Source organism: Oryzias latipes, chromosome 13 (genome assembly GCF_053564925.1).
Source record: "Oryzias latipes strain Hd-rR chromosome 13, Olatipes_Hd-rR_3.1".
Taxonomy (NCBI): Eukaryota; Metazoa; Chordata; class Actinopteri; order Beloniformes; family Adrianichthyidae; genus Oryzias; species Oryzias latipes.
Window position 1 is genome coordinate 9,119,484 of NC_136249.1, and position 123,317 is coordinate 9,242,800.

General features: G+C 41.9%; 4 protein-coding genes and 1 long non-coding RNA gene across 13 annotated transcripts; 3 read left to right on the forward strand and 2 right to left on the reverse strand.

The window, feature by feature from the left end:
• Positions 1-6,227: 6,227 nt before the first annotated feature.
• On the reverse strand, positions 6,228-7,933 carry LOC144981480 (uncharacterized). 2 transcript variants are annotated; one of them, XM_078929549.1, is made up of 4 exons: positions 7,775-7,933; positions 7,517-7,582; positions 7,366-7,434; positions 6,228-7,285 (listed from the first exon to the last, which is right to left on the reverse strand). In XM_078929549.1, the coding sequence occupies exons 1-4, from the start codon at positions 7,827-7,829 to the stop codon at positions 6,246-6,248; spliced, it is 1,230 nt and encodes a 409-aa protein (XP_078785675.1). In that variant the 5' UTR covers positions 7,830-7,933; the 3' UTR covers positions 6,228-6,245. The 2 variants fall into 2 exon arrangements, with proteins under 2 accessions (XP_078785675.1, XP_078785676.1); XM_078929550.1 differs by having other exon boundaries at positions 7,677-7,846.
• Positions 7,934-23,095: 15,162 nt separating this feature from the next.
• On the reverse strand, positions 23,096-24,052 carry LOC144981482 (uncharacterized). Its single transcript, XM_078929551.1, has 4 exons — positions 23,894-24,052; positions 23,734-23,799; positions 23,586-23,654; positions 23,096-23,505 (listed from the first exon to the last, which is right to left on the reverse strand). The coding sequence occupies exons 1-4, from the start codon at positions 23,946-23,948 to the stop codon at positions 23,114-23,116; spliced, it is 582 nt and encodes a 193-aa protein (XP_078785677.1). The 5' UTR covers positions 23,949-24,052; the 3' UTR covers positions 23,096-23,113.
• Positions 24,053-30,014: 5,962 nt separating this feature from the next.
• LOC144981569 (uncharacterized) lies at positions 30,015-85,789 on the forward strand. Of its 3 annotated transcripts, XR_013647166.1 has the most exons (5): positions 30,015-30,111; positions 39,072-39,370; positions 41,696-41,761; positions 41,958-42,085; positions 85,287-85,789. It is a non-coding gene; the product is annotated as an uncharacterized LOC144981569 (long non-coding RNA). The 3 variants fall into 3 exon arrangements; XR_013647164.1 differs by lacking the exon at positions 85,287-85,789 and having other exon boundaries at positions 41,958-42,165; XR_013647165.1 differs by lacking the exon at positions 85,287-85,789 and having other exon boundaries at positions 30,019-30,111; positions 38,817-39,370; positions 41,958-42,165.
• A 1,416-nt stretch (positions 85,790-87,205) lies between these two features.
• LOC101171762 (CMP-N-acetylneuraminate-beta-galactosamide-alpha-2,3-sialyltransferase 4) lies at positions 87,206-105,491 on the forward strand. 4 transcript variants are annotated; one of them, XM_078929732.1, is made up of 10 exons: positions 87,206-87,305; positions 97,774-97,858; positions 97,945-98,037; positions 98,336-98,433; positions 98,595-98,658; positions 99,169-99,264; positions 100,204-100,393; positions 100,739-100,876; positions 102,400-102,552; positions 105,214-105,491. In XM_078929732.1, the coding sequence occupies exons 1-10, from the start codon at positions 87,281-87,283 to the stop codon at positions 105,361-105,363; spliced, it is 1,092 nt and encodes a 363-aa protein (XP_078785858.1). In that variant the 5' UTR covers positions 87,206-87,280; the 3' UTR covers positions 105,364-105,491. The 4 variants fall into 4 exon arrangements, with proteins under 4 accessions (XP_078785858.1, XP_020564118.3, XP_078785859.1 ...); XM_020708459.3 differs by having other exon boundaries at positions 97,957-98,037; XM_078929733.1 differs by lacking the exon at positions 105,214-105,491 and adding an exon at positions 102,625-103,439.
• A 2,408-nt stretch (positions 105,492-107,899) lies between these two features.
• On the forward strand, positions 107,900-120,269 carry LOC101171510 (CMP-N-acetylneuraminate-beta-galactosamide-alpha-2,3-sialyltransferase 4-like). 3 transcript variants are annotated; one of them, XR_013647167.1, is made up of 10 exons: positions 107,900-108,086; positions 108,771-108,855; positions 108,941-109,030; positions 114,200-114,303; positions 114,507-114,570; positions 114,675-114,770; positions 115,461-115,650; positions 117,235-117,372; positions 119,168-119,298; positions 119,379-119,518. XR_013647167.1 is itself a non-coding variant. In XM_004075905.4 (10 exons), exons 1-10 carry the CDS (start codon positions 108,065-108,067, stop codon positions 119,466-119,468), a joined length of 1,032 nt encoding a protein of 343 aa, XP_004075953.2. In that variant the 5' UTR covers positions 107,900-108,064; the 3' UTR covers positions 119,469-120,269. The 3 variants fall into 3 exon arrangements, 2 of the variants coding, with proteins under 2 accessions (XP_004075953.2, XP_078785861.1); XM_004075905.4 differs by having other exon boundaries at positions 119,146-119,298; positions 119,379-120,269; XM_078929735.1 differs by lacking the exon at positions 117,235-117,372 and having other exon boundaries at positions 119,146-119,298; positions 119,379-120,269.
• The last annotated feature ends 3,048 nt before the right edge of the window (positions 120,270-123,317 follow it).

Genomic DNA, 123,317 nt, shown 5'->3' on the forward strand with positions numbered 1-123,317 from the left:
AATCACCTGTAATGACTAGACCATCAAAGTCTGTGCACACAACTGAGAGCATTTCAGTGAAATCATCAATAAAACTTTGGCTGTGCTGAGGAGGTTTGTACATAACTATGCAGAGTAAGGGAGGAGTTTGTTTTAACTCAATCTTAAAGGACACATACTCAAATGATGAAAACACACCAAATGATAGTCTGCGGGTTGCAATATTATCTCTAAACAGTGCAGAAACGCCTCCACCCTTTTTATTTTCTCGTATTTCCGATTCATGTTTGTAGTTGGGGGGAGTTGATTCGACTAGAACTATGTTTCCTGTGTTTTTGTCAAGCCATGTTTCAGTTAAAAACATAAAATCAAGATTAAAAGAAGAGATAAGATTATTGATTAAAAATGATTTGTTGCATAAAGATCTGACATTGAGTGCAGCAAGTTTGAGATTAGTTTCCTTGGGACTGGTCAAAACCTTCTTGCAAGGGATGTGAACTAGATTTCTTTGATTGGACAGTCTAACTGCCCTTCTTTGCATTCTACGTGGTGCAACTACCCGAATGATCCTAGGAGCCGGTAGCTGGGTGGTGTTCCACCTCCAACTGGTCCTGGTAGATGGGCCAGACTAAGGGCGATTCAGACAAAAATCTTTTCATTACTAGATTCACTTACTCCCTCCAATCAGAGTTACCAGAGCCCCACCCTGCAGCCAGGTTAGTTAGTTATTTTCTGGTGGCTTTTAATTGCTCTGGGGCAGTGGACAGCAAGCATGCTGTCCTGAAGGCCCCCTGAGGCAAAGGAACTTTCCCCCGTGTCTATGTGGCAGATGAGGCCATCCCATTGCAGAAAAACGCGATGCAGTGATACCCTGGACGCCTCCTTTCCCGATAGAGGTGGACCTTTAACTACCACCTAGCACCAGCCCAGCTGCTTGTGAAGAATGCCTTCTGGATGGTCTCTGGAGAGTGGAGTCTGTATTGACATCTGACTGAAGATCCAGAACAGAGTGTGAAGTTCTAGTGTTCTGCACAGCTTCATCAGGTCCTCAGGAACCATAGGAACCTGCAGTGATGAGGCTGTGGTAACTGAAGACGAGCAGCTGCACGGGATAAAATAGGTTGCTACCAGCAGAGAGGCTCTCCAGCTGAGAAACTCCTTCATGATCCACTTTCCAGCAGAGGGAGCAGACCCATGGCAGCTCCAGAACGGTGTTTTCTGACCCACAACGGCTCTTTTCAGAGCCACCCACAAACCTTTAAGAGCTTGATTCTCTCTTTTTTAGTTTTTACTCAAAACTTTTAAAGTACTACATCAGTTGAAAAGGTAAGAGATTAAAACAGGTTAAAAATTCCATTTGGACTGGAGCAGAACTGCCCTCTTCCTCATAAAATCATACTGCTATAGGTGCAGGACGCTGCTCAGTGGCATAAAAGCAGTCGCCATGGATATATATTACTGGGTTGGCGTGATATACGACGTGACACACATGCGCCATTACTATCTGCATTGAGTCTTGCATTGAGTCTTGCCCGTCTTGCTGAGTAAAGTAATGACAAGGTCCAAACAGGCACGCAAAGAATCACAAAAGGGGCGCAATGTTTTACAATCAACTGCAAAAATGATGGGAGCAATATTTTATGATGGGGAGGAGTCAGCTTGTGCAGGTTAGTAATCCCATTTTAATAGAAAGAAATCAGGCTGGGAAGTGTGAAGTGGGTGCTAAAGTGGGTGCTAGCATGCAAGTTTGGGTCATCAATGTATATTATTATCAAGAAAGTGACTATTTGCACGTAAATACAAGTGGCAAGTGCTGAACCTTTTTCTTGGCCAAACGGACCCAGACGAATGGTTAAGGTTAGGATTAAGTTTAGAGATGGTGTTAAACACACCAAACGGTTCCTGAGCGCTGCTGTGTCTGCAGCTCACCGCTCTCCCAGGGGATGGGTCAAATGTGGAGAACAAATATCCCACATCTAGGTGTGTTACATCTAATGGGACTTTAATTTTGAATACGTGCAACCAACAACGTGTGGTCTGGAGGGAATTTCGATGGATGCACGCAAAAGCAGGAAACAAGGGCACCAGAGTTAAAAAAAATGTATTACAAAATTCTAAACCCAATTAAAAATGATTTGTTAAAATACATGCACGCCAAATACATAAATTATAACAGAAGTTCAGTTCTGAGGACCTGAATGGCTAAGAGAGGTGGAGGCTCCCTTAGAACAAAAAATATAAAATCACCCCAATCACGTGACGCAGATCACACACACATGTGAACCCTTCAACCCAAGGACACGTCACTCCAGACCAGGAAGGCCTCCATCTTAGGCACAGGACTGACACCTGGGTCCTCAGTGCTGGGGGAGGGGGGCAAATAGGGAAGGATTAGTGGCGTTATAAAAAAAATATTTATATAAAGAATTTTTCAAAAAACACACAAAAATCCTATGAGAGCGGGTCCCAGCAGTTTCCCGAACTCTGGTCAGCAACCCAAAACCAAATCCAAACACAAAGAAACACACACACACACTGCATAAACACTCATCAAACACAGATCAGCTAAAGAACCAAGGGTAACCAGTGGTGCCGATCTCCCTTCTTCTTTTTCGTTTTAGTAGACGGCGGGGATGAATCCAGGCATGAACAGTCCTTTGGCTATAGCGGCCGGCGAGCACCCCGGCGGAACCCTCTGTCGTAGTCCAACTGCTTGAGCCAGTCAAATGTTCAGAAACTCAATATATGGAAAGTAGCAGCTGTTCAGTGAACGGGAGAGTCAGATTCTGGTGATCCAAAAACATTTGCCAAAATAAAAGAAAGGCTTCAGTTAAAGGCAGGTGCAGGGCTTGACCATCGTTGGCTTACCAGCCAGAATCTGTTCATCACCTGGGAGGGATAAGATCATGCCGTGCTCAACTGCAGAGGCTATAATCCACCTCCGTTTTAATGGCAGCGGTCATCCGGAGTTGAAAACAGTATGGAATCATGAGGCCAGCGAACAAACCCCTGTAAACAGGCTACCACCGCTATGTTACCTTAAGCTACCCGGAAGTGTGCAACCAGGAAGTGGGCGGTCCCAGTTGGCCAAATGACACCCATGGCAACCAGTGGACGCCTTGGCCTTTTTATAGTGACCCATGAGGCCACGGCCTGCAATTATCCTCGCCGCTACATCTGAGCCAATTCATCCTGCCACAGACGCAATTGAAAGACTTGTGGACAATGCAGCCATGTGCAACTTTGCCACACGTATTACATGAGGCAAACATGAATTTCCATCAGATATAAATATGTGCCAATAGCATCAGCTTTCTTCAATGTTTTGATGTTTTAATTTATTGTTTATTCCCTTAAATTTTGAAAAACTTGCTGTTTTCAAGACATTTTGGGGTTGAAGTGCAGGAATAAAATTCATTACCTTTTCAAAAGGCTTTGTAGCTGAAGATTAGACAAGTTTACAGCCATGCTCCTAAATCCTAATAACTAAGCAATACCACTTTGTTGGTAATTTACATGTACGTATAAACATATAAAACAGCAGTTTGTGGACTAGTTGCTCACTCTGTGCGGCCGGCCGGCTGCTCCACTTGAGCCAAGCATGTATATGAGCAGAGCAGCTGGACTCGTAGCTTCGTGTTTGCAGGCAGGGGAGGGTGCTTTGTTATGGTGTTCTGTTCTGCAGGAGGCTTTGGTCCGCAGTCCGTCCGGCTGCTGGACTCAGGAGAACCGTGTTTCTGAGCAGAGGAGCGGCTTTGGGACGGTGTTTGAGCTGGCGGAGGCTCCTTTTGAGTGCAGAATGCTGCTCAACATAGTCCTGAGAAAGCATGTAAACAATCGTGTGAATTTGTGTTTCCAGTCGTGTCCAGACAAAATAAAGGCTGATGTTACTCCCACATATTTACTTGCAGCCAAGATGCACATAGCAGTATTGTCCGCATAAATTTTAACTACATCCATAGATAAATGTTGTTAGTACGTATTAGCCTCACCCTAACCCTACTTCCGGGTCAGTTCAGCCAAGAATAAAGCACTGGCCACACAGATTAAAAAAGTTATGAGCCAACAGGCAGTTAATTGTAATCATAGCAAAATAAGAATCACATTTAGAAGATCGTCTCGTGCTGTTTCCTGCTGGTTTTGCTGTTGGAAGACATCTGCAGCCTCCCTCAACAGCTCTAGCACAGATGTCGCCATGCTGAACTTAAACTGAAGGATAGACAACAAAACAAATAAAACAGGAGGAGGAGATGAGATTCGCAAGTAATGGACCCCATCATGTTTTTTAACTCTCTGTATTGCTAGTACATTTTCTGTCCACTTGGTAGAGCTGTGGAGCAAGCAAACGCCCACTCCAACTATATTTTTCTACTGTAGAATCCTTCCCAGTGGTCTTTTAATTATGATTGTTTAGTTTTTAGCCAAAATGGAAAATTCTGTTTTTTTTTAAAACATATTTTCTGCAGAGCAGCAGGAGCTCATTAGAAATTTGATTCTGGTTTGTGGTGCAGAAGCGGTGCTAATTTCCCAGCATTCCTTTGTTTACACTATTTATTCATTCGGAACACAGGTGACACAGTAAAAAACAAAGATGAAACTGTACATCAATTGTTCAAATGAAACGACAGGGCGGATACATACACAAAAATAAACATATATTAAACCATAAAGCTGAGCAAAATGACCTGTTTTAATTGCTTTTTTGTTTTTTACTGGGAAAAAATGACTTTTCCGGTCATTTTTCAAAATACAAGATAGTTCAGACTCATGAGTACGGTATTGAATATTTCTTCAGCGGACCAGCCTTGTGGTTGGGGACCGTACATCTTCAAAAAGATTAAGTTTGACATGGAAGTTTAATTTTTATTTAAATAATTTGATGGGATGATGACTTAATACACCTGCAAAATTAAATTCAGGTTTTGCCTTTGGTCTGATCAAAAAGCAAAAGACACTGGTAATGGTGCACATGCTTAGCATGTTGGGGTTTGATTCCCTGTGGTTTCCAGCTAAATATTTGTATTTTTACATAAATGAACATTTTTCATTAAACGATTTTAATGGTCAGCAATTTTTAAACAGAGAATATATTAATTCAAAAACAATATTTTATCACTGTATTTTGAAATGAATTGAATTGGTTTATTTCAAGCAATTAAGTAGAAATAATACACAAAAGCAATATAATCATCAGTTATACATTCATACAGTAACTAATCAAACTTAGGATAATTAGACAATAAATGTTGCTTGAAAGGGAGTGGAAGGCCCGGTCCGGTGGACCGATCGGTTTGACGTAAATCCTGCAGCTTTTAACCCAAGTGTTCTCAAACTGCTTACGCTTCCTGAGAAGCGGTGAATGTTTTGAGATTTCAGCATTCCTTCTGGTCAGATGGTCGTTCAGATAAGCAGCCGAACCTTTCAAGTGTTTCCTTTGGGTCATCAAAGCTAGCTTGTGTTTGTGATTCACAAACCTAATGAAGATTGCTGGTTTATCTGTCTCCTTCCTGGGGAGCAGGTGGCCTGTCTCGATGGTATCGAGATCCAGGGAAATCCCTTTAGATATGAGAAATGTTTCCATTTGGAGTACCAGAGATTCTGCACCGATCTCCGTATTAGCACTGCTAGCTACACTGGCGCTAGCATTAGCAGTGTTAGCGCCCGCTGTTAGCCTCGCTCGGGGCTTGATTGGTACTCCAATGATAATGACAATCATCCTTACTTGCTGTTCCACATCAAGTCTTTTCTGCAGAATGGACCCGATTTTCTCGCTGCTCGTTTTGAGCCCACAATCTTCGGAACTCTTCCATCATTTCCCAAAGTGGCGTTAGCTTAGCGGACACTTTGTCCATAAAACTTTTCAGAGTTTCTTGAATAATGTCAAGAGACTTTGAGGTCTTCGTATTCCTGGGTTTTCTTCGGGGGCATTGTGAGCTCTCTTTTTTGGATAAAATCCACTTTTTAAGTAATTTGAAGATAGTTGTATTCGCAGAGAGGCACGCCACGCATCCTGCTGTGTAACCCGGAACCACCGTATTTACAAGGTTGATTGGATTTCCCAAAATGTCCAGGGATTCAACTTAAGTCTTCATATAATCTACTCAATTTAACCCTCCTATTATCCTTGGGATCAATTTGACCCTTAAAATTTAAATTCAATTTAAAACCTGTCTGTGTGACCTGCCATAATGAGGAAGCCAATGTTGTCTTTTGAGGTCCTGCCCAAATGTGAGAAAAACAAAAATTCATTAAGATGTAAGAAACATTTATTGAAGAAGGCTGAAGGACACAGTCTGGTTGCTGGCGGCGTCTTCTGGCAGTACGACGCTGGCGGCGTCGGACACAGTCTGGTTGCTGGCGGCGTCGGACACAGTCTGGTTGCTGGCGGCGTCTTCTGGCAGTACGACGCTGGCGGCGTCGGACACAGTCTGGTTGCTGGCGGCGTCGGACACAGTCTGGTTGCTGGCGGCGTCGGACACAGTCTGGTTGCTGGCGGCGTCGGACACAGTCTGGTTGCTGGCGGCGTCGGACACAGTCTGGTTGCTGGCGGCGTCGGACACAGTCTGGTTGCTGGCGGCGTCGGACACAGTCTGGTTGCTGGCGGCGTCGGACACAGTCTGGTTGCTGGCGGCGTCGGACACAGTCTGGTTGCTGGCGGCGTCGGACACAGTCTGGTTGCTGGCGGCGTCGGACACAGTCTGGTTGCTGGCGGCGTCGGACACAGTCTGGTTGCTGGCGGCGTCGGACACAGTCTGGTTGCTGGCGGCGTCGGACACAGTCTGGTTGCTGGCGGCGTCGGACACAGTCTGGTTGCTGGCGGCGTCGGACACAGTCTGGTTGCTGGCGGCGTCGGACACAGTCTGGTTGCTGGCGGCGTCGGACACAGTCTGGTTGCTGGCGGCGTCGGACACAGTCTGGTTGCTGGCGGCGTCGGACACAGTCTGGTTGCTGGCGGCGTCGGACACAGTCTGGTTGCTGGCGGCGTCGGACACAGTCTGGTTGCTGGCGGCGTCGGACACAGTCTGGTTGCTGGCGGCGTCGGACACAGTCTGGTTGCTGGCGGCGTCGGACACAGTCTGGTTGCTGGCGGCGTCGGACACAGTCTGGTTGCTGGCGGCGTCGGACACAGTCTGGTTGCTGGCGGCGTCGGACACAGTCTGGTTGCTGGCGGCGTCGGACACAGTCTGGTTGCTGGCGGCGTCGGACACAGTCTGGTTGCTGGCGGCGTCGGACACAGTCTGGTTGCCGCCAGTCTGGTCTTGATTGAGCGTTATATGGGCTTCCACCTCATTGGTTTCCAGTTGTACTAACAAAACAAATTTTTACTTTTAAGACCTTGAAAGTTTATTTTAACATTTGCATTTGTTGATTTTTACAAATTCTCACCTTTAACCATATTTTCCAACCTGGAATCCAGTGACTGTAGGATTTCAAAGCTGTTCTCTAAAGCCAAATCTTTTGGGGGAGGAAAAGAAGGTAGTAAACATCCACTCAAGAATTTTTTTCTGTATATACTTTTGCTAGCATTAAGTCTCACCAGCTCCTCTTCCAATCTTTTTATGGTTTGTATCCTGGCTTTCTCTAGCAACTGGCAAGCTTAAACCTGAGGAGAAACACAGTTTTAATGTTTGTTTTGATGGTTTATGAAAAACAAAATTCAATCTGCAGTGAATTCTCCTTCCAATAAACCTACATACCTTTGCTAAGGAGATAGAGTGATAGAGTGAGGTGGAAAAGGATGATTCGCTGTGGCGACCCCTGATGGGAAAAGCCGAAAGAGAAAGAAGAAGAAGACCTTTGCTAAGGAGAACAGCCAAAACACAAAGGGCCACAACCGACTGAGCTCCCATCTTTTCAGACACCGAATGAGAAGCCAACAAACAAGAGGAGCTTAAAAAAGTTCCTCCTGCAGGAAACACAGCTGCTGTTCATAACAGCTGATTGTCTTTCTCCTCAGATCAGCTGGATTCACATTTTGATTGACACACCTGTGATGAAACCTCAGTATTTATGGATTACCTTGTTAGTTCTCAATTTTATTAGGTTAAGATAAAAGCTTGAAAATGTCACACTAAGTCAACAAAAATAAACAAGTGTTCCTGTAATCTTTGTGTAAAAAGTTCACGTTGTTAAGGAATCAAACTGTTAACTCTGAAGAAAATGAAATCATTTGACAGTAATATGGAATCTTAAGTATAATGGAGGACATCGAAGCTCCACAGAATTTGTGTTTGCAGAAATTTTGTTTTAATTTTTATAGACATTTGATATAAATATTTTAATATATTTTTATATAAATGTCAGGACTCAGTTTCAGGACCGTTACCATGATGCATCTTTAGAGCAAGAGCAGAACTGTTCTGATCCGTGAGCAGACAGTCAAAGACAAACCTTCCTTCATTGCAAACTCCTTTGTCCTCAAAGACTAAAGATCAAACTTTTATTCTCCTAGAACTATTACATCTTTGTTGAATGTTAGACAACTTCCTTTTATTATGAAGTTCACACTGAAGATTACAACATCATGTGAGCGCTCTCTAGTGGAGATTTAAAGTCATTACACATTGTGTCAGATTTTGCAGATTTTATGACATAAAAAGTCGCGCTAAAACAGATCTGTACAACTTTGCAAAGTCTGTTTACACACAATTGACGGTAAATTTGAAAATGTGGTTAAAATATCAAGAAAATTCAAACAAATTGAAGAAAAGTTTTAATATAAATGGCGCTAAAAGAGAATTACTTTGCAGTTGCTGATATCTGTCAGTTTAAGAGTTTCTTCTGTTCAAGTGCTGTCTGTCAGTTGAAGGCTGCTCTCCATGGTGCTGAGAGCTTCAGCGCTTTTTAGGCGGCTTCTTCCCAAAAATCGGAGTGTCTGGAGACTCTTGTCACGTATGTGGTAACTATGCTCCGAACGTCTACCTGTGAAACTTTGTTCCTATAGAACTCAAAACATGAGAAGAAGCGACTGTCAAACTGCTCTGATTTTCTCAAAAGAATTGCTCAAACGCAATGTATCATGGTCTATATTCACCAATCTAGTATCTATGCACTCTGGTTCTTTGCGGAGACTTCTCGGAAAGTTCTACACTGAAAAAAGTGATTCTGGCCTCTAGCACAATGTTTTTCAACCATGTTTGAGCCACGGCACACGTTAACCTTGACAAAAATCCGGCGGCGCACCAGCATCGATAAATGAAAAAAAAAATAAAAAATAGTCTGTATTGACTACAGGCCCTCTGCAAACTCACATGCATTTTTGTGATGATTGTGGCAGACAAAGCTGGATGTTGCAGCTGTTTTTTTCTAAAAGATGTAATAAAAGTTAAGTTAAAAGATTTAAAAACTGTTTGATGCGTGTTTGTTGTGGTTTCAAGACGTTTAAAAAGAAAGACTCATTGTGCGCTGAGACGCTGTCACTTTAACCCAATGCATTATGGGAGATGTCGTGTGAAAACTGCCACAAAAGGGCAAACCGATTCGCTTCTCTGAGCTTCATGGTTTAGTTCACACGTTCCACGGTCTGACACCGGATTCTGTGGAAGGCTACACTGCTAAAGACGAGCTTCAAACTTTATTCAAATCAAATCAAATCAAATCAAACTTTATTTATAAAATAGCGCTTCTCATGCACTTTGTGCAGCTCGAAGCGCTTTAACACTAAAAACAGTAAACACACAACATTACAATAAAAACCCCAACCCACCCTTCACCCTTCCCACTCCCCTCCATTAAACCACATGACCCATGGCTCCCACGTACAATGAAATATGACTATGTAACTGTAAAAGAATAAATAAATAAATAAATAAATAAATAAATAAATAAATAAATAAATAAACAAACAAACAAACAAGTATGGCTTGGCTCTGCTGTGAGGAAACAGTATCTGGGAATCCTTTCATACCAGGAGCCAGCCTGGCCACCGGAACATCGCCACAGTGCCCACCCAGACCGGGACAACACCGGGGTCCCCCTCACAGCCAAAAGCTGTAAAATTAGACCCCAGCCGCCCCAGCAAGGGCAACAACTGCAGCAACAACCGCTGACCAAGCCGGCATCCCTGGAGGAAAAGAACCCCTCAAGAAACACTGGGGCTAAAATCATAAGATGCTAAAATTAAAAACATAAAATTGAAAATAAGATGCGTAAAATTAAAATAAATACATAAAATAGCCTATACTAAAACTAATAGAATAAATTAGCAGTTAAAATCAACTAAAAGCTAAATTAAAAAGGTGGGTCTTGAGCCTCTTCTTAAAAACCTCTACAGTCTCTGCGGCCCTGAGGCTCTCCGGAAGGCCGTTCCACAGGCGAGGACCATAATGGCAGAACGAAGCCTCACCATAAGTTTTGGTCCTCACCTTGGGAACAACTAAGAGGCCAGCACCGGAGGACCTCAGGGTCCGCGAGGGCTCATATTTTAAAAGAATATCATTTAAATAAGAAGGCCCAAGACCATAAAAACATTTATAAACCATTAAAAGAATCTTAAAATCAATCCTGAAACGCACAGGGAGCCAATGCAGCGATTTTAAAACCGGTGTAATGTGTTCCCGCCCTCTGGTTCTCGTCAGAACTCGTGCCGCTGAGTTCTGTAGAAGTTGTAAGTTTGAAAGAGACTTTTTGGGTAAACCAGAGAGCAGGGCATTACAATAATCTAAACGACTGAAAATAAAAGCATGCATTAGTACCTCTGTGCTGGCAAGAGAGAGGAACGGGCGGACTCTGGCAATGTTTTTGAGATGATAAAATCCTGTCTTAACGACATTTTTAATGTGTGGGATAAAATTTAGCTCAGAGTCAAAAAGTACGCCCAGGTTTCTCACACATTGAGAAGGTTTAAAATTATGAAGATGTGGTAAAATCATCTCTCTCTTGTCTTCAGAACCGATGATTAAAACTTCAGTTTTGTCCTGGTTGAGCTGTAAGAAATTTTCTGCCATCCACAACTTTATATCTAAAATGCAGTTTAAAAGAGTGTTGACAGGTTCAAGGTCATCAGGAGACACGGCGATGTAAAGCTGTGTATCATCAGCATAGCTGTGAAAGTCAACGCCGTGTCTCCTGATGACCTCCCCAAGAGGCAACATATACAAATTAAAAAGTATTGGCCCTAAAATCGACCCTTGGGGAACCCCACAACTTATTTCGTGGATTCTTGAAGAGCACGTATCCATACTTACATAAAAGTGTCGATCTGTCAGGTAAGAGTAAAACCACTTAAGAACATTTCCAGAGAGGCCCACTAGACTCCTAAGTCTGTCTAATAAAATCTGGTGATCTACTGTATCAAAAGCGGCACTAAGATCCAGCAGCACCAGAACAGAAAGTTTCTGTGAGTCGTAGTTTAATCTTAGATCATTAACGATCTTTAAAAGAGCCGTCTCTGTGCTGTGGCTTTTCCTAAAACCAGACTGATATTTTTCTAAAATTTTTTGGGCATTTAAAAACTCATGCAGTTGAGTAGCGACACTTTTTTCTATTATTTTACTTAAAAATGGTAAGTTGGATACGGGTCTATAGTTATCCAGATTTTTTGGATCTAATTGACTCTTCTTCAGAAGGGGCCTCACCACCGCCATCTTACAGGCAGAGGGGAAGACCCCCGTCTGAAGAGAGCAGTTTACTATATTTAAAAGCTCTGACTCAAAGAATCCATAAAATGTTTTAAAAAGTGAAGTGGGAATGGGATCTAAAAGGCAGGTTGTAGTGTTTACTTGGGATACAACTCGACCAAGCATCTCTGCATCAACCAGGACAAAACTCCCCAGTGTTTCTTCTGGTAAAAACAATGCTGGTGGTCTGTTAAGATCCGTGTACTGCATAGATGACATGTTTGATCTTATAGCATTGATTTTACCCATGAAGTGGTCTGCAAAGTCCTCACATGCAGCATTAGATGATGGCATGGAGGACTTGTTGAAGTCTTTGTTTATTAAAATATCAATTGTTTTAAAAAGAAATTTGGGGTTGTTTTTATTTTCTGAAATGATTTTTGAAAAATAGGAGGTTCTGGCCCGTTTGACTGAGTTATTGTAGATTTTGAGTTGTTCTTTAAAAATGTCTTTATGAATGATTAAATTTGTCTTCCGGTATTTCCTCTCTGCTCTCCTGCAGTTCTGCTTCAGACCCTTAATGTCGTCAGTCTTCCATGGCATTTTAGGAGTGGCTCTTAATGTTTTTGTTTTGAGTGGAGCCACTGCATCTATGGAAGACTGAAGTCTGTTATTAAAATGATCAACAATAAAATCACAGGGTGCAGGTAAAATCTGAGCAGGAGTTTGCTTAAAAACATCAATAAAACTTGCAGCCACTTCAGGAGTTAAATACCGCTTCCTCACAGTTCTCACTGACGCTTCCTGCTGGATTTCACTGGTGACAGTAAAAAACACACAATAATGGTCTGATATGGCCAAGTCAACAACAGAGGACACCCCAGTGGACAGACCATAGGTAATGACAAGGTCCAGGGTGTGTCCTCTGTTGTGAGTCGGCTGTGTGACATGCTGCTGAAAATCCATGCTGTTTAGAAGATTTAGAAACTCACAGGCATAGATATCATCATGATTGTCAACATGCAAATTAAAATCACCAGTAATTAAAATCCTATTGTACCTAATATGAAGAGATGATAAAAGTTCCGAAAATTCTTCGATAAAACAGGAAGGAGGGGTTGGTGGTCTGTATACTGTGACAGTTAAAACAGGAGGGTCTCCAAAGACAAAAGCATGATGCTCGAATGAACAATATTTACCAAGTAAAATATTTTCAGATAAAATTCTTTTGTGAGCAATCGATGCTGTACCTCCACCTTTCTTTCCTTCCCTGATTGAAAATAAAAAGTTAAAATTAGGTGGAGAAGCCTGAGTGAGAATAGCTGGTGCATCAGAGCCAAGCCAGGTTTCAGTTAAAAACAAACAGGTTAAATCATGGTCTAAAATCAGATCATTAATGATAAAAGACTTATTTAAAAGTGATCTGACATTTAAAAGAGCCATCTTCATGGTTGTGGGTACAATCTGATGTGTGCTTGTCGTAGGTTTTGCGACTGATGTGTGAATTGGTCGGAGACAACAAACACGCGAGGCACGTGGATATGAATGCAAATGATTTGACTGTCTATTGGTGATGCGGACTGGTATGTGATGCTGAATGGCAGAGAATGATGAGTCAGGGGTGTGGATGTCCTGGTTCAACCGTCAGCTGGATATGGTTTTGAAAGAACGGAGGGTGAGATCAATGCTCATGCTGAGAAGACGGGAACCACTATTGTTGGGGTGTAAACCATCTGATTTAAAGAGGTATGGTCTATTGTAAAAGGTTGTGAAGTTATCAACGTATGGAATGCTTATGGAATGACAGTATGTTTTTAACCAAATGTGAAGCTGACGGACGCGTGAGAACATGATGTCTCCATAACGGGGTGCAGGCAGTGGTCCAGATACGATACAGTTTATGTTTAACTGTTGGATGGTATGAATCAACAGTTACGCCCCAATTATGTTACGCCCCCTTGTGTGTCTAGGGGTGCTAGGGGGGGCATAACATAAAAAAGTAAAGTTTTGGCTACTGAATTTAAGTGTAACAAAAAGCACCAAACGAATGTCTCCATAAAATAACCAAATTTATTTACATATAAACAAACAATCCAACAATAACTAAAAGTGAAACTAAAAGGCTTCAGGGTGAACCCAGGCCAAAACAACAAACAAAACCCCAACTAACTGCAACATGTAATCTTACCTGCAAAGAAAGAAAAGGGAAATCAAAGACAGAACACTAACCTCCCTAACCTAACAAAACCAGGAGAAAACATGTACTAAACAAAATGGCGGTTCACCCCTACAGCTTCACTTAAACAAAATCATAAACCAAAGGACTAAACAGAGTGGGCACAGACAAAACTACAAACTACAAAGAACTACAAAGTGCAACACAAACTAAAACAAGTGGAGAAGACATAAACAAAATGGAGAACAAAACAAAATGGAGAAGAGGGCCAAGCTGCAGTGGAGGCTTTTGCTGCAAGGCACCCTTCTCCATTTTGTGTAAGAAGATTGGGCTAGGATTCCTCAGGAGATGTGTCAGAGACTTGATGAAGACTACAACAAACGACTGCAGGCTGGTATCCTGGAAAAATCCTCCACAAGTGACTGCTAGCATCAGGGGGGCTGATACTATTAACCCTAATAAGTTTATGTTTTTGTCAAATTATTTGGTTTCAACATAAAAAGTTAAATAATGTAAGCATCCAAATTAAAGCTGTTCAAAATTCTTCGATCTATTTAACAGCACTTGAAAACATGACATTTTTCATAGGAGGGCCAATGATGTCGTCTTCAAGTGTGCCTGAGTGTAACTGTGGCAGCTGTTATGATATTGAAACAAGACCACTCACTATTCACAAATAAAACATCTGCTTAAAAATCTGGTGTGAAGTTAAATTAGAACTTGTTTCATTAGAGATTTCCTTAAAGTTAGATCATGTAAAGACTGGATGACTAAAGATATTCAAAATATATTGCCGTAGTATGTTAAATTTCTCTTATATCAAGTGTAATAAGATATTTTCTGTTTTTGCCATGTAATATCAAGGAATCTAACTTGTTCAAAAAAATTAGTTTTGGAGAAAAAATCTAATGTTTTTCATTCTAAATGAAACTTATTGTCTTTATTTTCAAACTTTGAGTTACCTTGACAATCTAAAGTACGAGTAAGTGTTTAATTGAAACATTTGATGGTGTAACTGTCACCAGTATTGACATGTGACAAAGATTTGTGTAAATTACCAAGTCACCCAGTAACAAGTCACCCAGCAGTTTTTATTGCTGATTCCCTGCACTCTGACATAAATAAAGCAGCTGAGCACGAAGGCAAACGCTGCACATTTCTGGACTGAGAAAACCATATGCCAGGTATGGAGTCTCCACATCATATTAAACTTGACAATGACAAATCAAAACCCCTGAAAGAGCCTTCAGTGAATTTGACATAGTCCCATCTTGGTGGATGTTAGTAGCTCCTCTTGAACTTTTCTTTTGTTTTATTTGGTAGTGACAGCCTGGAGCAGCTCCTGCATGAGCTTGAAGTAATGTGCTTTACCCTGACAGTGACGATAACGGGTCTGGGCTGAGGATGAGAACAAAAAAAAAACGAAAAAATCTCTAAGCTCTCCAAAGAGCTTACTCCAGAAAGTCAGGAGAGCAATTCCATGTCAATATGAGATTGGTCTTTGATATATTGAAATACACCCAACTCTAAAAAATGCATTTTATAAGTGAGGAAAAAAAAACGTTGCTCTCTTTAGTCAGTTAATCCTATTAAAATAACATAAATGGATTAATCATCTGCATAGTTGTGATAAGATATGTTATTACTGCGTATTAACTGCCCTAGTGGCAGCATGTAGAGGTTGAACAGAAGGGGTCCCAGGATCGATCCCTGGGGCACACCACAATTCAAGCCCATGTAGTCTGAGACACAACTCCCAATTTCAACAAAATATTTCCTGTCTTCTAGATAAGACTTGAGCCAACTTAGGGCAGATCCAGAGATGCCAACCCAGTCTTGGAGTCTGTGCAAAAGGATCCCATGATCAACAGTATCAAAGGCAGCGCTCAGGTCTAGCAGGATTAAGACAGAGACTTTTCCATCATCAGTGTTCAGGCGGATGTCATTGGTTACCTTGATAAGAGCAGTTTCTGTGCTATGATGGGGTCTAAAACCTGACTGGAAAACATCAAACGAATTGTTTAATAAGAGAAAGTCAGTGAGCTGTTGGTAGACAACTTTTTCAAGGACTTTTCCTAAAAATGGCAGATTAGAGATAGGTCTGTAATTATTCAGTACAGTGGGATCAAGACCGCTCTTTTTCAGGAGGGGTTTAATGACTGCAGTTTTTAAGGCCTCTGGAAATATTCCAGATTGAAGAGACATGTTAACTATTTGAGTAATTGATGGCAACACACTGTTCAGGACAGACTTTAGAAATCTAGTGGGTAACACATCAAGGCAGCATGTAGATGAGCTCAGACGGGTGATGGTCTCTTGGACAGTTTGGTCAGTGACAGGTATAAAGTGAGTCAGCTTAGAGTGAGTAGGTGGCCGTTCGATAGTTATATGTGTTGTGGAGTTGATGGCTTTTTTAATGCCCTGAACCTTGTCATTGAAAAATACAGCAAACTCATTACATTTAGGTGTACAAACCAATTCTATTGGTAGCTGGGTTGGAGGGTTAGTTAATCTGTTAACTGTTGTGAACAGGATACGAGAGTTGCTGCTGCAACTTCCAATTATTTCAGAGAAGTACCTTTCCCTTGTTCTGCATAAGATCTGGTTATAAGCGTACAACTCCGCCTTATATATTCCATAATGAACCTGGAGTTTTGACTTGCGCCACTTTCGCTCGGCTCTGCGGCACTGTTGTTTCTGTGCCCTGACTAGATCATCATTCCTCCAGGGAGCTTTCTGTCTATGTTTTCTCAATTGAACTTTCATAGGGGCAATGGCATCCAGAACATTCAAGATGCTAGAAGTAACAGAATTCAGCATTTCATCAACATTGGCACCAGAGACGTTTTCAGGGTTTATCATTTCTACAAACTGTGCCCTAGTGCTCTCATTTATTTGTCTCCTTTGGACAACTGCAGGGCCAGGCGGTGGTTTGGGAGCAACAGACAGGTCAAAGAATACACAGAAATGATCAGAGAGGGCGACATCAACCACACTGACATTGTAAATAGTAACCCCCCTTGTGATGAGCAGGTCCAGAGTGTGCCCTCTGCTGTGGGTGGGGCAACTCACATGCTGAATTAGACCAAAGGTTTCAAGGACAGCATTGAGCTCTTTTGCATTTCTGTCATTGACATTATCAACATGAACATTGAAATCACCTGTAATGACTAGACCATCAAAGTCTGTGCACACAACTGAGAGCATTTCAGTGAAATCATCAATAAAACTTTGGCTGTGCTGAGGAGGTTTGTACATAACTATGCAGAGTAAGGGAGGAGTTTGTTTTAACTCAATCTTAAAGGACACATACTCAAATGATGAAAACACACCAAATGATAGTCTGCGGGTTGCAATATTATCTCTAAACAGTGCAGAAACGCCTCCACCCTTTTTATTTTCTCGTATTTCCGATTCATGTTTGTAGTTGGGGGGAGTTGATTCGACTAGAACTATGTTTCCTGTGTTTTTGTCAAGCCATGTTTCAGTTAAAAACATAAAATCAAGATTAAAAGAAGAGATAAGATTATTGATTAAAAATGATTTGTTGCATAAAGATCTGACATTGAGTGCAGCAAGTTTGAGATTAGTTTCCTTGGGACTGGTCAAAACCTTCTTGCAAGGGATGTGAACTAGATTTCTTTGATTGGACAGTCTAACTGCCCTTCTTTGCATTCTACGTGGTGCAACTACCCGAATGATCCTAGGAGCCGGTAGCTGGGTGGTGTTCCACCTCCAACTGGTCCTGGTAGATGGGCCAGACTAAGGGCGATTCAGACAAAAATCTTTTCATTACTAGATTCACTTACTCCCTCCAATCAGAGTTACCAGAGCCCCACCCTGCAGCCAGGTTAGTTAGTTATTTTCTGGTGGCTTTTAATTGCTCTGGGGCAGTGGACAGCAAGCATGCTGTCCTGAAGGCCCCCTGAGGCAAAGGAACTTTCCCCCGTGTCTATGTGGCAGATGAGGCCATCCCATTGCAGAAAAACGCGATGCAGTGATACCCTGGACGCCTCCTTTCCCGATAGAGGTGGACCTTTAACTACCACCTAGCACCAGCCCAGCTGCTTGTGAAGAATGCCTTCTGGATGGTCTCTGGAGACTGGAGTCTGTATTGACATCTGACTGAAGATCCAGAACAGAGTGTGAAGTTCTAGTGTTCTGCACAGCTTCATCAGGTCCTCAGGAACCATAGGAACCTGCAGTGATGAGGCTGTGGTAACTGAAGACGAGCAGCTGCACGGGATAAAATAGGTTGCTGCCAGCAGAGAGGCTCTCCAGCTGAGAAACTCCTTCATGATCCACTTTCCAGCAGAGGGAGCAGACCCATGGCAGCTCCAGAACGGTGTTTTCTGACCCACAACGGCTCTTTTCAGAGCCACCCACAAACCTTTAAGAGCTTGATTCTCTCTTTTTTAGTTTTTACTCAAAACTTTTAAAGTACTACATCAGTTGAAAAGGTAAGAGATTAAAACAGGTTAAAAATTCCATTTGGACTGGAGCAGAACTGCCCTCTTCCTCATAAAATCATACTGCTATAGGTGCAGGACGCTGCTCAGTGGCATAAAAGCAGTCGCCATGGATATATATTACTGGGTTGGCGTGATATACGACGTGACACACATGCGCCATTACTATCTGCATTGAGTCTTGCATTGAGTCTTGCCCGTCTTGCTGACTAAAGTAATGACAAGGTCCAAACAGGCACGCAAAGAATCACAAAAGGGGCGCAATGTTTTACAATCAACTGCAAAAATGATGGGAGCAATATTTTATGATGGGGAGGAGTCAGCTTGTGCAGGTTAGTAATCCCATTTTAATAGAAAGAAATCAGGCTGGGAAGTGTGAAGTGGGTGCTAAAGTGGGTGCTAGCATGCAAGTTTGGGTCATCAATGTATATTATTATCAAGAAAGTGACTATTTGCACGTAAATACAAGTGGCAAGTGCTGAACCTTTTTCTTGGCCAAACGGACCCAGACGAATGGTTAAGGTTAGGATTAAGTTTAGAGATGGTGTTAAACACACCAAACGGTTCCTGAGCGCTGCTGTGTCTGCAGCTCACCGCTCTCCCAGGGGATGGGTCAAATGTGGAGAACAAATATCCCACATCTAGGTGTGTTACATCTAATGGGACTTTAATTTTGAATACGTGCAACCAACAACGTGTGGTCTGGAGGGAATTTCGATGGATGCACGCAAAAGCAGGAAACAAGGGCACCAGAGTTAAAAAAAATGTATTACAAAATTCTAAACCCAATTAAAAATGATTTGTTAAAATACATGCACGCCAAATACATAAATTATAACAGAAGTTCAGTTCTGAGGACCTGAATGGCTAAGAGAGGTGGAGGCTCCCTTAGAACAAAAAATATAAAATCACCCCAATCACGTGACGCAGATCACACACACATGTGAACCCTTCAACCCAAGGACACGTCACTCCAGACCAGGAAGGCCTCCATCTTAGGCACAGGACTGACACCTGGGTCCTCAGTGCTGGGGGAGGGGGGCAAATAGGGAAGGATTAGTGGCGTTATAAAAAAAATATTTATATAAAGAATTTTTCAAAAAACACACAAAAATCCTATGAGAGCGGGTCCCAGCAGTTTCCCGAACTCTGGTCAGCAACCCAAAACCAAATCCAAACACAAAGAAACACACACACACACTGCATAAACACTCATCAAACACAGATCAGCTAAAGAACCAAGGGTAACCAGTGGTGCCGATCTCCCTTCTTCTTTTTCGTTTTAGTAGACGGCGGGGATGAATCCAGGCATGAACAGTCCTTTGGCTATAGCGGCCGGCGAGCACCCCGGCGGAACCCTCTGTCGTAGTCCAACTGCTTGAGCCAGTCAAATGTTCAGAAACTCAATATATGGAAAGTAGCAGCTGTTCAGTGAACGGGAGAGTCAGATTCTGGTGATCCAAAAACATTTGCCAAAATAAAAGAAAGGCTTCAGTTAAAGGCAGGTGCAGGGCTTGACCATCGTTGGCTTACCAGCCAGAATCTGTTCATCACCTGGGAGGGATAAGATCATGCCGTGCTCAACTGCAGAGGCTATAATCCACCTCCGTTTTAATGGCAGCGGTCATCCGGAGTTGAAAACAGTATGGAATCATGAGGCCAGCGAACAAACCCCTGTAAACAGGCTACCACCGCTATGTTACCTTAAGCTACCCGGAAGTGTGCAACCAGGAAGTGGGCGGTCCCAGTTGGCCAAATGACACCCATGGCAACCAGTGGACGCCTTGGCCTTTTTATAGTGACCCATGAGGCCACGGCCTGCAATTATCCTCGCCGCTACATCTGAGCCAATTCATCCTGCCACAGACGCAATTGAAAGACTTGTGGACAATGCAGCCATGTGCAACTTTGCCACACGTATTACATGAGGCAAACATGAATTTCCATCAGATATAAATATGTGCCAATAGCATCAGCTTTCTTCAATGTTTTGATGTTTTAATTTATTGTTTATTCCCTTAAATTTTGAAAAACTTGCTGTTTTCAAGACATTTTGGGGTTGAAGTGCAGGAATAAAATTCATTACCTTTTCAAAAGGCTTTGTAGCTGAAGATTAGACAAGTTTACAGCCATGCTCCTAAATCCTAATAACTAAGCAATACCACTTTGTTGGTAATTTACATGTACGTATAAACATATAAAACAGCAGTTTGTGGACTAGTTGCTCACTCTGTGCGGCCGGCCGGCTGCTCCACTTGAGCCAAGCATGTATATGAGCAGAGCAGCTGGACTCGTAGCTTCGTGTTTGCAGGCAGGGGAGGGTGCTTTGTTATGGTGTTCTGTTCTGCAGGAGGCTTTGGTCCGCAGTCCGTCCGGCTGCTGGACTCAGGAGAACCGTGTTTCTGAGCAGAGGAGCGGCTTTGGGACGGTGTTTGAGCTGGCGGAGGCTCCTTTTGAGTGCAGAATGCTGCTCAACATAGTCCTGAGAAAGCATGTAAACAATCGTGTGAATTTGTGTTTCCAGTCGTGTCCAGACAAAATAAAGGCTGATGTTACTCCCACATATTTACTTGCAGCCAAGATGCACATAGCAGTATTGTCCGCATAAATTTTAACTACATCCATAGATAAATGTTGTTAGTACGTATTAGCCTCACCCTAACCCTACTTCCGGGTCAGTTCAGCCAAGAATAAAGCACTGGCCACACAGATTAAAAAAGTTATGAGCCAACAGGCAGTTAATTGTAATCATAGCAAAATAAGAATCACATTTAGAAGATCGTCTCGTGCTGTTTCCTGCTGGTTTTGCTGTTGGAAGACATCTGCAGCCTCCCTCAACAGCTCTAGCACAGATGTCGCCATGCTGAACTTAAACTGAAGGATAGACAACAAAACAAATAAAACAGGAGGAGGAGATGAGATTCGCAAGTAATGGACCCCATCATGTTTTTTAACTCTCTGTATTGCTAGTACATTTTCTGTCCACTTGGTAGAGCTGTGGAGCAAGCAAACGCCCACTCCAACTATATTTTTCTACTGTAGAATCCTTCCCAGTGGTCTTTTAATTATGATTGTTTAGTTTTTAGCCAAAATGGAAAATTCTGTTTTTTTTTAAAACATATTTTCTGCAGAGCAGCAGGAGCTCATTAGAAATTTGATTCTGGTTTGTGGTGCAGAAGCGGTGCTAATTTCCCAGCATTCCTTTGTTTACACTATTTATTCATTCGGAACACAGGTGACACAGTAAAAAACAAAGATGAAACTGTACATCAATTGTTCAAATGAAACGACAGGGCGGATACATACACAAAAATAAACATATATTAAACCATAAAGCTGAGCAAAATGACCTGTTTTAATTGCTTTTTTGTTTTTTACTGGGAAAAAATGACTTTTCCGGTCATTTTTCAAAATACAAGATAGTTCAGACTCATGAGTACGGTATTGAATATTTCTTCAGCGGACCAGCCTTGTGGTTGGGGACCGTACATCTTCAAAAAGATTAAGTTTGACATGGAAGTTTAATTTTTATTTAAATAATTTGATGGGATGATGACTTAATACACCTGCAAAATTAAATTCAGGTTTTGCCTTTGGTCTGATCAAAAAGCAAAAGACACTGGTAATGGTGCACATGCTTAGCATGTTGGGGTTTGATTCCCTGTGGTTTCCAGCTAAATATTTGTATTTTTACATAAATGAACATTTTTCATTAAACGATTTTAATGGTCAGCAATTTTTAAACAGAGAATATATTAATTCAAAAACAATATTTTATCACTGTATTTTGAAATGAATTGAATTGGTTTATTTCAAGCAATTAAGTAGAAATAATACACAAAAGCAATATAATCATCAGTTATACATTCATACAGTAACTAATCAAACTTAGGATAATTAGACAATAAATGTTGCTTGAAAGGGAGTGGAAGGCCCGGTCCGGTGGACCGATCGGTTTGACGTAAATCCTGCAGCTTTTAACCCAAGTGTTCTCAAACTGCTTACGCTTCCTGAGAAGCGGTGAATGTTTTGAGATTTCAGCATTCCTTCTGGTCAGATGGTCGTTCAGATAAGCAGCCGAACCTTTCAAGTGTTTCCTTTGGGTCATCAAAGCTAGCTTGTGTTTGTGATTCACAAACCTAATGAAGATTGCTGGTTTATCTGTCTCCTTCCTGGGGAGCAGGTGGCCTGTCTCGATGGTATCGAGATCCAGGGAAATCCCTTTAGATATGAGAAATGTTTCCATTTGGAGTACCAGAGATTCTGCACCGATCTCCGTATTAGCACTGCTAGCTACACTGGCGCTAGCATTAGCAGTGTTAGCGCCCGCTGTTAGCCTCGCTCGGGGCTTGATTGGTACTCCAATGATAATGACAATCATCCTTACTTGCTGTTCCACATCAAGTCTTTTCTGCAGAATGGACCCGATTTTCTCGCTGCTCGTTTTGAGCCCACAATCTTCGGAACTCTTCCATCATTTCCCAAAGTGGCGTTAGCTTAGCGGACACTTTGTCCATAAAACTTTTCAGAGTTTCTTGAATAATGTCAAGAGACTTTGAGGTCTTCGTATTCCTGGGTTTTCTTCGGGGGCATTGTGAGCTCTCTTTTTTGGATAAAATCCACTTTTTAAGTAATTTGAAGATAGTTGTATTCGCAGAGAGGCACGCCACGCATCCTGCTGTGTAACCCGGAACCACCGTATTTACAAGGTTGATTGGATTTCCCAAAATGTCCAGGGATTCAACTTAAGTCTTCATATAATCTACTCAATTTAACCCTCCTATTATCCTTGGGATCAATTTGACCCTTAAAATTTAAATTCAATTTAAAACCTGTCTGTGTGACCTGCCATAATGAGGAAGCCAATGTTGTCTTTTGAGGTCCTGCCCAAATGTGAGAAAAACAAAAATTCATTAAGATGTAAGAAACATTTATTGAAGAAGGCTGAAGGACACAGTCTGGTTGCTGGCGGCGTCTTCTGGCAGTACGACGCTGGCGGCGTCGGACACAGTCTGGTTGCTGGCGGCGTCGGACACAGTCTGGTTGCTGGCGGCGTCTTCTGGCAGTACGACGCTGGCGGCGTCGGACACAGTCTGGTTGCTGGCGGCGTCGGACACAGTCTGGTTGCTGGCGGCGTCGGACACAGTCTGGTTGCTGGCGGCGTCGGACACAGTCTGGTTGCTGGCGGCGTCGGACACAGTCTGGTTGCTGGCGGCGTCGGACACAGTCTGGTTGCTGGCGGCGTCGGACACAGTCTGGTTGTCGCCAGTCTGGTCTTGATTGAGCGTTATATGGGCTTCCACCTCATTGGTTTCCAGTTGTACTAACAAAACAAATTTTTACTTTTAAGACCTTGAAAGTTTATTTTAACATTTGCATTTGTTGATTTTTACAAATTCTCACCTTTAACCATATTTTCCAACCTGGAATCCAGTGACTGTAGGATTTCAAAGCTGTTCTCTAAAGCCAAATCTTTTGGGGGAGGAAAAGAAGGTAGTAAACATCCACTCAAGAATTTTCTGTATATACTTTTGCTAGCATTAAGTCTCACCAGCTCCTCTTCCAATCTTTTTATGGTTTGTATCCTGGCTTTCTCTAGCAACTGGCAAGCTTAAACCTGAGGAGAAACATTGTTTTAATGTTTGTTTTGATGGTTTATGAAAAACAAAATTCAATCTGCAGTGAATTCTCCTTCCAATAAACCTACATACCTTTGCTAAGGAGAACAGCCAAAACACAAAGGGCCACAACCGACTGAGCTCCCATCTTTTCAGACACCGAATGAGAAGCCAACAAACAAGAGGAGCTTAAAAAAGTTCCTCCTGCAGGAAACACAGCTGCTGTTCATAACAGCTGATTGTCTTTCTCCTCAGATCAGCTGGATTCACATTTTGATTGACACACCTGTGATGAAACCTCAGTATTTATGGATTACCTTGTTAGTTCTCAATTTTATTAGGTTAAGATAAAAGCTTGAAAATGTCACACTAAGTCAACAAAAATAAACAAGTGTTCCTGTAATCTTTGTGTAAAAAGTTCACGTTGTTAAGGAATCAAACTGTTAACTCTGAAGAAAATGAAATCATTTGACAGTAATAGGGAATCTTAAGTATAATGGAGGACATCGAAGCTCCACAGAATTTGTGTTTGCAGAAATTTTGTTTTAATTTTTATAGACATTTGATATAAATATTTTAATATATTTTTATATAAATGTCAGGACTCAGTTTCAGGACCGTTACCATGATGCATCTTTAGAGCAAGAGCAGAACTGTTCTGATCCGTGAGCAGACAGTCAAAGACAAACCTTCCTTCATTGCAAACTCCTTTGTCCTCAAAGACTAAAGATCAAACTTTTATTCTCCTAGAACTATTACATCTTTGTTGAATGTTAGACAACTTCCTTTTATTATGAAGTTCACACTGAAGATTACAACATCATGTGAGCACTCTCTAGTGGAGATTTAAAGTCATTACACATTGTGTCAGATTTTGCAGATTTTATGACATAAAAAGTCGCGCTAAAACAGATCTGTACAACTTTGCAAAGTCTGTTTACACACAATTGACGGTAAATTTGAAAATGTGGTTAAAATATCAAGAAAATTCAAACAAATTGAAGAAAAGTTTTAATATAAATGGCGCTAAAAGAGAATTACTTTGCAGTTGCTGATATCTGTCAGTTTAAGAGTTTCTTCTGTTCAAGTGCTGTCTGTCAGTTGAAGGCTGCTCTCCATGGTGCTGAGAGCTTCAGCGCTTTTTAGGCGGCTTCTTCCCAAAAATCGGAGTGTCTGGAGACTCTTGTCACGTATGTGGTAACTATGCTCCGAACGTCTACCTGTGAAACTTTGTTCCTATAGAACTCAAAACATGAGAAGAAGCGACTGTCAAACTGCTCTGATTTTCTCAAAAGAATTGCTCAAACGCAATGTATCATGGTCTATATTCACCAATCTAGTATCTATGCACTCTGGTTCTTTGCGGAGACTTCTCGGAAAGTTCTACACTGAAAAAAGTGATTCTGGCCTCTAGCACAATGTTTTTCAACCATGTTTGAGCCACGGCACACGTTAACCTTGACAAAAATCCGGCGGCGCACCAGCATCGATAAATGAAAAAAAAAATAAAAAATAGTCTGTATTGACTACAGGCCCTCTGCAAACTCACATGCATTTTTGTGATGATTGTGGCAGACAAAGCTGGATGTTGCAGCTGTTTTTTTCTAAAAGATGTAATAAAAGTTAAGTTAAAAGATTTAAAAACTGTTTGATGCGTGTTTGTTGTGGTTTCAAGACGTTTAAAAAGAAAGACTCATTGTGCGCTGAGACGCTGTCACTTTAACCCAATGCATTATGGGAGATGTCGTGTGAAAACTGCCACAAAAGGGCAAACCGATTCGCTTCTCTGAGCTTCATGGTTTAGTTCACACGTTCCACGGTCTGACACCGGATTCTGTGGAAGGCTACACTGCTAAAGACGAGCTTCAAACTTTATTCAAATCAAATCAAATCAAATCAAACTTTATTTATAAAATAGCGCTTCTCATGCACTTTGTGCAGCTCGAAGCGCTTTAACACTAAAAACAGTAAACACACAACATTACAATAAAAACCCCAACCCACCCTTCACCCTTCCCACTCCCCTCCATTAAACCACATGACCCATGGCTCCCACGTACAATGAAATATGACTATGTAACTGTAAAAGAATAAATAAATAAATAAATAAATAAATAAATAAATAAATAAATAAACAAACAAACAAGTATGGCTTGGCTCTGCTGTGAGGAAAAAGTATCTGGGAATCCTTTCATACCAGGAGCCAGCCTGGCCACCGGAACATCGCCACAGTGCCCACCCAGACCGGGACAACACCGGGGTCCCCCTCACAGCCAAAAGCTGTAAAATTAGACCCCAGCCGCCCCAGCAAGGGCAACAACTGCAGCAACAACCGCTGACCAAGCCGGCATCCCTGGAGGAAAAGAACCCCTCAAGAAACACTGGGGCTAAAATCATAAGATGCTAAAATTAAAAACATAAAATTGAAAATAAGATGCGTAAAATTAAAATAAATACATAAAATAGCCTATACTAAAACTAATAGAATAAATTAGCAGTTAAAATCAACTAAAAGCTAAATTAAAAAGGTGGGTCTTGAGCCTCTTCTTAAAAACCTCTACAGTCTCTGCGGCCCTGAGGTTCTCCGGAAGGCCGTTCCACAGGCGAGGACCATAATGGCAGAACGAAGCCTCACCATAAGTTTTGGTCCTCACCTTGGGAACAACTAAGAGGCCAGCACCGGAGGACCTCAGGGTCCGCGAGGGCTCATATTTTAAAAGAATATCATTTAAATAAGAAGGCCCAAGACCATAAAAACATTTATAAACCATTAAAAGAATCTTAAAATCAATCCTGAAACGCACAGGGAGCCAATGCAGCGATTTTAAAACCGGTGTAATGTGTTCTCGCCCTCTGGTCCTCGTCAGAACTCGTGCCGCTGAGTTCTGTAGAAGTTGTAAGTTTGAAAGAGACTTTTTGGGTAAACCAGAGAGCAGGGCATTACAATAATCTAAACGACTGAAAATAAAAGCATGCATTAGTACCTCTGTGCTGGCAAGAGAGAGGAACGGGCGGACTCTGGCAATGTTTTTGAGATGATAAAATCCTGTCTTAACGACATTTTTAATGTGTGGGATAAAATTTAGCTCAGAGTCAAAAAGTACGCCCAGGTTTCTCACACATTGAGAAGGTTTAAAATTATGAAGATGTGGTAAAATCATCTCTCTCTTGTCTTCAGAACCGATGATTAAAACTTCACTTTTGTCCTGGTTGAGCTGTAAGAAATTTTCTGCCATCCACAACTTTATATCTAAAATGCAGTTTAAAAGAGTGTTGACAGGTTCAAGGTCATCAGGAGACACGGCGATGTAAAGCTGTGTATCATCAGCATAGCTGTGAAAGTCAACGCCGTGTCTCCTGATGACCTCCCCAAGAGGCAACATATACAAATTAAAAAGTATTGGCCCTAAAATCGACCCTTGGGGAACCCCACAACTTATTTCGTGGATTCTTGAAGAGCACGTATCCATACTTACATAAAAGTGTCGATCTGTCAGGTAAGAGTAAAACCACTTAAGAACATTTCCAGAGAGGCCCACTAGACTCCTAAGTCTGTCTAATAAAATCTGGTGATCTACTGTATCAAAAGCGGCACTAAGATCCAGCAACACCAGAACAGAAAGTTTCTGTGAGTCGTAGTTTAATCTTAGATCATTAACGATCTTTAAAAGAGCCGTTTCTGTACTATGGCTTTTCCTAAAACCAGACTGATATTTTTCTAAAATTTTTTGGGCATTTAAAAACTCATGCAGTTGAGTAGCGACACTTTTTTCTATTATTTTACTTAAAAATGGTAAGTTGGATACGGGTCTATAGTTATCCAGATTTTTTGGATCTAATTGACTCTTCTTCAGAAGGGGCCTCACCACCGCCATCTTACAGGCAGAGGGGAAGACCCCCGTCTGAAGAGAGCAGTTTACTATATTTAAAAGCTCTGACTCAAAGAATCCATAAAATGTTTTAAAAAGTGAAGTGGGAATGGGATCTAAAAGGCAGGTTGTAGTGTTTACTTGGGATACAACTCGACCAAGCATCTCTGCATCAACCAGGACAAAACTCCCCAGTGTTTCTTCTGGTAAAAACAATGCTGGTGGTCTGTTAAGATCCGTGTACTGCATAGATGACATGTTTGATCTTATAGCATTGATTTTACCCATGAAGTGGTCTGCAAAGTCCTCACATGCAGCATTAGATGATGGCATGGAGGACTTGTTGAAGTCTTTGTTTATTAAAATATCAATTGTTTTAAAAAGAAATTTGGGGTTGTTTTTATTTTCTGAAATGATTTTTGAAAAATAGGAGGTTCTGGCCCGTTTGACTGAGTTATTGTAGATTTTGAGTTGTTCTTTAAAAATGTCTTTATGAATGATTAAATTTGTCTTCCGGTATTTCCTCTCTGCTCTCCTGCAGTTCTGCTTCAGACCCTTAATGTCGTCAGTCTTCCATGGCATTTTAGGAGTGGCTCTTAATGTTTTTGTTTTGAGTGGAGCCACTGCATCTATGGAAGACTGAAGTCTGTTATTAAAATGATCAACAATAAAATCACAGGGTGCAGGTAAAATCTGAGCAGGAGTTTGCTTAAAAACATCAATAAAACTTGCAGCCACTTCAGGAGTTAAATACCGCTTCCTCACAGTTCTCACTGACGCTTCCTGCTGGATTTCACTGGTGACAGTAAAAAACACACAATAATGGTCTGATATGGCCAAGTCAACAACAGAGGACACCCCAGTGGACAGACCATAGGTAATGACAAGGTCCAGGGTGTGTCCTCTGTTGTGAGTCGGCTGTGTGACATGCTGCTGAAAATCCATGCTGTTTAGAAGATTTAGAAACTCACAGGCATAGATATCATCATGATTGTCAACATGCAAATTAAAATCACCAGTAATTAAAATCCTATTGTACCTAATATGAAGAGATGATAAAAGTTCCGAAAATTCTTGGATAAAACAGGAAGGAGGGGTTGGTGGTCTGTATACTGTGACAGTTAAAACAGGAGGGTCTCCAAAGACAAAAGCATGATGCTCGAATGAACAATATTTACCAAGTAAAATATTTTCAGATAAAATTCTTTTGTGAGCAATCGATGCTGTACCTCCACCTTTCTTTCCTTCCCTGATTGAAAATAAAAAGTTAAAATTAGGTGGAAAAGCCTGAGTGAGAATAGCTGGTGCATCAGAGCCAAGCCAGGTTTCAGTTAAAAACAAACAGGTTAAATCATGGTCTAAAATCAGATCATTAATGATAAAAGACTTATTTAAAAGTGATCTGACATTTAAAAGAGCCATCTTCATGGTTGTGGGTACAATCTGATGTGTGCTTGTCGTAGGTTTTGCGACTGATGTGTGAATTGGTCGGAGACAACAAACACGCGAGGCACGTGGATATGAATGCAAATGATTTGACTGTCTATTGGTGATGCGGACTGGTATGTGATGCTGAATGGCAGAGAATGATGAGTCAGGGGTGTGGATGTCCTGGTTCAACCGTCAGCTGGATATGGTTTTGAAAGAACGGAGGGTGAGATCAATGCTCATGCTGAGAAGACGGGAACCACTATTGTTGGGGTGTAAACCATCTGATTTAAAGAGGTATGGTCTACACCTTAAGATGGTATTTTTGTTGGAACTGAGAGACTTTATGAGCAGAATCTGAACAAGTGAAGACTTTAACCACTTCTGATTGGTCAGACTGATGACATGTGATTAAGCCTCCAAGAATGATTGGTGGAGATAGTTAAAGACTTTTCCGCAAACAGCTGAAGCTACGGCTAAATCGCGGTACCGTCATTCTTATCAAAATGTCTTTAATAGAATCAAATAAACACAAAGAAAAAAGTATTTTACGATCTTTCATATTCCTAACTTCTCAGTGTTTTATCAGGGCCTGTTTGGATGAACAAAGAGCTGATATCCTGGAGATGGTAATGTAAATGTTTCTAGATCAGTTAATGAGGGCAATTTCCCACGGCACACCTGACCATCTCCCACGGCGCACTAGTGTTGAAAAACACTGCTCTAGTAAATGCTTCAAATATGTTTTTAGTTCATTTTTATTATTTTTATCACATTTTTCGGTTCTACCTAATTAATTTAAGTAATTCAAACATATATTTTTTCCTTCTAAAAACAACGTTGTTAAATTGTTAAATATAACTTAAAAAAAATTATGTTCATCCAACCTGCAATGACGTCATCTGATCTGCGCATGCGCACACCATGCACCCGCCATTTTAAGACCAGAACCACGTGCTTAACTTTCACTGCAGATGGAACAAGGAGCGGGTTGAACGACGTTGCCTGGCTTTGGTAAGTAAAGTTTTCAAACTTTTTTACTTGAATTAAATCTTTTAAAATAGTTTTGACATTGGTCCACAAAGTTACTTGCCTTAACAATGCCTCGTGGTTTTGTTTTTTGCCAGCAAATTAGTCATTTTGAGTAATTGCTAGCTTGTTTTGCATACTAGTAGAGCAGCCCAAGGCTGCGTTTTTGAAACTATTAGTGATACTTTCTAACCGTAAATGTAAAGGCAGGTCTCTTTAGCAGTAACAGGGCGGTTGACCGGGGCACAATCTCGACCCCCCCCCCGCTTTTTCACCAACACGTAGCTGCAGACCCTGAGAGGAAAAGCAGTAGAGGGCGGGGGAGGGGCTTAGAGTCATCGCTTATGATTACAGACCCTAAAATACACACTGCTACTTCCAAGATAGTAAATGATTGTTTTTTATTTATAAGATTATTATGTTTTATTGGCTTTACTTGGTTATTAAAAAATGAGAGGAAAACATTTAGGAACAAATCTGTACTAAAGTGAAGTTGTTTACATCATCTCATCTTGGTGAAAAATGGTGAAAACCGCCTTCTCTTTTTTAACTGAATTTAGACTACTGAGGTGTTTTTCTTGTTCTTGACTTCAGGAAAGGTGTTGGTAAGTGCAGCAAGATGCCCACTGTGCATTACAGCTAAGCCGTCAGACCGATTGTTCTAATGCAATGACTTGACTCCTCATTCATTAGCATCCAATGACTTCATTAAATCCAGCCGACCAAGCGACCCGATCTGTTCGAGTCTCTGAGCTGCAGGCAAGCATCTGGTTTTCTGGTCCCCCTTTTCTCTACTCTGAACAAATTTCAAAGTCACACCAAGCAAGTGTTTTTTCTTTGGTGGAACCAGGATCGGATAAAGAGTTACGTCCAGAAATCACTACACTTCTGACTACAACATCAGAAACACAGCTGGGATCTCAGCGCTTTGAAAAGTTCTTTAATGCATCATTCTTTAAGAAAAAGTTAAAGGATTACACTGGAACGCTGAGCATTGCAGAACTTGAGCAAGCAGAAGTTGTTATCATTCAAGCTGTTCAACGCGAAACTTCCCAAGGGACGTTCAGAAACCTTAAAGGTAGTCAAACTGCAAACAATGACAGTCTTGTGAAGCTTAATCCAGTTTTGGACAAGGATGGACTTTTAAGGGTTGGTGGACATTTATCTTATGCTGTGCAATAATCATGCTGTCTAATCAGCATCTTGATATGGCACATCTGTGAGGTGGGATGGATTGTTTAGGCAAAGGAGAAGTGCTCACTATCACAGATTTAGGCAGATTTGTGAACAATATTTCAGAGAACTGGTTATTTTTTGTATGTGGAAAAGGTTTCACATCTTTGAGTTCATACCATAAAAAATGGGAGCAATAACAGAAGTGTTGCGTTTATATTTTTGGTCAGTGTATTTGTACATTTGTCATTCAAATGTTTTTCTTTGCACTTTTAAATTGGTTTGGCACCATTAAATGTGCATCCAGCATGCAGGCAATATACTGTATGCAATTCTTCAGCAGCAACATTTATGTAACATTGGGCACTCAACAAATGACATTCACAAAACTCCAACTTATTAAAAACAGCAACTTAATAGCAAACCAAATAATGATTAAACAATCCAAAATAAAGAACACAACAGCTCAATGAGGGGGATTTTGTAAAGTCAAAGGCTTTCTCAGTCTTTAAAGGACCTCTTTGCACAAAAGCCATTCTTACTGGATCAGAGAGTGTGGTTGGCCATTCAGCTGGACCAATTGGATTTGAGATAGGTGGAATTTTGGATCCAGTAGGCTCCTTTTCTATACACACCTCTCTTGGAGCCCCTGGAACATGAGATACATAACTTCAACAAAAGCAAACAGTGAAAAGTTGAACAGTCTAATCAAATTATACCGTAAATTCCAGACTTTCCAGCAACTTTTTTCCTGCGCTTGCAGCCCTGCAGCTTATTCAGTGATGCGGCTGATTTATGGATTTAATTGACGGCCACCATGAACATATTTGCAGACTCTGAGCATGGGTTGAATACTCTATCCAACTCCAAGCATCAAAGCATATAGTTTTCAACACACCTCTAAGTAGCCAAACAGCGTGGACTTGACTTCAGGTCTTAGACATTTCAGTCATGGTTCAACAAAACGAAACACGCATGCCCGGCCGCATCCCAGAATCCTTCGGTGCCATTAGACCCAACGTGCACGTGATCGCCACTACAATATGATGCAGCTTTCAAGTTAAAAGCAATCCTTAAAAGCAATGTGAAAAAATCCACCATCACCAACGGGTTTGCGCAACGGAGAGAACGGCGCATGCTCAGGAGTGAATTTACATCAGAGTCATTGTGACACTAGTCCATCTATTAGCAGCTCCGTAATATACGAGATGATCTTTTAAACGTACGTTTATTATTGCTATGTTATGGTTATTATGAAGCGCTTGTTCGCTCATTTTATTTTTAATCTGTGTGGTCAGTGCTTTTTTCTGCCAGAACGAAGTATGGTTAGGTGAAGGCTAACAAGCACTAACAACATTTAGCCTGGATGAACATGAATCGATGCGGGAAAAGCTGCAATCTGCAGCTTGGCTGAACGTAAATATGTGGGAATAACATCAGCCTTTATTTTGTCGGGACACGACTGGAAACACAAATTGACGTGATCGTTTGGACTGAGCGGAACTTTGCATTGAAAAGCTCACAGCCTCCGTGTGAGCTGGAGACATGTTCTCCTGCTGCTCGTTCACAAAGAGCTGCGGGGCCGATGGCAGTCTGATGGCTCCCACACGTAAGAACGCATCCGCCCCTCATCCACAAAACGTTCAGTATTAAGTCCGATTGCTCTGCGCAGACACGATTCGCTCGGTCCACCGGCGCAATGGGGACGAAGCGCTCCTCCTTGGAGCCGCCCTGGCAAGGGGTGTTGGAGAAGATAGGAAGGGGAGACAAAGAGCCCGCTTGGCGAGCGCGGAGCGCAGAGGCGTCCGCGGAGCTACAGTGTTTGTTGTGGAAGGGAACTACTGACGCACATGCCGCGCGGAGGCGCGCGTATCGCCCTCAGGCGCGCGCTTTTCAGTTGCCGCTGCTTTATTTTACTGGTGTGTTTTTTTAACCAGCCCTGTTACTCCCATAATGCTGCCGCGACACAAGTGGGAGGAGAGATGCTCTCCCGTTCTCCTCTCCATCCACTGCTCCTCATTCTTTAGACACTGACAACAGTGTGGAGAGCGGGGGGTTAGACCCGCCTTTAGCCCCTAAGACTCATGGGAAGTGGGGAATCGCGGATGTAAATTTCCTCATCATAACTGAGGGATGTAATGTTGATTATATGGTTACTGTTTGTAATTTTATGTATGATACCTAGATTGTCAATAAGTTAAAAAAAAAAAAAAAAAAAAAAAAAACATAACTGAGGAACTTGTGAACAGAATAGAGGTCCATGCTGTTTGGCAGATGTGCGTGAATTCAAACTCATGCGCTGATGCAATGCTATCTGCTCCTACAGTGTGCTAATGAATAGCTTGGCACTCAGTTTGGAAGCTAGGAAGTGATTTGTCAGGCTGACCATGTTGTGTAAAGCATGCAGCTTGTACACTGATGCAGCTTGTGTATGTACAAACAATGTTAAACATGTGAAACTGGGTGGGTGCGGCTTGTAATCGGGTGCGCTCTATAATCCGGAAATTACGGTAGGTTAGATCTTAAGCCCGAGTCAGAACCCGACCCACCCCAAAATTCGGGCACTAAATGACAATCATTACGTTCGGGTCGGTTCGGGCCGGGCTTCTCTCTCACTGACTTTTATAATAAATATATTGTAATGGCTGCAAAGACGCTCCTTAGACGGGCGGCTGTCAAGCAGCTCTTTATTAATCCTGTATATCAGAACGGTTACCGCACGAACCGAAAGGCACAGCCAGCTTCTTCTTACTCAGAGGGAGAACGTTCACCGAACGCACACACACACACACACACACACACACACACACACACACACACACACAGGTAGACCCCGCCCCCTCTATCCCACCAGTCACCAGCCCACCGTTGATTGACATACACTGTGGTCCAGCAAATAGCAGAAAGAGGGGGGCGCCGGCCACCCGCAGCTCTGCGCACGTGTCGTGAATGTAATCTTCTCTCCGCAAGTCCGCATCTATTTTGTTTAGGTATCCCTGATATGGAGCAGCAAGAAGTCAAGGATAAACTTAAGACAGGGGAACTGAAAAGGCAAACAGGCACCGCGGCTGGAGTATTTCTCCGTGTAATGAAGCGAGTGCGCATCAAGATCTCTCTTTCACTCTCTTTGTCTGGCCTCTTATTCTGTGTTCCAGCGTTATTTCGTTGTGCAAATGCATTTATCACATAAGACGGAACCTATGCGCAGCGCTTCCGGCGGAACTCTATGCCACAACAGCGAGCTTGACTATGCGCGCGGCTGCAGCGACCACTGTCTGTTCGAAAAAAAAATAACTTTCATGATCAGAAAAATATGTAGATTATTTTACCTTTAAGAAATCTGGTCTGCCAAAAATACTATGGGATAAATTGAACTTTCGGGTTTGCTTCGGGCTCGGGCCTGCAAATCAAGTTAATTGGTCGGGTTCGGCCCGGGTTCGGCTTTAATGCCCGTGGGCCCGTGTCGTGTCTGGCTGGATTTTTTAGGCCCGATCTTACCTCTAAATCAAATCTACATAACAGTTGCTGTGACGCTGGAAGCAGAATGTTGGAAAGAAGCGCCTTCACTTTTGTGTGTGTGTGTGCAAATGTATGACTATTATTCAAGTAATAATGAAACAATATGTTTGATAAAGGCTCCATATTGGGTAGATCTGAACTTACCAGCAGCAGCATCAACGTTTTCCCTTTCAACAAAAGGTGTGTTGACAGGAGTTTCTTCTGCAGCTAAAAAAAGAAGAATTATTATTATACAATAATCAACGATAAAGCTAATAAAATAACTATTGCAGAATCCTACTAATAGTTTAGTGGTTCATTTAAAAACTGTGTGCAGATTTTTCACAATTTCATGATTTTTTTTATATATTTAAGAGATGTTTATTGTTTGATTGTGTATTTGCACAAGGTCATATTTATTTATTTAATTATGAACAATTTGGGACTCCATACTCAGCTGCTGTTTATGAACATAAGGGGTTATGCAAACACTGTTTTTTTAAATTACTTTACAAACTATTAAAATTACCTGAGATTACATCTTCAGTGATGTCAGGAACATCTTGGGGTGTGAATGCAGCACCACCTCCAATACTTTTTGATACTATTTGAGAGCAGAAGAAACTGTCGGCTGAGAACGAACTGTGCAAAACATTATCATTATGTAGAACCAAAACTGCAAAATACAAATAAGAAAAAATGTACCCAGTTATTAATAATAAATGTGAACAATAATTTGGCTATAAGTGGACATATAAGCATTTATACACATCTTTATCTATTATTTTGTATGTTCATTATTTTAAAATTAGTATATTTATTTTGTTTGTCAATTATAAATAAGAACTTCATTTCCTATTTGTATTTGGCAGTTTTGATTCTCCATATTTCATGCCATTGCAAGATTTTAAGACACATTGTTGAAACAGTCAGACTACCTGACTTGCTGTAACAGATAAAAAGTAGTTTTTGTAATGACATAACCCGGAAAATGCAGAACGCAGGAAATATGTGTAGCAAAACAATTAAACAATACAATAATGTGAGTTAAAACATTTATCAGCTTTGGTGTCTGAATTATTTTTGAGTTTTCCATCGGAAATCACTACAGACGGGGTTGTTTATGTGCAAACTTTACCTCGAATCAATTAGCATTTTACCTAAATGGTGCAGCTGCACAGAAAGGCAGGATAATGTAAATATACGGCCCCAACATCCTCCAAACTTACCTTGTGATTGATGTTGAAGTTTTTCATCTTTTTTCTTCTTTCTTTTTTCAGCGCCTGATGGATAAAGTCTCTTTGGCATGATGTTGTCTTGTTGTCGCTTTGATCAATGTGACAAAATGCGCTGGTAAATGCGCACTGTGCCAGGCTCAGATGCAATGATGTTGACCAATCGTTGCTAAGAGTGGCATAACGTCATTATTTGGGTTGCCAGATTTGTTCAGGTGTGTTGAAGTGGGGGATCATTAAAGTGCAGGGAACATTCTTTTTCACAACTTTAAGAGCGCACGTTGGTACGGACGTGCTATGAAATGGGTTGCCAGATTTTGGCCTTTTTTTCCCCGCCGGCTGCATAATTCACGTATAGGGATGGCCGGCCATGCTTGTATTTGTTCGCTGGCTGTCTAGCAGCTTCAAGTCACATGTTGTGAGGACAGCACATTGATTATTGCAAATTTAGCTGACATTTTTGTGATTGCAAACCTGAGTGAAGGCTACAAGTGCTTGACTGTTTCACTAAGTCATTGGGAGTTGAAACTGGTTGCCAGAGGTGACTATTACTCCCATCTTTCATTCAATCAAAGTCTGGATCTCCTATCCAGGCTGCCTTACACCTCATGTGCCAACTTGCCACTTGCTCTATGTGTTCCTCTGTACTTTGTTCTATTTACAATCAAATCCAAATATTTTACCAGAGTCATAAAAATGTAAATATTGGACACAAAGAGAGAGACACGTCCTTTGAAATTTCAAAGCAAACAAAGAAGTCAAAGAAGCAGCATTTAATGTGGAGCTGAAACACAGTGGCTGTTCATTTCCATCATCAACGCTCAAAGTTTCCTCAATACCGTAGACTGCAGAACATCCTGGTGTTGCCACCAGACAAGAGTTCCACAACATTGTAACTGTTGAGTATCGTGGCTACTCAACAAGACAAACATCTCAGTAGTCTAAATTCAGTTAAGAAAGGAAAGGCTGTTTTCACCAAACAATTTTTGCCTTCTGAGCAGACAAGCAGTTAAGCACATAGGTCTTCTTTGTATTGCACTTTCCATTGATTTCCTTTAGTAGAGCATGTCAGGATGGCTGAGCGGTCCAAGGCGCTGTGTTGAGGTTGCAGTCTCATAAGAGGCGTCAGTTCAAATCCCACTTCTGACATTCAGCCCACAGTCAGGCTACTGCTCCAATCTTTTCTGCTCTCTCCATCAATGGAACTCTGTTTTCTGTCCAGTGACATCACCTAACAGCTTGCATGATTACAACTTGTTTAGACAAAACTTACTTTATTTGCTCGCATCGTTGTCATCACACGTGTTACAGATGAACCAAAGGAAAATAAATCCTTGATCATTCTATTCATTAAAAACTCCGACCGAAATTTATCTGTTTCTTCCATAAGCAATCATGGAAGTTGTTGTTTTAAACGTAATGGGACATGGGTCAGATGGGATTCCATGCCACTGACAATTTATCTCAATACCAAGGTAATACAAGGTCAATGTAAAACAAATACATTGTAAAATTCAGCGCCTCGGATTTTGCCGTAGAGTTCCGTACGCTGGCTGCCAGCACCCGGTGGGCAGACGAAGCCTTGGTGGATGTATTTCTTCAGTGTCTCTCCGACGTTCTCAAGGACGAGCTGGCGGCGAGGGAGATTCCGGAGGATTTGGAGGAGCTGATCGATCTCGTCGTTTGTATCGACCGGAGGATGAGAGAGCGCGGCCGTGCTCTGCACAGCAACACCGGCTTCCGCCCACTGCCTCTAGAGGGAGTTCCCTCGCTCACCCCCAGCACCCCACGACGGGGTTCTACTCCTCATCCTTCTCCCCCGGAACCCATGCAGCTGGGAGCTGGTCGTCTCACCCCCGCAGAGCGCCGCCGCCGCATGGGAGAGGGACTTTGTTTATATTGTGGTCAATCAGGACACTTTGTACGTAACTGCCCGGGAAACGCCAGGGTTCATTAGCAATGAGGGAACTGGTGAGCCATCAAACCTCCTTTTTTTCACCCTCACGGCCTTCTACCAAAGTTTTAGTGGCCTGTGCAGGAGCACAAGAGGAATTTGAAACTTTAATTGACTCTGGCTCTGATGGTGATTTGATTTCTCAGGAGGTGGTGAATAAACTCAGAATCTCAGTTGAACCACTGTCTCCCATATTAGTCATTCGTGCCATCAATGGGTCTGTCATTCACAAAGTTTCCTCTAGGACAGTTAACATTAGGGTCTTGGTTTCTGGAAACCACACTGAGTTTATGAGCTTTTACGTTGTAGAATCTCTCAAGCCGCAGGTTATTTTGGGGTTCCCTTGGTTGTGCAAACATACCCCCCACTTAGACTGGTCTTCCGGAAGGGTGCTGTCATGGAGCTCTTTCTGTTTGTTAAACTGTCTCTCGTCTGCTGCTGTGCGTACTCCTGCGAATGTTCTCCAGCCACCAGAGCCTCCTAACTTGAGTAACGTTCCTCCTGTGTACCATGATCTCAGTGATGTGTTTTGTAAATTCCGAGCTAGGTCTCTGCCTCCCCACCGCCCGTATGACTGTGCTATAGACCTCTTGCCTGGAACCCAACCACCCAAGGGCCATATCTACCCCCTGTCTCCACCTGAATAGGTGGCTATGAACGACTACCTGCAGGAGAGTCTACAGGCAGGCATCATTAGACCATCTTCCTCTCCTGCAGGGGCTGGGTTCTTCTTTGTGGGGAAGCGGGATGGGGGTCTGCGGCCCTGCATTGATTACAGGGGTTTAAACAATATCCCCATCCGAAACACTTATCCTCTCCCTCTGTTACAGACTGCTTTGACCAGTTAAGTGGGGCCCAAGTCTTCACTAAACTGGACCTCAAAAGCGCTTACCATCTGAGCCGCATAAGGGAGGGAGATGAGTAGAAGACCGCCTTTAACACTCAGAGCGGGCACTTCGAGTATCTGGTCATGCCTTTTGGACTCACTAACGCTCCAGCTATGTGTTTAATTAATGATGTTCTAAAGGATATGATCAACAAATTTGTCTTTGTATATCTTGACGATATTCTTATCTTTTCACCAGATCTCGATTCCCATGTGCAGCACGTCCGAGCAGTCCTCCAGGGCCTTCTCGAAAATCAGTTATACTGCAAGGCAGAGAAGTGAGAATTCCACACCATACAAACCCGGTTCCTTGGCCATGTTGTTTCCCCAGGTAGTGTTCAGATGGAAAACGCCAAGGTCAAAGCTGTTCTGGAGTGGCCCGTACCCTCGGGACGTAAACAGCTCCAGCGCTTCTTGGGATTTGCCAACTTTTACAGGCGCTTTATCAGAGGCTTCAGTGGCGTTGCTGCACCCCTCCATAGGCTTACTTCGCCTAAGGTACGTTTTATCTGGGAGTAGGGGGCCGATAAGGCGTTTACTGAGCTTAAGAGACGTTTCTCTACAACCCCCATTCTGACTCAGCCTGACCCCTCCAAACAATGTATTGTGGAGGTTGATGCGTCTGAGTCTGGGGTGGGGGCTGTTTTGTCTCAGAGGGCGTCCGATAACAAAGTCCATCCCTGTGCATATTTCTCCTGCAAGCTCACTCCTGCAGAGAGAAATTATGATATAGGGAACAGAGAATTGTTGGCTGTAAAACTGGCTTTGGAGGAGTGGCGCCATTGCTTGGAGGGAGCTGAACAACCATTATTGGTCTGGACAGACCATAAAAACTTGGAATATATCCGGACCGCCAAGCGTCTTAGTCCTCGCCAAGCTAGGTGGTCCCTCTTCTTTGATCGGTTCAATTTCACTCTATCCTACCGACCTGGCAGCAAGAATGTCAAGCCAGACGCCCTCCACACCAGTTCCAACGGGAGGAGGAGACTGAGGAGTCTGCTGTTGCCACTACTATTGTTCCCCCTCACCTTGTGTTAGGAACTGCTCGCTGGACTCTGGAACACAAGGTAAAGGCATCTATACCTGATCCTGCCTCCATTCCTGCCGGCTGTCCAGCTGGGTGCCTGTTTGTGCCTCCATGATTACGCACGCAAGTTTTAAAGTGGGGTCATTCTTCCCGCCTGGCTTGTCATCCTGGAGTAACCAGAACCATTTTACTTGTGGCTCAACGTTTTTGGTGGCCTTCTATGTCCTCCGATATTAAGACTTTTGTGGCTGCTTGCCCTGTATGTGCTAGTGTCAAGATCCCTAGGACCCCACCTGCTGGTCTGCTACACCCCCTACCTGTGCCGTTGAGACCTTGGTCCCACGTCGCCATGGACTTTATCACTGGACTGCCCAACTCAAGAGGTAAGACGGTCATACTCACCATCATTGACCGTTTTTCCAAATTGGTGCACGCCATACCCCTACAAAAACTTCCGTCTGCCAAGGAGCTTGCTGTTCTCGTGTCTCGTCATCTGTTCCGATTACATGGCCTTCCTCTGAACATCACGTCTGATCGTGGTCCACAATTCATTGCTGCCTTCTGGACTGAGTTCTGCAACCTTCTTGGGATTAAGGTTAGTCTCAGTTCAGGCTTCCATCCTTAGACCAACGGCCAGGTAGAGCGGTACAACCAGGATCTGGAAACAACTTTACGAGCCATGTGTAGCAAGTACCCCAGGACTTGGTCTTCTCAGCTTCCTTGGGCTTAGTATTCCCACAACACCCTCATCAATTCATCTGGTTTCTCCCCCTTTCAAGCATGTTACGGCTATCAACCCCCTCTATTTCCCCACCAGGAACTGTTGGCCTCCTCTGTTGGTCCTGCAGCTTTCGTGAGGCGCTGTCAGCGAACCTGGAGGAGATATAGGCACGAACTCCTGCGGAACCAGGAGAGGTTCACAAGAGTGCCTAATCGTCGGCGGTCTGCGGCTCCGAAGTACAAGGTGGGGGACAAGGTTTGGCTTTCTTCTGCTGATGTTCCCTTAAAAGGAGAGTCCAAGAAGCTGCTGCCTCGCTACATCGGACCTTACTCCAACACTCAAGTAATCAACCCTGTGGCTGTGAAACTGGACCTGCTACGCTCTCTAAAGATCCACCCCGTGTTTCATGTCAGCAAGATCAAGCCAGCCAGAGACTCTCCTCTTCAACCCGCTCCAGCTTCTCCTCCAGCCCCTCGTTTCATAGACCGTCAAGACACTCCTCGCTTCCAGAAGAGTGGGTAGAGGAATACAGTACCTTTTGGACTGGGAGGGATACCGTCCCGCGGATCGCCAATGGGTCCCTGACCGTTTCATTGTTGATCGGAACCTGGTCACACGTTTCCATCGTGACCATCCTAGTCAACCCGTCGTCCGTCTGGTAGCCGGACGTGGGGGGGGTTATGTTATGTAATGGTTTTCCTTTGCTCTGCTGTGACCTCTCCTGGAGGCCCTCCCTTTCCTGAGGCCTGCTCTGAGACTCACAGGTGTATCTCATTATGATAAAGGTTCCTATTTAAGGTTTGAGTTTCTGTTGTACTGTGTCTAAGCGTCTTTTTGGACTTGCTCTTTCAAGTTTGCTGTTTTTGCTCTAGGCATTAAAAGCCCTTTTTTTTAAATTTAGAATCTGAGTTTTTGTCTTTCCTGCTCTTGGGTTTTTGTCCCTGGGTATCCCCGTGACAGTCTCTCCATCCAAACTCCTGTCTTTACAAGTTAAAATTAAATCACTCACAAGTACACACTGAGTGTTAATTACTACTTCTGATTGCAACCTGTTTTCTTATTTCTTTTACTAAAGAGCAGAGACATGTAGTGAAGAAGATGACAGGACCAACGTGTTTACCAACAATCCCAACCCAGCCAAGTGAGCAGTACCAAGGTGCACACATCATGCATCACGTGTTGATTATGTTTCTGTATGTGGAGTAGTAGTACTAGTAGTTGAAAAACTGATATTAGACTACATGTTAGTCTTAGATCAGTCCTTTCTTTAGACTAAGCACTTTTAAATGTCTGTTCAAATAGCAGCATATTCATATGTTCGCTTTATTTTCTTTCAGGTTCACTGAGTAAAGGTCTACCTGCTGCTTCTGCCGCCGCTGCTGTTGATGGTTCTGTCGTAAACCATGATCACCTTTTCCTTTCTTCTGTTTGCTGGTTGGCCACGTTCAGGCCTGTTCTAATGCAGGTGTTTTGTGTGGTTACTTTTGTGATGCTGAAAGTATTCATTGTTTATCGTCAAGGGTAAATACAGAATTATTTTATTTGCATGGGTTTGGTTATAGGTTTGGTATGAAAATGATTGAAAGAAGCCAGTCTTTAAAAAAGCAGATTTACAACAAAAGTACATGTCTTAACACGTCAGAGTAAAGTGGTTACGCATGGATTATTACATCATAATTGTACCTTTCCTGGTCAATCAAAAGATAAAAAGATGAAACTAATCATTCATTTATTGATTTTCATACCACACCTGTTCTATTGAGCATGTTTTCTTACATGGTTTTGAGACAGAATTAAACATAGTAGGACAAATAACTCTGTAAAACACAGTAAAACAGCTAAACAACTGAACACATTTGGTCAGAAACCCACACTTAAACCCAAATCCGTCCAGATAGGCAAAGGGAATGGTATCCCACAATCCTTTGCGGTGCCGATCTAAGAGCAGCAACAAAGTTACACCTACTTATTTGAATTAATTTAAATGAAAGTAAAATAAATGTCTGATAACTACGTGTTATTTTTAAGCTGACTTAATGTCAGATAAATGCATCTAGACATTAAAGAAAAACACAATTATAAACAACAAACCACAACAAGAATCAAGTTTCTCATGCACGAGGGAGAGGAGCAAATGTGTTGGAAAAGGTCCACCACGTTTCTCTTCTCAAAGGTCTGCCTCTCCCTGTGCTGCTTTTATTAAGGACACAAGAAGGAGGTAACATTTTCAAGACAAAGACAAAAAGTTCATTAGGGGGTGTCGTCAAATGACCCTTTTGGTTGGATTCTAACTTCAAACAGTATCCCTTATCAGCTCAGGACAGTGTGTCGTAAACCCCTCATCCTGGGTGGGGGATGAGAAGCAGATGAACAAACACACAACTGTTTTCAGAAGAGGTAAAAAGGTCAATCTGAGTTAACATTTAAACAAACATTTAACCAAATACATTTAAGCAATGATAATAATAAAACAAATTCCTTCACATACTCCCTCCTTTTTATCATTGATAAATGTCAAAATCTCACATCCAATATCACATCTCTTTTCAGTTTTCTGTGACATCTTCATTTTCATAACACTTTCAATTTACACTCAGATGAGAAGTTCTTTTTTTTTTTTTTTCAAGTTATTACAGTTTCAAAATCATTACAGTCATCTTGGTCTCCCTTTAATAACAAGTTGTATTCTTGACTCATAAGAACACTTTGTACTCAACCATTCACTGCTCTGGAAATCATAGATTGAATACAAGGAAAAATGCACATAGTAAACACACAACATATGATCAGTACCATAAGAATAGGTGTCACTATTTTTAACAAAAGTTGCCACCAGGAACCAAAAGCAAACCAGGAGAAGAAATCCCAAGATTGGGGTTTCCTGCATTGCCTGCTGAATCTTTTCAAGTTGATGTAATGCTTCTGTGACGCTGTGACCTTCATCGGTGTTGTCAGGAATAAATGTACAACAGGTATCATTTAACATTTTACAAACACCTCCCTCCTGAGCAACCAATAAGTCCAAAACCAATCTGTTTTGTAGAACCATAAGTCTCATGCTTGACATTTCTTCATTATAGCCTTTAAATGCTTTAATTGTAGCGTTCAAAAATAAACCTAATCAGTAATCAATGGTCTTAATTCTGAGAGCGTTTTAGCATTTCCCACCTAGGGAAACAATGCCATAGTTACCTTTTCCCCAGTATTCCAGTGTTTATGGTCTTCAGGAACATCTGATCCCCAAATGGAATCATGTGGCTTGACATCAATAAGGTTACGTCTATGGTTCAGGTGAGGCTCATGGACTGCAGAAACTATGAAAGTGTGACCTGTGACCTTTACAGAAGCACAAATCCCACTCCAGTCTCTAGGCAGACTGAGGTAGAGGACCTGCCCACATAACCAAAACATTTGATCAACCACATAAGTACCATTGTTACCTGGAATTAAATCTGGATTAGATCCAACACAACGTCCTCTGGGGCAGGGAACTGCATAACCATGGGAAACTCTGTCATTGATTATCTGGACTGTGAAGGGAACAAGAAGTTCATGACACATCTTTGTCGGCAAAGTTCCTAAAAACTCTGTGCCATTGTTAGTTACGCAATGTGGAAACACAGTTCCTGGTTCCACACTAGCATATGGAGCTAATGATTTTGTCAATTTCAGTTTTTTAAAGTGATACAAACTCTTGCAACTCGGTCTTACTAGAGTACCATTTGAAGTGGTGACGGCTCCAGTACTAATATACCCTCTGGTACTATATTCAATAACACAGTCGCTCAGAAAATTGCTTTGCCTGTAAATTAGGATGTAGGGATGAAGTTGGAATTACAGAACAAACATAGCAATCAGATCTATGCATTTCCTTAGCCAGTAACATAACATACCTATACCAAGAATTTGTCATATACAGGTGAGTTATGTTCATTTTTGGACTATTCAAAACATCATGTTCATCAATACTTAGCCATCGTCGAGAAATGTTTCTTTCCTCGTTGGTGGTTCTTCTTGCAGGTGGATAATGATTCCAAAAGAACCAAGTCCTTGTGGTGGCTCTTGTCAGGAATAGCAGGAACAGTAAACAAAATAAACTGTCTCTTAGCCCAGTTGGACACGCCATGGTGGATATGTACCTATCTTCGGGAGGGAGAGGTTACTAGCACATCACCTCCTCAAGTCCTCTAACAGTGTAGGATCCGTGTAGTGCAAAAGAGATCTGGTGTGCTTTCTTCCCTAAGACTAGGTGGATCTCTCGGCTTCGCTGACGTTGAGACAAGCAGCATCTATACAGCTGCCTCCCTTTGTAGTCAGACTTCCCCACCTAGCAGTTGGAATTAGCCTCACCCAGATGCTTTTTCTTGCAGTGTGACAGGTGGATCCAAGACGTCCTTTCAGCAATCTTTACAGCTGTTGGTGTAGTCAGCAGGACTTGGAATGGCCCCTCCCCCCGTGGGCTGGACCAACACTTCCTTTTTATGGCCTCCACAAACACCCAGTCACCAACCTGCACTGGTGAAGTGTCCTGTGGAGATAAGAAGGAATCTGGCACTTGATTTGTCCTTTGCACATCTTTAGTGGTAAACATTTTTCTCAAATAATCCACTAAATTGGCATCATCATCTGGAGAATGTTGCTGTGTAGGATCAAGGTCTGGTAACCTGTAAGAACGTCCATATAACATTTCAAAAGGCGTTAAAGGTTGACCTGCTGTGCGTGTGATACGCATACTCAGTTGAACTAAGTCTATGCAGTCAGGCCACTGTCTGTTTGTCTCTTCCATGCATTTCTTTAACTTTGATTTGATAGTGCCATTAGTTCTCTCAACTAATCCTGCACTCTGTGGGTGATAACTACAATGTCTCTTTAAATCAATACAAAGATGTTGAGCCATTTTGTCTATCACTTGATTTACAAAATGTGTACCATTATCACTCCTTATCACTTGTGGTATGCCAAAAGTTGGGATTATTCTTTTACAAATAGCTTTAGCTACTGTAATAGCATCTTGTGTTGCACATGGAAAAATTTCAACCCATTTGGAAAATGCATCAATAATCACTAAACAATATTTCAATTTTTTGCTTTTATTTAATTTAATAAAATCCATATGGATTGTATGGAAAGGAAAAGGTGGTTCAGGAAATTTTCCTCTCTTAGGTCTAACATTGCCTTGGGGATTATGACGCATACATGTAACACATTGTTTACAAAAAGATTTTGAATAGAGAATAAATCCATAAGTTGTATAATATTTCTCTAATAAATTCATCCTCCCCCCTGTTGAATCATGGCAAAGCCCATGACTCAAAATTGCTGCCCATTTGTACATGGATTTTGGCAAAATAGCTTTCCCTTCTGTGCTGACATAAAGACCTTGTTCAACTTTGCTCCTTTTTCAACCATAAATCTTTTTCTTGTTTCGGTGCACTGTGTTGCATTTCCTTTAAAACATCAGCGGTTGCATCTGCAGTCACATCCTCATTTGTGCATATTTCTACATCTTTTGTTGCAGCTTGCTTTGCTGTTGCATCTGCAAAGGCATTTCCTTTAGAAATATCATCTGTTTTTCGTGTGTGTCCCTCGCATTTACATATTGCCACTTTAGATGGTAACATTACAGCAGTCAATAATTCTTTCAGTAAGTCTACATGCGTTACTGGTTTTCCTGTTGATGTTTTAAACCCTCAGTTCTTCCACTGTTGACAAAATTTTCACTCAGCTTCTTCTGTCAGTCAGATGCACATTAGCCTGTGTAATCACTACCCAGTTTAATGCAATCCTTTTAAACTTAGTTTCAGGATTGGTAGAAATTCCAGTTTCCGGATCAGTCTGCCAGTTCAAAGTATAAGTCACTTCCTGCACATGTTCTTTCATTTCTTCCCATTTTTCTCGTGAACCTTTAGAACAAGAAATAAATGGAACTGCATCTGCCATTTGTTTACAATTTGTCACTCTTTTTGTACTCATCAAGTTTTTTGCTTCTGTTGTAACTGTCACAGTACAGAAACTAGTTTCATCCTTCCAATAAAAATCATGTGTTGTACATTTTTGAAAACCTAGTTTACTCTGCTTCATCATATCTCCTGTCAGGACCAGGAGACTTTTTGCATCTTAACATGACATACAGATTTTCTGGAGACATAAAATCTGCATGGGGTGACACTCTGGCTTTTGCTTTCTCCATTAAGTTTTTTGCAGTCTGTCCAAGATCAGTTTTCGGTAGATCTAAAGTCCAATAATAGTGTGGTTCACCTCTGCCTTCTAGCACACAGATGTCTGTATCTGGGCAACGTCGTGCTTGCATCCCCCCTTCTCTGGTGGGGTAAATTCCTAACTTTAATCTTATCATGACATCTCTCCCTAAAAGATTAAAAGGACAGTTTGGTGCTAAAACCACAGGAATGCTTGTTGTGTCATTAGTGTCAGGATTTTCAAAACAAACTGGTCTACTCAAATGTTTAGTTTCAATTTGACCATCTGCAGATCTCATTTGTATTGTTTTATTTGACTTAGGAAAATCATTGTAATGACTTTTTATCACAGTTCTACAAGCCCCTGAGTCACAAAGAAAAACAAACGGTTGTCCCTGAACATAAAGAGTTATTTCTGGCTTTTCCATAAGACAAACTTCAGTGTGATCTAAAAATTCATCACAAATTGGTTGAATTTAGTTCTGATTCATCTTTTATCTTGTCATTTCTTTTACCATCTAATCAATCTGATTTCTTCCTTTCAGGACCTGTCTACAAATCCAACATCCATCATCAACCTGCTCTGACCCTCTGTTGCTACTTCCTCTAAACCTTCCTCTAAAACTTCCTTTTCCATGACCACGATTTCTTCCTTATCCAGTCTGCAATCTCTGGTCTCATAGCTTGCAGTAAAGCTTGTTTCAGCTGCTGTCTATAGGGACTTTCATCATTATCATTATCTCTGAGTCCACTATTAGCTTTAAAACTTCTTCAAATCTGACTCTAAAATCATACACTAACTCTCCATCTTTTTGGTTATTTTGACCAATCTTTCCATAATCAGGTCTCATTGGAAAGGCTTCTCTAATTCTTTGTCCTAAAAGTGTAAGACTTTGAATTAACTCTTAGAATGTTATGCGGAAGAGGTCTGGGTGGATCGTCATCATTCATAGGATTCCTTTTCTTTTGCCCAGTCTGCTTTCATAGCAGCCATACATGGTTTCTGACATTTAATGCCATTCAGATGGTAAGCTCTCTGAACTTCCATCATTTGCCTGTGAGAGATAACTCCCCTCACTGCCTTCCTAACATCCTTTAATGTCCAGGTCCTAAACACAAGAAGTGTAGGCCTCTGGCCATCTTCTCCAGCTCTAGGATTGGGCACTTCAATCATTGGAAATGTCTCTGCAAATTGAGATGACTCTCCAGCTTCTTCCAAACCAACCCCCATAGTTTTACTCCATTCAAGTTTTTCCCTTTTCCTCCTAACATTATTTTTTCTTTTTCTGGTTTATTTAAATCAGTCACTGGTGGGTAAAAACCCGTCAACAGAGGAGCATTTGTCCCCTGGTAGGGAGGAGGTGAGAAATCAGCTGGTTTCTGCTCTCCCCCCCTTTCATCCTGCTCCTGCTCGGTCTGCAGCCTGCTGCAGCCTGCTGTTGCAGGGGTCTGAGTCTCACAAATGATTTATCCTCCTCTTTTTTAGCAATCAGACATGCGTCTCTAGTTTTACTTTTCTGAATGCCATTCTTTATTTTTCGTTGCTTCATTTAAGCACAGTTTTGCACAAATTAATTCTTCACTATTTTTTTTGTTTCTTTTGTATTTTTTATTTTGTTTTTAATTTGTAACCTTTGAACTAATTCAGTACATGCCTGCACTCCAAGATTCCACTTAAAATCGTAGTTTTATCCCATTTTATCAAGAATGTAGTTGAACCTGGATGAACCTCTTTCCATATATTTTTAATCTCATGTTAATTCAACTTTTTTATTTGAATTCCCCCATTTTTTAATTTTTCCAATTTTTTTTTTATTTACGTTAGTCACAGAGTGTGATCAGAACCAACAGAGAATTTCTCTCAGGACCGAATTTCACTCCCCGTGCAACAAGCTTCTAGGTCAGACCTATTGTCTGATCCGGTCACACGTTTAGGGTCCTCCCAGGAGCAAAACACGTTTTGGACTCTGGGGTCTTTTCACTTAAAGCCTAATGAGATGAAATCTTGTTCTACTCCAAAAAGCAGCCTTGTGTTAACACCGCAAGGTTTCCAGCTGCTCACTGCTTCGAACAAGTTCACTCCTTTCACACATGCACTCACATTCACACCAAAAAAAAACAACGTTATTTTTTATTTATTTATTTTTAAATTTTTATAGGCCTTTTAGGGACTTGAACCCTCTTACGCGTTTTAGGCTGCAGGACTCGAACCTACACCTTTATACAGAATTCTGGACTTTTCCGGGACACCAAACCCACACGTGTTTTAGGCAACAGGACTTGAACCTGTCCCTCAGAATTCTGGGCCACTTCGGGGACTTGAACCCCTGAAAAAGCGCTTTACTTGCCTTGTCGTTGTGGTCTGACTGGTTAACGAATAACGTCAATCTGGACCCAGGGATCAGACCAGTCGATTGGCCGGCGTAGAATTCACTACGACGGACTTTCCTCCGGAGACCTAGTCTCACGGGCTGTGCACAGACTTCAATCGGCATGGTCCTCCCCCAAGGATGCAGATATGTTGTCATCCGGCTCGAATGGACCAAAGAATGTCAGATAAATGCATCTAGACATTAAAGAAAAACACAATTATAAACAACAAACCACAACAAGAATCAAGTTTCTCATGCACGAGGGAGAGGAGCAAATGTGTTGGAAAAGGTCCACCACGTTTCTCTTCTCAAAGGTCTGCCTCTCCCTGTGCTGCTTTTATTAAGGACACAAGAAGGAGGTAACATTTTCAAGACAAAGACAAAAAGTTCATTAGGGGGTGTCGTCAAATGACCCTTTTGGTTGGATTCTAACTTCAAACAGTATCCCTTATCAGCTCAGGACAGTGTGTCGTAAACCCCTCGTCCTGGGTGGGGGATGAGAAGCAGATGAACAAACACACTGACAAGGACCACAGAATGGCGAGGACTCAGATGCAGAGTTCTTGGAAAACTTTTATTCCTGAGAACCTGAGATAGGCGTAGGGTTTGTTAAACATCTACACATGATAATCAGGCACAGGACAGAGGGAGACACAGACCATAAATACATATGAGGAGGGACAGCACAGGTGGGAACGATCAGGGATGATTAGGACAACAGCTGTGGGGAAAACAGACATGAACAGGAAAGGGAAGAACTTTCAAAAGAAAACAGGAAGCGACACACGAGGACACAAATGTCAGACAGGAACTTGACGAAACATGACAGTACCCCCTCCCTAAGGACCGACACCAGACGGTCCAGGAGCCCCGGACCTGAAGAAGTCCGTCAGGAGGGACCTGTCCTCGATGAAACGCTCCGGAATCCACTGGCGGTCCTCTGGACCATAGCCCAGCCAGTCCACTAGGAACTGCCGACCACGACCCCGTTTCCTGACGGCCAGGATCTTCCGCACCGTGTACACCGGTCCACCCCCCACCATCCTGGGCGGCGGCGGGGGCTCCGAGGGAGGCACCAGCGGACTGTCCACCACCGGCTTCACCTTGCTGACATGGAACGTAGGATGAACCCGGAGGGACCGGGGCAGACGAAGACGAACCGCAGCTGGGTTTATGACCTTGGCGACAGGAAACGGCCCCACAAACCGGGGAGCCAGTTTTCTACACGGAATGTGTAGGTTGAGATCCCTGGTTGAGAGCCAGACCTTCTGTCCAGGTTGGTAGATGGGAGCGGGACGCCTCCTGCGGTCCGCAGCCCTCTTGACCCGATCCTGTTGTCAAGCCAGGATCTGTCGAGCGGCCGCCCAGATGTGATGGCAGCGACGAACCAGGGCGTGAGCAGACGGGACGGCGACCTCGGTTTCCGCCTCCGCGAACAGAGGAGGATCGTAGCCATGCACGCACTTAAAGGGTGAGAAGCCAGTGGCCGAGGTAGGTATAGTGTTGTGGGCGAACTCCACCCACACCAGGAGTCTGCTCCATGTCGAGGGGCTCTGGGAGACCAAGCACCGGAGACCAGTTTCCAGCTGCTGATTGAGGCGCTCAGTCTGGCCGTTGGATTCAGGGTGATGTCCCGAGGATAGGCTGACCGTGGCGCCAATGAGCCGGCAGAACTCCTTCCAGAACCGGGACACGAACTGCGGTCCCCGATCCGACACAACATCCCTCGGGAACCCATGGTATCGCACAATTTGGTGCATGACGATCTCAGCCGTGGCCTTGGCCGATGGCAATCTTGGCAGGGCGATGAACCGGACCATCTTGGAGAACCGGTCCACGACAGTTAAGACGGTGGTGTGACCCCGTGAGGGGGGAAGACCAGTGACAAAGTCCATAGAGATGTCAGCCCATGGTCTGGAAGGGATGGGAAGGGGCTGAAGGAGTCCCATGCGACGTCCGGTGGAAGATTTATTCCGGGCACAGACCGAACACGCCGCAACGTACTCCCGGACCTCCGACCCCATGCTTGGCCACCAGAACCTCCGAGAGATGGCGTGCATCGTCCGCCGAACTCCCGGATGACAGGAAAGCAGCGAGGCGTGGGCCCAGTGAATCACCCTAGAGCGTAGCGACTGAGGTACGAACAGACGGTTCTTCGGGCATCCACTGGGCATCTGCACCCCGCTGTTAGCCTGCTTCACCTCAGATTCTATTTGCCAGGACACCGCTCCAACCACACATGACAGTGGAAGGATAGACTCAGGTGCTTTGGCAACAGGCGCGGGGTCAAATCGACGGGACAAAGCATCCGGCTTGATGTTCTTGGACCCCGGCCTGTAAGAGAGAACAAAAGAGAAACGGTCAAAAAACAGTCGCCAACGGGCCTGGCGAGAATTAAGTCTTTTGGCGTTCCGGATGTACTCCAGGTTTTTGTGGTCCGTCCAGACCACAAAGGGGTGTTCGGCCCCCTCCAACCAGTGCCTCCACTCCTCCAGGGCCACCTTGACCGCCAGCAGCTCACGGTTGCCGATGTCGTAGTTGCGTTCGGAAGCGGAGAGACGCCTGGACAGGAACGCACAGGGATGCAGCTTTCCATCCTGCTCCGACCGCTGGGACAGGACGGCCCCAATCCCCTCATTGGAGGCATCCACCTCCACAACGAACTGGCGACGCGGGTCCGGCAGAGTGAGCAGCGGAGCCGACGTGAAGCGGCGTTTCAGGGTCCGGAAGGCAGCCTCTGCTGCAGGAGTCCACCGGAACTGCACACGTGGAGACGTGAGTACATGGAGGGGCGCCGCAATGGAGCTGAAACCCCGAATGAAGCGTCTATAAAAGTTCGCGAACCCCAGGAACTGCTGGAGTTTCTTGCGGCTGTCAGGTGACGGCCAGTCCGTCACAGCGCTGACCTTCGCCGGGTCCATCTCAACCGTCCCTGCGGACACAATGAATCCCAGAAAGGCGACGGTTGAGACATGGAACTCGCTTTTTTCTGCCTTGACATACAGATGATTGTCCAGAAGGTGCTTCAGGACCGCAGAGACATGGGTGACATGAGTGTCCGGATCAGGGGAGTAAATTAGAATGTCATCCAAATAAACGTAAACAAAGTGGTCCAGGAAGTCTCTGAGGACGTCGTTGATCATGGCCTGGAACACGGCAGGAGCATTGGTTAGTCCAAAGGGCATTACCAGATACTCGTAATGGCCCCTGGGTGTGTTGAACCCCGTCTTCCACTCGTCCCCCTCCCTGATCCTGACCAGATGGTATGCGTTCCGGAGGTCGAGTTTAGTGAAGACTTTGGCCTGCTGGAGCTGGTCAAAGACAGAGGACATGAGCGGCAATGGGTAACGATTTTTAATTGTAATGTCATTGAGGGCGCTGTAGTCAATGCAGGGCCTAAGGGACCCGTCCTTCTTCCCAACGAAGAAGAACCCAGCCCCGGCTGCAGAGGAGGAAGGACGGATAAGGCCTGCCGCCAGAGAGTTGTCGATGTAGTCATTCAGGGCCTGGCGTTCTGCCGCTGAAACGGGGTACAGACGCCCTTTGGGAATGGTGGACCCTGGAACCAGGTCTATGGCGCAGTCATACGGGCGATGGGGAGGAAGACTCGAAGCTCTGGATTTGCTGAAGACCTCACCCAGATGGTGGTAACAGGCGGGAACTGTACTCAGCTCCGGGGTCCCGGTCCCTAAAGCAGGACGAACGGGAAGTGGGTTAATGTTCACAGATGTTCGTTTACCTGCGGACCCAGGACTCCGGTGTTCTTCACAGCCCGACCCCCATCCCAGGATTTTCCCTGATGACCAGTCGACCTGGGGTCCGTGCTGACACAGCCAGGGGTACCCCAAGACCAGGTTCCTAGAAGAGCCCTTAAACAGGTAGAACGGCATGACTTCTGAATGGTCTTGGATGGACACTTGAAGAGGTTCTGTGGCGTGCGTGATTTGAAAAAGACCCCTTCCATGAAGGCCACAGACCCGGACGGGACTGGGCAGGGGACGAGGCTCCAGTCCCAGGTCTTCTGCCAGCATCCAGTCCATTAAGCTGACATCGGCCCCTGAGTCTACAAGAGCTGTGAGGGATGTGGTGACACCACGGTGTGTTACCTCTAGGTGTGTGAGGCTTCGTGTGGGTCTGCCCTCGGTTGCTATGTGACTCACCCTTGCCGAGTTCTTCATAGGACAGAAAGGAACCAGATGACCGAGCTCTCCACAGAAGAAGCACCGCCCCTCCCGCTGACGTCGCTGTCGTTCCGCCGCTGAGAGCCGTGCTCGGTTCACCTGCATGGGTTCCCCCTCCCCTCCCCTAGGGGGCGAGCGAGGCGGGTCGGCCGGAACCTGGCGGAAGATCCGCCTCTCCGCGGCCTCAGTTCCTCCAAACGGGGCTTCCCCCATGGGACCGCGGCTACGCCGGGAGGCCAGTTCACGGATCCTATTGTCCGTGCGAACGGCGAGAGCTATGAGGGAGTCCAGATCTGACGGTAAATCCAGGGGTATGAGCTGCTCCTGGATGCGCGGCGCCAACCCCTTCAGAAAGACGTCGTACAGCGCCACCGAGTTCCATCCGCTCTCAGCCGCCAAGGTGCGAAAACGGACGGCGTACTCACAGACAGAATCCCCTCCTTGGCGTATGCAGGTAAGCTCCCGCGCCTTATCCCTGCTGGTAGATACGGGGTCGAACGTGCACTGAAGAGCCTCTTGGAAGGCGAGGAGAGACATGCAGAGAGGGGAGTCGCGAGCCCACTCGGCCATGGCCCAAGCTCGAGCCCTCCCCGAAAGGTGGGAGATCATGAAGGCAATCCTCGCCCGGTCCGATCCAAAAGCATGGGGGGAATGTTCAAAATGAATCGAACAGTCTGTGAGGAAGTGCCTGCATAATCCTGACTCTCCTGAGTAACGCTCGGTAGGGGCGATCCTGATTTCCGAACACCGGGCAGGCGCGGGCGGGGCAGAAGCCGGGACGGCTGAAGAGGCTCCCGGGGGCGGGTTGGTCAAGGGCTGCCTTGTACGGAGTTCCTGGACTTGGGAGGTGACCTGAACCATGTGGGCGGCCAGGGACTTCTGGAAGTCCTCCTGCTGGGAAAGGCGAGCCTCCAGGCGTTGTAGAACGGCAGCTAGAGCGCTGCTCTCTGCTGAGTCCATTCTGGCCTGATTATACTGACAAGGACCACAGAATGGCGAGGACTCAGATGCAGAGTTCTTGGAAAACTTTTATTCCTGAGAACCTGAGATAGGCGTAGGGTTTGTTAAACATCTACACATGATAATCAGGCACAGGACAGAGGGAGACACAGACCATAAATACATATGAGGAGGGACAGCACAGGTGGGAACGATCAGGGATGATTAGGACAACAGCTGTGGGGAAAACAGACATGAACAGGAAAGGGAAGAACTTTCAAAAGAAAACAGGAAGCGACACACGAGGACACAAATGTCAGACAGGAACTTGACGAAACATGACACACACAACTGTTTTCAGAAGAGGTAAAAAGGTCAATCTGAGTTAACATTTAAACATACATTTAACCAAATACATTTAAGCAATGATAATAATAAAACAAATTCCTTCACACTTAAATAAAAAGAAATGATTTATCTTAACTAATGCAAAAATTTAAGTTAGATCAAAGTAAAAAGGTTTATCTTTCCAACATCCAAACGTGGTCTAATCACTCTCTGACTTTGGAAAAATTATTATCTGAGCTTCTTCATCCACTAAATCATCTTCAAATAGACACGCCATGCTCTTTCACCTCTCTGAAAACAAACTAACCTTTAACTAAACCTGCTCCTGTCACTACTGTCCTTCCTTCAATAGCAGGCTCATGTTGACTTACGTCTGGTAAGCTAACTTACCCAGTACTTTAACCCCTCAGCTCTTTGAACTTTGTTAACTTCATATTCAAATCCAAACATTTTCCCAAACTCATGAAAATGCAAGAATGGAGACAAAGAGTTGGACAAGTGCTTTGGAACTTCAAAAGTACACAAAGCAGGGGCCTCTTCTGTGGTCCTGCAATACACAGCCTGTTCATTTGGATGGACGCACAAGCTTTCCCTAGGGCTGTAGGCTGAAGAACGTCCTGGCGCTGCCAACAGACATAGTTCCACTACATTGCAAATACTGAGTATCTTGGTTACTCCACAAGCAAAACACCTTAGTAGACGCCCTGCTTGACAATTCAGTTCAAAAAGAAAGGCCCTTGTTCTCAATTCAATCTTTGCCTTCTGAGCAAACAAGCACTTGTTAAGCACATGAGACTTTTTTGTTTCACAGTTTCCAAAGTTGGTCCTGGAAGATGTCAGGATGGACGAGCAGTCCAAGGCACTGCGCTAACGTTGCAGTCTCGTACTAGCACGTGTTTGAATCCAACTTCTGACATTCAGCCAGCAGTCATGCTTATGCTCAACTGTCCACTGCAGTCCTTAACAATGTAACAGTGCATTATATTTACCATCAAGCAACATCACCAACAAACTTGGTTGATGTCAAGTCATTCAGACAAAACGGACCTGTTTCTCTTAGGAGGCTGTTGTCGGACGTGCTAAAAATGAAGGAAAGACTGATCAATCCTTTCTGATTCCCTCTATCAGAAAACTCTTTCTGAGTTTCTGTGGGGTTTGTTTTGTATTTGTTTATAAGAACTTCAATTATATGGAATTTTCAGGACAAGATGGGATTTCCTGGCAGTGAGAATTTATCTCATAACCAAGGTAACGAATTCTTAGGGTCCTTGTCAAACAAGTTACGAATTGTTTTTGTCCTTAAGGCCCGTACACACCGGGACGAATTTCGCCCGTGATATTCGCTGACGTTTAACGCCTCGTGACTAAACAAAAGGCACCAATGTGAGTGTGCACACCACCCCAAAAAACTGGCACGCGTCAAAGCGTCACTTTTTGAAAAACGCCTCGGGTTCGTTTTTTTGGTTTGACGCGCCGCGTCGAAAACTATACGACCAATGAGAATGGCGCTTTTGCACACGTGTCTGGAGCTTCTGAAGTTACAGTAAAACACAACTTGGGGGCGCTCAAACACAAAACTGCCTTTCTGAGCACATATACCAGCGAAGAAGATAGACGGCAAGTAGCGTCTACACTGCCGCGAAGAAATAATGAAGGACATTCTAAAATATCCCCGAAAAATTCATGTTTTCTTTGTATGATTCTGACAAGCGCGTAAATACTTGCTCTCTTCGTCTGAGTGAAAAGCGACTTTAAGAAGCGTTAAGTTGCGCAGCGCCACCTTGTGTACAGGAGTATTTCTGTTTTACATCGGCTCATCGTCAGCGAAAATCGCCTGGGTGTGAACACAAAAAACGTGGCGAAAAACGCTGGCGAATAATGCCTGGCGAATATTCGTCCCGGTGTGTACGGGCCTTAATTCTGGGAAGATTAAGGGCTACCTGGCTGTCATTGGATGCTAATGAATGAGGAGTCAAGTTCAATTCAATTCAATTCAATTTTATTTGTATAGCCCAAAATCACAACAACAGTCGTCTCGATGGGTGTCAAGTGTATTTGTAAACTGCGTGCTCCCACACTTGCAAAGGGACAGGACTGGACCAAGGATTTCACTCTTTCCAAGTCTTTTATTAGCAACAGTAGTTGGTGGTAGTAGTTTAATCTAGCCACAGGGGTTGCAAGCCAGTTACTTCTGTGCCGGTCCCAAGCCCGGATAAATAGAGAGGGTTGCGTCAGGAAGGGCATCCGGCGTAAAAATTGCCAAAATAACCATGCGAATCATCCACAACACTTTAGACATACCGGATCGGTCGAGGCCCGGGTTGACAACGACCGCCACCGATGCTGTTAACCTACAGGGTGTCGGTGGAAATTTGACTACTGTTGGTGGAAGAAAGAGGGGAGGCAGAAGGGTCCGTGGCCAGAGAGAGAAGGGAAAAGGCAGGAACATAGGTTTAAGAATAGGGACTCTTAACGTTGGTACAATGACAGGGAAAGGCAGAGAGCTGGCAGACATGATGGAGAGAAGGAAGGTAGATGTACTGTGTGTGCAGGAGACAAGGTGGAAGGGCAGCAAGGCACGTAGTATTGGAGGAGGATACAAACTTTTCTATCATGGTGTTGATAGGAAGAGAAACGGGGTAGGAGTGATCCTGAAGGGGGAGTTTGTAAACAGTGTTCTAGAGGTGAAAAGAGTCTCAGACAGGATGATGAGCCTAAAGTTAGAAATTGAAGGGGTGATGGTGAATGTAGTCAGTGGGTATGCGCCACAGGTTGGCTGTGAGTTAGAAGTGAAGGAGAGATTCTGGAGTGAGTTGGATGAGGTCATCGAGAGTATCCCCAGAGGAGAGAGAGTTGTTATTGGAGCAGACTTTAATGGGCATGTTGGTGAGGGCAACAGAGGTGATGAGGAGGTGATGGGCAGGTTTGGTGTGAAGGAAAGGAATCTGGAGGGACAGATGGTGGTGGACTTTGCAAAGAGGATGGAAATGGCTGTAGTCAACACTTACTTCCAGAAGAGAGAGGAACATAGAGTGACATACAGAAGTGGAGGTAGGAGTACTCAGGTGGACTACATCCTATGTAGACGAGGTCATTTGAGAGAGGTTAATGACTGCAAGGTGGTGGTAGGAGAGAGTGTAGCCAGACAGCACCGCATGGTGGTGTGTAAGTAGTTGGTGTGTAAGGAAGGTAGACAGGAGTACAAGGAAGCGCAGCGTAGAGTGAAGAGAGAGGTGGCAAAGGCCAAACAGAAAGCTTACGATGAGCTATATGACAGGCTAGACACAAAGGAAGGAGAGAAGGACTTGTACAGGCTAGCCAGACAGAGGGACAGAGATGGGAAGGACGTGCAACAGATAAGGGTGATTAAGGACAGAGATAGAAAGGTGCTAACAACCCAGGAGAGTGTACAGAAAAGATGGAAGGAGTATTTTGAGGAGCTGATGAACGAGGAAAATGACAGGGAAAGAAGGGAGGAAGATGTGGTTGTTGTGGAGCAGGAAGTAGCAGAGATTGGAAAGGATGAGGTTAGAAAGGCTCTGAAAAGGATGAAGAGCGGAAAGGCCGTTGGTCCTGATGACCTACCTGTGGAGGTATGGAAGTGCTTAGGAGAGACAGCAGTGGAATTTCTGACGAGTTTGTTCAATAGGATTCTAGAGAGTGAGAAGATGCCTGAGGAATGGAGGAGAAGCGTTCTGGTTCCGATCTTTAAGAACAAGGGTGACACGCAGAACTGCAGCAACTATAGAGGAATAAAGTTGATGAGCCACACAATGAAGCTGTGGGAAAGAGTAGTGGAAGCCAGGCTTAGGAAGAAGGTGGAGATTTGTGAGCAGCAGTATGGTTTCATGCCCCGTAAGAGCACCACTGATGCCATTTTTGCTTTGAGAATGTTGATGGAAAAGTACAGAGATGGTCAGAAGGAGCTGCATTGTGTGTTGGTAGATTTAGAGAAGGCGTATGACAGGGTGCCGAGGGAGGAGCTGTGGTACTGTATGAGGTCGTCTGGAGTGGCAGAAAAGTATGTCAGAGTAGTTCAGGACATGTATGAGAGAAGTATGACGGTGGTGAGATGTGCTGTAGGTCAGACAGAGGAGTTCAAGGTGGAGGTGGGACTACACCAAGGATCAGCTTTGAGTCCTTTTTTGTTTGCTATGCTGATGGACAGGCTGACAGACGAGGTAAGACAGGAATCTCCCTGGACAATGATGTTTGCGGATGACATTGTAATTTGCAGTGAGAGTAGAGAGCAGGTGGAGGAACAGCTAGAGAGGTGGAGGTTTGCTCTGGAAAGAAGAGGCATGAAGGTCAGTCGTACTAAGACAGAATACATGTGTCTGAACGAGAGGGATCAAGGTAGAAGCATTAGGTTACAGGGGGCTGAGGTGAAGAAGGTGCAGGAGTTTAAGTACTTGGGGTCAACAGTTCAGTGTGATGGAGAGTGTGGAAAAGAGGTGAAGAGGTGAGTGCAGGCAGGTTGGAGCGGTTGGAGGAAAGTGTCAGGAGTGTTGTGTGACAGAAGAGTGTCAGCAAGACTCAAAGGAAAGGTGTACAAGACAGTGGTGAGACCAGCTCTGCTCTATGGGTTAGAGACGGTAGCAGTGAGACAGAGACAAGAGGCTGAGATGGAGGTAGCGGAGATGAAGATGTTGAGGTTCTCCTTAGGAGTGACCAGGTTAGACAGGATAAGGAACGAGTACATCAGAGGGACGGCTCACGTTGCCTGTGTTAGCGACAAAGTTAGAGAAGCCAGACTGAGATGGTTTGGACATGTTCAGAGGAGGGACAGTGGATATATTGGTAGAAGGATGTTGGAGATGGAGCTGCCTGGCAGGAGGGCAAGAGGACGGCCAAAGAGGAGATATATGGATGTCTTAACAGAGGACATGAAGTTGGCTAATGTTAGGGTAGAAGATGTCCATGATAGAGTGAAGTGGAAAACGATGATTCGCTGTGGCGACCCCTGATAGGAAAAGCCGAAAGAAAAAGAAGGAGTTGGTGGTAGTAGTTGGAAGTAGTTGAAAATAGGAAGTAGGAAGTAGGAAGTAGGTGAAAAACCTTTAAAAAAAAATCAAAACAAAACCTTTAAACAATCAATAAACAGTTCAGCATATTTAAATCAAACATAAGGTAAACCAGGTAAGTAAATTAAGATTAAATCTAAACCAACAATTTGTAACCAAGAAAATTAAACCAAAAACTCAGTTTAAATTGTAGGAAACTTAAATACAATTTATCTCAACTTAAGTAGATTATTTTACCAATAATTATCTTTTTCCAGGTTAACAAATATGTATAATTTCGAAAACAAACATTTGTAGGACATTTTACAACATTTAATTATTTTTTCTTTTAATCCAATACAACAATGTGACATATTAAAGTCCAGCATTGAGCTTACCAGTAGCCCTTTATAGTCCAAGCCCCACTCACGCAGTGGTTTGAGTTTAGCATCCAAGTTCGTGGAAACTGCCGTCATCCAGCTCAGTTCTTACACACGCAGTGGTGAAACGCCGTTTTAAGCGTTCCCAGCTTCCGCGCTGATTGCGTTCATTCAGTTCAGCTGGTAACGGCGCGCGTGTATTGTCCTCCGTGCTGAGCGCACGCAGGCTGCTGCGCGCTCATGTGTGAGGTGCTGCGCGTTCATGTGAGGCACTGCGCACTCCAGGTCACAGCGAGGCAACCACCTCCGCTGATCAGCGTGACACCTCCCACTCGATCTTGTGGCACTGTCCTGAAAGATCGTACTTCCTCAGGCGAGCTAGTCTCTCTGAACTTGCTCCTCCACTGGCAAGAGGACAACGAGGCGTCGGACGTCTCGATGCAGGATGGTACTCTGACAGCTCTTTGAGGATTCAGAATCTCCAGCGACAGGAACTGGCTTGGGAGACCTCACCACACTGAAAGCACCATAACTCGTAATGCGTTCTGGTCACAGAGCCAAACGACATCTCCAACGGCAACGTTCCTTTCAGCAGTATGCCACTTACTGCAAACGAATAGATTGGGACCGGCCAGTTGGCTCCAGGACTTCCAGAAGTAGTTGACTTGGCTTTGAATTTCCTTTAGTCTCTTCAGAGGGTAGGTGGTGTAAGCCAGTACAACAGTGAAAAACCAAGTGCAACAGTGAAAACCCAAGTGCAACAGTGAAAACCCAAGTGCAACAGTGAAAACCCAAGTGCATCAGTGTGAATCAGGTGCAACAGTGAAGATTCCACACAAAGCCCACCACCAAGAGGGAGGGAGAAGACTCCACAAGGGGGCCTGGAGACTTACCTGCCGTCCATCCAACAGCTAAAGAAAGAGCAGCATGGCCGAGTCAAAAACACTCGAGGAATTAAAAGTGGAGCGGACCACAGCAAAAATACTTTTTTCCCGCTTGACCAATAACATTGTGAGGACCCACATGGAGATGTCTGTGGAGGAGCTACAGGAAAACTTCAAAATGCTTTCAATGGAGGGCTCCAGAGTCATGGAGGCAAACGAAGACGTGAAAGCCGCATATCTGGAACAGCGCAACGCAACAGAGGGCGCACCAGGGCTGAGCGATCTACAAAGAGCCGACATAGAAAAGACGGAGAAAGAATGTGAGCAAAGATTAAAAGAAGTTTAGCTCCTGGTTCGAGAGACATTGTGGGCCTCGTATGGGGAAAAAGAACTGTTGCTGGCGCTTCAAGTTGCAGAGGCAGAGTGTGAGAATGTCTCTTCCACTCAGCCTGACACGCCACTGGGGGCATATGATTTTATGCTCACCAACCTTGAGAAGCTGGTGTACAAGGTCAAAAAAGAGCATCAGATCTGGAATCGCTAGGCGCCACCTGCCGAGCAAAGAGACTTTGATCGCCGCCTTAGAGAGCTAGAGTTATTCCTGCCCAAGTTGGTGTCAAGGAAGGCGGCCTTCATTAAAGCAGCAAGCATCAAAGAGGACACTGAACGTCACCCTGTTACAGCCCACAGCACTGTAGCAGCTATAAAGCTCAAAGCCACAGCTCTACCAAAGTTTACCGGCATTCAACGTGACTATTACAGATGGAAGAGAGAATGGGAGGCTCTGCAGAAGCAAGGGGAACCAACCGGGTCCAGAGAAGTCCGGAAGTTTCAACTGCTCGATAGTCTCGGAGAGAAGGTGGCCAAAGATCTACGTCTGTCAACTTACGCAACAGCAGATGAGATCTTCAGAGTCCTCGAGAACCGGTATGGGAACCAGACTGCCATTGCACTAGAGATCATTGAAGAGCTACAAGCCATTCCACCTGTCAGGGGAAACAACCCGAGAAGAGTTGTGGAGCTGATCCAAGCTGTTGAAAAAGCGCTCTACGATCTGAGTCAACTAGACAGTGCAGAGGCCTTAAAGAACCCCCTAGTCACAAAGTCCATAGAAAGCAAGCTGCCAGAAAATCTGAAGAAAGATTGGTTGACCTATGCTGCGGACCAGAAGAATTTTGTGAACCACCAGAATCGCTTTGATAAGTTGCTTGGATTCCTGCAGTCCCAAGAAGCAATTTATGAACAATTAGAGCAACTGAGGGACATCGACCCTGCCAAAGAGAAGACAAAGGTTGCAGTAAAATACGCTAGAACAAAGACCACAAAGTCTACTAGTGAAGCAGGCTGCACAATCTGCGGAGACACAAGACACAAGAAAAAGCTTTACGTCTGCAGAAAATTTAGGACCTCAAAGCTGTCAGAGAAAAGAGACGCAGTGCAGCAGCTCGGCGCCTGCAGGAGATGCCTTGAAGTTCATAATGGCGAACCCTGCAGAAAATTCACTTACCTGTGTGGCAACCCAGAGTGCAAAGACCAACACCACTATCTTCTGTGTCCATTATCCAGAGACTATTCCCAGAGGTCATCAAAGTCCACGCCAGTGAGAGCAGAAGGAAAGAAATTCACTGAGGTCCAAGAAGCATTCTTCTCCAAACTTTCACCTGAGCTGGCCCAGCAGTGTCCAGACGCTTTCTGCAACGTCATGTCTCGTGCATACAACTCTGCTGCAGCTGAGAGGGGCCTTCTGGAGGAGCATGGCTTACACGAGTATCCAGTCATCTTGATGCTCCTCAATGTCACTGCCAACGATGGACAGAGAGTTGGGACCCTCATTGATCTGGCTTCTGACACAAACTATATAACGCATCAAGCTGCAAGCAGGTTGAACCTTCAGAGTGAAAACGTCACATTAGTGGTCCATGGCGTTGGAGGAATGAAGGTGTCCGTTGCAACAAAGCGTTACCTCCTCAAAATACGTGTCAGCACTCCAAGAGGGACTCTCAAGTCACATCAACTCATCTGCTATGGACTTGATGAAATTGCAGAAGTTCATAGACATGTTTCAGCTAACAAGCTACAGAGGATCTTCCCAGACGTTGCCTTCAAAGACCTCATGAGACCCAAAGAGATCCAGCTACTGATTAGCCACAAAGAAGGTCAGCTCGTACCTCAGAAAGTTCACTCAATCGGTGATCTGGTGCTCTGGGATGGCCCACTAGGCAAGACGGTCGGAGGCACGCACCCGAACCTCTTTGAGGAAGTTACTGTAACAGCTCATACGTCAAAGACTCACTTTGCAAGATCCATGAGAACTGCGGCTGTTAAGTACAATGAACTTACTTCTAAAGAGTCAGTTTCCCGTCAGTACACTAACCAACTTGAGGTCCAGTCCAAAACAGCCACCAGCAGCAAAGAGTTCCTAAAGTGGTGGAAATGGGAGAGTATTGGAGCTGCCTGTGAGCCAAAATGTGGAGGTTGCCGCTGTGGGAACTACCAGCCTGGAGGAAAAGAAATGACACTCGCTGAAGAAAGAGAAATGGAGATCATAAGAAATGGCCTGACTTATGTGACCGGAGATGAACACAGCCCTGAACCACACTGGCACGCAAAGTATCCGTGGACCGCAGAGCTGGAATCTCTGCCCAACAACAGAAGAGCAGTAGAAGCAACTTTCCTCAGGACAGAAAAACAACTGTCGAAAGAACCTGAGTGGAAGACAGCCTACACCTCACAAGTTCACGAAATGATCGTTCGTAAAGCAGCAGTGAAGCTGTCCAAAAAACTTCTACAGAGCTGGACTGGGCCAGTGTGGTATGTCAGCCACTTAATTGCACCAAACCCACACTCTGTCTCCACCCCAGTGAGATTGGTGTGGAACAGTAGTCAGAAGTACAGAGGTCTCAGCCTGAACGACATGCTGATCAAAGGTCCAGATGTCCTGAATCCAACAAGAGCCGTCCTGCTGAGGTTTCGTGCTGGGGTCTTTGCTGCGCTTGGTGACATCCGTAAGATGTACACCTCTGTCTGGTTGAAGGAGAGAGAGGTCCATCTTCATCGATTTCTCTGGCGTGACACGGAAGAGTCTGAGATAGAAGACTATGCTATCACCAGGGTAAACATCGGAGATAAACCTGCCGGTTGCATCGCCCAGGTTGCCATGCGAGAGACTGCCAACCTACCTCCATTCAGTCACCTAAAAGAGGAAAAATGTGTACTTGAAGAAGATGCATATGTGGATGACATCTTAACTTCTCACAACAACCTTGACCATCTAAACCTCCTCACGTCTAACATCGAACGCATCCTGAGAGCAGGCGGGTTCTACATGAAGCCTTGGGTCTATTCAGGTCAAAGTGGGAGGAAGCTCAGAGATGAGAAGACAGAGCACCCAGAGGTTATGATCCTGCCAAACCCGCTCACCGAAGATGACAACAAAGCCCTTGGCCTAGGCTACACAATAGACGACGACAAACTCCATGTTATGGCTGCAGTAAACTTTTCTAAAAAGAAGAAAAAGATGCGCCTTGGCCAAGACCTACTTAAGGAAGAAGTAAGAACCCAAACTCCAGATCCGATGACAAGAAGACACAAAGACCACAAAGGTGATCCTGTTAAAGAAGAGATATGTGGAGCAGTCTTTGCAGCTCGACTGAAGAACTATTTCCAGAGACACTGCAGAATTGACGTCAAGGAGTGGTTTCATCTTGTTGACAGTCAGACAGTCCTGGGCGCCATTCAGCGTGAGAGTTATGGTTACCAGACCTTTTTCGCGAAACGACTGGTGGTGGATTCCAGGACAAACAAATATCGCGGACATCATCACCAGAGGGGCAGAATCCAGACCTTCAAAGAGGACCTAAAAGCTGTTCCCCTTCTACCATTCCAAGCCTGGATCTCTACCCTCTTAGCCAGAGAAGCTCATGGAGAGGGGCATGAAGGAGTGGCTGGAACCCTACTGAGAATGAGGAGGAAGGCATGGGTCATCAAGGGAGGAATTCTCGCCCAAAAGGTCGTAATCAAGTGCATCCTCTGCAAAAAGGCCAAAGCGAGAACCTGTCGGCAAATCATGGGGGACTTACCTGAAGAAAGATCAAGTCCTGCCGCACTATTTGAGTTTACATCCGTTGACCTGTTTGGACCATACCATGTAAAGGATGATATAAAGAGGCGAGTGACCATGAAAGTATGGGGCGTCGTTTTCTGCTGTATGTCCAGTCGAGCCATCCACGTTGAACTAGCAAATACGCTATCAACAGAGAGCTTCCTGCTTGCCTACCAGAGGTTCACTGCCGTCCGAGGCCACCCCCGAAAAATCTGGTCTGACCCAGGCACAAACTTTATAGGAGCAAAACCTATACTAAAGGACATGTATAATTTCCTGAGAGAGCAAAACGAAGCATCACTAGAAGAATATGCCACCAGAAATGGAACCCACTGGACATGGAAGATCCACCCTGCTGATTCACCTCACAGAAATGGGGCTGCTGAAGCTGCTGTTAGGGGCACCAAAAGAGCTCTGTTGAGTCTTCGCAAGGTAGAAGGCCTTACTTTCAGCGAGTTCCTAACAACACTTCAGCTGGCTGCCAACCTAGCCAACGAAAGACCCATTGATGCCAAAATCCAGAGTCAAGAGGAACGCATAGAGTCCATCAGTCCAAACACCTTGCTGCTTGGTAGAGCCTCATCGAGTGGAGACTTCAAGTCATTCAGCTCAGTTCTTACACACGCAGTGGTGAAACGCCGTTTTAAGCGTTCCCAGCTTCCGCGCTGATTGCGTTCATTCAGTTCAGCTGGTAACGGCGCGCGTGTATTGTCCTCCGTGCTAAGCACACGCAGGCTGCTGCGCGCTCATGTGTGAGTTGCTGCGCGTTCATGTGAGGCACTGCGCACTCCAGGTCTCAGCGAGGCAACCACCTCCGCTGATCAGCGTGACAATGGGCTTCGAAGTAAAACATGAACTCAAAAGGATCACGAATACAAAGAGTTCAATAGGAAAATACTAAAATGAACTAACAAACTGACTAAGCTATACTGGCATCCCTGCCCTTAGACCCCCCTTCGCGGTAAGGAAAAACTCCCAAAAAAAACGGATTCCGGAAAAAACGAAGAAACCTCAGGGGTGCCCACATGAAGGAGGGATCCTCCCCCAGGACGGACAGGCGATTTACCAGAACTCTTAGAGAAGAATTAGCATATCTAAATCTACAACTACATATATAAAAGTCCAGCAGACGAGCTTCATCCAGCCGTGGTTGTGGGGACAGTCAAAGGCGCGAGTCGAGCCGGAGACAGGAACCACAGCCAGGTGTAGGAGCAGGAGCAGAGACAAGGTACTCGGTCAGGTACAGAGCAGAGATGAGCCAGAGATGAGCCAGAGGCAGGATCCACAGCCAGGTGTAGGAGCAGGAGCAGAGATGAGGTACTCGGTCAGGTACAGAGCAGAGACGAGCCAGAGATGAGCCTGAGACAGGATCCACAGCCAGGTGTAGGAGCAGGAGCAAAGGCGAGGTAAACGGTCAGGAACTGGAGCACGGATGAACCAACTGGAATCTGGAAGCACTCCCACTCCCCAGGAGGGGAGAGGAAAAGAGGGACAATACATGAATCGCACTGTACCAGACAGAGGCATGGAGAACTAAATGATAAATTATGGTCAAGAATAGAGGAGAGGAAGGGTAGAAGTAAAAAAGGAAAGAGGACAGAACCCCAGTGCACCACAGTTACCCCAGCTTCAACTTCTAGCAGCCTTTTAAAAGAAATAGTTATTAAGTTTAATTTAAACAAATTAACATTAAGTTAAATAATATCTGAATACTAACTAGTCTGACAATAAGCCTGTCCAAAGAGGAATGTTTTAAGTCTAACTTTGAATGTAGAAACTGAGTCGGCCTCTCTTACATGAGCTGGGAGTTTATTCCATAAGACAGGGGCTTGGTGGCTAAACGCTCTACCTCCAACCGTACTTTTACTAATTCTAGGAACCCAAAGCAGTCCTGCATTTTGCGAGCGAAGTGTTCTCATTGGATGGTAAGGGACAATGAGGTCCTTAATATAGGACGGGGCCATTCCATGTAAGGCCTTATAGGTTAACAGGAGGATCTTGAACTTGATTCTGGAATCAACTGGGAGCCAATGGAGCGAAACTAACACAGGAGTGATGTGATCTCTTCTGCTGGTTCCAGCTAACAATCTAGCTGCTGCGTTCTGAACAAGCTGGAGACTTCTTAAGGAACTCTTAGGACACGCTGCTAACAAGGAGTTACAGTAATCCAGCCTCGACGTAACAAATGCATGGATGAGTTTTTCAGCATCACTCTTAGAAAGTATATTTCTGATCTTAGCAATATTCCGCAGGTGAAAAAAGGCAGTTCTGCACGCCTGAGATATGTGAGCCTTAAATGATAAATCCTGGTCAAGTAAAACCCCAAGGTTTCTAACTGTGGAATTGGGGGCTATACTTATGCCATCCAGGGAGACTATCTGAGCAGACAGAGTATCTCTGAGGTTTTTAGGACGAAGTATAATGACCTCAGTTTTTTCTGGGTTCAAGAGGAGGTAATTAATTGTCATCCAGGTCTTGATGTCACTGATGCAGGCGTTCAGTTTCTCTATCTGGTCATTCTGGTCAGGCTTCATGGATAAATACAACTGCGTATCGTCGGCATAACAATGAAAATTAATGCTGTGTTTCCTGATTATGTTTCCTAGGGGTAGCATATAAAGCGTAAACAGGTTCGGTCCCAAGACTGAGCCCTGTGGGACTCCATAGTTGACTCGAGTGGAATGGCCATTTACATTAACGAACTGATACCTATCGGACAGATAGGATTTAAACCACTGGAGAGCAGATCCTCTGATCCCTATGTCCTGCTCTAATCTATGGAGTAAAATACCGTGGTCGATAGTGTCAAAGGCTGCACTGAGGTCCAACAGGACCAGAATCGAAAGTAGTCCCTTTCCTGAGGCCAATAACAAGTCATTAGAGACTCTAACTAGTGCAGTTTCCGTACTGTGGTGAGGTCTAAACCCCGACTGAAAGTCTTCAAAGTGGCTGTTGTCCTGTAGGTGGCAGTAAAGCTGCTTAACTACAACTCTTTCTAGGATTTTAGAAATAAAGGGCAGGTTTGATATCGGTCTATAGTTGGCCAAGATGCTAGGATCCAAACTGGGCTTTTTCAGAAGAGGTTTAACAACTGCATATTTAAAAGACTGTGGCACGTAACCCGTTTCCAGAGAGGCATTTATCATTGTTAATATGGGATCATTAATTAGGGGAAAAGTTTCTTTAAAAAGTCTGGTGGGAATTGGGTCTAACAGACACGTTGAGGATTTGGAGGACGTAATAATTGATGTTATTTCCGCTTGATCCACAGCAGTGAAGCAGTCCAATGTTACAGAGGTTTCTATGGATGCCTCCATTTCTACCGCTTCAGCCTGTTCTGGGCTGATAGTAGGAATAACTTGATTTAACTTATGTCTAATATTTGAGATTTTACTATCGAAAAATGTAAGAAAATCATCAGAGCTGAGAGAAACAGGAACATGTGGTTCTACTGAGCTCTGACTGCGACTTAATTTAGCTATAGTGCTAAAAAGAAATCTTGGATTATTTCCATTCTCTGATATTAAGGTTGAATAGTACTGGCTTCTAGCTCTACGCAGAGCTTTTTTATAATCTAATAGGCTATGTTTCCAGATATCCAGAGACTGCTCTGAACCGGAGGGGCGCCATTCTCTTTCCAACTTACGGGTTTCTCGTTTAAGAGAACGAGTTTCAGCGTTAAACCACGGTGCTACTCGGTTTTGTCTGACGAACTTAGGTTTCAAGGGGGCAACAACATCGAGTGTACTCCTGAGGGCTTGTAAGGCATCATTAACAAAGTGGTCATTTATACTAGGACTGATACTATGGGAGCTGGTCTCAGAGTATTTTTTCAGAATATCACTAAGTACTGGCTGAACTGTGTGTTTAAACTCAGACACAGAACAGTCAGTTAAGGTTCTTCTAAGCTGTTTCTTATTCACTGGGGCAGAAGGATGTACCAGTGTAAGCTGGAAGGTAATCATAAAGTGATCGGAAATGATGGGGTTAAGAGGAAGGACACTCAGCTGGCTGATCTCTATCCCATGGGTTAGAACAAGATCCAGGGTGTGCTTATGACAGTGAGTGGGTTCATTCACACTTTGGGTGAAACCAACATCATCTAATAAAGCTGCAAAAGCCTTTCCTAGGCAGTCACTGGGGTCATCAACATGAATATTAAAATCCCCTAATATTATAATTTGATCAGAATGTAAGACAATAGTCGATAGGAAGTCGGAAAACTCAGTTAAAAATTCTGAATATGGGCCGGGGGGGGGCGATAAATAATTATGAGTAAAACAGGTTTTCGAGTTTTCCTGTTTGGGTGACTTAAAGACAATATGATTTTTTCAAATGAATTATAAGCATTTTTAACTTTAGGGCTGAGAAGTAAGCTAGACTGTGATATTACTGCCAAATCCCCTCCTTTCCCTGAAATCCTGGATTGATAGTTAGCATAAGTGGGGGGGGTTGCTTCATTCATTCTAACATAGTCATCCTGTTGGAGCCAAGCTTCTGTTAAGGCTAAAAGACTAAGGTTGTTATCAGTAATTAACTCGTTGACTAAGAGGGACTTGGAGGAAATGGATCGAATGTTTAATAAACCGCATTTAATTACATCATAATTCTGCTTGTGAGAACTGCTGTCTGTCACTGTAGGGTTTCTATGACGTGCTCTTTTCATTTGTCTTTCAGCACATAAGCTAAAGCTAGGACCTGCTTGACTTTCCCTGCATGGGTTTTGCACCGGCACTAACCCTAAGGGAGGCTCAGAGGAGCGTTTTACACTGCTGCTCTGCGCCCGGGTCTCGTCTCTGGATTGTCAGGTTGACAGACTAAGGCTAGCAGAAATGTTTCTAGAAAGAAGAGCGGCACCGTCCCGAGTGGGATGGACGCCGTCTCTCCGCATGAGACCGGGCTTCCCCCAAAACGCGCTCCAGTTATCCACAAAACCAACGCTGTTTTCTGGGCACCATCTAGAAAGCCAGCGGTTAAATGATGAAAAGCGGCTGTACATTCGGCAGGGGACCAGAGAAAATTACAGTGTCGGACATCGTCTTAGCCAGTTTACACTCCGAAGCTACGTTTAACTTAACCACCTCTGACTGTCTCCGTCGGGCATCATTACCGCCTGCGTGAATCACGACTCGACGGAACCTGGACTTATTCTGAGCTAACATCATAAGGTTCCCCTCGATGTCACCAACTCTGGCCCCCGGATAACACCTGACTGTAGCCGCTGGGAGCTCCACGTTTCTAACTTCAGAAGAGCCTATAACCAGAGTTGAGTGTTCAGCGGGTGTGTCGCTGAGGGGGGAGAACCTATTACTAACGTGGAGTCTCGGGTGCTCTAAGTTTTTGCGTTTAGCACTATGTTTCCTCCCAACCGGTACAAACCCCTGACTGTCTCCCGGCTGTTGGGAGGGCGCTGGGGTGCTAGCAAAGTTAGCCCTGGTAGCGCGGCCCGCGCTACGAGTAACGACCTGGCTAGCCGGCTTAGCTTCAACTGCGCGGAGCCGCGCTTCTAACTGCTCCAGCCTAGCCTCTAAGTCTAACACAAGACTACACTTAACACACCTACCGCTATCTTCACTAAAGGAGGCAGGGTCATCACTAAACATATGGCACATGGGGCAGGAGAGAGGAGGAGAGGCGGAAGGAGTGGTGGCCATGCTAGGTTAGCTAAGGCTAGCGGTGTTTAGGTAAAGAGAAGTGGTTTATTTAGCAAAATGAGAAAGTGAACAGCAAGCGGTTTAACAGTGGTGAATTCGCTAATAAAAGGTACTAGATGTGAATATTAACCCAGATAACCCTTAGAGTAAGCAATAGTAGTAAGGCTAATGCCAAACAAGAGGACAGCAGTCACACACGACTAGCACTGGGAATAGCTCACCCGGAAATGACGTCACAGCAGTCATTGCATTAGAACAATGGGTCTGACAACTTAGCTGTAATGCACAGTGGGCATTCTGTTGAACATACCAAAACTTTTCCTGAAGTGTAAGAAAACAATTGCCCTTCTTTGAAAGCTGTCTTTGAAAAGTAGCAGAAATGTGAGTGGTGCCAAATAGGACAGAGGCACTAAAGCTTTAGATGTGGACAAATGTTGTGAAACAGACAGTGCATTTAGAATAAATATGAGTCACGAAGAAATGTGGGGTTCATGAATTACCTGTTGATTATTGCAAATAAGACAGCCATTTTTGTGACGCAAATGTGAGTGGTTAGAAGTTGATAGAGGTTTCACCAGCAGATAGTGGTTGTTGCAAGGTGATGTATTTTCTAGAAGCCAGTCAAAGGCTGAACTAGAAAACTGCTCTCCCCGTCAGGGAATTGAACCCCGGTCTCCCGCGCGGGAGCCGAAAATGGTTAAGCTTAACTCTCTTAACTTTTCTCATTCACTCCAACTACCCCTGGCTGCAGCCTGCAGAATTGCACAACATAGTGGAATGCTGAAACGCTGAGGAATGTGAACACGCTGTGGAATGTTAACCCCGCCCATGCTGAGCCCGTCTCCATCTTTGGTTTTACAAGTTTCCATGTGCAATATTGCCACCTACCGGTTTTTAAGGAGTTTTTCCTTACCGTGAAGGGGGGGTCTAAGGGGAGGAATATCAGTTTAGTTCAGTCTGTTTTGTCAAAGTTTAGTATGAATCCTAATGCATTCTTTGTATTCATGATCCCCTTTTCATTGTATGTTTACCTTACAATTACCGGTATGAAGCCCATTGAGACATCTGTAGTTCGAATTTGCGCTAAATAAAAAAAAAATATTTAATTGAATTACAGAATTTATACAGTGATTGCTGTCTTCTTATGCCTTTTACAAGTTTCCATGTGCATGTATTAGGGAGTTAATAAATTTTGTCTGGCCTCACAGACTCAAAAAAATAACTCATTGGATGAACTCAATTTAATTGTGGGCAGGATTTCCATCCAATAAATATGAGTAACCCCAACTCAAAGCAAATTCTTCCATGTAACGAAATATAATTGAGTTAGTCGAACTCAATTTTATCAAGAAAGGCAAGGGAAAAAAACCATGCAACATAGTCTGAAGCCAGCCTCGAACTCAGTACCTCTGTGTGTTTAACCCGCTAACTAGCCATTGAGCTAACACTTTTGTAACATTTATTTACATTTATTTACATAAATGAGGCTCGTCGTGTATCGTCTTATTGGGAGAAGCCGACTTACTCCCATTGTCTCACATTCCCAAGAAAAAACATTTGAACATAAAGATTCATTGTAAAGGAAGCTAAATGTGCTCCAGCTTTTGGCTTCCACGCTGTTTCTTCCTCATTTTCTCTGCACTCTCTTACAAATTCCAATGATTACTAACCTGCACAAGGTGATTCCTCTCCATCGTAAAAGTTTGCTGTCATTACTTTTGTTGTTGATTGTAAAACATTGCGTCCCCTTTTGTGATTCTTTGCGTACCTGTTTGGACCTTGCCATTACTTCACTCAGCAAGACTCAAAGCATAGTAATGGTGCATGTGTGGCCGTCGTTTGTCACATGACGGGCAACCCAGTAATATGTATCGATGGTGAGTGCTTTTATGCTACTGAGCAGCGTGCTATAACTATAGCAATGTGATTTTATGAGAAAAAGGGCAGTTCTGCCCCAGTGCAAATGTTACACGGTTCAGAATGATGGGCCAACTCACTCTCTGTGCAACATATTTAATTTTGAAAAAAAACCCTGCAAAATATACAAAATCACAGTCAAAAAGAGCGCACTTGGTCATATATTCTGCTGACTCATTCATCCAGTCCTGACTTGGCTTCTTCTGGTGGTCAGCTACTGACGTATAGAGCACCGACCGCCCTCTGCTGCCGAAATTAGGTGTTGGCCAAAACCGTTTTTAAACACAAACTGACAGTTTAAATAGTTCTGACAGTGATGTTACTGATTATTTCAGAGGACAATATGAAATTAAATGGGGGGCATCTGTTTTAATGAATTTTTAAAATCACACAGTGCCACACAAATATACTATTTAACCTGTTTTACCTTTTCAACTGATGGAGTACTTTAAAAGTTTTGAGTAAAAACCACGAAAAAGAGAGAATGAAGCTCTTCAAGGTTTGTGGATGGCTCTGAAAAGAGCCGTTGTGGGTCAGAAAACACCGTTCTGGAGCTGCCATGGGTCTGCTCCCTCTGCTGGAAAGTGGATCATGAAGGAGTTTCTCAGCTGGAGAGCCTCTCTGCTGGCAGCAACTTATTTTATCCGTAACTGCTCGTCTTCAGTTACCACAGCCTCATCACTGCAGGTTCCTGTGGTTCCTGAGGACCTAATGAAGCTGTGCAGAACACTAGAACTTCACACTCTGTTCTGGATCTTCAGTCAGACGTCAATACAGACTCCACTGTGCAGAGACCATCCAGAAGGCATTCTTCACAAGCAAGCGGGCTGGGGAGAGGTCATAGTTAATGATGCACCTCTATCGGGAAAGGAGGCACCCAGGGTATCACTGCATCGCGTTTCTCTGCAATGGGAAGGTGTCATCTGCCACATAGACAGGAAAAGTTCCTTTGGCTCAGGGGGCCTTCAGGACAACATGCTTGCTGTCCACTGCCTCAGAGCAATTAAAAGCCACCAGACAAGAACTAACTAACCTGGCTCCAGGGTGGGGCTCTGGTAACTCTGAATGGGGGGAGTAAGAGAATCTAGTAATGGAAAGCTTTTTGTCTGAATCACATTTAGTCTGGCCCGTCTCCCAGGACCAGTTGGAGGTGGAACATCACCCAGCTACCGCCTGCTGCGATCATTCAGACACGCAAACCCCTCCACCACGATAAGGTGGCGATTCAGGGAGGGGATATTTATCAGTCACTAGCCACTCACTAACATTTACTGTGGGGAAACCGAAGAACTTGGAGAAAACCCACAGGACTGCCAGGCTTTAGTTTGGTTCATTATCTATACATTTTGGTGACTGATATTTATTTATTTATAGATTTCTTTTTTGTTTGTATATTAGTATTTTATTATTATCATTTTATTATTATTAATGTATTGTTATATAATCAATTTGTGTATTTTGTTATTTAATTTTTATCATTGTTATTATTTATCATCATGGCCCACAGCAGTCACTAACTTCAAGGACCATATTGTTTTAATAGCCTGTTAGTCTCTAATTAACTTGAAAAAAAGCATTTTTTAGAATCTAGGGAAAGCCAGAGCACCCGCACACACACTTTATTTATTAAAACAAATTTGTCATTACATCATGTTTAATTTACATTCAGCTCAAGCCCTGAACGAACAGCTCTTCAGGATCCCAGACTCTCATCCGGAGCTCCTGAATTGTTGCCTTGAGGTTGTCGTTGCTCTCAGTCAGGAGATGGATTTTTTGCTGCTGTTTATTGTAACGGTCCTCCAGGGATTTTTACGGCCTAAATTTTCTTGGTGACACGTTGCAAGTCTTTTTTCAGCTGCTTGGCAAGTTTGGAAACTGATTTATTTGCCTGGGAAAGTCCAGCGTAGGCTCCTTTAAAGGCCCGTACACACCGGGACAAATTTCGCACGCGATATTCGCCGACGTTTAACGCCTCATGACTAAACAAAGGGCACCAATGTGAGTGTGCATACCGACGCGTAAAACGGCACGCGTAAAAGCGTAATTTTTAAAAAAACGCCCCGGGTTCGTTTTTTTGGTTTGACGCGCAGCGTCAAAAACTATACGACCAATGAGAATGGCGCTTTTGCACACGTGTCTGGAGCTTCTGAAGTTACAGTAAAACACAACTTGGGGGCGCTTAAACACAAAACTGCCTTTCTGAGCACACATACCAGCGAAGAAGATAGACGCCAAGTAGCATCTACACTGCGGCGAAGAAATAATGACGGACATTTTAAAATATCCCTGAAAACGCTCATGATACATTTTCAGCTCTTGTACCAGTCGATAAAACTCCCCATTTTCTTCTCTTCTCGTAACTATGGGATGTACCCAAAATCAGCGTCTTTTCCGACGTTTTATATCATTCTACAGAACAATAATTTCTTCATCGCTGGAACTGGACCTACTGGTGATTGAAATATTCATGTTTTCTTTGTATGATTCTGACAAGCGTGTAAATACTTGCTCTCTTCTTCTGAGTGAAAAGTGACTTTAAGTAGCGTAAAGTTGCGCAGCGCCACCTTCTGTACAGGAGCATTTTTGTTTTACATTATTACAATTGCATGTTCACTCGGCTCATCGTCAGCGAAAATCGCCTGGGTGTGAACACAAAAAACGTGTTGAAAAACGCTAGCGAATAACGTGCGCCGATTTTCGTCCTGGTGTGTGTTAAGGCTTTTCTTGCCTTCCAGCTCAGCGGCGAGGGTTTGCAGCTGGCTGATCATTGAGGTGATTTCCTGGACCTCAGTTTCTAGATCGGAGAGATTCTGTTTGAGGGAGCAATCCTCAACCCCAGAGTCTCTGAGACGACAAAAGAACATTTAAGTGATGACTATCTCTAGCGTAATGAAAATCTTGTCCTTGTTAAAAATAGAGTAGATGCAGTTTTTTGTAAAATGACTTAAAAAAATGTGTTCCTCAGTGGAATTGAAGGTGCTTGATGGGAATGCAAGGCTTCTAGTACATGTCTGACATCATACTGATGTCATTTTTGGCACACTGCCACAAGCCCCCGCCCCCACAGTCCCTTAAAATGTGGCATGTTTGGTGTTTGAATTTCTGAACCCTGCTTCGAGGCGCCTTCTCCACACTTCAGCCAGACCTGCTGCCGAAGACTTTCTCGCTCTGAAAGTAAGTCAGCTCGTGTTGGAGGAAACTTCAAACTTCAGTGAAAAGACCGGCATGTTCCATCAACACAGAGCTAACCTTGCAAACCATCAGTGGGCCGTAAATTCCCTGCGTCTTTGTGGCTGAAATTGATTTTGATGTAGTCTTTTCCTGGGTGCCTCCTTCCCAGACAGAGGTGCATCTGTAAAGAATGCTTTCTGTGCAGAGGTGTCAGTATCAAGGCCTGGATGAAGTCCACCTAGAAGTTGTGGAGCAGAGTGTGACGGAAGCATGTGCTCCTCACAGCTTCATCAGGTCCTCTGCACCACAGGAACCTGCAGGGAGTGAGGCTGTGGTGACTGAAGAGGCCTCAAACCGGTTGCTGCCAACAACTTTTCCAGAGAGGCTCTCCAGCTGAGAGACTCCCTCATGGTCCACCTTCCTGCAGAGGGAGCAGATCCATGGCAGAATCATGTTTCTGTCCTCCAAGGACTGACCCACAACAGCTCTTTTCAGAGCCACCCACAAAACCTTGAAGAGCTTGATTTTCCCTTAGCCCTCACGTCTGTAATCACAAAGTTCTTGGAGCGACTCCTGCACTGTCCCCTAACTCCCTTTGATTCCCTCCTCAAATCGTTAGCATTTCTCTTTAAAGCGAAAGCAAGCAGGAGAATCCTTTGATGACCAGAGCTGAAGACCACCGCTTTTAGTGTTAGAGAGAATATAAAACTTTTTTGCTTGAAATCCACCATTTCTAGAACTAAAGCTTGTTGCCAGATTTGATTTCTTTCTGTTGTTGTTCACCTTTTAGCACATCCCATCAGGGCTCACCATATGTGTGAATCAGCTTTCACTGATTCACACAGGTGGTTTAGCAGAAGCTTTGTGTGCTAGATGCTCCTTCTGATGCAACCCTGTATTGTCAAGGTACATGGAGACCCAGAGAGGCAGTGTGATGGGTGGATTTTGACCTTTTTTATCTTTTTAGTGGGTTTCTCTCTGATGTGTGTGTGTGTGTGTTTGGTCTGATGTTCATATTTGTTTGAAGTATTTTGGAATTTAAAGGAGAGCGTGTTTATAGTTTTGTATGAGGATAATTTCCACTTTTTACATTACTTTTTAAAAGTTCATGTGTGTCATTTCTGTTCTGTGATTTAAAGTGACTTTAAAAGCCAATTTTTAAGATGACTGATTCCCACTAAAACACTCAAAAGTTCCTTCCATCCATCCATCCATCCATCCATCCATCCATCCATCCATCCATCCTTCCATCCATCCATCCATCCATCCATCCATCCATCCATCCATCCATCCATCCATCCATCCATCCATCCATCCATCCATCCATCCATCCTTTTGGGGTTACTGGAGCTTATCCCTGCTATGTAGGAAAAAGATGGGGTACACCCTGAACAGGTAGACAGTCCTGAAGGGACACAACCACACCTAAGTGACAATTTAGTTTTCAATTAACCTGTGAAGCAAGTTTTTGGGTTATCGGAGGAAACCAGAGTTCAGAAAATAAACTAAGAGTACATTTGAAATAGATTTGAAGTCAGATAGATCAAGTAAAAGTCGAAGAGGAACAGAGTTTTACAGTCAGTGGTTTGAAACATTAGATCCTGCATCGATCGAGTGACTTTCTTAACCCTTGTGCTATCCTATGACCCACCCTTACATAGATGTGTTATCCCTACCATAACTAAGGTGAAGATCACAAATCATTGAAGAAAAAAGGTTCAGGTCTTGTGGGGTCTAGATGACCCAACTCCCAATGTCAAAGTGCTTAGAATAGCACAAGGGTTAAAGAAATACACGCTCTGACACGGGGTTAGAGTGAACTTCTGCTAACTCAGCATTTCCTACAATCCGACCAGATTAAATCAAACTATACCATCATAAAATTAGAACATGAAAATATGAAAAGTATCGGCAACCACTAATATGAATGGAATCGTTGAAATCAATCGTTACATCCCGATTATACTCTGAAATACCAGCTAGAAATATAGAAATACTATAATATTTTTTTGTGTAAGAAGTATTTATTTTTTTATTTTACTATTCTTTTTCATAATTACAAATCTCTACCCTGCAACAGACTGGCGAACTGTCCAGGGTGTCCCCTGCCTTCGCCCACAAGTGGCCGGGATAGGGTCTGGCAGCCCCGTGACCCCAAAAGGGAAAAACGGATTAGAAGATGAATGAATGATTGAATATTTACAAATATTATTTCATGTTAGAAAATAACTGCAAATTTCAAATCAAAATCAAATCAAACTTTATTTGTATAGCACTTTACAACGCGAGCTACTCAAAGTGCTTTATATAAAAATATAATCAAAGTTAAACACAAACGGACAAGACAAACAAATATTTTGTTTAAAACCTGCACAATGCCACCCCCCCCCCCCCCACACACACACACACATAGTTACATACACACACCGTGATAAAAAGAGTGATAAAATGATGCAATGTAGAAACATTTGGTTAATTTTACTTATTTTACATTCAAACATATTAAATTTAGCTTTTAGCTTTTTTCGTTCCCCTCTGGCCATCAGCGGGGACTATCTCCAAAGTACTAACACTTCTTGGTTCTCCAAGCTCCACTTCTGAGCTTTGCTCAGTGCAAAGTCTGGCCTACAATTCTGAGTATTCTTCCACCATCTGCCTGATCTTCGACTCTTGTCTGTCTCTGACCCACTTCTGTCAGCTGCCTGCCTCTCCATGTTTCCTCAATAAAGTACTGCACATGGATCCTCCTGACTCCAGAGTAGTGATGGGCAAATGAGACCCCATGGTGTGTATGGCACATTTCCCAAACTGTGTCGGAACTGTATTGCTGTATCTCTAAATGGCGACATCTGCTGGATTAAAAAAGTTATAATAGGAAACATCAAAAAAGATGAAACAGAACAGGGTTCATTAACACATTTTTATTTAACCCTTGTGCTATCTAAACGCCTTTGTTTGATTTTCCCAGAAAGACGTGCGCTCTCGTGCACAGAACAGACTTTATCATTTAGGCTACGTGCTTGTTTTACAGGTGCCCCTCTCCTGGTAAGTAACAACAATTTTTGTAGATTTTCATTGATTACAAACTTTGAAAATTTATACATTTTGAAACAACTGTAATTATTGCAGTAACTAAGGTAGCAAACATGCTCTTACGTCACCTTTCAAACACAGAGAGAGCGGCTTGAAATCACGAGGTTAGCTTCTTTATAAAGTTTGATCAGTTTAAATATTTACATGTAATTTCTCCAATGTTGAAAAAAACAAAAACACTGGCTTACCTGCCAGATGAAGAGAAATTCAAACTGTTGCACGCGCCTCGAGGCTCGCCGGATTAATGCACGTTCACATTGGGGGTAGTTATGCTGCATTCAAGTGCGCTGGGAATTTGCACCTTTGCTCGCCCCGACCTACTTAACAAAAACACACACTCGGGGTGTTTTTAGTATTAAAAGTAAATATAAAGCCTTGTTGTTTAACATATTTTCCTGACATTGTATATTAAAACAAGTTCATGTTTAGAATAATATTTAAAAAAAAGTTACGTTTTGAATAATTTATTATCATGTTTATAAATAAGGATAATTGATTGATTTCAAGCATTACAGTCAAAGCAATAAAGAATTCAGAGATTTATCAAACTCATTACAGAAATGATTAAATAAGTAAAATATATTTTGTACTTCATAAAAGTCTTTATGCTTTTTATGTTCATTTGAGCTTTTATTGTGATTTTTCTTGCAGTTACAAACCCTGAAGAAGTCATGCACCGTTACCAAACCCTGCTGAAGGAATTTTGACGGACAAAAAGCACAACCCTCAGGCCAATAATGTGTTCTTTGGAATCTCCTTTTCACTGTTTTGTTGAGAACTTAAAACAAATTTCATTGTTATGACACTTTGTATGCTGCAGAAGTGTTTCATACTAAAAGTTGTTGTTTTCACTGCTGTCTTGTTTCTCTTTAAATTTGCCACGTGTTACAAGAAGTAATCAGGCCAGAATATGTTTTTACAATGCAGTTACTTTACCCTTACCAACAAGTTAGCATTGTCTCATTTGGTGAGGTCAGAAGACCAAGTGTGTATGTACACTGTATAGGAAGGTATTATGTGAACATATCCAGCATTTACTACTGAAAGTACCAAGTAGTTGAGTGTAAATAGGGCTGACTTTCTTTTACAGTCCAGTTTCATTGTACTTAAGGGGTAAGTACCAAGTAATATTCAAGTGAACATACCCAGTATTTAGTAATGAAAGTACCATGTAGTTGAGTGGAAATAGGGCAAACTTTCCTTTACAGTCCAGATTCAGTGTACTTAAGGGGTAGTTTCTGTGGTAAATTCATGGTAAATACTATGAAACATACGAGTACAGACTTAAATTCAAGGTACTTTATTTTTACTTACCTTGTTCATACATGTGGTAAGTACCATAAAAGACACCTTTGCACAACATGTTAATACCCAGTAAGAATATTATAAATACTTAGTATGTACCAAATAGTACCACATAAATACACAGAAAGTACCATGTAAGTTCAGACTAGACACATAAAAGTACCATGTAAGTACCCAGTAAATTCCATAAAAAGTACCATGTAAGTAACCTGAAAGTACCCAGAAATTACACAATACGTACCATGTAAATACCACTTAAGTACACTGTAAGTACTGTACTGTAAAAGAAAGCATTACTTTTTTTGATTAAAATTGTTAGTAACTATCATATATTCAACAAACTGTTCAGTTTTTTGCTTTTCCTGAAAAAACAGAAAAAATGACGTAGGCAATTATTTTAAGGAGGTGTCTATTTTATAATTCCCTTTTATAAGTCAAGGGGTCTAACAGACGCCATTTCTGATGAGGAAAACAAAGAGGTACATGGATCTATTGGTCTGCAGGTGGATGCGTCAGAGTGGACAGGAGCAGGAAGCTTAGCTGCGCCAAAGCTGCAAGCTTTTTCAAATGGCATTTTTTCATCTACTCCTGATTCACAATGGTTGAAATAAAGAAACACTTAGAAAGTTTAAGCTTAATTTTCTTCATATATGTCCTCTATCATGAGAAAAATGCTTTAGGAACATGTTAAAAACATAATTTTCATTGGGAGTCTGTAAGAATCAGTTTAAAAAAAACATTTGAACAGACTTTATTGATAAGGAATACATTTTACATGTCCTTTAAACTAGCCTGCATCCATCCAACCAAATTCTTCCATACTTTTTTTTTAGCTGGGTTTTTATAGCAGCACTCTAAATGCCCAGACCTCCTTATCCACCGAGACTTCCTCCAGTTCTGCAGGGGAATCCCATGGACCATCCGAGAGACAAGGTGCCTCCAGCTTGTCCTGGGTTTTTACAAGGGCCTATGCCTCCCCAGAAATGCGGGAGACCCCGGAAAACCCCTACAGGGAGACTTGTGGGAGTCATCCAAAACAGATGTTTCAGCTGAGCTGAAAGTGAGTTGGGTGACAGAGCTCCTCACTCTTTCCCTGAGAGAGGGAGCCACCTTGTGGCTGAAGCTCTTTCCAGCAGCTCCTTTTTTTACTCTTTCAGTCATAACAATGGGTCAAAACTACAAGTGAGGATAGGGAGACTTTTTATTTCATTTTTTGGTTTTAGGATTTGGACTTTTTTCCCCCTTTTTCCTTTTTCTTTTACTCAGGCGAGCTTTTCTTCACAACAGTTGTGTCCCTTCTCTTGTTTCCTCACTGTAAACTTCAAAAAAATTCTAGAAACCTGTATGTTTCTTGAACGGATTAAAAAAAAAAATCAAAACATCCCTTATTTGTACAGTTCGGTGAATCAAAATTGTGGTTATAAAAAAAACTTATTTCAAATTACTTCAGATACCTTGTACAGAACAACTGGATTTATCTGTAAAAAAAAAAAAAACTTTATGAAAAATGTCCTTCAGACCAAGCTAAAAATTTCTTTCAACACTTCAATCAAACAATTAAAATTCTTAAATAACACAAAAATACGTATTTATGTCAATTTTGGTTGGCAATTTGGGGAACAAACAAAGAATAAAATGACATCCTTATCTCAAAAATGTAGTGACAGAGGGAGGCCGGTGTGGAGCTGAAATCTTCAACTGACAGCAGTTGTTTTGTCTTAATTATTAGTTTCAAAGACACTTCAACAATCTGGTTTGAACTGGTCTGTGAAACAAGAGCAGAAAAAGGTTTAAAAAAAGTTACCTGGACTAGGACATTTTGTTCCTATCCAAGACGCTATTTTAATTACTGATTAAATTGCTGTAGAATTCCATTAAGAAGGAGTTCTGAGTCTTCAGGCCATAACCAGCAGACTCTGAGGCAGTTTTCTCCACCAGGCTGTCAGGAAGCTGAACTCTCTCCCGACCCTGCCCCCCTCCCCTCTTGTTGCCCCCCGGCTCTGCTGAACTCTGACACGCAAACGTCATTCTAACTCATAAGCACTAAACTGCCCCTTCCACCAGTTCACTGGTGCTGTAAACAAAAAGGAAAAAGAAAAAGAACTATACTACAGTCACTTTATTTTTTGGTCTTCTTGTATTTTATTTTGTAATTGGTTGAATGCTGTAAAGCATTCAACCCTTTGTTTTCCTGTTTCTCTTTATTTATTTATTTATTTATGGTATCTTCCGCCGTTTTTTGGCACCTAACTCCTCCTACAGTTTTTATCCAATTTTAACCATTAGACTATTAAAACGTTCAGCTCTTTCAGCTTATTCCAGCTATGACTTTTGGTTTTTCAAATCCTTGTACTTTTTAAGATATTCCAGGTTGTCCAGGATTTTTCCCCCCATAGAAATACATAGGAAACCCCCACCACCCCCTGCAGAAGCTCGCCGGTTCAAGACCCGGCTCATCAGCTTTTACAAAAATATATATATTTTTAGTTTGCTTTTCTTTTTAATTTTATTTATGGTCAACTTTGATTATTTCTTAATTTAAACCTTTTTCCCCCCACAAATTATCACCGTTTAGACCAGGGGTCGGGAACCCTCGCGATCCATAACTGGCTCTTTTGATGGCCACATGATCTGGGTCGTAGACAAAGGGTTTCTCCGGAGCGTTTCACCGGAGCGTGTCAGCGTGTTTTGTCGGTCGAGTTGTAAGAACGAGATGTCGAGACCTGCTCAGTTAACAAGATCCATCATTTATTTTCTTCTTCCGTTTTGGAATGACAGTCTATAATAACACCACACAGCGGTGACTGTGTCGCCGGCGACAAGCGGAGCTGGCAAGCCAACAAAAGTGGCAAGAAATGAAAAAGCTGACACGCAGACCACTTGATCGTCAAAACTTGAAAGGCGCTTCCTGTCACACTGACGGCTGATTTGACACCGCAGATCCGAATGATGGCTACTTTGTCTGCAGTTTTCTTGTGACCCACATTATTTCAAGAGAGGCGATGCCCTCCTGTACCGCGCGATCCGAGGCACGGGGCTTTTCGCAGCGCATCCGCGGCGGATCGCGCGGTGCCGGCGGCTTTCCACCGCTTAAAGGCCTGTTCACACCGGGACGAATTTCGCCGACGTTTAACGCCTCGTGACTAAACAAAGGGCACCAATTAGAGTGTGCACACCGACGCGAAAAAACGCCAAGCGTTAAAGCGTCAAAAAAAAAAACGCCTCGGGTTCGTTTTTTTTTTTCGACGCGTCGCGTCGAAATCTACTCGACCAATGAGAATGGCGCTTTTGCTCACGTGTCTGGATCTTCTGAAGTTACAGTAAAACACAACTTGGGGGCGCTCAAACACAAAACTGCCTTTCTGAGCACACATACCAGCGAAGAAGATAGACGCCAAGTAGCGTCTACACAGCCGCGAAGAAATAATGACGGACATTCTAAAACATCCCCGAACCAAGCACCAGTTGGAGCTACTGGTGCTTGAAATATTCATGTTTTCTTTGTTTGATTCTGACGAGCGTGTAAATACTTGCTCTCTTCTTCTGAGTGAAAAGCGACTTTAAGAAGCGTAAAGTTGCGCAGCGCCACCTTGTGTACAGGAGTATTTCTGTTTTACATTAAGCGCCATCTAATGTCAGGGAATGAAATTGCATGTTCACTCCACTCATCGTCAGCGAAAATCGCCTGGGTGTGAACACAAAAAACGTGGCGAAAAACGCTGGCGAATAACGCCTGGCGAATATTCGTCCCGGTGTGTACGGGCCTTAATGCGCTGCAAAAAGCCCCACGCCGCTGATCGCTTTCACTCCGCAATGAAAGGCTGGGTGTTTGCACGGCGTTACCGCTCGGCAGCCCCCGGTCCTCTCTTAAAATAATGTGGGTCACAACAGAACTGCGGTCAAGCCAGCCATCATTCACATACCACACACTGCAGCGTGTGAGTATTGCTGTACTGACAATGTTTGGCTCTACGTCTGCACGTGAGCAGTATTTCTCACATCTAAAGAACATTAAGACTAACCTACGATCACGTTTAACGGGTGGAAGTCTCAACACCTGCATGAACCTTAAACTCACCATGTAGGTATGGTGTCAAATTAATGCCTAAACTATTTGGCATTAAAACTGTAAAACCAGGAATCAAAACCCCAAATCTGCGAATCAAATTCTGAAATCGTCTTTTGAGTTGAGCTTTTATTACGGATGAACCAGATTACAAGACCATGAGCAAAACCATGCAGCACCAGAAGTCGCATAAGAAATACTTATCATTAATAGCAACAGCATCACAATCATATTAAGAAATAATCCACAGATGTTTTGTACTTTAAAATTGTTGAAATTACATAAAATTCACACATTCACTTAAACATATTGTATGGCTCTCATGTAATTACATTTAAAAATGTATGGTGTTCATGGCTCTCTCAGCCAAAAAGAATCCCGACCTAAAGAGCCTAAGGAGCCTAAATAAAAGAGTTTGTTCGTCATCATTTTTTTGTCCATTCAGCCCTGTTTTGAGCTAATTCAGCTTTCATTCAGCAGTACAGCATTCAACCCTGCATTTTCTTCTGGAAATGCAGACTTTCTAGTTTGAAGTTAGATTCCCTGTTTAGACTGACGCTTGAGAGAAGCGTAATTTCAATTTGTATGTATGTGAAAACATTAAAGACATTGACAATAAGGTTTACTTTGACTTGACTAAAAAAATACGTCTTAAAAAAACTTAAAAACTAAGTATAGATGGCTTTTTAATTAAACAGCTTCTGAAATGGAACAATCCTGGATAAATTATTCTTTACAAATATCATTCAGAACTGAAAAAATCTACAAAACACTCCCCTATTGAAAAACAAAGCACAAATTTAAACACACAAAATACTGTCAAATCTGTCATGGTGCCTCTGGCAGCGCTCCTCCCCCTCCCCTCTCTGCTCTGCTCCTGACGATTCCCAGCTTTTTCCACTCAACTCATCTCACCTGCTGCCTTCTTAAGGGGATCCAGTTCCAGCATTCATCGCCATTCCGTTGCTCCTCCATGGTGCCTAGTCTGGTGGTTTATGTTTTGCTCTCGAAAACCTTGTCTCAAAGCTTATCTCTGCCTATGCCTTGCTTCCAGGAAACCAACTCTCCACAAGTGGAAACCTGGGAACCGCCTCAAGAACCTCAGACCTCCTCGTTCACGCCACGATCCTGTTCCTGCCTAACCTCCAGCACAGCCCTTGCAGTATGGCCTCCAGCCTCGCCACGACTTCAAGCCTGAACTCCCTTTTCTCGCTCAGCTGCCCACCTGCAGATGCCAGCTGTCATCCTCGTCGACGGATCCACATCCTGCAAAAATAAATCACCTTCACTTATCGTATACTCTCCTGTTTTCCTTCCGGCTTCCAGCGTCTGGGTCTGTCTCGGTTCTTGCAAATCATGACAACAATTTCAAATCAAAGTTTTTTCTTTAAAATAGTTGAAAAATGTTCTATTTGAGAATAAAGGAAAACTATTTTTTAAAATCTAGCTATATAGGGACAGTAAATCTGCAAGTATTTAAATCTATATGTCTAAAGTGTTGGAATTGAAAAACTAAAACAAAACTAGTTTGTATTTTATTTACGTAAAACCTGACCCTGCTATGATTGTACATTAAACGTTATTCATGAAGCTTTATAACAATGAGTCTGAGTGGTTTCACATATTTACCTTTTAATTTTACCTTCATTTTCTGTGTTAACGGTTGAGTCACTTTTAGTTTCTGCTTTGCTTTTTTAACCCTTACATATACATTAGGGTTGGGCAATGCCAGGAATTTGGGTATTGATCTGATATCAAGGACTTACAGGGCCAGTATTGCAGAAACTGATACTTTTTCTTAATGTTGGGAACAATTTTGGAAATACACAATTTTTGGTTAATTTAGTGTATAATAAAACAAGTCAGACCTTCAGGAAATTAGAAAAAAATTTGTTAACTAATTCAAATTTAGAACATGTATATTAATAATCACTATAATAAGTAAACAGTAAGTGAAGTGAAATTTATTAAAGTTGTCTGTCACACATCTGTGTAAATGAAAATGTGTCCTCATTTGACCGCTGAGGGAGCGGTGAGCTGCAGACACTCTCGCTCAGGAACCATTAGGTGATTTAAGTAAATATAAAAAAGATAAACAACACAATCCTGCTATTGCGTGCCAATATGTGGCGCTTTAATGAATCTCTTTGCTGCCTGATGAAGCAGGCAGGGGAGGGGCAAGATGTGAGCAGCAGCGAGGAGTGTGTGTGCATGTGTTTGTCTGTGCACACTGTTTACACAAACGGACAACGTTGCCAGATTGGGCAGTTTTCCGCTCAAATCGGGCAGGTTTTGGCTCAAATTGGGCAGATTTCTTTTTTTTACCCAATCTGGCAATGTTGCAGACAGACACTGTGCTTGCATGAACCCCGTAGGTAAATTTAGACTTGTTACTGTAAGTAGTAAAAACTATGATGTAAGTAGTAAAAAAAAAAACTGCAATGTAAGTAGTAATATACAGTTTTAGTAGTATACAAAAGGTAATGTGAATGTTTTGAAAAAAAAAAACAGAAAATAGAAATATGCACAGCAAAAGAGGTTGTAAAAAGGGTTCTACCCACTTCTTTTCAAGCACACTGTCTTGTTTTATTCTAGTCTATTTTAAAATCTTGTTTTTATTTTCATTTTGTGTTTAAAATAAAATTTGAAATTGAATTGAAATTGAAAAAAAAAAACTGTGATGAAAGTATTGAAAGTATGAATCTGATCGCTAGTATCAATACTTCACCTTGGTGTTGATACTATCAGTACTCAGATTGATGCGCCCACCCCAAATTCACCTGACTATTATCAGTGTAAAAATTCATTTGATGTAATTTAGCTTGCAAAAATTTTTTTCTTTTGATTTTCAGTTTTAACTCATTTTACTGAATTGTTACCCTGTGGCTGCATGCATGTTTGTGAAGTTTCTACCTGCCTTGTTGTGGGTGTGGTGAGGTGTGTATTGAGGGCTTCTAGACTTGAAGTCAAATACTTGTCTGTCAGCTCTTGTTACCTCTTCAGAATGGATTTGTGCTGTGTGGAAATTGAAGGACCAAACAGAAAGGGATGATGACCTCGATCACAATGTCACGTAAGATCATTTCTTTTAGTTCACCTGTGTAGTCTGGACTATTTGTTGTTAAAATTCTATTGTGTTTGGTTTGTGCATTTCTTGTAATGCAGTCAGCAGAGCAAAAACATGTTTTTTTTTATTTGATTTGATTTGATTTATTGATTGATTTCCACCATTGTAGTCAAAGCAAGAAAGATTTCCCACTGATTTATCAAACTCATTACAGAAATGATAAAATGCATAGTTTAAAAACCGAAAATAAAACAAAAAAACACTTAAATCACATTTTGCTTAATTAATTATAGTGATCATTAACTAAAGTCAAGTAGAGCTTGATTTATTGCTTGAAAAGGAGTGGGAAGAAGCGATCTAATATAATCCCACAACTACTGAGTTATGGTAATTCGTTTTGCATAGTTTTTGTAATCCGGTTCTGATCAGATAGATTCTTTTCAAGTTACTAAATCCAGAGCCTAGTAATGATTGATTATCTTCAGAAAGTATTCATTCATGATTTCAGTAAACAGTAACGGTAACCTTTATGCAATAATTTTAATTTAATTTCCTCTGTGGACTTTTAAAAGTGTTCTCAATTATAATTTTTTCGCATCCATCTTTTCAGTTTCCAATTCCAGAAACCCAAAACATTTCAGTTTGCACAGATAAACATATGTTTTTATTTTTAAAACTTATTTACCAAAATGTTTCTTAACAACATTTAGATTTCTTTTATGTGCTTTTTAAATTTATTAAATTTTAAACACATTTCATGTTACTTGGAAAACATGAGACCTCTGGGTTTTGTAAAAATTCACTGGTTTTATGTGTTATTGCATGTCTATTTTTTTAACAACAACATGAGCTGCTTCTGTAATTAATCATAACTATGAGCAGCTCACAGAATGAACAGCTTGGCATCCACAATAGAAAAGCTGTCTACTAAAACATGATTGATTTTTAAAAGTTCTTTAAATTTTGAGGACGTTTATTTTGACAAGTCGGGTTGATTCCGTAAATTGCAGATTTTGTGGCATGCAGCTAAATAGACACCAAGGAGGTTTTTACACACTCTCAGTTTTGCCCGTTTTGATGAGGGTATCTGCCCTCTCAAAGCTGGGCAGGATATTGCCTTTGTGGGGACTGAGCTGGAGGGTAGTAAGGTGCTGCCCTCCACGTCTTCTTGGTGCCATAGCCCAATACTGTGGGCAATCACATGCTCAATGGTCCAGAACATCGTTATATGCAGCTGCCAAAGTTAAGTTTGAATTTAAATTTGAATTTAATTTTGAATGGGATGATTTTTGACATCGGTCAGTGGCCGCCTGGGCACAGTTGGAAGTTGTGCAGCAGTCAGGCATTAGTGTGATAACTGACTGATAGGAGGGTCTCCAAGTTCCCCAAAATCGTCTGGTGATTTCAAACTGTCACCCTCCACCCAGCAGTTGACGAGGGCTGTTGACATGGGCCGAGGGCCTGTCGATTACCGGACAATAATCTGGAAATCCTGGCCACCATGAAACCCAGACGAGCAGATGTTCCCTTCAGCACTAATAATCTACAAGAATGCGCAGGGCCACGCAAGAAGACACGAGTCTCATATGAGTCTCTCATTCTCTCCACCGCTCTTTTGTCCTGCACTACCTGACAGAACAGCCTATACAAATTACCGTACAACAAAACAAAATTTCTTCTTTATTTTTAGCTATTTTTTTAGGGGGGGCCATCAACTCCCCATCGAGTCCCAGAACCTGCTGAGGCGTCCACCAAGAGTTGTGGGGCACCAGTCACAAATGGCGGGATCCCTTTTTTTAAAGGTCTACTTGGACCTTGGCTTCCCAAGCTGTTTTTCAGGTCTTTTGTGCTGGGCAGTCCAAAGACTCCCCAAGGGCTTCCAAAGCTGTTTAACCTTTTGCCGTTTTATCCTTTTCTTTTTTACCCCTTTGTCCAACCCTGATCCAACATATGTGAAAATAACTTGTAAATGCATCCCCTTTAATGTTAAAGTCAACACTTTTACCCTGGACATGACCAGTAGCAGTAGTAAATTTGGGCTAAGTAAATTAATATGCAGAATTACAGGCTTCTGCTTACCTTACTGCATTCCTGCCTGTTTTGCAACATACCCTGCTTGGGCATGTTCTAATTAGCTGGACACACCTGCACCAGGTAATCAGTCATTAGTTGGACTTGGACATTTTCAAAATCATGCAACTCAAGACCTGAAGTAGCCTATCCTTGACGGTCTTCTGTATGCAGAATTTTGATTTAGTTTTTTAATTTGAATGACAAGATTTAAAGATTACTCAAGACAAAATAGTTTTTATATGACTATGTTAAATGTTACTCATTTCAGACTTTATATATATGTCCTTTTCATTTTTAAGTATCATTTATTTTGTGTTTGTTTTCTAAATATGTTTATTCTAACAAATATGTATGTTTTAATGAATTTATTTTTGTCACTTTGCGGTTGTCTGTTAAAGTTAGCTTTCCACTTACAAAATGTGTTTTTGAGTCCTTCCTTACTGAAGCCTTTGGGCCCTTGGCTGTAGAGGACCCCGAATTTGTTTTATAGGCATCTTGAAGTCAAAACATTTGGACTTGTCCTCCTTTCTTTAAATATTTTACTACTCATCCAAGTGACTTAATGAGTCTGAGGAAGCCTGGGTTCAAGCCCAGCAGATGGGTTATCCACATTCCTGAAATGCAGTGGCCTCATTAAGGGGAACATATGGGAGAACCTAAGACCTTTCCACTTGTAACCCCTTCTGGCCACACTGGAGTTCTGACCTTGATGAAATGGAATCATAGTAAACAGGAGCTGACTTGTGTCTGAGGCCTAGCCTTTCTCTTAAAGGAAGGGTCATTACTGTGTACAGGAAATAGCTTCCTGAACCCTCTTTCAAACCATCTTCGTCAAGACTTTGTTTTTAAATGAGGGTTCTTTGCCTTTAAAGTGTCAACGAACAACCAAAAATGGTCCTGTGGTGTTGTTTTATCTGTCTTGACAGTTTATTCAATCTTAAAAGACAAAGAACACTTATTTGAAGACAACAATGTACAGATTCATCCCTTTCCATGCATCCTTTTTCAAATAAAAACCTTGAATTAGCCTTAAATCAAACTATTTTTAAATTAAATGAACAACATCTTAAGTTATTTGTGAGTGCAAAATGATAAAATGGAAAATAATTCTTCTTTTTCTTTCGGCTTTTCCATTCAGGGGTCGCCACAGTGAATCAGCTTCTGTTGAGGTAGCACTCTGCTAGCCTACTTGTGTTAGTTGATGAGGAAGTGAGTGACCAAAACCTGGTTTAAAAAGTAAAAAACATATTGTGAAGTTATTAAAAAAATCTTAAAAGCTGGATTAAAGTTGTACGGAACTCTGGGTTTCAAACAGCGATGCATTGCCGACTAACTGACGAGCAGTAAAAATTAGAGATTAAATGGCAGCAAGGGCATTTCCTGACTGCATACACACACATGGTAAAAGGAGTAAAAAAACTGGTTCCACACCCAGCCACAAGTCAGGACTGGTCACTTTATTGGGTCATAGGGTCATTGAGGTGGGGCTCATGGTCTAAATGGTTGGGACATCTGTGTCCATCTGGGTGTGGTGTCCAATTGATAATGTCTGCTTGCCCCTCCTAGCTTCTGTCATGCGGCTGAACGAGTTCATCCTGCTGCTCCGTGAAGGATACCTAGACCAGTGTTTTTCAACCAGTGTACCAGATGGTCTAGTGTGGTGTGCCGTGGGAAATTGCCCTCATTAACTGATCTAAAAACATTTCCCATCTCCAGGATATCAGCTCTGTGTTCATCCAAACAGACCCTGATAAAACACTGAGTAGTTAGGAATATGAAAGATCGTAAAAGACGTTTTTCTTTGTGTTTATTTGATTCTATTAAAGACATTTTGATAAGAATGATGGTACCGTGATTTAGCTGCAGCTATGCCTGTTTTCTGAAAAGTCCCGCCTCTTTAACTGTCTCCACCAATCATTCTTGGAGGCTTAATCACATGTCATCAGTCAGACCAATCAGAAGTGGTTAAAGTCTTCACTTCCTTGTTCCGATTCAGCTCATAAAGTCGCTTAGTTCCAACAAAAATACCAGCTAAAGCTCGTCTTTAGCAGCGTAGCTTTCCACAGAATCCGGTGTCAGACCGTGGAACAAGTGAACAAAACAATGAAGCTCAGAGACTCTAGTCTGTTTGCGTTTGGCAGTTTGCACTACATCTCCCATGATGCATTGGGTTAAAGTGACAGCATCTCAGCCGCGCAATTAGTCTTTCTTGTTAAACGTCTTGAAACCACAACAAACACACATCAAACAGTTTTTAAATCTTTTAACTCAACTTTTAATTGCATCTTTCAGAAAAAAACAGCTGCAACTTCCAGCTTTTTCTGCCACAATTATCACAAAAATGCATGTGAGATTGCAGAGGGGTTGTGGATCAATACAGACTATGAGTTTCCCCTTTTTTTTAAATTTTGGATGCTGGTGTGCCGCAGGATTTTTGTCAAGGTTAAAGTGTGCCGTGGCTCAAAACAGGGTGAAAAACATTGACCTAGATCAAACTTTGTCCCTCAAAAGTCATAACAGGGCCCTTCTCTCATTGGGCTCCTGCTTTTTTTTAATGCACCTCTCTGGGACTCTGTCAGTTAAAACAAAAATCTCCAAAGTATCTTAAATTTAGCCTCAAACTGTTGTTTCCATAGTGGGCATTGTTTCGTGTAACTCCTATGGTTTTTCCAACAGTCAAGCATCTTCATGCTTTAGTGTAGACCAGTTCATTGGTGTCAATGAGTGAGCTGCATGATTAACCAGGTTTAGTGGTTAGTTCAATGTCCCAGCTGGGACCTTTCTTTATGGAGTTTGTATGTTCTCCCTGTTTATGTGTGGGTTTTCTCTTCATTCCACCGTTTTGAAAAAATGTTTCATAGGTTAATTTGCCATCTCTAGATTGGAAGTGAGTATGTTGCCCTGCAACAGTAACAGGTTTGGCTCCAGCAACCCTGTGACCCTCAAAGGGATTAAGTGGGTTCTAAAGATGGATGGTTTCTGTAACGGTCACTGAGCTCTCAATGATTCCAGTTTCTGCTCTTTTTCTTGGTGTTCTGGCTCTCCCGTGCAGTAGCACTCTGATTTGTGTTGTACCTCTTTAGTCTAAAGTTGCGAAAGCAGTTGCAATTTGCAAATGTTTAAACATTGAGCATCCACCTGCCATGCAGTAAGCTCTGGATGTGGGTTTCAAGTTATCTATTCACCCCGCATTCTATGCATATGACCTAGTAGACTAACTTGAGTTGTAGCATTCCAACTGTTTTCACATCTATTTATTTTCTGCCTTGTTCTAGTTGCCCAATTTTTCATCAAGATGAGATGGTTATGTCCAGAGGAGAGACAGAATATATTTGTAGTAGGATGTTGAGTCTAGAGCTGCAATGCAAGAAGTCTAGAGGAAGACCAAAGAGGAGTTTCATGGATGGAGAGAACGAAGACATGAGGAATGAGGATACCTGGTGTTAAAGTAAAGGATGGAGAAGACAGGTTTAGAAGGAGGAAGCTGATTCGCTCTGGTGACCCCTGAAGGGAAAAGCCAAAAGGAAAAGAATTTCACGTTGTGTCACACAGCCACTATGTACATTTTGCTCATATTGCTCAGTTGACAATGATCACATGTGAATAATATTAATAATTTTCAAAGATGTAAAATGAGGGAACCACATTAAAGCCACAGAAAAAGTACAAATAAACCACACAAAGAACATGTAAATCAATGTAGAACACGTACTGTGAGAGATTGTTGCGCTGTTTATATGTAATTTGAACGTGATATGTGCGCCGTATACACAATATAAAAGTTATGCATTTTTTCACATGTGTGAAAAGTCCTTTAAACATACGTGGACATATGAGGAACGGTTGTGAAAAGTCACAAATTGTGTGTGAACCTCACAAAAATCATGTACAGTCCGTACAATTGCGTAAACATTTTTTAGTGGTTGGGTGTAGCATTCATTGTAAAAAAAATCTGTTTACTTTGGAATGATTATGTATTTTATTATACTTTTATACTTTTTTATAATGCATTAAGGATATAAACATGCAAGGGGGGGGGGGGGGGGGGGGGGGGGGGGGGTCTGTACAATGCTTTAGCTCTTCAGCAATGAAAAACCTCAAAACACAGTTGAAGGCAAACCCTTTTTTGCCCATAAAGTGACTCAAAATCATAGTTGGAGATAAACATGGTTCTTTTAGTATGAAAACAACTTTAAACAGAATCCAACAAAATGACAAAGTAAATCATTTATTACATGACAATATTTACCAAAACATACATGGATAATCTTAAAAAAACCCTGAAACATTAAAACTTTATGTTTTTTCACAATTCCAGCAACAATTATAACTTTGTAATAATAATAATAATTAAAATACATTTTATTTATAAGGCGTAAATACAGTATATAAAATACAATAAAATACAACAACAGTTAAAACAAGAACAATTTAAATACATACACATTTAAAAAAAAAAAAGTAAAAACATGAGAAAGTTATGTTATAGTGAAGACGCTATTTGGAAGAGATGAGTTTTTAGTTTTGATTTGCAATGTGGGAGTGTGTCAGTGTTGCAGAGGTAAGTATAACCTTTAGACAAGAACAAGAGAGAGTTTGGGTATCATATTTTTGTTTTCTCCAGTTACAGACATTCTGTGGAAACAGGAGAAGCTGCTGTTTCCCTTCAAGAACTCAAGACTGCTAAATATTAGACAAGTGTCTGTAATATCCACTTTTATCCCACAGTCAGGGTGAATACTCGACTCTGATTGGCTGCTGGGTGTTGATTAAAAAGTCATAATTCACATAATGCACCCCCCCAAAAAAGAAGTTGCGGTCACACATCTTTTGTATCACTGCGCTGACTTATTTAAAACAAACTTTAGCTTCTTCATCTGGACAAAAACAAGCAGTAAGAGGGGAACTTTCTCTCTGAACTGATGCTTTATTCAACCCATCGTGACGACCACCATATGTATCGCTTTGCTTTTCCGCTGCAGTTGAAATTGTCAGGTTACCATGACAACGCGCCACACCACGTAACAAATAGTCCGCTTTTTGTGAAAAAAAGTGATCCAGACCAAAAAAAATAACAATAAGAAAGTACTAAAAGCTGATTGATTGATTGACTGTAAGTCACCATAGTATTAAAGGAATAAAGGCCTTCAAAGTGAGCATTATCAGAAATTAATGCACTTTGAGTCGGATGGTTCAGGCTTCCATGGTGTGCGTTCAATAAGGGTTAATGCCCGAAGAAGTATGCATTATCACTTTTTAACGCAAGCCCTGGAAGCCTGAACCAGCTGCAGTGGAAAAGGAAAGTGATAAATATTCTGGTCATCACGATGGGTTGAATAAAGCATCAGTTTAGAGAGAAAGTTCCCCTCTTCCTGCTTGTTCATGTCCAGATGATGAAGCTAAAGTTTGTTTTAAAGAAGCCGGCACAGTGATACAGAAGATTTAAGATAGGTGACCGGAACTTATTTTTGGGGCGTGCAGTTATCACTGTGCGTTTTTGTTGTGTGGTGAAACCTTTTCCTGTCATTTTTTGCATGCTTTTGTGTTGAAGTTTGTTTTGATGGAGGAAGTCTTCTCTGATTTTTGTTTGCATGCTTTTATGTTGGAGTTGGTTTTTGTGTTGTTTCACCCCCATGAAGACTGAGTCCCAGATTGGACACACCTGGGTGTCCAATCAGTAAGCTGATGGCCCCACCCATAAAGCTGCACTGGCAGCAGGAGAAAGGAAAGAGAGCAGCTGGTAGCTGTTGAAGGACACAGCACTGGGGCAAACTGTGTGGCTGGAGCTGCAGTCGTTGTAGGAGTCTTCTCCAGGACAGGAGTGCCACAGTGCGACATACACTCATAGGCAGGGTGAGGAGCCCTGCCGGTGTGTGAGTATCCTCTACCCTTCCAGTGGCACTCTCACCCTGCATATAGTCAGGCCTGTTTACCCCACACAGCTGAGATACTCGCAGGATCTATCTTCACTCTGCAGGTAGATGTTGGGAGGAACACCCCACCACGCCTGCGAGGGTGGACAAAGACAAGACTGTGGCTGACTTCAGGACCTGTCTCCCTGGTGCTTCATGGACTATTTCTTTTAACTATTTTAACAATGTTTTTATGAGGTCCCTCTTTAAAGTTTTTTACTGTTTTTACTACCTTTTTAAACATTTGGTCTTAGTTATTTAGGTTTTAACCGTTTGGGCTTTGTCGTGTTGTGGCTGCATGTTTTTATTGGTTTAAATTATTGCAGTTTAAAAAACAATTGTTCCTTGGGTTTTCTGTGTGGCGCTCTTCCCCTGGTCCTGAATCTTTTGGGTGTAGCAATTTAACCGGACCCCCCTATTTGGCAAAGGCGGGGCCCGACATTTTCACTTTGTTTTTTTTTGTTTTTTTTTTAACTTGTCCTGTCCAACAACTGGGCAGTCAGATGAGAGCTGAGGGCCTCTTGGGTTGGACATATTTTACTTTAACAAGAGGGGTTATTAATCTTCAGACAAACCAAAGGTATGTCTGAATAAACCCCTTTTGTAATTGAGGCCAACCTTTATTAATTTCAAACATGTCTGAAAATCTTTGGTGTTGGACCGGACGGAAAAGGAAAGAGGGGAAGAAGAGAGAGGGACGTTAGAGAGAGGGGGGGTAGGGGGTGATAATAGGAGGGGAAGGGGGGTAAGACCATGAAGCAGCATAAAGCAACAAGTTTACTGGTTGTTAATCATTACGGTAAGGTTCAAATGTAGTACAAAAAGGGCGGAGCCTGTCCACACACACACTCAAATGTTATAAACACACCTGTTAGTTGCAAAAATGTCCACCTGTCGACATGTACACAAAACAGATAGTGTTCACACGCATACTTATGCCTTAAATCCAACTAATGTGAGATATTTCAGTCATTCAGTCATGCAAACTGTTAGTACAAAGGTGAGCTAACACCTGTGCCCAGGTGAGTGTTTATGTTCTTCTAAAATGGATGGTGGAACGTGGAAAAAAAGGAGGGAGAGTGCCCAGCCATCCCCACCCCAAGACCCCCACCGCACCAGCAGCGGCAGCCGGAATCCCCCCAACGCCACACGGGAACCGACAGGGAACAACCGCCGCCCGGGCGACCAAGCCCGCCACCCAGGCCAGGGCCAGCAGGGCCGCCGCAAGGCCCCCAGAGCCAGAGAGCAGGGAGGCACGGAGGGAAAGAGAGCGCCGCCCCAGCCCGACCAGGAGAGCAGCCCCCCCGCCGCGCCGGGAGAACCCAACGCAGGGCCCCACCGGAGAAGGACGCCCACAGCCCCAGACGAGCACCCCACCACCACCCAGGAGTTCCGGGCATCCCCCCGCCCCAACCCCAGGTACGAGCCAGGACCCCCCAAGGGAGACCCGCTCCGCACTCCAGGCAGCCACCCGCCCGGCCCACGGTTGGTCCAGGGAAGAGCGAGGCAGGGGGCCCGCCGCCCCCGCCCAGGAGGGGGGAACCCCGGGGAAAAAAGAGGGCCCACAAGGGGTGTTGTAAATATGGCCCGACCAGGCTCGGCCACAGTTGGAAATTTGGCGGGGCCCAGCACTCAGGAGCAAGGACCAGAACCCACCCCCCAGGGACATGAACACCCCCGGCTCAGATGTAATGTGAACCCCCCCACCGCGCGGAGAGAGCACCGCCGGGCCCAGGAAGCCGGCACCCCGGGGACACGGCCGCCGTTGCAAAGGGGCCCGTACCCCCCACCAGGGAAGAGGCAGGGGACAGATGGTCCTAGGTCCCACCTTCCTTGCAAAATGTGTGTGTGTGTGTGTATGTGTGTTTGAGAGAGTGTGTGTGTGTGCATGTGTGTGTGTTTATGTTGGGATGTATATATTGAGGGGGGAGGGGTGTATGTACTAAGGGGGGTGCAGTTAAAATTGGCGGGTAGGGCACTAAGGGGACATCTCCTGATTACTCACAGTGACGTCCCCTCACCCTCCCCACCAAGGGGCCCTAAATGTCTAAGGTGCGGTTAAAATTGGCGGGTAGGGTGCTAGGAGGACATCTGCTGCTTGCTGGCAGTGATGTCCAAGCACCCCCCCCTACCAAGGGCCCTACATGTTTAAGGTGCAAATAAAACCGAAAGAGGGGGGGCCCACTCCATACGGCAACCATAGGAGGGGGGCCACTGCCTAGTAAACCCCCCCCCCAGGCTGCGTTTTCACTTTTGAGTGCACACCCAGCAGCCAATCAGAATCGAGCATTCACCCGGACCATGGTATAATTTCTAATAATGTACACTTCTTGGTTGCTTCCTTATCGTAGTTTTCAACGACTGCTAGATCTTCTTCGCTTTAAAAGTATTTAGCAGCACACAAAATGAACTGATTAGCATTGACATTATTGCTAAAAAGCATAAGGGATTTTTATTTTGTATCTCAAAATGTTTGTCTTTCCCACCAGGTCAGTTCCAAACTTTCCTCCAAAATGGTTTCATTTTCACCATCACGTTTCTCGCATTTACTGCTGTCTTCACATCTTTGGAAAGGTAATTACATAAACAAACTCAAGATTTTTTTGTGTTTTTTTATTTTTTATTCCAAAGCTGTTATTTACATCATGCGTCATTTATAGTGTTTTTTACAGCACTACATCCACCCAAAACATCAACCAGTCACACTGCAATGCCTGGTTAACCCACAAGAAGTGGAAGAGCCTGAATTTTACGTGAGTTACTGCTTCTGTGGAATTTTTTAACATAGGTAGAATGAAAAACGAGTTGAGCATTGTGAACTCACTCAAAGATACAATTAATGTAAAGACTTGAGCAGAAAAAGTGACAAAAAACTTAAGCTGGATTAAAAATGAACAATTATGAAGATAAAGAACTGATTTATCTGATTTAACTGTTGCTCAGTTTTTTTTCCCGATCTGCTGACTTAAGCTTAATTTATATCCTTAAATTAAATGTTTCCCTTAGTTAATGCTTTGCCCTTTGTTGCTTTATGGCTCTGTTTTTTTCCAGAACTACCAGGACGACAACGCTTTTCTTGAAACTGGAGGATTTTTTGTGGAGGAAGTATGTGTCCCAGCAGGCTTTACCATATGGCATCAAAGGAAGTGGTATGCTCATTTTCTTAGTTTATTTCACGTTTCTGGCTTTACAGAGCATTTCTAATTTTACATAGACAGATCAAATTGAGCTTAGAACACTTTAAATTCCAGATATAACACTATGCAGTTTCCTTTAGTACTTTGACTTGTTTAATCTCTTATATTTTCAGAGCCGATGTTACTCAAAGTTCTTGCTGCAACTAAAAGTTATGACATGCCAGCTCACATTGAGAAGTAAGTTAATCACTTTATAGTTGCTGCATTTGGGAGCTGTGCCTGCTGTAAAAAGCTTATCAGATGTAATAAAAATAACTTTTCAAAAATGATTATTTAAATAAAACTCTATATCCATCTTCTTTACCCGATTTATCCTTTTCGGGGTCACAGGTTTGTCCAGGGGTGAAGGCAGGGGACATCCCAGACAGGGCCAATCCCACACCCATACAAACTCACATTTACACCTAGAGACACCTTAAAGCGACCAATTAACCAATGAAGCATGATTTTGGACGGTGGGAAGAAGCCAGAGTCCCCGGAGAAAACCCATGCATGCACAGGGAGAACATGCAAACTCCACACAGAAAGGTTTCAGGCCCCCCAGCTGAGACTTGAACCAGTGGCCTTCTTGCTATAAACAGTTTTTAGAATTATATTGTGAACAGTTCTTGCAGCTTTATCTTGACGTTTAAAAGTTTACAACCAAACAATGTATATATTCCAACAGCTTCTTTTTTCTCCTTACAGCCTTGAATGCAGAACGTGTGTAGTGGTGGGAAACGGCTTTTCCATCAAAAACACCTCCTTGGGAAGCATCATTGACAAATATGATGTAGTCATTAGGTAAGCATCACTGTTTGTAACTGAATTGTCCTTTGTCATCTTTTAGTAATTATTATTTAAAAAAAATAAAAACTCAATATTTCCAGTTTGGTGAGAATGTGCACTTAAAACTGGATCTGTTTCGATAAAGATTTATACCTCAACTCATGGCCTTGCCTCCAGTAACTTTATTATTTAAGAGTGTATTCAGAATAGATGCTGGACAAGAAGAAAAAGTCAAATATAAGTCACAGTTTTGGGAGAAAAGTGCAAAGCTTTTGAACAACTCCACCAATCCCGGCATGATGCTACATTGACATTGAACATCATTTGTCGTCTGCTGCCTTTCTTTTGACGTGTGTCTAATTTGCTGGTGGACGCTTGTCCAAAAATGAGTTCATAAACTTGATGCTACCAACATATGGGAGGAGCTACGGCCAAACGTTTTTAGCCTCATCGCTGGATGGAAGCGATGACTGTATATCTCATTTACAATGTACTGACACTTATGATGTTGAGAGATCAGACTTATTTATTTTGAATGTCTCTTGGTAAAAACGTCTCCACAGAGGTGCATGAGATCATTCAGTCTCCCCCAGTATGGAGCGGTTCACCGTCTCTCTGTAACCCAGTTGGAGGACTTGCTGTTCCATATTAGTCCAAGGAGGGAAAGAATAAAAACAAGAACAATAATGTCTCGATGCAAATAGGAAAAATATCATGAAGTTCTCCTCCATGTTGGCTTTGGACTCCATCTGCTGATCAGAGTTAGCGACGCTTCTTCTTCTGTGTTGCTGTTAGTCAGTAGCAAATACAGATACACACATCTACAGTGCCCTCTAGTGGAAAAATAAGACTTCACATTAAGTCCCTGGCCACATTATGCAAAAACAACTAGACTTATGTGTGGTGGTTAAAATGCAAAATTCCTTCTATCATATGGTAGTTTCTTTGTTTTAGGTTAAATGATGCCCCAGTTAGGGGCTATGAGGAGGATGTGGGAAAGAAGACCACCTTGAGGATATTCTACCCCGAGTCGGCCTCCACCAACCCTAGGTTGCACAATGAAGAGGACACACTGATGGTCTTGGTGCCTTTTAAACCAGAAGATCTTCGCTGGCTTAAAGAGATCCTCTATGATGAGAAGAGGGTGAAGAATATTCCTTTACACAACTAATATTAATGGTCTCGCTTAGTTAGACCTCACAAGTAGTGCAAAGGTACAAAGCCTTCAGTGCATCTGAACTAAATGAAGTTTCCATTGAAGACATTTTTTTTATTGAGAAATCTGTTTAATTGCTTCAAGGTTACTTGCTAATTTGCAAATTTAGGGCTTCCTAGGCTGCAAAAATCCGAGCCTCAGTTGAAGTTTTTTGGTAGATCCATTTTGTTTGGGCAATCATTTACAACCTTACAATCTTTTTTATTTATTTTTTGTTCTTCTTCTTTTGACTTTCAAAATCTAATGTCTCTTATCTCTATGCTGCCCTTCAAGAACAGTGAAGGCTTTTGGAAGCCCCCTCCTCTAATCTGGTTGGGTGACAGAGGAAAAGTGAGAGTGTTGGACCCACATTTTATGCATCAGACTGCAAACAAACTGCTCCAGTTTCCTCTGCCGCCGAATATAAAACAGGTGAGGAGATGTTTACTGAACGATCATGAGAATCAAATTTCTTTTTTTTTCTTTGAAACATTGTGTTTATTTTGTACTTTTTCATGCTTTATAGCAGTTAGTTTTCTATCCCCCCCCCCCCCCCCCCCCCCGTTCTTTAAAGTTTAGAAAGGACATAACGGAAATATTACCCAAAAAGTTACTAGTGATTAATACTTTTTAAATAAAGCAGTTTACCCAGGCTTGTCCGTTGAACTATGGAAGGTTATTGTTAAAGTTGGAAACAGTTTTGTAGATTAAGAAACAGAAGAACAGACTGTATTCCAGAAAGTGATTAAAATACTGATATTTTATCACAAAATCAAGGCCTGTCTGTTAGAATCCCATTATTGTGTAAATGGTCGAATAGTTGCAGTAGCCAAAGACCTTAGATGCTGACGACAGCTCCAGTGTTAAAGGGTTAAACGTGGCAGCAGCCCAATGACTTTTCCCGATTTAATGACTGCATAGAGGGTTTTTAAGCTCAATTAAAACCCTGTAAACACATTTTGAGACCAATATGCACTTTAAATCAAAGCTTGTTTCTGGAGGTAATTTACATATGTGGTCCTTATGGTTCTTGTGGAGAAGTTCCTGGATAACCCACTGCAAGAGTCAGAAAGTCATACTTGTCTCTGCTCCTGACTGGAAATTCTTTGAGTGCAATGTGCTCAACCTTCCTGGACCCACTCCAACCACTGCTGCAAAAACCCCATAGTGACACACGCACACACAACCGGCTTGGTAGCCCATAGACACAGACGGGACATTTGCTAAGGTGCTACATTCCTCTCCTGTTAATTAAATGTTGTCAATAACGCCCGTGCAACAATAGCCCCGCAATGCTTCCAAGACAATAGCAAAGACCCCCTGCAGTAGTTGGAACGTTCACTCCGTGGTATAACGGACACGAAGGAAGCAGTGCGATGAAGCGCAAATCTGTCAATCTAAACACTCCTTTAGATGTAAAAATGGCATGACGATAGACATGATAATAAAATATGAGTGAATGTTACCTTAACGAAGATGTCAAGGACAGTGAGGAAGATGCCAAGACAGCGGGGTGCTTCCGTTTCTGGTGCTTGTACATGGCTGTTGTGCAGCCATGAAATGCAAGTTTGTTTTTGCAAATGTGGAGTGTGATGGAGTGATCCCAAACTTTCAAGCATTAATGATACTCCAACTTATTGATCCACCACTTTCTTTTCGTATCTGTCTTCTTGTTCAATGGTTGAGGAAGGGCTAAACTGCCTCCTAATTTTCATGTTGTGCTTTGCGATCTAAACGACTTTGTGACTAGTGGTAAAATGAGAAAAAAACTCAAACACGACTCGTGGACAATACCAAATTAGCGTCAATGATTTTTTATAGTCGGTCAGTCAACATCGACATTTATACTAAACAGGTTTTTTTTTATGAGTACACTTTTTAAAATTAGATAGTCTTTACATCCTATAAACATGTCAAACACACCTTAATCTGCTGTCCTCTGCTGTTTCTTGCAGAACAATTTTTATCCCACCACAGGGATTCTTGCTGTGTTTGTGGCTCTCAATTACTGTGACGTTGTCCACGTAGCTGGATTTGGTTACCCCGCAAACAATGACCAGCATCAACATATACATTATTATGGACACCATACTATGAAATCTATGCAGGTGAGTGGGAGTCAACTCTAACTTTTTTACATGTGATCTTTGATTTGCACCAGAATAATTCTGTCTTTGCAGAACTCTTCACATGAAATCAGTCAGGAGGCTCAAGCGTTAAAAATGTTGGAGGATTCAGGGATCATCACAAACCTGCACCCACACCTTTGACACTTGCTTCTCCAGTTCAGCACACCCTTTTGTTAGAACATATTTTGCATTTGAATGTACTTGTATCTTAGCTGTAGATCAGGTACACGGAGTGAAATGCAGTGGCACATGGAGGGTTGTATTTTTTGGATTTGAATTTAAAAAATCGGGGTTTGAGTGACAATGTCTTCTCATGATGAGCCCCCCCCCCATGGGATCCTAAGGAAATGGTCCAATCACACAGCGCCGTTACTGTCACCCCGCCCACTTATATAAATATTTTCCGAGTCAGCCATCATAAACGGGTGATTGAAAGTAATGCGCACCGTAGTGAAATGAAAAGGTAATCATTCCTGTGTTTTGAAACTGTTGTCCAATTGACCCGAACAGTATCTATGTAATATAAACATACAGGGGGGTTGCATATATGTGAGATGAACCATTTTCATAATATATGTTGATTACGCTAATTAAGGCAAGCAGAAGAAGTTGCATGCTGAAAAAATACTTTTAACTATTTTTCCTAGATGTTCAAACTTTAAAACGGGTCAATTTGACCCGTAACATAATAGGAGGGTTAACAAAAAAATATTTTCCCCAGATTGTTTTTTATGTCTCTGAACAAGGGGAATACTTTTATTATTATCGTTATTGTGTTATAAGTTACGTTGTGAACTGAAAGACACAAGGTAATGTTTCAAATTAAAAGGAAGGTCAAAATAAATGCATTTGAATCTGAATTGAAACCGGTGAAATTGTCTTCTACCTGTTAGTGAAAGCCGGATTGGTCATTCAAACAGTGTGCAGTGATGAGTACTATTGAGACGGCGAAGCACAAAGACTTGTAGAGAAGCAAGTCCTCTCAGAAGCATTAAGGTAAATAATTTCCAAAATAGGAAGTAACATGTTGTTGTCAGTGGATGAAACTTCCACTTGTTTTAGCTGCGTCTGAAGAGAGGGGGGGACTTTTTGTTGATGTTCCAGATCTTTTGAATGTTAATCAAGTGCCGTTTCTATTGAGTCCAGCTGATACTGCAGGCGTTCAAAGCTATTCTTGGAGGGATTGTAAGCTTCAGTAAAACATTTTTCGCAGAGTAGATTTGAGAGACGTGCGTCAGGTCGCTTGAGACGGTGTCAGCATTCTCTGACTGTGAACTGGCCAAGCTTTTGAAACAAGATCCTTTTGGAGCCACAAACAAAACAAATTCAGCTTTAGATCAGGTTCAGGAATTTTCGTAAATTTTGAGCATCTTGAGTATCAGTTTAGGTCTTTGATGTCATCAATCAGGGGGAGCTGCGAGCAGCAGCCACGCCTACTCTGCCATCTTTAAATGCTGTGTGTGGATTTGTCTGCCTGCGTGTGTACGTGTGTACATGCATGTATATGTTTCAACAGTGGAGTTACACTGAGCAAAAACTAAGGGACGCAAAAGGGGCCAAAAAACAGCAGAATTGGTGATGTAACGTGTGAATTTGGTTTTCAAACTTCTTTTGTTCTCCCTCAAGACTTTAATGTTTAAATTCAAACATCCAACATTTTTCTTTGTCTATTCCTCCAGTCTTTTTTCCCCTTTGTGCTTACTTTCGTTGAAATCCTTGATTTTCTTTCCGCCTCTTTTTTTTCCTATCATGTTTCACTTTCTTATATTAATTAAACAAAAGTACAGGAATAGACCTGACTGTAGATGTTACATTACTGTCAAAGTCTGTGAAACCCGGTGAGGCGTAAGAACTGCAAAAGAAAAAAAAAAATAAGCCAGGCCGCTCCCTTAACTTTAGTTGTTTGAGCAGCAGTCTTGTCCTCAGGGCAAGAGTTATGATCCATCTCTGCTATGAGTCAGTAAAGAAAATGACACATGCAGAAATGAGCACTGAGGGCCAGGATCCACTTTGCCTGTCAAAAAAAGGAACTATAGAAAACTTCTAAAATGATAACATTTTACTTTAAAATTGGTTTTGATAAGCTTAGTTTAAATTCATTTCAAGTTTTCAACTAATTTTAAGTAAGAAGATTTTCATGACAACAATAAGTTGATTATTTTTTTTCATTCTATTCTTCGACATCAATAAAAGCAAAAAAATAATAATAAGTAAATAAAGGAAAGTGTATAACTTGATATTTTTAAATCTTTTTAAATATAAAATTTGTTTATCCAAAAAATGTCAAAGGCGCAGATAAACAGGTTTTCCTTTTTTTGTTCCCTTTCATTTCCCCCTGTATTAGAACTGATTGGTTGATTTCAAAGAAATGGAATAGATAAATAAACTGAAAGAAAAAAAAAAGAAAATTGAAGTAGTGTCATGGTGCCATTGTCAGTCTCCTCCCCCTCCCCTCTCTGCTTGGCTCCTGATGCGACACAGCTGCAACCACTCACCTCATCACCTGCCTGCCTTCATAAGGAGCTCCAGGACCAGTATTCATCACCAGTTTGTTGCCCCTGATGGTGCATAGCATGACTGTCACGGTCTATGCCATTGTTTTAAGCCTCTGCCTAAATTTTGCTCTTACCTTGTTTCCAGGAATCCATTACCACGAGTGGTTGCCTGAGTCTGCTGCATTTCCAGATCACAGCCTTGTCATTACCTCCTGTCAAGCCACGAATCTCTGCCGATCTTCGAATCCACCACGACCCTCTGCCGATCCTTCAGTCCACCACGAGCCGTGGTTGAAGCCACCAGTGAGGTCACAAGCCGACGAAAAACCTCCATCCTCGTCGTAGGTCCTCCTCGGAGTCAGCTGCTTTGCTAACCTACCTCTGAATCAAGATCTGAAAATTAAATCCTTTCAATCATCAAAACTCTCCTGTGTCTCCTTCCGGGTTCCAGCGTCTGAGTCTGTTTAGTTCCGCTAGCCATGACAAGTAGCCTATTTTATATTTTACTGTCTGCCGCAGGGATATTTTAGTAGTTTACAGATTAATTGTGGTACATTAAAACAGTAAAGCACATTTTGCCAAAAACAAGGTACTTTTTTTTTATTCTTTAAAAAACAAAATAAAAACACAAATGATGATTAGAAGCAGAACATTGATCAAAACTGGGTTTTCTACATGCTACTTCCCCCCCCCCCCATCTTTTATGAGTTTGATCCTACTTTTTTGAAATGGGTTGTGTAAAAAAGAAGACAAGAGAAAGTGCAGGGAACCCCAGGGGCAAACATGTATAAGAAGTTCACATATAACCCTTGGCACGCATTTAGGAGTTTTTTTTAATGAGTTTTGGGTGACGTGACGCATGGCTTAACGCTTGCTGTGTGTAACGCTTGGCTGTGTGTAAGACTGGCGCATGGGAAACCAGGGTTCAATTCCCAGGGGGTGCGATGAGATTCATCCAGTGGGGGTCTTTGGGCAAGAATCTTCACCGTACTGGCTAACTATGTAGCCACAAGGGGGCCCAAGCCTGGGCCTTCAAAATACAGGGTTGTGTCAAAGTGCATTCTGCCACACCACCTATGGGATTCAGTGAAAGCTGATTTGCTTTGGCGATCGCTGAAGGGAGACACTGAAAGATGACCTTAAAATAAGTTAAACTAAGAGAAGTTATTTTGTAGTTAAAATCGTAATTTAAATGATTTGATTGTGACCAATGAAAACATCTCTGAGATTGTTTTGTTTATTTTCATTCTCAAAAAGTAGTTTGTTTAGTACAAGTACTTAGTCTACAAAAGTAAGGCAGTATACTTAAAGTTGACTTTTTATATTTACTAAATTGTACATTTAAAATGTTTCAATTTAGTCTAAAGAAGTATTCAGTTAGTATACTCCTACACAACACAAACATGGCCTATACTTGCTATACTCATACTCAAGTATTCAGTATTCTTAATAAAATAAAGTTCAAGTGTATTGCTTTTTACTTTTTTCCACAGCTGTTCTTTCTTGTTGTTTGACTCTAAAAAATTATTTTTCCTCAGAATGACTCAGTAAAAAAATGAAAAAGCTGAATCTTAAACTTGTCAATCCTCTCAGACCTGTTTTGTTGTAAAATGTAGAAACTGAACACAGCACAGTTCAACTCCCTCAAATATGAGCCAGGTTTCCCAACTCGGCCCTCAGGGGAAACGTTTTCTGCATGATTTACTGCTCCCTTCAAACAATCAAACATAACTGAGCTCGTCTTCAAGCCCTGCGGATACTTATATGAAGAGAGGTATGGTAGGAATTACCCACCTTTAAACTTCTATTCTTGCACTGAAAAAACACACAAAAAAAGACTTGAATACTTTTACAGATATTTATTTATTCTTACAGGGTTAAAAAAAATCAACTAGCACCAAAAATATAAATCCATGACTTAAATAACCTGGTAAGAACTGGAAAAAAGACTGCTGACAGAAGCACTAAAACAGCAAAAGTGTTGGTTCAGATGGAGGAGACATTGGGCATCTTCCTTTTTGTTTTTTTACTTCAATCATGTTTATGTTAAGTAGTTCTTGTCAACTTTTTAGGATTGTTTATTGTAGTCTCCGATTTCTAACTCTAAATCTGCAGATTCCTGTAAAAATCAAATGAAAGACGATTAGAAAAAAGGGCAGTACGATGTTCGGACTTAAAAGACCATCAAAACCTTCCATCCGATTGCATTGGAAAAGCCTCCCTCTTTAATAAAATGTTTGCATTAAAATTCACAGATTTGAATGTAATATGGTGCGCGATTGTGCCACAATAACAGCTTACATCACTCATGGCGTTAGTGCGTGCATGAATGCCCAAACGAACTTACTGCACCTCCAGCCAAACTTTGCATGATGTTACTACAACAAGGTATTGTCCTACAGAAATGCAAAACGAGCAAATAATCTAGTTCTGTTATTTGTGCCATGTAACATGAAGATAGCTTTGAAGAATACATTTAATCCCATTCTTAGGTTACAAATTCCTGCTAAAAGCCTGAAAAAAGACTGCTGACCAAACTATTCATGCTCACCTCTGCCTGTTTCATCGGTGCAGCAGCAGTGTTGGTAAAGATGGAGGAGACGGAATCGAAATCAGAAGGCTGCATAACCAACCAAACAAAAAATGACATTGACCAGTGTGGAACGCAAACCTGCAGTTTGAATCTAAATATTCAAATATGTGTAAAAAAAATCATTTACAGACCAAAAGGGTACATCAGTAAGTCTGTGCTAAAGTTAAGCTTGCATAAAACAACATTTATTCGTCTTCTGCAGAAATTCCTGTTTGACTGGGAATGTTTACCAAAAGATGAGTACATCAGTGTGACACTTGAAGTGTGAAGGTTTAGCTGCATTGCTGTGAGTAAGTCAAATGTACTGAGGCCTTGGACTAACAAGTCAGACACTCTTCTGCCAGAATTTACCACCTGTTGAGCTTGTGTTGAGTAGACCTATAGAATCAAGCAGAAAGTGAAGATGCCCTGGGAGACAATTTTGCGTAAGAAATTTTTATTGAGTTTTTGTTTTTACTTTTGTGATTGGGTCTTTTTAGACTTCAATAACTTTTTGTGATTTGCTGTTGATACACAAGTGACTTTCATGTGTTTATCTTTGTTGGATTTTTTTTTCTGAATGTGTATTTGGTATTTTTATTGATTTTGTCATTTATTTTTCCAGTTGTTTGCCTGTGTATGTATTTTGTAGTTCTTAAACGTATGGAAGGAAAGGCAGTTGAACAACTACAAATCGTTCAAATTGTTTATTTCAATGTAAAATCGGCTATACTTTTAATTTAGTCCTTTTGCAGCTTTTAAAATGACTTATTTTCTATTTTCTGATAAACGTGATCTTTAGTTCTTTAACCGCTTTATGCTGTAATGAACAAATTTAATAAAAAACTAAAAAAACATCAGTCTATGTACAGTATTTTAAATATTTCAGTTTATTCTTTTAGCTAAATTTAAAAAATACAGTGTCTGCTGCTTAAGAAATAGAAATAAACAGTTTTTAGTGCTTCAAACAAATTTTAATCAATAATAAATGGTTTTATGCTGTAAAATATTTCAGGGTTTGCAACAACTTGAGCTGCTTTTGTAATAAATCAAGAATAACTATTTTTTATTTAAAGTAGAAATGTTGTTTTTTGATACTTATAATTGCTTTTTATTTTTGTTTCTTATAGGTCACTTTCTTACCTTTCTCCAAATTAGTTTCCTTTTCACTATTACTTTTCTCATCTTCAACTCCTATATTTCAATCCCTGAAAGGTATCGTAATTACACAAGTTATTCATTTTGTTCCATTTTGAAGCTTGTATGACTATTTCCTGCTTTTCATGGTGGTTTTTGGTAGCAAACCCAATGACAGCAAGAACCTGCTCATTAACTTGTCACAGTGCAACGCCTGGGAAACGCACAAGAAATGGAAGAGCCTGAACTTTACGTGAGTTACTCTCTTTTTTGTTTTTGCAAAAAGATTGTCAAAGTAGACAAAGAATTTGAGCACACGATAGGACATTATTCACCTGGTTTGAAGAACTGGTTTGATCTAAAAGAAAGCTGTGCACAGTAAGTGAGGAATTTTCAATTATAATGAATCTTTTTTCATCTTAAAGATAAACTGTCAACATTTGGCAACACTGAAAATAACCATTACTTGCATTCAGTATATTGCATATCAAGCAATTGCTTTTCTTTTATTAAGACGTGTATTACATTGATATAGAGAAGCAAACATTGGTGACAATAAAAAGTTTAATATTTTGTTAAATTTCACACACACACACACAAATCACGTCTTCATGCTTCAGGTAATGTCTCAAAAACCCAAACTTAAAATGAGAAAAGCATGACATGTTTAGCTGACAGTGTCACAAGAACAGGTAGACGACTGAATCCAAATGCAGCAGGTTTATTAGCTCAGATAAAAGTCCACAAGGCTAAATCAGAGTCGGGCAGGCAGGAGTCGATAACAGGCATGCGATCATCAGAGAAGAGACAGGTTGGTCAAATACCAGGCGATGGTCGGGGCAGGCGGCAGGCAAACAGGGTCAGGAGACAGAAGATCAGGTCCAGAAATGACGCCGATAAGGAAGGCAGTGTGGCATTAACAATATTTTACATTGAGCTTAGCTCAGTGCAGTGTTTAAGTATGCTGTGGTTGTTTGAGTGAATGAGAGTCAGGTGTGCAGCATCCAGAAGTGTGGCAAAAACTCTGGAGATGGTTCCCACTGGTGACCAGAGGGGGAGACAGAATTCTGACTTTAGACAGACAGCAGTTATTCTGTCTCTGTCACTTCTGGGAAGTGCTTTACCTTCCCAGAACAAAGAATTTTTTTAAAACATTTGAACACTGAACATTTTTTTCTTTTGAAAACATTTGAACATTGGGCTGTACAGTAGCGCAGTGGTTATTAGTCAAGTCCCAATTCAAGTCCCGGCTGGGGGACCTGAACCAGAACATCAATGCGGGACCTTTCTGTGTGGAGTTTGCATGTTCTCCCTGTGCAAGCGTGGGTTTTCTCCGGAGACTCCAGCTTCCTCCCACTGTTCAAAAACATGCTTCATAGGTTAATTTGTTACTCTAAATCACATATGTCAAACTCAAGGCCCGGAGGCCAAATGTGGCCCCCCCCCCCATGTCATTTTATGTGGAGTCGGAACAAGAGATGCCAGAGGACAAGCATGGACAGAATCATCACTTTAAAAAGTTATAGTAAATAAATAATAAGTTATTTGACATTAAGGAGTAGTTACATTTATTTTTCATTACATTTAGTTACATGTATAAGTAATATCAGGCCCTTTGAGGACAGCCGCCATGCTGATGTGACCCTCAGTGAAAATGAGTTTGACACCCCTGCTCTAAATTGTTCCTAGGTGTGAATGTGAGCGTGCGTGGGTGTGTGATTGTGGACACTACCCTGTGACTGACTGGCTACCTGTCCAGGGCGTCCCCAGCCTTCGCCCACAAGTTGTCAGGATAGAAATAGTCGTTATTTTCTTTAATACTTGTGATTGCTAAAGTTGTAAAGTAATAAAATAAACCATTTTATCAGCATGAACGCATGCAATGTTTTTTTTTTTTGTCTTTATTTTTTATTCATTAATTTAAATTGTATTTATTATTTTTTACAGTGTTTCAAGAAATAGAAGTAGACATAGTTAAGAGCCACATAACTTTTTGTCTTGCAACATAAGATGAGCTCTGCTTTCAATTCATTATTTTTGAAAATACATCTATGTAAATATGAGAAAAACGTTCACAAAATGTACAATATTTGAATGTCATGTCCTATATGTATTAATAAACATAATGTAGAGAAACCAAAAATATATGCACATTACATTTTTTTTGGTGAGATTTTTACAATATTTACTGAAACGTTTTCCATATATGTCTGGATTTTGAACTTAAAGCGAATGTTAATTAGTATTGATTTACATGTGCAAGTCACTCCTTATCTGCCTTTTTTTGTTTCACAATGAATTGAATGTTAAAGTAGATGAGCAAGTGTTTTTAAAAAACAGGTTTGACACTTTTACCATTTCTGGAGGGCATCCGCTGCAATGTTGATGCGAGCAATATTTGGTTTCAAAGTCTAGATTTAAAAGAACAGCATCCACAGTCTGAAGGTAATATGGATTACATTATAACTTTTTTCTGAGACAAATATTTCTATAAAAAAATAAATGTTGTTAAATTAGAGCTACGTGGGAGCCGAAAGAGCTGGTTCTACCCCCGGGGCCCCCTCCAGTTAGAAGGACATTTTTTGCATTTTAGGAGAAAAGGAAACTGCTGGAACAGTACTTTGTGTTTTCGAAAGACTGACTTTTGATTGATTTGGTAGATACAAATACAGGTGTTACAGTTTTTTTCCACCTGTCACTTTGAGCAGTGGCATAGACCACATACAGTGTGTTCTAACACAAACTTTGCACAAGATCATTGCCGTAAAATGAAGGAAATTAAAAGACAAGAGGATCTTGTTTGTTTTTCCTGAGTATTTGCATAGGAGTGGAAAAAAAGTAAAATAAAGTAATGAGTAGTGAATTATTTTTAAAACAAGAATGACTAAAGTAATTTTATTACAATTTCATTCACTAAGTAAAGTAATCACTTTTTAGAAGTTATTTACCCAACACTGAGTGTAACATTGTTTAATGTGACAAATACCATTTTTCTTTTTTCCTTGTCTATTGATTCTGATTTCCAATTCTAACTAAAAGTATATTATTTTAATTTTCATATATCCAGTAAAAAAACACATAGAGGAAGCATTCAAACATGTATAAAAAGTAAAAATCGCTGTGTGATCTGTGAATCGTTGATTTTCATTTCTGAATTGAAACAGATCACCTCCTTAGTAATGACCTATGTTTGAGATGCTGTCACTGTTTTGATCACTTTTTTATCATTTCTTTTGAGATTGAAGCTTTTCTCAAAGAAAATATATATGCTTGAATTCACATATAAGTTTTATTTTTTTGAGTTTTAGACTCATCTCTAAACAGGTCAGTCTCCAACTGTCTCTTTGGTTCACTCAAATTTACAGCTTTGGAGCCCTTGGCTGTTAGGGAGCCATGAGAATTTGTTTAAACAAACAAACTGTCATTTTGAAACAAAGTGTGTTGTTTGTGACATGTTAATGTGACAAGTAGGGGTGTAACGCGTCGCTAAAATAAACTTCGGTTCAATTCAAAATTTTATAGGGCTCGGTTCGTTACATTTCTGTTCGGTACTGCTGTTTAACAAATCTGCCTGATATAAACTGCTATTGTATGAACGATTATTTTATTGTTATTTATTGTGTGGGTTTTGGTGCCGGACACCTGAATTTCTCCCTCGGGAGATTAATAAAGTTTTTATCTATCCATGTATCTTTTTTCAGTACAAAAAAACTAAGGCAGAAAAAATTTACTTAAAAAATGCATTTATTGGTTTTACATCACAATAAATTGACCTATGTAGGTGATCTGCTTAATAAAATAAGAAAAGCTATTAACTGCCAGGAACCAAAAACTTGAACGGAAAAACAAATATTTTAATTGCACTTTTTTTTTTTTCTTGTCGACCCGATTTTTACAGTCGGTGATGCCGTTTTAAGTTCGTTAACAGATTAGATGTGTTACCTATGGCATACGCTATCTTTGTGTAACAATGTCAACACACAGCATTCGACAACAACAGCCATTAACAAAAAATGTTGTTTGCATTGCAATGTGCCTGCTTTGTGCGACACATCTTTACAAAACGAGGTTGCAGGTTTGACACTGCAACTCTAAAGTCTTGCCCAGCAGGTGCTGCTGCGTTTATGGATCTCTCAGACTGTCATTTTGAGCACTGTTGTCTGGGAAATATTTTAGAAAGAATCCTCGCAGGGAAGACAGGCTTTTTGAGACATGGAATTATTGTGGTGGTGCAAGAATTATTCCTTTCAGCAAGTTCACTCAGATTCTTAAAGAAATCAGTGTTTCCTTGATCAAGTCACCTGCTGCACATGTCCAGCTTATGAGTGAATGCGCTGATCTTGTCTGCCAGGTGAGAGAGCTGTGTGTCTCTGCCTTGAAGCTGAAGATATAAATATTTCAGCTTTCCAAAAATATCGCCGAAAAAGGCCAATTCATCAGAAACTAATCATCTTTAAACTTGTTGGCAATGTCATACATATCTTCCACCTCTAAAAACACCAGCATTTCTTCTCTACAAAGTGCAACACAAACTAAAACAAGTGGAGAAAGTTTAGAAACTTATATTTTGTTTAGCAATCAGCTATTGTATTTTATAACGGATTTTATGTTTTGTACAATTATGAGGCCCGTTGAGACAACTGTGTTGTAATATTGGGCTGTATAAATAACATTGAATTGAATTGAACCCCTGCCATTTTCTCCTAGGAAAGGATTTTTTTTTAAATTTTGTCTTAAAATGGCATCATCATAATTAAAAGACCACTGGGAATACTTTGAAAATAGATTAGAGGATTAGAGTAGGACTATAATGTCGGGTTTTATTCTTTTTCTTTTTCAGCTAAGAACTGTCAAAAAACTTTGACATTGAAAGATACAGTATTTTTAAAACAAATGTTTTTCTAAAAGAAAAATGGTGAACGGTCGAACAGTCATAACAATCGTTATGGTGAACAGCATTAGGCTGATGTACGGATCAGGCAGGAAAGGCAGACTCGGATTTATGTGTTGTTCATCTGCATTGTTGTAGCATCCAGGTGTCTGTTGATTTTGTGCGATGTTGCATGAGAACAAAGAAACAGTTGTTGCTGCACGTTGATCTGGAAAGGTTCATAAAATTCTAAATAGTTGGACGCAGTAATACATTGTTTGGAAGGAAGTTTGCAGTCGGAAATTTATATAAAAAAATTTAAAGGATAAAACATAATGTTTTTAAGCATAAACTAAATAACAAGTGTGTTCAAGAAACAGATTTTTTTTTTCAATGAGATAAATAGCAAGCAACATTTGCCTGCAACTGTTGTTGCTTTCCTCAAATTTTTTTTGGTGCTGAATCCAGCTTTATTCGTTGCATTGATTGAATATGTCCATTCACCCAAACTTCACATTTAGTTGTTTTCTTGATGCAATTTTTCTCATCCAGTATTGCCAGAACTACAAAGCTTTTTCTGAAACTGGAGGATTTTTTCTGGAAGGAGTATGTGCCCTTGAAAGGAGCACGCTTACCATATAGCATTGAAGGAAATGGTATGTTGATCTCTTTAATTCATCTCAAATTCTGGGCTTTACTTAGCAGTCTTGCATGATTGAATTGGGTTTAAAATTTTAATAGAAACTGGTGTTTAGAAAGATTTAAACTCCTAAAAGATGAAACACCATGACGCTTTCTGTGTGAAATGAGGATTTGCATAGTTTATTACTTTGACCTGTTTTAATTGCTGCATTTTCAGAGTTGATGCTGCTCAAAATTCTTGCTGCAACTGCAAATTATGACATGCCAGCCCACATTGAAAAGTGAGTTTCTTATTTTGTACTTTCAGCTTTACAACTTACAACAAAATAGCTTTGCAACTTAGAAAACTAATTATATCAAACTCTTCTTTTATTCTTCTCCTCAGCCTTGAATGCAAAAGATGTGTTGTGGTGGGAAATAGTTATGCCATCAAAAACACTTCCTTGGGAAACACAATTAACAAATATGATGTTGTCATTAGGTAAGCATCCTGGCTTGTGACACCAAATCTTCAATTCTCACTTCTTTCTATGTTTAGACTCGTTTCCTGTAGGTATAGCAGTGAAAATATCAATATCATGTTGGTCAAAATGTGCCCTAATACCTAAAGCTTTACTGTTAACAATTTTGTACACTGTTTCTACTAGTACTAGTTTTGATCATTTCTTCATTGAATGTATAAAAACATGGCCCTCAATCAGTTTGTTAATTAAACAAGTCCACTGTGTAAAATAGTTAATGCAGATACAAATAAAGCTGACAAAATATGATCTTTTTTTACAAACGTTGTAATTAGTAATGCTTTTTTTTCAATACAAAATATGCAGAGAAAAACCATGTTTTCTTAGCAATTGATGGCCTTAATTAAGGACTAAAGTGAAGAAGAAAAAAAGATTATACACACAAAAAAAAATCTCAAATGTGTTTATTTATATTAATAATAATATAAAATATATCTAAGTGTATATAGCTTAGTTTGTACAACAGCCAAACTATCCAAATGCAGGAGGTTTATTAGCTCAAATATCAGTCCACACACCTAAATCAGGGTTAGGCAGACACATGCCATTTTTATTCATCTCTCAAGTCTATTTTTGTAAGGAATTCTGTGTTTGATTTTTAACCAGTGTTTAAACATTGAACTCTCATTGTCATAATTTCTTACTTCCAGGTTAAATAATGCTCCGATTAGGGGCTATGAGGAGGATGTGGGGAACAAGACCACCATAAGGATATTCTACCCTGAGTCGGCCTCCCCTGACCCAGGGTTGAACAATGAGGCGGACACACTAATGGTCATGGTGCCTTTTAAATCACGGGATCTTCGCTGGCTTAAAGAGATCCTCTATGACGAGAAAAGGGTACAGGACACTTTTGTCTTTTTTCTTTGTCTTCCTCTTAGCCAGGCCATTTAAGTCAACCAAGGGAATAAAGACCATCAGTGGCTCTGACTTCAATGAATTCTCCATTGCAGACATTTTTTTTGCTTTTGGAAAATAATGCTAATGGTTGCTAGGTTATCACTAGCTAATTTGCATATTTGGTACTCATGTAAGTGTAGAGAGATTGCCAACATGATAGAAAGAAGAAATATCCTATGTGCCCATGAGACTAGAATAAAAGGGAGCAAACTGAGTATCTACGGTGTGGATTGAAAGGGTGATGAAGGGTGATGTGTTTGTAGCTTAAGCTGAAAGTGCTCTGTTGAATGTTATCAGTGGTTGGGCCTTTCCAGGTAGGATCTCAGGTAAGGGAGAAGGAGATGGATGAGGTGATCCAGGGTATTCCTAGAGAGGAGAGAGTGGTGTTTAGAGCAGACTGAAATGAACCTATGGGTAAGATATATAGAAATGATGAGGAAGTGATGGGCAAGTTTGGACAGAAGGTAATGGACTTTGCCAAGAGTTGAAATAATAGTGGTAAACCGAGTTTCTAGAAAAACGGGGAGCATGGGGTGAGATGAGAATAGAGGAAAGAGCACACAATTCATGTAAATCTTAGTGAGTACAAAGTTGTGGCTGAGGAGAATGAAGTCAAACAGCAAAGGGTGGTGTTGTGAGAAAGCAGGAAATCAAGTGGTGACAGCTTCTCTGTGTCTTTAACCCTTGTGCTATCCTAGGCACTTTAACATTGGGAGTTGGGTCATCTAGACCCACTAGACAGTGCTCTGAACCTTTTTTCTTCAATGATTTGTGATCTTCACTGGTGTCCATGGATTACATGAAATCTTTCCACCTTTATCCACCATTGTTATGGTAAGAATAACACGTCAATGTGAGGGTGGGGTCATCTAATATAGCACAAGGGTTTTAATAGAGGAGTTGAAACTGGCTTTGGAATAGGTGGAGGTAGGTCTCAGGTGCGATCTGTGATTGTCAGCAAGAAAGAGAAGGTGTAGAAGACTGTAGTCCTTTGTTGGTTTACAGACAGCAGAGCTGAAAACGAGTTTGTCTTTGGGAGTGACAAGAATAGATACGATCAGGAATAAAGCCAACAGAGGAATAGCTCATGTTTGAGGTTTTGGAGATATAGCAGGAAAGCCTAAGTAAGATGGTCTGGACAAGTCAAGTTGAGTGACATTGATTATTTTGGTAAAGTAATGCTGAAGTTAGAGCTGTAAAAAGAGGCACAGAGGAGGACCATAGAGGATTTTCAGAGATATAGATGTATAAGAATTAGGAATGATTGGTGTGAGCAAAGAGAATGCACAGGAAATGATTTAATGGAGGCAGATGATGAGGATCTTGTGATGACACCTAGAAAGAGCAGCTGAAAGCCAGGGGAGAAAAAAAAAACAAGTGCTCCCATAGGGTTGTAAAAATCTAAGTTTTGGTTGCAGATTTTGGCAGAGAGAACAAATTTGTTCAAGCAATCACACACTTCTTTTATTTTGTTCTTCTGCCTTTTTAAGATATATATTTTTTATCCCTTTGTTGTTCTTCAAGGTAAGGAAAGATTTTTCGAACCCCCCTACCCTAATCTGGCTGGTGGACAGCAGTAAAGTGAGAGTGTTGGACCCACATTTCATGCATCAGACTGCAAACAAAATGCTTCACATCCCTTTTCCACCAAATAAGGGCCGGGTAAGGGGTTGTTTTGAACCCTCCCCTTGGATGGTCAGTTTTTTTATTTTCCCCTTGGATGCAGTTTTATATTTTTTTCCCTTGGTTTAAAAAATTAAATCTATCGGTTAAACTCATTCAGACGTTGTTACTGTACATTTTTTACAGACTACCTTCCTGTTATCTCCATTCTTTTAAGTAGATGGGACAATGAAATTACTTAAAGTACTACTCATCATTTTTACATTCTAAATTAAATAATTTAAACAGGTTGGTTTGTTAGTCCTTTAACCCTGAAAATGTGTCAGGCGACACCTAAATAATCCACACCTTTTCCCAACTATAACTCTTCAACCATTTACGGGATCAAGTTGAAACAGTTTTTGCTGACGTGGGGAAAATTGGCTTTTCACATCTGCTTTGTACCTTTATGCATCATAAAGAGTTGCGTAACAGTGCAAAGGCACTTTTCTCCATGACTGAATCCGCTGATTTGATTGATTGCACAAGCACTATACTATTGTGTCGTGTTGCATATCAACACATGGCTGCTTTTCTCTGGATTCATATCCACTGGAATTATATTAATTTAATAAATGCTTGGAAAGTTCAGAAAGTTGAAAGTATGTCAGCTAAAAGTTTGGGGTGAAAGGGTTCAAATAACAAAGATTTTTGTCGATTTAGAAATTGAAAAACAGATTGTGCCCTACGACAAGCTGTTCAGGGTGTACCCCGCCTTCACCCAACAGTGGCCGGGACAGACTCTGGCAATCGCTTCACTCCAGAAGGGAAATATATTAAATTAAGGAACTGGATGAATAAAAAAAAGATTGTGGATTAGACAGATTTTGAAATGCATCAAATTAAAATAGTAGGGCCTCTTGTCCTCATCAAGGTTAAGAAACAGATGTATAAGCTTTTATTCAAAAACCAAATGTTTCAAAAGTGTTGATATCTTATTCAAGATCCCCTAATGGATCAAAAGTTTGATTCCTTGTTTTTGACTGAAACGTGGCAGCCCAATAACTTTTCAGATTGTGGGATTGTTTACATCCATGAGCCCCGTAATTTTTTATGGAGGAGGTTTTGCAATAATTTTCCGCAAAGCGTTGGCAAGTCTGATATGTCTTCTTCCCTCGGATTGGTAGTGATATGTAATATGGTGTCCCTTTTGATTAATGGAAGTGCCACATGTTTGTAAATTGATCATAAAGGAGAATTATGCATTCTGGAACCTAAACCAGTGGTTCCTGAAAATAGTCGTAAACAATGTAGACCGATGGATTGATCAATCAACAAATCAATCAATCAATCAATCAATCAATCAATCAATCAATCAATCAATCAATCAATCAATCAATCAATCAATCAATCAACCAACCAACGTCAGTATTTATCAAAAGTTAGTGTTTCTTACCAAAGTTGTCAATGTTTTTGACAACTAATCAAACATCTTTCAAAGAAAGACGGCAAGAAAATTGTGCTTGACTTTTTAGAAAAGGTCAAGAATTTTCTTAACCTTTTCAAAAGTAAAACTTTAAAGTTTGTTTGCAATTTACAGCCAGATGTGGTATAATTTCAGTACGGTTGCAAATTTATTTACAAATTGTAATCTTTCACCACATTGGAACAACATTTTTTTTCTTCAGTAACTCTAGTTAAACATTAAAATGTTTGCTTTAATTGTCTTTTTGTTTGTTTATTTTGATATAAACATTGTACATGTTAAAATACATTCTTTACGAAGATGTTCTTCATACACTCAAGCCTGCTGTATGCTGCTGTTTCTTGCAGCGCTATTTTCATCCCACCACAGGGCTTCTTGCTGTGTTTGTGGCTCTCAATTACTGTGATGTGGTCCACCTAGCTGGATTTGGTTACCCCCCAAGGAAGAACCTTCAGCAACCCATACATTACTTTGGGCAGCATACTATGAAAGCTATGATGGTGTGTTGGAGTCAACCATAATCTTCTAATTGTGACAGTTAATTTGCAACAGTATTAACCTTTTTTTCCTGTCTTTTCAGCACTCTCCACACGAAATTGGCCGTGAAGGCCAAGCCTTAACAAGGTTGGAAGAAATAGGAGCCCTCATGTATCTGCACCCACACCTGTGACACACTTGCTGCTCCTTTTCAGCGGCCCCTATTTCATCTAAAATATCAAATATTTTAAATTTGAATGCACTATATGTTGGTTTTGGTTTGCTTTTATGACCTTAATTGAATTTTCTTGCCTTGAAACTTACAGACTTTTTTTGTGAACAAAAATACTTTGAAACAAATTAAGGGTGGCCAATATGAAGGGTTTACTGTGATACTAAAACCAAGCACTCTGTCTGACCTACATTATGACCTATTATGGCTGCTTTCCCAGTACAGCATTTTAATTAAATTGTTGTTAAGTAGCAGCTTCTTTTTTCCCTATACCTTGGATTTGTGGAGTCTGTGGGACATTTTTAATTAATTTTTTCAAGGGGTTACAATGTTTATACAGCTCTTTTGTTAATGTCATTTAAAACAGTGTAATTAAAGTGTTACTCAAAGTACTTGTTTGCTGTTTTAAAACTTTACACACTAAATGTCACATTAAAAGACAAGTTAAGTAAATCTACCGACCGACGAACTGACCTACCTACCTTCCTATGTGAAGTCAAAAACTCAAGCTGACAGCTCTTATTTTTTTCCAACAACTGGAATTGTAAGTGACAATGTGATTGCAAAACGTGTTTCTTGTCATTTGTTCATTAACCGTTTAAATATTTCAAATTAGGCTTTAGTCATGTCTGAAGTTTATTGTTTTTATTTCATTTAACTCTCTGCAGATTTTAATTTTTACACAGGAGTTTTTTTGTTGCTGTTTGGTTCTAAAAACGTATTTTTCTTGAAATTTGCTCAATAAAAAAATGCTAACTAAACCTTAAATAGTCCCCCGTGACATTTTTTTTAAATGAGAACATTCCCAGTAGTGTTTTAATTTTTATTAATTAATTATTATTATTTATCAATTAATTTATATTTTTATTTTTACCAAAATCCCACAACCTAAAGTAAATGTCCTAAAAAGCCATATTTCATGTTTATTGGAAATCTCTGTTTCCAAAATCTCCTCTACATGGGCGTGGCCATTGGTACTGAGCTACGTAGCTGCGCCCTTGATCCCCCTTTTGCAAGCTGTGTCTTGCATGAGTAAAGAGCTTGACACAAGGGGGGGCACGGCATAAACAACACCGACTGACAGTCTCTGTTCTCAAAAGTTTCTCTTTAGCGATAAAGAAACTGTGCAAAGTGAAATTTTTGAACGATGTGCGGGATGAGAAAACAAATGTGCGTGCCAGACCCTGCTGTTTAATAAAATTACACATGAAAAAGAACTTTGATAAGAACATGAAAAATGCTTTGAATTACATTATAATTTAGGCTACATTGCAGCAGCAAACAGTACTGGCTGTGCTCATAACTGATCTGATGCTAGTACATGCAGATTGTTGAATCAACTTGCACTGCAAATAAAATGAAATACCAGAAAGAAAGTGAAAATCTGCACATTATTTTCCAAATACATTTGGCCAAGGCTGAACTTTTTTCTTGGCCGCATGGACCCAGAGGAAGCGTTAGGTTTAAGATTACGTGTTACAGTTAAGCTGTGTTCACACCGAACGCGATTTGCACAAGAGAGCGGACAGTTTTAATGCTAGGTCAATGGTACAGATGCCATCTGAGGTCCCGTGGCACGATTTGAGCGACGGGTGCGGCACAAATGTCTGGCAGCAACCAGATTTCAGTGGCATTGGGCAGTTTGGCAGCCGTCTGAACCAAATCGGTGGGTACGCCCTATACAATCTGTCGCAGGGCAGATGAAGCTGGAGCGTTTGCAATAACTATACTGGCTTTTAGCAGGCGAGCTGGCGGCCAGACAGAGACCCACTGCGGGATGGGGAGCCAGCCTGCCATGGCCTCTTGAATGTTATGATATTTTTCATTTTTCCCTCAAGGCAATAATAAAAAGGTCCCCTGATTTTATCCTTTTTTTTTTTGTACCTCCTTTGGTTAAGGCAGACAGCAAGCCTTCAAACTCGGTCAGAGAGAGAACACAAGTGGGACTTTAACTTTAAGTTTGAATATCTGTGGCCAACAACAAAATCCACCCTTGAACAGTTTTAAAATGCACGCATGCAACATCCCAATGTCACGTCTTCTCTTCTCCCGCACCTTAGCTGATGTTCAGCTGATCATGCGCATGTGCTACTGGGCCGTTGTGACATCACAACAACTCATTAATTCAAACTGAGTGTCTTTGTGACAGTTTGAATGACAGCGATTTAAAAGGAGAAATGCTCAGAAATGCAGAAATGAAATCAGTTTTCATTTCATTTGTTCTCTTACATAAGAATATTGCCACACGTACAAATCAAAAACTCAAAATACATGATTTTCATCGGAGGGGGACTTTAAACGGTCAGATCCGTTCAAAAAACTGCAAACAGTACAGCCATATCTATTCAACTTCTTTAAATGAGTCAAATTGCCCAACCCAGCCCCAAGGGGAACACTGGCCTGCATGTTTTACTCCTCTGTTCAAACCAACACGATTTAGCTCATCATCAAGCTCTGCACAGACTTTTGTTTTTAACGACAACAAATATGTTGGAGAGAGAAAGTTTAGAAAACTTGCAAGACAACAATCCAGACAGTTCAGAGTTCCTTCATTCTTGCACTGCAACAGTCACAGGTTTGAAGATAACTTTCAGGCTAAAAAGAAAAAATGTTTTAGTTTTTTCCTTACCTCATTTATCTGTAGGGTTTATTGCCTCAAATCTTTAGTTATATTTTTCTAAACACTTCAGATCCACCTCTAAAAAAAAAAATTTGAATCAGAGAATCTATTGGTCTAATTTCAACTCCCAGTTAACAAAAATAAATAAATAAATAAGTAACAAAACTTCGCCTATGCGATTTTGGGTGGAAATGTTTAACATTTATTTAAATTTCACCAAAAGAAATCCTGTCTTCATTCTTCAGGTAATGTCTCATAAACCCACTTAAAATGAGAAAAACATGACATCAGCAGGTGACAGCAGTTATTCTGTCTCTTGACAATTCGTTCCACCAACACCTCAACAATCTGGTCAAAACTGGTCTGTGATCCTTTCAAACCAGATGAAATCTTCAAAGAGCTTTACCTTCCCAGAACAAAGAATCTTTTTAAAAATTTTGACCATTTTAAATATAAAGCATGAAATAAAGATTCTCTAATTTGATTAAAATTCACAAAAATAAGAAATGCAAAGGAATTTCAAGGAATACAAAGACAGTTTTTGGTTTAGATAATGAACAAAGCTTGAAATAATATTTATAAATACTTATATATTGTAATTCTAAAAACAGTCACTTTACAGTCACATTCACCCATTCGCACAATGATGGCGGCTCCGCTGCCGAACCAACATTCCATCAAAGGCAAGGTGGGGTTCAGTGTCTTGCTCAAGGGCACTTGATGACACGGCCGTGCGGGGCATCGAACCTGCAATATTCCGATCAGAGGTTGACCACCCTCACACTGCTCCACAGCTGCCCGAATTAAAATAAAAAAAACAAATTTATTTAAAGGGAAAAAAGAAAAAAAGGGTTAAATAAATTAAATAATAAAAGGTCTCTCCCTCTCCCCCAGATTTTAATTCCTTTAGACCATCCACCTATTGTAAATGCACCTCTTTTTAGCACATACACTACAGATTGATCACCATTGAAGACCATGGCCACAGACAGTGTGTTTTAGTAAGCAGCCGCTTGAGACCCTTTCAGTGGTGAAATTCCTCTCACTGAATGGGACCCCGACAGTTGACGGAATACGGAGAAACAGACCAGGGGCCTCATTTATAAACGTTGCGTACGCACAAAAGAAGGCGTACGCCACTCTCTACGCAATAGTTGAGATTTATAAAAAGCAAACTTGACGGGAAAATG

Excerpts from the sequence above, each read along its gene's own strand:
- LOC144981480 (XM_078929549.1), bottom strand. The coding sequence starts at position 7,829 with ATGGGAGCTCAGTCGGTTGTGGCCCTTTGTGTTTTGGCTGTTCTCCTT. Across the intron at positions 7,435-7,516 it reads AAAGATTGGAAGAGGAGCTG|ATTTGGCTTTAGAGAACAGC; the intron begins GTGAGACTTAAT and ends CTCCCCCAAAAG. Across the intron at positions 7,286-7,365 it reads GTTGGAAAATATGGTTAAAG|TACAACTGGAAACCAATGAG; the intron begins GTGAGAATTTGT and ends TTGTTTTGTTAG.
- LOC144981482 (XM_078929551.1), bottom strand. The coding sequence starts at position 23,948 with ATGGGAGCTCAGTCGGTTGTGGCCCTTTGTGTTTTGGCTGTTCTCCTT. Across the intron at positions 23,655-23,733 it reads AAAGATTGGAAGAGGAGCTG|ATTTGGCTTTAGAGAACAGC; the intron begins GTGAGACTTAAT and ends CTCCCCCAAAAG. Across the intron at positions 23,506-23,585 it reads GTTGGAAAATATGGTTAAAG|TACAACTGGAAACCAATGAG; the intron begins GTGAGAATTTGT and ends TTGTTTTGTTAG.
- LOC101171762 (XM_078929732.1), top strand. The coding sequence starts at position 87,281 with ATGATGACCTCGATCACAATGTCAC. Across the intron at positions 97,859-97,944 it reads GTCTTCACATCTTTGGAAAG|TGTTTTTTACAGCACTACAT; the intron begins GTAATTACATAA and ends CGTCATTTATAG. Across the intron at positions 98,434-98,594 it reads ATATGGCATCAAAGGAAGTG|AGCCGATGTTACTCAAAGTT; the intron begins GTATGCTCATTT and ends TTATATTTTCAG.
- LOC101171510 (XM_004075905.4), top strand. The coding sequence starts at position 108,065 with ATGCCCTGGGAGACAATTTTGC. Across the intron at positions 115,651-117,234 it reads TCCTCTATGACGAGAAAAGG|GTAAGGAAAGATTTTTCGAA; the intron begins GTACAGGACACT and ends TTGTTCTTCAAG. Across the intron at positions 119,299-119,378 it reads ATACTATGAAAGCTATGATG|CACTCTCCACACGAAATTGG; the intron begins GTGTGTTGGAGT and ends CTGTCTTTTCAG.